We start from the raw sequence: 124106 nt of genomic DNA on the forward strand, positions 1-124106 counted from the left end.
CGTGTCTGTAATATCGGAGGACAACCAACTTTCCGTTATCAAAACAAGTGAGGGGTTGTGTAAAAGTAATAGGGCGCGTAGTTGAGTCATCTTATTCTGAATAGATCGGGCATTAATTAACATTAGTGTCAGGAAGGATGAGTGTTTGTCTAATAAAATGGTATGCTGTAAACCCTGTGGTTTGTCGCTTTTACTATGAGAAGAGGAAAAAGTGGGAGTATTGGCTCTACGTTCTTGTTTGTTTAGTTTAATACCAGCATAGTTAACGGGAGAAAGGTGGTCGGAGGTTAGTTTGGCGAAAGAAGTATGTTCACGAGTGTTGGGTAGAATCGGGTGAGTTAAATGGATAGGCGGTGTATTCGGGGGGTGATCATGTTCCGTCAAGGAGCTTTTAAGACTAGAGACAGTTATCGACGGTGAGAAAGATGTGTCACTCCCCATCAGGTCGGAGTATATAGAAGGTGGTCTCAGAATAGTGGAATTGTCGCCCTCAACATTTGGAGACCCCATAGCAATACTGTTGAGGGGGAGAGAGATAAAAAAGGATGAGGTGGTGTGTGTGCCAAATTAGGGGAGATCAGAGAGTTATAAAGGGCGGTTTGGTTCTGGTAGTATTTAGAATCGATAGGTGGGTCCCCAAGCAGGCCAACATTATGATTGTCTTGTGTGCAGTGGGGTGTTCTACTCCTATTACGGGTAGTTAGGGGAGTTGTATGTTTCAAATAATTATTGCATGATTGTCTGACATTGTTGCCGGGGGTGGTGTTCCTGTTGTGTGGGCTGTGCTGATTCCTGTAACCTGCATGTTTCAAGCTATATGGCTTATTGGCATCATGTGTAAGTGTGGTTTTTGTCGGGCGTAACCTCACGTTAGGATATGGGGGTACTGCCAGTTCATTATGCTTGTTGTAATGCATTCGACTACTATGAGTAGGTGCATGTTGTGTATTGAGAGATCTGGAGTACTTATGGGTGTTTAGAGAGAATTTAGTATTATTTCGCATTACAGTGTTTGAGCGGTTATAGCTATTAGAGCGATTGATGTGAGGCTTGGGTTTTGGCTTTTCATTGGAGACACAAGAAGAGTGCTTTGAAACTGTAGATGCATAGGTGGGTGGGCATTTTGTTGTAGTTGAGTGTTTGGGTTTAGGGTGAATGGTTACAGCTGCCTGGTGTTTAGTCTTGTTCTTAGGACTAGTAGCAGTATGCGGCGTGCCTCCGTTTTTGGGAGGGGTGGGGTATGGTGTTTTAGGGATAGCGCTATGGCCAACGTTGTAACTGCAGCTACCATGTAGGCTGGGTTGATTGTTTTGCACTTCATTGGAGTTTCGACGTTGGATGGCAGTCTTGTCATGGGTGATTCTAACTTTCTTAAAGGTTGGAACGCGCCTCAGTAAAGGCTGACTTTTAAGGAGGTGATTGGCTTCTATGATACTACCAAACTGAAATAGAATGGGACAAGAGGCTTTAGTCTGTGTTTTACGTAATCTTCTTGCTACACACCAAGATTGCGACAGTCCACATTCTTGTAGTAGAGTATTTTTAGCAAGCTTCAGATTCGTACTATCAGGTATATTATACGCAATGACATTGTGCATACACTGAAGTCTTTTCAGCACTTCAGCTGATATGTGGTCAATTATTTTTTCAGTGTTTTTTATAATTTCGAGATCAGGATTTTCCGGAACACTGATTAGGTATTTATACGGTAATAGGTCTTGAATAGTTTGGGTGAGGCTAGATTTTATTTGACTGCTTTTAGAACTATCACTGGTGAGATTATTAGAGTTTATATCAACATTATTATGGCCTATTTGGTTGCATAGACATTTGTTGCAAGTGTCTACCGGGTGGTCATCTTGTGCGTACTTAGTTGGGGGATAAGGTATATGTTTGGGTGAGTAGTCGAGATCTACATTATTAGGCTGGCTACTGTAGGTGGGCTTATGTGCACTCTGTTGGCCATTACACAGGATGACCGATTGTGGATTTATTGTGTGTATGGGGTCAACCGCACTGTCTAAATACCGCTCACAACGTGTGATGTGTGGGCTGTCAAATGATGTCGGGGTAGGCGGTAGGTGATTACTCTTATTTATATCTACAAGCGAGATGCAAGGTAGTGACAGGTCATGTCCAAGTACATGGTGCACGTCTAGTATAGCTGTAGGAAGATCAGAGTATGATGCAGACTGATCAGTGTGTTTAGAAAGCTTCACATTATTCGCGTGAGTGGTGGATTTAGATCTTTTGCACGTGCTATGAGCATCAGGAGAGATTATGTGTTTTTTAGATGACCTGGACATTATTAGAAGTAATGTAAATATAAATTTTGTATTGGGTGAGCAGCGACTGTTGTATCTTTACTTACTAGATGTGTAAAGTTTTATGGTAGAGTCAGATCAATATTTGCTAATAGCTAATATATTAACGTTAGTGAAAGAGGAAAGGTGGACAGCGTGTGAAATAGTGAGCTTAATGTACTACGTTGAATCACAGGATGGGGTGTCAAATTAATAGAGCCCTATCAGAAATGAAGTATTTTTCACTAATAAATGTTGTTAAATTAGAAGGAAACACTAATAATAATAAAAAGTATAACCACGTGAAAAAAAGTTACAACCTTCAAAAGAAGAATATAGTACAATGAAAATTTCGGTTCCTTGCGAAACTTCGTCGTTCTCTTCCAGCCGTCCTGGAAAAGAGGAAAAATAAAACGTGTGAGTGCATGTCGAAAATACACTCGTACTTGCGTAAGGACACAAGATGAGCGGAAAAAAAATAAACTAATACACTTACAAACAGCGTAAAAGCGATCGTAAAAAAATGTTTTTTTTTGGTTTTTTTTATATATAAAAAAAATATATACGCTCAAGAAAAATAAAAATGTTTTTTTTTGTGTTTTGTTTTTTATATAAATAAACAAAATGAGCACATTAAAAAAATTTTTTATTTTATAATAAACTATGAAATAGTAATTCAAGATAAAGCTTATGTCCTACGTGCAATATTCGTTAAGATGTTCTGGAAATCTTACTCTTCTTCCAGAACGCGTTGTTTTAGGTTTATCTATCGACGTTGACGAAGTATCAAGTTGTGTGTCGGTTGTCGTGTAGGGTACTACGAGTGTAGTAGCTGTGTCGTTTGCTTGTACCGAAGGAAAGTCGACGTAGCTAGGGTTTCCTTCTAAGTACGCTGCTTTGAGTCGATCGATACTGATGCTATCGTTCGTACCGTTCTTATCGACTACATAGTACTTAGATTCGCGTTGAAGAACTTTGAAGGGTCCTTCGTATGCTGATTCGAGGGGTCGTCGATGTGAGTCTCGACGCATGAAGACGTGTGTACTATGTCGTAAGTCAGGTTGAACGAAAACATCAGTTGATTGAGGTCGAGTGTGAGCAGGTTTAACTGAACGCATAGCGTTTGAAAGCCTACTCGTGTAAGAGTTTAGATCCATGTTCAATGAAGAAGCTGAAGGATCCACGAATTCTCCTGGAAGTCGGAGTGTCGTTCCGTAAACGAGTTGAGATGCCGTATGTCCAATGTCAGCTTTCACTGCATTGCGGATACCTAGCAAGACGAGTGGAAGAGCGTCTGTCCACTGTAAAACGTTTGAAGCTGATAATGAAGCTTTTAGTTGTCGATGAAAACGTTCTACCAACCCGTTTGCTTGTGGGTGGTAGGCGGTCGTTCGGAAGCGCGTGATTCCTAACAGTGTGGTCAGACAACGGAAAAGTCCAGATTCGAACTGGCGTCCGCGGTCTGTAGTGATTGTGGAAGGGCAGCCGAAATTTGCTACCCATCGTTCGACGAAAGCGCGAGCCACGGTTTCAGCAGTAATGTCCTTAATCAGTACTGCTTCTGGCCATCGAGTAAAACGGTCTACGCATGTTAAGAGATATGAGTATCCGTTCGAGTCGGGTAAGGGTCCTACCAAATCTAGATGGACGTGGTCGAAACGAGCGTCAGGGGTTTTGAAAGAACCTAAGGGACATTTGTTGTGTCTGATTACCTTAGATTTCTGACAGCTTACACAGGAGCGTGCCCACTCCCTCACGTCTTTATTCATGCCAGGCCAACAAAAGCGTTCGGCTATAAGTTCGACTGTTGCACGAGCACCTGGATGAGAAAGGTTGTGCAACGTATTGAAGACGTTGCGTTGATAATGTTTTGGCACGATTGGACGATCCCTACCTGTAGATGTGTCACAGAGTAAGGTTTCCTTACCTGTTCCCATCTGCCTAATACTTGGTTTAAGAGTTGTCGAGGATAACTCATGCTGAAGATCAATGTCTTCTTTTTGAAGCTGAGCGAGTTTAAGAAGGTCGATTCCTTGGAAACTGTTCAAGGAGCTAATTCGAGACAAGGCGTCTGCGACTATATTGTTTGCTCCAGAAATATGTTGTACGTCTGAAGTAAACTGCGAAATGTAGTCGGGTTGTCGAGACTCTCGCGGTGAGTACTTGTCTGAAGATGAACTTAAAGAGAAGGTAAGAGGTTTGTGATCGGTAAAAAGCGTGAATTCTCTTCCTTCGATGGAATGTTGAAAATGCCGTACAGCACAATGCATAGCTAGGAGTTCCCTACCGAACGTGCTCCGCGTCTAACAACCGTCTCGAGAAAAATCCTAAAGGTTGCCACGAGTTGTTCACCCATTGTTGTAAGACTCCTCCGATTGCTGAGTCCGATGCGTCTACGGCGATACTAATGGGCGCTTGAGTGTCCTGATGAGCAAGCAGGGTTGCTTTAGCGATGTGTTCCTTAACTGTGGAGAATGCTTTACGGGCTGTGTCGTCTAAAGTAATTGATTTCGCATTTCCACGAAGCTGATCGGTTAACGGTTTCATAATGGATGCGCATTTGGGTATGAACCGTCTATAGAAACTTACGAGTCCGTTAAAAGTTCGTAAGTGCTTGATCGTGGTCGGTTCTAGGTGATCCAGAATGGCCGCCACTTTGCTCCTAAGGGGTCGGATGCTTTGGGCATCAATAGTGTGTCCTAAGAAGTCTAAGGAGTTGGTTCCGATTTGGCATTTCTGAATGTTGACAGTAATGCCATGCCTTTGGAGTCGATCGAAAACAATGTCCAGATGCTTGAGATGCGATTCTCTGTCCGGACTTGCTATTAGACAGTCATCAACATACGCATGTACGAAGTTGAGACCTCGGAAGACGTCGTCTATAAACCTTTGGAAGGTTTGAGCCGCATTTCTTAAACCAAAAGGCATTCGTAGAAATTCGTAAAGATCGAAGGGAGTGATAATGGCGGTTTTAGGAATGTCGTCAGGTGCCATCGGTATATGGTTATAAGCTTTAACCACGTCGATTTTCGAAAAGACAGTTGTACCTTTCAAGGTAGCTGTCAAATCGTGAATATGAGGCAGCGGGTAACGATCGGGAATGGTTTTTGCATTCAGACGCCGATAATCACCAGTTGGCCGCCAATCATTGTTGTCCTTTTTAGGGACCATGTGCAATGGGGATGCCCATGGACTATTCGATGGTCGAATTATCCCTAGGTCCATCATGTGGTCGAATTCGTTTTTAGCCAACCTAAGCTTCCCGGGAGCGAGTCTTCGGGCTTTCGAGAATACAGGTGGTCCTGTAGTCGAGATGTGATGTGTAACATTGCTGGTTACACAAGGTAATTTCGATTGCGATTAGTATATCCCGGGATATTTGTCGAGTACAGCTTGGTACAAGGCGTCTATGGTGTGTTTAATCGTGACTGGGGATAACCTGCAACCAGAACAAGGAGTTACGCAAACAGATAGTTTAGTGTTTCCGTCTATTAACCTTCTTGAGCGTGTGTCGATGAATAGATTGTGGTGTTGTAACAGGTCTATACCAATGATTGGCATAGAGACATCTGCAACCACGAAAATCCAGTCTATGGGTTTGCGTAAACCCACGATAAGGTAGACGTACCTTTTACCGTAAGTAGCGATAGGCTTTCCGTTTGCCGCCTGTAAACTTAAAACAGACTCGCGAAGTCTGTCGTCGGGATTTGCTGGAAGAACGCTAACTTCTGCGCCAGTGTCGACGAGGTAGCGAACTTTCGTAGTCACATCCGTGACATATAAGAGGCGGCTGTGTTCGCCGGCTACGGTTGCCGTTAACGCGTGCCGGCTGGGAAGTTTCCCGAACTGTGTTTCGTGTCACTCGATTTTGGGGTCGGATAATTGCAGGGCTTCCTGCAATTACTGGAAGACTTACCGTACTGGTTGTGATACCAGCACCAGTCGGGGTTGTCTGTCTCTCGTGGTCGAGAGACAGATCTCTTACGTGAAACGCTCCTACGTGAGGATTTTGACCGACTACGGTCATTACGAACTCTAAGATATCTTGTAAGCGTGTGACATAGTTCGGCCATGTCAGTCGAGGTCGATTGGGGTTTTTCTTTGATGGAAAAAACCTCGGCCTTAGAAAACTTGGTGATTTCCAAGATTCGATCGGCAGATGCAGCTAGTTCATCTATGGCATTGTTTTGAAATGAAACAAGCACTGCCTGCACCTGTTGAGGGAGTTTAGACAAGAAAAGTTGTCTAAATAGGCCATCATCGAAAGTTCGTTGGCCAATGACTTCTCTCATTCTAAGCAACATGTCCGTCGCAGAACCATGTTGTAAGTCGATGTTGTTAAGGAGTCGGTCTAACCGTTGTCGATCAGTTAGGTCTCCGCGTTTTAAAATCGATAGTTTAAGCGTTTCGTAAGGTTCGGGAACATCACTAGTAAACATACAAGGTGTTACGTACCTGTTAAACTCACGCGGTAACGCCTTAACTACCGCGAGGAAACGTGTGCGCGAGTCCGCGATTCCGTGCATGCAAAAATCGGCTTCTGCATAGCAGAACCAAGACTCGATATTGTCGTGCCAAAATGGCGTTAACTGAATCGAAATAGGGGGAATAGACTTAAACTTAAGAACCTTAGGAGAGTGTTCCGTCATAGTAATATAGATAACGAAAAATGTCTAATTAAAATATTTTCGAGAAAAAAAATTCGCGAAAAAACAGCATATCACAATATATAAAATTCAAATAAAGAATAACAATGAATAATAATATTCTAAAATGGAACAGACTCACAGTATGTTGACTTGGTGTACCAGATCACGTCGGGTTCACCACTGAGGATACCATGGATATTCTAGTTTTACAACTAGCCACCAGTAGTATCTTCTATTATCGTTCGTTCCCAGTCAAATAGAAACCAGAAGTCAGACGAGAAGAGGCAGGAAAGATATATTTGATTCGTTACCAATATATCGAGGAACCTTTACTATAAGCTGGCTAATGAACGTAGGAGCTGTGTCTCACGCCGTGTTGCAACGTGATCTGGTACGGATGCATGACCGAAAGCCTTCAGCTAAACAAGTCCACTTAAACAACGTGGTCAGCATCCAATGTCGAACACTTAATGAGCTATTGATTTTGGGGATTTATTTACAGCTACAAGGCCCTCATGATTTCAAGGATGCAGTCGGCAGATGCAGCTTTTCGTCTACGGCATTGTTTTGAAACGAGACGACAACTGCTTACACCTGTTGCAGAAGTTTAGATAAGAAAAGTTGTTTGAATAGGCCCTCACCGAAAGTCCTTTGACCAATAACTTCTTTCAGCCTTAGCAACATGTCTGTCGCAGAACCATGATGCAAGTCGATGGTAGTAAGGAGTTGGTCTAACCTTTGTCGATAGGTTAGCTCTCCGAGTCTCAGAATCGATCGTTTTAGCGTTATGTATGGTTCAAAACATCACTGGTCAACATACTAGGTGTCACGTACCTGTTGAAATCGCACGGTAGAGCCATTACAACCGCGAGAAACTATGCGCGTGAATCAGTAATGCCGTACGCGTAGTAGTTGGCTTCTGCGTAGGAGAACCAGGCTTCGATATTGTCCGGCCAAAAAAGCATTAGCTGAAACGATGGTGGTGTAGGAGTCATGATCTTAAGTAGCTTGGATTCTGACCTGTCATGGCAAGTTTAAAGTATAGGAATGAACGATAGGAAAAAAATGTACCCCAAAATACGAAAAATATATCACAATATACATAAAAAGTTAAAGCAAAACAATGATTTATGAAGTTCCAAAAAGGAACAGACCCACAGTTTATTGTTTGGTGTACCAGACTAAGTCAGGCTCACAACCGAAGATACCACAAGTATTGTAGTTCGCCAACACTTTACCAGTAACACCTTCTATAGTTGAATCGCGCACACCCAATAAAATCAAAAGTCAGAAGCGAGGAGGTTAGGAGATATGTTTGATGGGTTATCAAAATATCGAGGACTGACTGATTTAATCTGGCTAATGATCGCACGCCGTTCTGTAACGTGATCTTGTACGGATGCATGCCTGAGCGCCTTCAGCTAGGGTGCGTCCACTAAAATTAGTGAGATCAGTACCAATGTTAAAGACCTACGTAAGTACTTATTTCAGCGATTTATCAAAAGTTACTACAGTATTATATCTTGTTTCAGTCTGCTTTGAAAACGCTGGAAACAGTCTATTACTTTAACGGTGTAAGTTATCTATAAACACGAACTTTAATATTTCAAACATCACTGTGGGGAGATTGAAAAATCAGAAAACAGTATGATGCTATGAGGTGATCTGTAGTAAAAAGAGCGACAAAATCGCTAAAGGACAATAGGTTTCGACATTACTAATGATCTTTTCCATGTGAGGTACTTCTCACAAAATCTACCGACCTCTACCTTTTATCTGAATGCTTGACTCTACTTACCCTGAAAACCTTGATAATCAATATATGGAAGTCCGTTACAATTTGGGCTTTTTTCTCGATCATAACTGAACTTGTTCCCCAACGAGGATAAGGACACTCTGAAACGTATCCAACGTCTAACCACGAAATCAGTTCGGGGATTCAAATTCAAACCTTATGAAGAGCGCCTCTGATCACTTAACCTTTACATGTTAGAGTATAGGCGTCTTAGAGGTGACCTTCTTATGGCTTACAGTATTCTTAACACTTCTGGAGATCCCTTTAAACATCTACTTAAACCTAGTCATAATACTAACCTAAGGGGTAACACCCGGAAACTGGAGACCCAACATAGCAAAAAGGACTGTATACACAACTTCTACTTCTTAAAAGCTGTCGGATGCTGGAATTCGCTGCCGACTGAGCTGGTCGAAGCGACATCCCAGGAGTCCTTTAAGAGGAAACTTGACCTATTCATATGGACTAAGGGCAATCCACGTAAGGTGCTGATCGCGAGGTGTGACTTCGAAGTTAGCTTGTTCGTTACACCGTTCCCGTCTAACTCGAGTAGGCCTCCAATCATTCGACATTGGTCATCAACGTTGATGGTCTACAACATCTTATTATGATTTACCAATTTCCTTTTTTCCTATTGTCGTTAATATAACTAGGTTCCTGCCTGGAAGTATTGGTGATCCACTGCTACTAGACACGGAAGCCCGTTATGCGAAAGCTTCTTCTATTCCGTCCACAACCATTTGAACGAGTAGCTCAAGGTCGTACGTCTCACATCCACCGAGTTCGGAAAGTAAACGCTGTCAGTTTCAGTGTATCATAGCTAGTTTCACTTCCTGGCGGAACCCCTAAACTCAATTGGTAATCTTAACTTATGACTCTAGTTTAATTGTTAACCTTTAAACTTTGTATTATAGCTGATCATAAAAACCCTCAGGGGTTACTACGCTATAGAGTTGGGTTATAACATTACTAAACTGGCTCCTAATATATAAACCTAAACATTTTTTACCATAATCTATGGATAATTCGACCTATTATGTCTTAATAGTCATGTCAAAGTTATGGTCCCACTACAGTTTCTTTGCTTTTCATCGTTAGTTTTTGTATAACTATACATGCATAGTCAGGTGCACGTGACTAGCCAGTAAGTCTTTAGTAATAAGAATGACAGGTTGATGAACTTGTGTTAATCCTGACAGTTTGCCTTCTGGTGAAGGTGTAGCTTCTTGAAAATGCTCACTGATTGGACTGATGCCACTTGTTTGGGTAAGCCGTTCCAGTCATTGACCACTGGATGAGATAAACGGAACTCCACTTTAAGTTTATTAGATCGCCGTTCGTGAACCTTCTTGATATGACCTCCGAGATTATTAGTGCTGGAGGGAGCAAAAAGACTCGACATAATAACACCCGAATTTCAATTAAAGATACGAAATGACAGTATAAGGTTACCTCGCGTCCTACGATACAAGAAGGGGAAAAGGTCTAGGCGTTTTAAGCGCTCATCGTAAGGGAGTTTAGAAAGACCCTTCACTATTTTAGTTCCCACACACTGAATGCGATCAAGTGAGTTAGTATGCTTAGTCAGACATGGACCAGCTGCTTGGATGTGGTACTCTAAGTGTGGTCTAACACAGGTGGGATATAAAATTCGAAACATCTGCTCGGCGAAGTGACCATGACGCACAAAACCCTTTGGCAGCATCTGTGTTGCGATGCACAGTTGATTTCAAGTCGTGACTTATTATTACTTTCAAGTCTTTATGTTCCTGAACTCATGGAAGAGATGTGCCAGCAATAGTATATTGTTAACTATTGCCGTGTCCGATGTGCATGAGCACACTCTTCCTAGAGTTAACTTCTAAGCCCCAACCTCCAGCCCATTTAATTAACTCGTCTGGGTCAGCTTGGAGATCAAAACAATCAACCTCACTTCTTGTTGTTCTCCAGGTTTTGATATCATCCACAAACAGTGATGTCGACGACTTAGGCAGTGACGGTAATTCGTTGACGTAGAGAAGGAAAAGTAGGGGACCTAAGATGATGTCTTGGGGTACACCATTTTTGACGGGCTTCCATTTGTATAACGTTCCATTAACCCTCACTATCTGCGGTCACATAAGAGGTTTCCTATTCATCCCTGGACAACACCTGTTATTCTGAAGCTCGATAGCTTCTGAATAAGACCTATGTGTGAGACCTTGTCAAACGCTTTTCTAAAGTCTATAAATATCTCATTGACAGACAGACCGTTATCTGGGGCTGCTGTCCAATCCTCTCTCGATAAGTAGGTATGTCAAGCATGAATACTTGTTTCGAAACCCGTGTTACTCGGAAGTTAACAGATTGTACGGATCTATGCGACTCAGTAACTTAACTCGAGTTATCTTTTCAAGTAACTTAACAACTATTCTGGTTAGACTGACAGGTCGGTAGTTAGATACGATCTGTCTCGGAACATCCTTAAATATAGGACTGACTATAGCACCCCTCCGATCTTTAGGCAGTTGAGTGTGGGAAAGGGACATGTTAAAGAGCATTGTGAATGGTCTTGAGGTAATATCCGCGAGAGATGACAGCAACCGTAGATGTACCCACCAGGGCCTGGTACCTTACTTGGTTTGAGGTTGGTGATCAACTAAAGAACAGTTTCCCGTCACATGTACTGGTCCTATGGCTGGTACCTCGGTATGATTAAGACAAGTGTTTTAAACAACACACCTAGAGTAGACTTCGCTAAGATAATTTGATAAAGTTTCAGCTAATGCCAGATCTGATTCAGCCAGTAAATCTGGATTTTCGTGTAACAGTAATGGAGAAATACAATCACTATATTTTGTTCTCCATTTAACGTACTAAAACAATCGTTTCCGACAAGTACGGCTACCATATGCATTTCGAAAGGGAGGGTGGCCCTTCCCCACTCTTGGCCGTATCAGGGCCAAAATAATTGATCTGTCAGCGAGGTTCGTTTTAAGACACTGCAATTTAAATTCCTGAAATACTCTCCTCCCAGTGGTCCGATTCGCTGTCAAACACAGATGTCTCACTCTGTTTCCTTATTTCTACTTTTTCTGGTTTTGAATTTAAGCCAATCACTTACCTTATTATGTCTCTTAACCGCATCATCTAAACTTCTCAGGCTTTGCTCGCGCAGTCTGTTTTGCGTTATCTAAATCCGGAACTGAAACTGTAGATCCACATACCTTAGGACTACCTATAGTTTCTTCTTTTTTTTGTAACAATGCCTAGATCTGTGTGTTTGTTATCAGCTTCTCTAATGAGGTCCACCTCGATGGTCTTATTCAAATCTTAAGCTGGGCTCATTATAACGTTCATCGTCGGTATACTATATTCCTGCCGAGATTTATGTGTTGTGTACTAGTGTCCTGTGGCGAATTCCCAATCTGTTATAGCATTTAGCTTACATATGGTGACATGCGAGTACTTTATATGAATGTTTGTATTAGCTTTGACGTACGGATAGTTAAAGGTAGAAAAAACCTAGTGATTACTAACGTTTATAAAAAAATTTTATATAGTGCTCTCAGTACTCTTGGCTCTGTACATCTTCAAATATCAATGAGTATGTCTAGGGTTGTGGCAAACACTTATGAACTCAGCGAAAAGACGTTATTGAACAATACTTTACTTAGTGTGCTAAATCCGCACTACTTTAAGGCGACACTGAGATCTGTTTTTATTAAACAAGGTGATGGTTGATTTTCTGTCAATACGACGTGTGTCTGCAACCAAATGCTGGTTCATAATTCATCGTATGAAAAGTGTATAACAGATCGTGTGTTATATTGTCAGACATGTAAACCAATGACTGAAAAAAACTTCAAGAGTGAGGTACTTATTTCCGTTTAGTTGTTAAACAATCTGTTAATCCACATAACTGTATCGAACTCTTTAAGAGCGTACCAAACTGTCTCGGTTTGGTTACCTAAAAATATGTACATAAAGTAAGGAAACTGATAGTTACCACTTATTGAAGCCACTATTAAGACTTCAAATTCATTCACCTTAGTCGAATTCGTATTTTTTGTGAGAGTACACAATAGGGCTACTTCAATCAACTAATCCTTTAGTGACAAAACCAGCATCCCCAAGGTGTGTTTAGTGATTAATATATACTATTGTTAGCATGACATAGGTTGGATTAAAGCATGTTCCATGCACGATTGCGTTGGTGCACGCTGATTGACTAATTCTTATCCAATCAGCGCTAGTTGATCCTTGGAGAGGACTCTAGAACCTTCTCATGTAAAAACTATAAATATACTAACGTACTTCTTATTGCGCTTCTTACTTCCATCTACCCTTGTTATTCAGAATATAATACCTTTCCTGTTTAACCGTGTTCTGATTTGGGGACTTGACGAGTGAATTGGTGTCCAGGAATACTAAACAATAGGAATAGCTGGGTCGTAATAAGAGAAATTATAACAGCTATCAATATAGTAGAATTATAACTGTGTATTAAATCTTCAGTTAAAAGTCATGTTTGAGGTACTACTGCCGTTAATGGTTGGATTGATATGGGGAAGTACTAATATCTGTATGAAGTATAACTCTAATAAAACACTCAAGGTAAGAATTCTTGTTTCATGAATTGTCTCGTAGCTCCTAGCGTTTATTTTTTTGAATCAATCCGCCTCTATCTTGTTGATGTTTGGATTCAGATATACACGTAAGTAATCACGAAGAAAATTTTGACTGTTTTAGGCTTGTCAAGAGGTGTAGCGATAGCAAACTCAACAGCTTTACTAGCGTCAGCTCTCACAAGCTCATGTGTTTACCATGACAAAATGAAATTTAGCGGTACGTTACCATCAACTAAAATTATCTGTCCATAACTTCTAGGGTCCGTTGGAGTTGTGCTGATATGTGTCGGAACTGGTCTACTCAACAGCTGATGAGTATTATAAATTAAATTTTGTGACACAGCTTTGGAAAAAAAGCCAAAAATTATTTATACACATTTTCAAGCTATAATGACAGATGAAATATACAGTGTGAAAATAAGTGTAAGTCGTCAAATTAACCACTGTAATGGTGCCGTCCATTAAAGTTTACCAAAAAAAAGTTCAGGGCAGATATGCGGTTAAGAAAAGAAGTAAAACATTGTAATCGCAAGACTGCTGTCGCACAAATAAATCCGAGCCCCATTATTGTAACCAGCCACGATGTAAGTAGGCAAACAGCATTTGACTCAAACGAAAATTGAGGTGCATTCTCATAATCCGAAGGAAGAACGCGTAGTGGCACACGAGGTAAGAGACCTGTAAAATAAACATTGAGAATAATGCCGAGCACCAGTGTACACAAACATATTTGCTGAAAACCTTGTACTCCAAATACCAATTGTATTGTGTTTCTCGTGGTTTCACATTCGTATCAAATCAGTGAGGAACTGGAGGTTCCAGTTTTGTTCTCCCCCTAATGTCCCTGAACGGATAAGTGGGAGGGTCTTCTCCCCTGTCGGAATGCTGTCATATGACCACGGGTTTATAATCACTACAGAAGCCCAACTTACTACCTTTTTGTTTACGAAAGTGAAAGAACCAGTAGTGAACGTCGGACGCCTAAACTACGTAGGTGAGTCCAGAAGATTCGCCCAGGGGGAGTCGGAGAGCCCTAATTGTGAGCGAATGGTATGTATGGGTTCCAGGGTCCCAAAAGATCGACTGTTGTATGAACCTCTTTTTGTCACTAGCTACCATAAAACTGCATTTCTGGACGTTCATCGACTACCTTGTGGATTAGACGCTCTAGTCAACGGCTATTAAGAATACAACTGTTACAATCTCTCTTATTACGACCCGAATACTCCTTTGCTTAGTATTCTTGGACACTGCTTCACTCGACAAGTCCTCAAATCAGAACACGGTTGAACAGGAACGTAATTATATTCCAAGTGAAGGGGTTGGATGGAAGTAGGAATCACAATAAGAAAAAACGTTAGTAATTTATAAATTTTACATAAGATTCTTGTCTTCTCCAGGTCTCTGCTAGTGCTGATAGACAATCAGCATGTCCGAACACAATCCTCCATGGGGCATGCTTTAATCTAACCTCTATCCCACTAAGGAAAAGCTACTTTGACTTAGATGCCCAACAACGTATATGCTTGGAAAGTCTTGAAATCAATTACTGCTCTATGTATGACACCCATATTCATGACCAGTGGAGTACTACATACTTGCTCGGTCTTTCAATTCGTAAAAGTTCGTTTACGTGCGTTTCCTCAGGGATCATGTGGCATGTTTCTCCAGTTCTTTTGGTGTCGTACTAGGCACCAGCGCAAACGGATAGCCGGTTATTTGCTGTTAGGTTAGAAAGGTTCACGTTAATTATAGGGAGTCGGTCTAAGAAACGATACCTTCGCGTTGTTTCTGCCTAAACCCCGACGGATTACAAACCAGACGCAATTTAAAATGGGTTCCACCATCGAATAAATAGTCTCTAGAAAACAGGTTCGACAAATATGGTGATGCTTGACGGTTCGAATGCGCAGATTGGGCGTCTAGAAACAATAAAGTTGCTAGGGTAGTTGGTTGGGATTTTTTTAGTTGCAGATAGGAAAACAGTAACTGTCATCGGCAGTATTGCGTAGACAAAACTCTATTTTTAGCCACCGACACATTCCAGCACCCGATGCCTATACGCCGTGAGTATTGGGCGTCACGTCTCTCTCCTACAGACTTCCAGGGCACAGTTCTGTCGGACTAGACAGAGACGGTCTTAATAGGAAAAAAATGATTTGACCTAGAATAAACATGGCGCTTCTCTAACATTTGGTGGAGCGTGTATATATGATTAGTATCCCGACACTGGTTAAAAGCCGCCCTGCTCTCCGCGAGTCTTGGGTGGTGCACTGTGTGACAGATTTATTTATTTAAACACATACATATTGGTACAAAAGGGCACCAGATACGTATGCGCTACACAAAATAATGGGAATAGGATAAGAAAAGAAGATCCGTATACATAAGGATGAAAAAAAGAGAAGAGTAATGATGGGGGAACTGAAGTGTACAACCAGAAGGACTCTCTCAGTTAAGAAAGTTATAATCACTCTTTATGAAGAAAGTTACAACAGGCACGCCACTGGCTTCTATTCTGAGCCATATCTGACAACGTCTCTAGCCACTGTGTTGCACCATCGCTCGGACCCCAGCCAGGGAGTCGTGAAGGACCAACTGAAGCTAGCCCTTTGCAGCTTTCTTTCATGCCACGACACCATGTCATACACTGACCACCTCTGCGCTTTTTCCAAACAGTCCTAGAGTCGGCAAATAATCCACGACGTTGAAGTCTCAGGGACGACGCCCCCAAATGCCCTGGTAAAGCCGAGAGTGGGGAGAGTCCACTCTCTCTCTCGAAATGCTCTCACATGGCCACGCGTATATAGCCCTTGCCAGGGAAGTCCTACTCACTGCCTTCTCGTGGCCAGGGTGTTGTTTACGAAATAGAGAAGACGAAAAGCGAATGTTCGGTGCTTTAACCGGGTTGGTGGACACGGAATGTTCACCTAGGGGAGTATGAAAACCCTTATTCCAAACCAATGGTGCACACGGGCTCCAGTATCCTGAGGAATCAAATCGCGTATGAACCAATTGTTGGTCACCAGCTACCATGGGACTGCATCTCCTTACGATGTTTCACTGCCTTGTGGGTTAGACCTTCAGGGTCAAAGACTCGGGGTGTGGCCCCCTAAGAAAACCACCTACTTCAGTCTGGGCATCAGGGCAGTATCTCAGCCCTCACACAAATCAAATAGAATTTGTGAGGCGCATATTTATCTGGTGCTTTTTTGTACCAATATTTATGTGTTTAAATAAATAAACTCTGGGACGACATTCGTAGAACATGTCCAAGCCACCGAAGTCTATGTTTCAATATGGTGACACCAATTGAATTATCGTCTCTGCGCCCGAACACACGATGCCGAACCTCTGCATTACTAACATGGTGTTGCCACTGAATGTCAGCAATCCTTCGGAGACAAAGATGATCAAAAACAGAGAGTTGTTTAACATCCTCAACTCGGAGAGGCCAGGTTTCACAAGCATAGAGCAGAACTGCTCTCACCGACGCGTTGTAGATCCGACCTTTTACAGCCAGACTAACATCACAAAGGCACCAAAGATGGCCCAGATTGGCATAAGCCGCTCTGGCTTTCATTATACGTGCATCGATCTCATCACTCACGCCACCACCTGCACTTATGCACCTACCTAGATACACGAACTTCTCAACTACTTCAATCTGCTCACCATCCAGGGTGAGTACAGGATCAGAATCTTGCCAGTCTTGTAGGAGTTCTTTGCACTTGGAGGGTGCAAAGCACATATCCTACCTGCGGAAACTAATTGCCAACTGATTAAGTGCGCATTGCATGGCTTGGGCATTATCGCACAGTAAGACAATATCATCCGCATACTCAAGGTCGAGAAGTGTTTCTCCAGGCAATATATCCACACCGCCATTACTTACATCCATCAGAGCTGTTTCCAGAATGTCATCGATGGCAAAGTTGAAGAGGAATGGTGAGATCGGGCAACCTTGCCTAACCCCACTGCTTGAATGGAACAATGGAGAGGTGTTTGTATATAGGGCCTTTAAGGTGTTGATAAACTTCAGGAACACCCTTCTTCAATAGACAATCTCAGAGAACAGTCCTGTCCAACGAATCGAAGGTAGCCCTGATGTCAAGAAACACTACGATTGTTGGCCTGTGATAAGTATTACGGTGTTCTAACACTTGGTGGAGGGTGAAGATATGATCAATGCATCCTCGACCAGAACGAAAACCAGCCTGCTCCTCGCGAGTCAATCTTTCTCAGGTTTTAAACAACCTACGAAGAATGACAGAAGCCAATAGTTCGAACGCAATCGGAAGTAGACTTATCCCCCGATAGTTGTTACAGACATGAAATGAATTCTTTTTAAAGATAGAAACGACTATCGACTCATTCCATGGTGTTGGAACACTTTCTTGCTCCCAAACCTTTGTAAACAGCACAGTCAATTCTTTAGTCAGAAAGTCACCACCATCTTTAAAAAGAGCCGGAGGTGAGTCATCTGGGCCCGGTAATTTGTAGCGTTTCAAGAGTTGGAGTTCTTTGCGGACTTTCGCCTCGTTTGGTGGATCAGTCGTCACCGGCCATGGAGTGCAGGACAATCTGGTCGATGTCACCGGAGCAGCAGGCCAGTTGACCTGCCTTTCAAAGAATCCTGCCTATCGTCCAAGACGTCAATACATGTTAGTGATTGGCATCCCGTCATCCTCACAGAATGTTTCGCTCACACCAGACTTCTTGTTGCCAGTGGATCGGATGAGTTGGAAGAGCTTCCGGCAGTTACCAGATGCAGCTGCTGCTTCCATCTCATTAGCACGCTCCGACCACCAGGCTTCTCGGTCCTTACGCAAGCTTTGCCCAGTTTCGTTACGTAACAGCCATCGTTTGTGGTCAAACTCCCGGTCACCCGGAGTAGTCAGTCAGTCAGTCAGCTACAACGTAGGACCAGGCACATATATGCATCGGTCCAAGTTGCCATACCTCGTTAGCACAACAAGATCAACACCGGATTCATAGAAGTAATTAATTTAGTGGTAGTAGTATATGAAGAAAGGTTGTATATAAGGATATAGTATAGGAAGGAAAAAAGTTATGAAGCAATTTTAATCTCATAGTTTAAGGGAAGATAAAGAGTGTATACACCTACGCCATTGTGATCGATTCTGAGCCATGTCACCTAGAGTCTCCAACCATTGGTTACGATAGTCACGCGGACCCCAACCAGGTAGTCTGCATCTGCCAACATGGCTCAGGCTAGAAGTTAGTGACTTCAAACACTGATGCCATGTTTTGGTTTGGCCGCCCCTAACTCTCTTCCAACCATCCCCAATACTAGTCATCATAGCGCGTCGTGGTAATCGGTGTTCAGGCATACGTAACACATGGCCCAACCATCTCAGTCGATGAAGATTCATGACCTCATCAACTGATTTACCCGGAGTAGACCGACGGGCTTCCATCAGTTGTAAGGAGCCAGAAGAAACCCAGTGCTTATAAGCGGGACAGAGGACAGCTAAAAGAAGACATGTCCCTTGATATTTGTTGCATCGATGATGTAGACCGTTTTTAAGGAAAAAGACGAAGACCATTTCATTCCAATATGTTTGAGAACACTGCTTTACAAACCTTCCCAAACAACCCAGCCGGTTCCCTGATCAGAAGTTTTCCACAATCCTTAAAGAGGACCTGGTGGTTTACGGCACTTTGGTAGTAGGATTTCCTTGCGGAATCCCTATTGTTAAGTGAACTCGCTGTCACCGCCTAGGGAGGACAGGACAGTCCGACCGACGTTGGTGGGGTAACGGACTAGCTGTACTGTCCTTTTTGAAACTCTAAAATCCAGGACTTCATTAGAGGTTATTAACAGACGTTCCATCAGCTTGACAGACTGCTTCACTCATGCCAGAATTCTAGATGCCAGTGGCTCGATTGAGTTAAATTAGCTTCCAGCAGCCACTGTTTCTAATTCGCGCTCCGGCCATTATGTTTCATTAAGTGTCATTTTAATATTTCTGTGACTGGACAATGTGTGTTCGGGCACAGTGATGAAAATGCAGTTAATGTCACTATCTTCACACAATGGTTTTAGTAGATTGAACATGGTTTAGCAATACCGCCGTAGCGGGCTTTAGGTGAAAAAAGTGGTATGAGAATAAACTGTATGGGACTGGCATCTGTTGGCGTCTAAATAGCATGAGACATTGCCAGATATGGTTCAGAACACAAACTAGTGGCGACTCCGATGTAGTTTACTTCCACATTCTCCATAATAAGGAGTTCAATGGATTGGCAGAATTATTTCTTGTTTTATTTTAACTGAACTATTTCCCCCATTGTACACTATTCTGGTCTATTTGTTTTTATTCATTTAGCTGTTTTTGATTGTGCTCTTTCTTTAATCTATTGACAATTTCACTTTCGTTTTTTTATGACGCGTATCTACTTTCGAGCCTATTTGTACCAGTAAGTGTATTAAGTACACGAATTCTTAATCGTTTACTGTAATAAATATATTAAACTGTCTTCAAAAAATTACACACTATGCTTCACTTTCCCACTCGCGTTGCATTCTATGCTTCTTAGCAAGGGTTCGAATAAATATAAGCCGTCGGTTTTACAGAAAATAAAACTTTGGTGTAAATCCATGTCTTAGATTATTTGTCGAATACGAACGGAATCTGGCGGGTAGATACTTGTAATAAACAAATATTTATCGCAATTATATTGACGGATATAGTAAACAAGGAAACGTTTCTTTGTGCCACAGCACTTTAGATTCGGTCGCTGCCAGTATTTGAAAGCTAAGGTTCCCGTTGTTAAATTACGAGTTTGAAGCCTGTTACATATAGTTCAGTTTACTTGACCGGTTAGCGTTACTAGCTCACATAAAAGGTGTAGACAAAAGCCAAATACATGGGGCTGCAATTGGTTACTGAGTTGCATAGACTTTAATCATAATCTAGTACAAACAAATAGACTCTAATCTATTTCGATAGTGTAATAAGAAGACGAAGATTATCAGAACTGTGTGATATATTATTATTATTATCCTTGTTTCCTCTTACCCCCCCCCATATCCAGTCTTGTTGACCTTTTTTTATATATAAATGTTCTGAACAAGTATATGTGTGATGAGATTGTTCGGAATGTATTGCGCTAATATATCACACAGTTCTGATAATCTTCGTCTTCTTATCACACTATCGAGATTGCTTTAAATTTCTCTGATCTATGTTTTTGTTTTTATGTTCCTATATAGCTCTTAATAACATCATCTTCCTTTTACTTGATAAACCAAAAGTACTTTGCACGTAAACAGTTCGAGAGTGGAGTCTGTCAAGCGAGGGCAGTGAGATACTGATCGGTTCACAGTAGGTCCAGGTTATCCATACTAGCAAACGATAACAAAGAGAAATATTACCTATATAATTTTATTCTCTCTAGTCTTCATGGGAGCACAGTAATTTTTTCAGAAATATATATACATTGGTGGACAAATAGTGACTCATTAAGTGCGCGATTTTCAGTTTATAGCAAGTTACGTAGCCGACACCATAAAAACCTATTACTGGGGTAACAACCACTGGATGTAAGTCACTGGGGCAGATATCACGCATAATTTTCAGTATTAATTAGAAGTATGGACTTACGCATGTTTGACCAAATGAAGTCAGCCATCCCATCCAAATCGACATCTGAACCGGAATACTCATTGAAAATCTTTCCGTTAACGATAATCTTGAGTTTTGGGACAAACAACATACGTAGACTCCATTTGTGAATGAGATAATCATCCACCTGGATACCGTAGACTGGAAGTTGAGGATATGCTCGAGCTAAAGCATTTATATAGGGCAATGAAGCTTTAGAAAATCGACAAGTAGTAGAGAAAATGAACAGAATGTAGCATTCATGTAACCTCAGTTGGTCAGGATGTTTAACATGGTTTCCAGGATCCCAAGTGAATTGTGAGTTGGACCAAGGCGAGTTGAATAAATCTGATAGTTGTGCTTTATGCAGGAATTTAACGTTGCTAGAACTACCATTTATCCAGTTAAATTTCAAGAGTTTGCATTGTGGAATGATATGGGATTGTTCCGTCATAGAAATCTGAGGCGACCATACAGATTGGAAGAAACTAATTTCTGTCATGAAAAAGAAAGAATGAGTTAACTATTTCTTGTCTTTTACAACCACAGTGTAATACAAAGCTGGTTTATGGGCAGTATGCCGAGATTTTGTAGCCAACTAGGCCATCATAGCTGATGAGATTTCCAAAATAAATGAAGTGTTCGAAGTACTCAACTGCTTCACTTCTTATTGTGGGGTGTGCTGCTGATGTCGATAGATATAAGTAGTATGTATCATCAGTCGAAAGTGAAATACCTGGTGGCAGAAAGTTAAGAAGATCGAAAAAACGAGAACAGAGAATGATTGCTATGGAAATGAAGGAACAGTGGAGTCTGAGACGATTGGTTGACATTTTGCAAGCGAGGTATTTATGCGTGGTTCTCGGATTTTACTAAGAAGTTCTGTAATTTTGTGTTGAAATACATTTGGTTGTCCCTGCTTGTTTTCTCGTTCACTGCACTATAACCAGTCTGCGCGTTAACCTAGACCAGCCCAAAAGCGACCTTTTGTGTTTGTCAGAAAGAGGTTTAGTGGAGATCGTAGTAATTTAATAGTTGATTTCACGAGTCAATTAACGCTTGACCACCATAGGAAATCTGAACGCACTAAACGGCCGTTTCGTCCTGTTAGGGGACTCTTCAGCAGCGCACACCCACAATCCCGCTTGTGGGATTCGAACCCAGGACGTTCGGTCTCGCGATTAACCTCTAGACCACTGAGCCGGCATCCAACGGTGTTAATGTCTAACTTCAACCAACCAACGAAATTGCGTCACCGTCCACCATTGTCTTTAGTGAGTTACTAGTGAGCACGTGATTATTATCAGAAAGAGGTTTTGTGATTTTAGCGGATGAAAACATCAGGAAGAAGCGCTGAAAGTGGATAGAATGCACACTGAGAAAGGCACAAAACTGCGTCACAAGGCAAACCCTCACTTGGAATCCTTAAGGTCTAAAGTGGAGTGGAAAACCAAACACATTACTCCGAGAAATGGAGACAGACATGAGAAGAATGAACAGCAATCGGGTAGAATTAGAAAGGAAGGCGTGGGACAGAGTAGGTTGGAGAATGTTGGTAGGCGGCCTATGCTTTATTACGGGTAACAGGCGTTCAGATTTTCTATGGTGGTCTAGCGTTAATTGATTCATGAAATCAACTATTACATTTCTCATTAAGATGGAAAGAAACGCATCTCAATTGCGCCCGTATTGTTACACAAAGGATTCAAGAAACTACATTATCCCTGGTTTCCTACTATATAGGATTACGTCAAATGGGTAAGCGAGTCTTCGGAAAGATAATCAAACCCTGAAAAATGAGGTCAAAAAAGTGTGATTTCTAGAACATCCATAACGAAACCAAATAACAAGAGTTGTAATAAGTAACCCTGACGAGCACTACTTAGGGTTGACAAGTGCCGTGAGTTCGCTATCAATTTTAACTCGACTGTTGACGTTCATGTAGGGAGACTTTAGGAGGGTCAGAAACTTATGTAATTTCAGTGGCAAACTGTTACAAAACCTGTCGGCCAACTAAATCAGGCAGAACCTTCAAGTCACTAGAATAGTTACACTTAGTTGTCACCATGTTTGTTTCTACTCAGAAGTTACAAAATATCCTCTTATGGTATTGAGTTTTCTAAGTTAAACTTTGCGGAATCTTCAATGTCGTTTTGGACTTTATGAAACAAAGGATGGTCCTGTACAAAACAATGAAAATTCCGCAATTAAACCATAGACATCAGAGAACTAACAACACTAACACCATCCGTCGTAGTTACCAACATGTATGTATTAATATTATTAAATTAAACTTAACACGAGTCCTGGTCAAACAGCAGCAGGGACCTTAACGTGGGTTCGATTAGTCGAAAATAAAACTCATACCAAATCTACTAAATAGCTTAATTTATTAGCCTGTTAGAATCTATTTCACTAGTTTACCATCAACACGGTTTCATGGGAAGTTCAAGATAAAACTTAGGACTTAACTCGCACCAACTCCACTAAAGCATCACAAGCGAAATTCCTCCTATGTAAATTACAAAACCAAAACACAGTAACGTAGAATCGTCCTTACCAACAGTGATATAAAATTAAATAGTTTCTGTTGGAGGCCTATGCTCGATTGGGGGTGGCATGCGTAAGTTTTTGTTGATATAAGCCAGGATGATATAGTTAAGTACGAACCAATTGAGATACAAAAAAATGAATTAAGACTCCATATCCACGTTACTCAGAACGCTTGCATTGTATGAGGCCGGCAACATACAAACGACATTTAGACTCACTTCACTATTGCAGTTTACCACTGGGATGGGAGTATAAATTTATTTATCTGTCATATGGAACAGGATCTAGGTAGCGCCACCAAACCATACATGTACTAATTTTAGAAGTATATCCAAGGTTTCGTAGAAACTTCTGAGTAAACAAGAATTTTAAAAATTCAGAACTATTCACATTGAATGTGATATACAGCAAACCCAAAACAATCCCGGTTGTGATATTAACATCTTTCACTCACATTGAAAAAACCTAAATGATGAGTTCAGATGTCAGGACCTAATTGTACCCCGGCAGAGTTCACTATTGAGCTTAGCTATCTGGAGATATTAGGTGTACGACTGTGGCTGAACAAGCCAATAAAAGACTGGGAACAAAAACAGACTGAACAACTACTAGAACAGGTCATCAAAATGACGTACTTTGAGGGTAAAAATACGATATTTGAGGGAACAACTATATCCCCTTTGATCAAGAAAACCACTAAAATACAAAGCGCACTGAAGCTGATAATTAAGTAAATATCTCAGCAAAATATCGCTTAACTCCATACGTTTGAAAAGCAGTGTTTTTTCAATATCTCATCTTATGGGTTAGTGAAACACCCCGTTCAACATAGTTCACATAATTGGTAAACAGCGATCATTCCATCGATAACGATACATGTTAAAACAAACTGAATCTTCTTCTGAATAACATTTCTTCCTCAAAATTGTTTTTAGGGCCTTTGTTTTTAAAACGAGAATGTACATTTTCTCATGATTAGTACTTACGCCAGTTGGTCTTGCTCTTATAAATCGTGTTAACTCGGAAATCCTCATGATTTTCATTATCTGGAGGGTTTTTTTCTGAATGCGCTCCAAGCTCGCCAAAGACACCAAACCAGTATATGGTAGTCGATACGAATGTTAGAATCCCGCGCATCTTCAAGGTTTATGTGAAGGTGAAACAATGTTCCTACAGTTGAAGGACCTTTCCATGGAGTTGCAGCTTAAGTTTCGTTCCTTAGTAAATGCTGACTCGTTAAATTTGAAATTTCTGTAGGTTCCATGACGAAAATAAAACACAAAGTGAACTCTATAAAAGTAACTTGAATATGCGTTATGCAGAATGGTTTTTTGCGTACCAGAAAGCTCGGGCAAGAAAAAATGGACAAAGTCCTCATATATAATTCTTGTCTTACAGTCCTTATGAAATTCACTTATTTTTAGGCTTTCTAGCAAGTCTCCCACGGGGACCGAGAGCTGTGTTGATGCAATACAGTAAAGGAAAGCAATGATAGGTAATAGTTGAGTATGATGTTATCATATTGCTTTCATAGATAATTAAGCAATATGGATGGCAACAGTTGTCTGACATTTACCGTTAGATCCATTTTGAAAGTGAAAATCCCTCCATGCATACATTTGTGATTTCTTCCCTGTGGTTTCTTTATTTGTATATATTGTTAACTTTTTTGATGCTAATTAAGTCTGTAACGTTTAATTTTCTTGGTTTTCTTATCGTTTTTATTGAGTATCTATGTTCCTTACTGAACTGTATTTAGTTTGTTTTAATTGTTATCATTCTGGCGGCTGCCATATTGGCTGCTCGCTCTTTGATTGTACGGTTTGATTTTGACTGGGATCGTGCATTTTTGGTTGTAATTTGGAGCACTTTTCCAGATATTGAAACACTTTGTGTTATAAAGCAGCCGCTCAAACGGAATCTTACTTGATCTATCGAGAAAGGATAGAGTAACACTCACCTTTTGGTGTTTTCCGTAATTTTAATATATTTCTTTTCACTTTGCTATTCATTGTAATTTAGATTGAATATTTCGGTATCATTTGTCGGTTGAATAACTGGGTGGTAATATTTGTTTAGGTAAATTTGTACATTTGTATATATGATGAAATTTAGAACCGTTATTACCCCCAAAACACCTTGTTCTGATTTCGACCAGGGGGTGCGCGTCTCTAATTTTACTCTCCAGTTATTCAACAATTCAAACCTAGTTAGAAACCAGGTTTGGATGTTACATTTACTGATTTTCGTTTAAAATGTGTTTTATAAATATTTTATAACATCTGCGAGGTAGACCTTCAACTCGAGAGAATGGATACCGTTCAACTATAAAGTTAACTGTTTTGAAAAAGTCAAATGGATGCTTGTAATAATGACCAATCAACATCCGTGAGAATAATTCGAGGGGAATAGAAAAATGATTATAAATGATTGAAAGGAAGGCTGACATCAAAGAAGAATGTGGTATTAGACAAGTCGTTTTTGCACGTACAGGTTAGGTTTGAACTTCTGGATAGCTGTTGTTGCCTATACTCGACAGGGACTTAAAACTTATCGACGCCATAGGATAGTGAAACGCATGTTGCGCATATATAATCTTGATTCCCTCGTGTGTCATACTTTTCGGACGAAAAACGATAGTAAAAATGGAGCGTAAACTACTTTTCCACCACTAAAAAGAGAATATTCATAACTTGTGAAGTTCCATGAATGCAAATCACCTTTCCTAACTGATGGTCTACTTCGTTATTAGTACTGCTCTAATAATAGGCCCAATCCTAAAATTGTAGATTTGTCATGGTATAACTTACATGGAAGTCACATCCTTGTCTACACTTACACATCGTTTCGTAACAATCACCAATATATAATGGAGTACACATTTAGGATGAAGATAGAACGATATATTTATTATGAATGAAGGATATAGGCTACACAATAATCCTCACGCCTGCAAGGCGAAGCCATTTCGATTCAGTGGATTTGAATTCATTTAATTCATTCTTTCCGTCTTCTTCATCGTCGGGTTTTTTTCTTCGCGTTAAATGTTGAATATCTATTTTCCTAGTTATCCCGTGATCACCTTTTAGGATTGTGTGGTTAGGGCCTAATTCCACTGCAAATTCACGCAATGTTGAGAACTTCTAGAAGACGCAACTCCAAGCCCACCTAGAATATCGGAAGAATTGATGATGGCGTAGGACGAAGTCTCATGTTTCATATGTGTTTTCTTTGGTACACCAAGAGGTTGCTGAAAAAGGGGGAAGGACAGAAGGCAGGATAGACAGTGTTCATGACTAGTGAAGTTTGGTCATTTGTGGTGGATTAATTAAGGTATGAATATCAATACTTATCCTCTTTTATTAGGTCAATTTCCAAGCAAGTCTATTTCATTAGGTCAAAGAAAACAAACGAATGTATGGCGATGAGTAAAAAAGTAGTACAAAGGGAAGTGATCTGGGAGAGCCGAAACTTTAGGAATGTTTTTTTGAAAATTCGTCAAGAAAACGTGTTCGAATGCCAACTGGGTTTTTTTCTTCAAAATTATTGTAACCCATTTTTAATGTTATATCTTTTGTGGAACCATGAATGGACTTCTACCCAAGTAATTGTCCAATCTTGCTTCGAATAGGATTTCTTGGTACAAAATGTAGTCAATTTGATGCTAAAAACTGTCCAAAGAGGTATTTACAATAAGAAATTAGTATCAGTACCATCGGATAAGTACATCCTACCAGACCACAAGGAGCTATAATTAAAGAAAATGTTCTCCCTTACAAACATGGGTGTACTGAAGCTATCTCCCCATCGTCACGTTTCCTCGTCTGTGGCACCACCCTCCCTCCTTTTGTGATGTTAGTCTCTCTTACGTTTGTGTTTTGTACGAATAGTACTTTAATCCAAGCTCTATAATGCGCACATTGTTGGAATGCACTGTCTCTATTAGTCCCATGTTCAGGTATATAAAGCCTTTGTATTGTGGACTAGATTTCCATTTGGCATATCATTACTCAAAAATTGACCAGTGGTATAATTTATAGCATAATGGTCATGTGGTTTATGATTTAGAGGTGATAAGGACAAGTAGATGATCAAAGAATATGAAGGAATTTGAGGTTGCAAAATTTAATAGTAAGACGGTAAGTAAGTAAGAAAACAAAACATTCCAATGATAATTGAAATAAACTACTTGTAGAGCATGAATTAGAAGGACCTCACACTTATTTAGGGCATTCAGTGCTGGGGCAAGTGTACTAATACCAAATAAGACCTTGATTCAATAAGTTCACCCAATAAGCTGGTCAGTTATTTTCTTCACTCCTACTACCAGGGCTATGAGCTAATTCATTATCAATTGGTGATACACCCTACCTAAGTTGTTACTTTAGCTTCCCACAAGAATCGAATTCCGTAGGAACGTTGAATATCCGAGAAAGTGCCGCGAGCGGTCTACTCAACACCATGTTGGTGAGGTACGATTTTTCGGTGCTCTGCCCGGCTATCAGGTGTTTAATCACCTGCCTCTTGAGTCTCCTTCAAGTAAAAAATAAAGAAGAATCTACTTTCAAGGCAATGATGAAAATCAGTTAAACGTGAAGTTCACTTCACCCTCTCTGATAAACCCACGACAGTCTTATGGGTCACCACTGAAATACTTTCAAACACGTTCAGGCAACCTTAAAGACGATCTATTTGCGTCATTCATAGAACCCAATCTAACGCTTACTTTGCACTTACAATAGATCCCAGTGTGGTGATACAGGCGCCAAAAGACCAAATGTCAGCACGACCGAGCAACATCAATAATTCAACACAGCTCTCCTGACAGAATGGCAATATCCAATGTGCTTTTTAAATATCCATAAATAATTTCTGTCACAGAAACGACACTGAAAGTGTTGTTTGCAATTTGAGGTTTAAGTCTCATGTTAGCTGCTTATTGACCTATGCAAACAAACAAGAACTATTACATGTTTCATAAGGTCCTTGGTGACGGTTCAGACTATCTAGAGTGTCAGCATAAACCAATAGGAGTATATCGCCAACTAATTATTGACGTGTAATGTATATTTATGGGTTCACAGTGCAGAAGGACGACTGAGCTGGACAAGTAATGGGTAAGTTCAACTCTCACAACCATCCTACTTGGAGTTATAAGTCATATTTTTGTTGTTTGATTATTAACAAGTAGTTAAACTATCGTGTTTTTCATGTGCCTGCTTGTAAACTTTTCTCAGTGCACTAACTGTATTTGTGTTGTACCCCTCCAAAATAACTTAATTTTTGCAGACATAATACATAGGGTATACATATGCCGTCCCAGTGACCAGTGAGCTATGGTGACGTGCGCCAACATTTGAACCTATGTGGTCTTATGAGTTTTGAGTCACAAGTGAATTGAATAAAACGGAAACTAAGTGACAACCTCTGTTGGGGCTTAACATGAGTGACAGAAGAAGCACTCATTTCGACCCTAGGTCATCAGTGCAGGTCAGACATTTAATTGATCAAGTCCAGAGTATTGGGATACAGACAAAATAATCGACACGGGACAGAAAACGTGGTATTTGAATTTTGGTTAGCGACCCCGGCACACAATATTGATCGGTGATCACAAGTCATAAAAGAACTGAAAAAATCGTCAGCGTGTGGTGGGATAACTGAATCAGTAGCGGAGGCGCAGAAAGAAAGTTTATTTGATGTTGGCTACTGTAAGTAACTTCAAACTACCTTATGTATTGACTCGTGAGAACTTCTAAATCCTATAGGCTATTCCGTAAAGTGATCAGTGACTCATTTGCCTGCACGTCAATAATAAAATCAGTCAATAAATGTTGTTTTTACAAAGCTGTTGTAGTTGTACGTTACGGGAAGACAGTTAAATACTTTCGCAACAGACAATTAAGTTTGTTGATTTGTTTAGATGCACAGCAACATGGATCAGAATATTCAAGTCCTGCGTAGGGAGAAACAGTGAGGGAAGGTTGTTTGGTTACCGATCTTTATGTGAGGAGTAGTATGGCTGATATTGTTCTGCAAAGTTGTCTTTGGTCGATTCGACAAGCGCCAATTGTTTGATCTTGATATTGATATGATAAGCATATTTTTCGTCGTTAGTGTTCCAATTACAATTCAATCCAATATCAGGACCGCAAGTACGAAACGTTTAACATCGATATTGCACTTTAATCGACTAGAGGCTTCAGTTTAAGTCGCATTGGATACATTCATCATCAAATGATCCTGGTTCTCTTAATTAGCACCACTGTCCTCTGAAGGGGTTACTCCGAAAAATTTGAAAATGTAACGCTTGAATGTGTATACGGAGGATTCGTATGTTGCAGATCATTTTTAACGAAGGAGTTGATATAGAATTGTGTTCAAAGTGGGTACTACTCTAAATAAGTGGACGGACAACTATTTGTTGATCACCTTTTATTAGCTCTAGAGGATAGGTGTGAGCATAGTGAAAGTTTGCGGAGGGAGTTAATGATGATGAACAGTTCCTTGCCAAAACATGAGTTTACCATGAATTCAGTCGTTGATCTTATGGATTAAAAAACAACTCGGGGTATGCATATATGTAGATACGAGTCTGAGTAGGACTTGGTTATCTCGTTGCATCCTGGAGAGCAGGAAGAGTCCATGTGTATTGCCATGAGTATTGGGATCGGTAACCGCGCGGAGCAGTCACGACGAAATTCACTTAAAGTGTTGCTGAGTAAATAGTAAGGTCTTGAGTCTCAGTGTATAATTAATTTCGCATATGTTAGGATAGCACTCTGTGGATGCTTTTCCATGAATGATACCATTTTTTCATAGATATATGTGGTTTCCTCTAGCGCTTTCTCTATACGTATAAATTCGTTTCTTTTTAGTTTTGTTAGCATCTTCGCCTTCTAAAGTTACTGGCTATCCCAAGTTCGGGTGAAGGAAGAGGGTTGAGCATGAGGTAAGCAACATCATCCAGTATAAAACATTTCGCCAAAAAATCGCCAACCAGATTAGACAGTTATGCCGGGAGTTATCATCATACTATCTAGAAATATAAAATTAGGGTCAACACTTTGACGTCTTTGGGGTTTTTGAGTGCTATTTAACTTTTGTCTCACTTAACACAGACCACGGTAGCTACCGCTTTAAGTATATATTTGTTTCATCATTAATCCCTGGTTCGTGGAGTCACCATCAAGGATAGAATTAAAGCTTCATATGTATCGGAAACATACATTTCTGTTGAAAACTTTGTTCACTCGTTTTCTAAAGGATGTACTGTTTGAACAATTGATTGACTCTTGAGTATGAATGTAATTATCATCTTGTGGTCAAATGCCCGCCCTACTAGCAAATCAAACATTATCCGCATCATAGGGTACCTGCTAATCGTGTATAAATAGTAAAAAAAGCTATCTAGGTGGAGTTTTTTCTCCAGGTCGAGTGGTTTGGTCATGAAGCTTACATCGTTCTTCTGAATGGCATTTATCAGCACAACTTTGGACAGAAGTAGTGTATCACCTCCTCCATATATGACTCTCATTTTGTCCTGTCTACCTCGGTTTTGACTGGTTATTGTTGACTTTCAACCTGTCATTGGCTGCGTATTTGATTGGTTGTATTTTTCATCCATTTGATTGTTATTCTCATATGTGTCCATGACTTTTTAATTGGTTGATAGAGTGAATCGATTTCAATGTGTTTGTTGATTGCCGATTGACCTGAGTGCCAAGCTACTAAAAATTCCCTGACGCTTTCCGTATTCCTTCTATCTAAGATTCTAACATTTTCCCATTAGAATGTCTGTTCACAGTTGTTTACATACATTGACACAATTGAGGACATGTCATGGCGTTTGACTGCTAGTTGGTGTTCGTGCAGGCAAAGTTGAAGAGGTGGTCCACTTTGTCTAATGTAGTGTCTTTAGCAGTTGGAACAATTTATTTTGTTTTCAAATCTTGATCGGTCTTTTCTTGAGTATATCTCTTCTTTTTTCTTGTGTCGTCTGGCTAATATCTTGGTCGTTGTGGAGATCGCCAAACGTTCTGATATCAGTATCTCCTCCAGCTTTCTCTTTTGGTCATCCATGACATATTGGGAATCCCTAATTCTGTTTTATGCGTCAGTTATCATTAGGTTTACCACTTTTCTTCCGTATGGATCAGTCATTCTCTTTCCCACAAGTCAGTTACCTAAGGGTTTGTATCTTACACTTGTTTGCAGAACATCATCCACCTGAGCTAAAAGTCTCCACCATCAAACAATTAATGTACTATAGATTGGTACGCTTTACAAATACTCTGAGTTTCATTGATATCAGTTGGTTACTAGGTTATTGCGGTTTTGATTTTCGGCTAAATTGGTAGGCAACCATTACAATAACATTTATACAGTAGCCCTAATCAGAGTTCTAGCCGTCATATACTAGTCTGTTTAGGAATAAAGTGCATGATAATAATCCGCTTTTCACTATGTGTCAGGAATACATTTTTCCTGAGTAAATTGGGAAAACAGAGTAATGCACCTCTACTGAGTTAAATCTTCGGAAAGATACTACGAGACACCTAGCATTTCTAAACGACTGATTAAAGAATTTAGGCGACGGCTTATTTTGAAGTACCCCCCACTAAAGAGAGTGATGAGTAATGATTCCAGTAATGATATCCATAGTTGGTCAGGGTTATTTTTCGGCTTTTTTAAGCTTCAATAGAATTGAAAGTCAACTTGAAGTATTTTGGCTGTCCTCTAAGCGCACCTGTCATGGATTTCATCGGTTGCATGCAAATTGACATAGGTTGATGATTTGAATTCGATTTGACATTAAACACCTAGTGATAACGGCAAACCTGCCTCGTTTATCCGAACTTTCAAGACCATCTCTTAAATCTTTGCCTTCGCCTTTGTGGTGACCTGCACAGCCTTCTGTTATCTGTCTGAATTTGGGTGAATCTGTTTGGAAACTTTAACGTTCACAATGAGCTTAACCGAGATCGAGTTTCTTGATAACTCATTTCGCGTGTGACCCATTGTGCGCAGTCGTTTTGAAGGAACTCTCTCCCTGTTGACTTCAGAAAGAAGCTAAGAAGTCAGAGCATTTCATTTGGTGTCCCGTTAATTGTTGTTGTGTCTGATAAAGCATTACCTTAGTTGAGTAGACCACAATTCAAGGTTACTCAAACCAAGTTCTGGGAGTCTGAAATCCTCTGCCACAACTGTGTTTGCTTCTAACAGTGAAGAGTTGGGCTCATTTTTCGACCCCATTAAACCTTAAGTCTGAGATGTCATGATTTATAACACTCACCTTAGCTCGAAAGAAAACTAAAAATATTCACCATTAACATCAATCGATAAAACATTATAGTTATATCGGGATGTTAAATTCTTGAAATGTGTACTAAAGGACTTCCCATTCGGAACAAAGACTCGACAACTGTTTGGATCCACTCTTATACCCTTGAAAGGTAGTTAGGCTGAAAAAGGTTTATGAGTTCTGGTCATACAGTTTATCATACATCACATGAAGGAAACGGGAGGAGGTCTTATCTTATTTAAACACAAAGATTTCTCCATTAAATTGAGAAAAATATGAAATGTATCTCATTCATATTATGAGGAATTCAATAAGACCCGTTTATTATATTTTTATTCCAACAGCAGGATATTGATTGACTCTGACCTGCTAGAAGAGTAAAAACAACTCTCAACAACCTACAAACGTGGACAGTAACCCGACTAGCAGTTGCAAGGTGTTAAAAAAGAACTGAAGCCAATCACAACACTAAAGTAAAGCTTTATGACTATAATTCACTTTCAGTAAGACAGTTATATGCTTTTTTTGCATGCACGATCAATGATGCATGGCAAAAGATAAGGTGTAGGGTTGTAACCCAACAAAGCCGCTATAAGACTGAATCAACGAACCGGGCTAATTTATCACTGAAGTATCTGAACATATCAGTTAAGTATTTATATGATGGAGCTTCCTAATAGCATTTCAGTTGTAATATGATAAAAAGGAGAAGGTGCTTTGTTTAACCTTCGACTCTGATAAACACGAACGTTTGGAATATGGTCCAGATAAAGTTAGAAGTTCTGTTGTCGAATGCTACAAATTTATCGACGAGAAGCAGAGAAAAAAGTATGAACACGGTAAATGGATATAAATCCATAATAATGCTGAAATCGTTACAATGGAACGCGCATAAGCATGTTAAACCAGTAGGTAAACGTCATACTAGCTCTTATAACTGTGTTGTAGCAAAAACCTTCAGATAAATTACGGAACAAACAATGAATCTTGAAATATAACATGGTAGAGTGTATAGCAATAATGGAAGGAAAGCTGAAATAGGAACCTGAAAGGTCATTCGACAAATTTTAGGATGTAAAAGGTAACTGAGTATGCTTAGAAAAACCGTTAACTTTATCATTGTCGACTACTTACTGCGTTTTGTTCTCCATCATTTTATATCAAATTTCAACACATCAGCTATTAAGAGAAAGAATATGTAAAAGCATATAATATCTTATCATTGTAGAACAGCGAAACACCTATAATTTGTTTTCATTGTGACTCAGTGAATAGTTTAGGTGGTCATATTTCCGACTGTTTTGTAAGAGTTGTACTTGTGAAGTTTAGCACAAGTGCCTCCAGTGTAGGTGAAGCCTTACATTTCACTTCCATTTGTTTTTCGAAATTTTCCCATACTGTGAACAGTTTCAGACCACGAGCGTAGATCAGTTAACACAAACCAATAGTGCCGCTCATGTACTGTGGTGCCACAAAGACAGTAGACTCAAGCACCTCAAAATTTGTTTCCTGGATCTTAGTCTTTGGTTCTAACTACCGATAACCATGTGACTTTCGAAGGAACTATTAATCACAATTCGAATTGATAAACATACAACACAATACAATATAACTTGGCACAAATAACCATATTTAGGTCAACTGAAATACAAACGACTACCATTAAAGCATAAACTATTTGAAATAGCACGCAGAACGAAACTGAGCCTATCAAGGCTCACTGAGGTAATGTTCGGCTTCGGTAGTTTTCGTCCAGCCCAAAGGCACACTGTGTATAAGGACAGTGTAGTGATCGTTCGTATTAGTGATTGCTTTGTGTTTTATTTCTCCCCTGACTCTAAGTCAAAATACAATGACTGACGGTTCTCTCAGTGTTCTCTCCAACTTGAAGACAGGTTCATCTTTGACCAAAAAGTATGAAGTAGACCTTTATGGAAATTACTACTTAATATACGGAGCTCAACACATGCGAGAGTCTGGAGAGGTAGAGAACATGAGAAACAGTTAGCTAACAACTCAGTAGGAACATTGGATATACCTACATTTAATGATGTAAACGTCCGACAACCATTAGCGATGAAGTAGGAGTGATACGGTTATTGTGCACAGATGAAAAATAAAAGTGAATGTCATAAGGTCTCAGTTGTCGTACAGATGAAATGATACAAATGCCATCATTAGTAGACTTTGAATGTTAGATCGAACTAAATCAACCTCTTTTCTCTTCACCTTTCATTAAAGCTAAACCATCTGAGCAGTTGAGAGACAACGGAGATAAATAAAAGATTTATTGCGGGAAGAATAGGAATCAGAATGTGAATTTCACACTTGAATTACAGCTGCTTTAAGTAAGGGATGTAAATCTCAGGTACCTATTTTGGTCCGAATTACTAACATTAATTCGCGACAACATTCTGATAAGTTCCGCGTGCTTGTGAACTAATCGAATGCTCACTATGAGCTCGGAGGTATTGTTCGAATTTATCCAAATTTCTTTAGTATAGGCGGTGGTGAATTTCTGATAATTTCGTTTTCATGTTTATATCAAAACAGGAATATATATAAGTACACCATGCACCATATACAATGGTAAGACAGCCACCAAAAGCTAAATTCAGTTTACGTAATTCTCTGGAGATATTGTACATGACAGGAGACACGAACCTCACCTTCTTATGGATCTCCATATGTGTTGAAAATACCACCAGTATTATAGTTTGACAAGTAATAATCAGTAACACCTCCTATAATCGGATCGTGCCCCACTCAGTTAAAATCAGAAGTCAAGCGAAGAGGTTGGAAAGATATATTTGATGCGTTATCAGTATATCGAGAAGCGATTGATCTAATCTGGCTAGTGATCGTAGGAGATGTTTCCCACGCTGTGCTGTAACGTGATCTGGTGCGAGTGAATGACCGAACGTCTTCAGCTAAACAAGTCCACTTGAAACAATGTGGTCAGCATCCAATGTCGAAGACTTGAAAATCTATTGATTTTGGGGAATTATTTACAGCTACAGTGTGAAATGCCTAGCATTTTTGCACTCGATAATTATATTAATGATACTTATATATAAGAATGATTTTTGCTTGAGGCTCCATGTTGAACAATAAGTTTCACCTTATTACCTTGTAATTTCGGCAGTTTTGATGTTCCATAGAGACACGTTCATATAAAACACTCGTAGATAGCCTCAGATGATTGAAATGATATTTTAGGTAGACTTTATACTCTTATTTGCAGTTATGAACCTCAAATAAGTTGAAAAATGCCCGAAAATAGTAGTTATCGATCTTTATTGTACGTCGAACTACATGATAATCCTCACTAACAGTCAGATTTAAAAAGTTGTCGTATAGTGACCTTGTTTGAGGAGGTTGTTCAATTCAACCTGGCAAGTGTAGGCCTGCGGCTTGCCTTGGGTCGTCTTTTGTCTATAAGTTACTCGGGGTTGTGTTGTACCAGGGTTGCACCAGAAATCTATCCCTGCATACTTAGACATACTTTTTATTTCATGCCGCAGAAATCAATCTTGTGAGTTATGTGTCTGGAAATAATGCTTCTTAAAATACGTCATTTAAATACTTTCGTGATTTTACTAATCGCCTAAATTGTTTGTAATAGGCTACGTTTCTAAGCGAATACTTTTTTCCTAGAAAGTCATATAGCTGAATGGTTTGGGAGACCGTTGCCTGTGTTCCTAGAACTCCCATCTCCCTAATTTGGGGAAAATTTTGTCCTGTTTATGTTAATTTTGGGGAAACTGCTATAGAAGACATTTGGAATATTCTGGGGGTTTTGTGCCGTTTTTCAAAAATTTATCCAAAATTGACAAAACGTTACCCAAAATAGGGAGATTGAGTTTGTCTGGGAATCAAACTTTTATTTCTACTCAGTTGCCTTATGAACATGCATGTAAATCATCCAACGCCTTGCATCTTTACAACTAGCTTAATTAACGCGATTCGACTTCACTATTTGTCGCAGTTCCGCGTAGTTATCGACCGAGTTGTCCAGAACCTCACACATAATTAACATCGCCTAACCAACGGAATCATTTTAATCTAACGCTTCAAAGTAACCCAATTTCATCTATATCTAAATATCTGCATACTGTGGTTGTTAAATCTAATCAAACATGCTCTAGGGTTACAGGTTTTGATAATTTAAGCAACCAATATGGTCATCTTAATTCATGAGTATTCTCTTGACTTTTGCATACTACGTTATCGTGTTCGTTGTCCCGTATACTTTATTTGATCAAGTCCAACTATTGTGCTCTACTGTTTTCTAATGTTCATTTAGCGATGGGAAACACTAAATATGTTGGATCCGAAGGTATATTCAACGTTATGCTTTATTATTCGACTGCTCGTTAATTCTCGTTTAGAAATCCAAGGATCAGCATTTGAGCTCTTGTTCATCAGAAATATTCGAAGAGTATTAAAATTCATCACCCTGTTCACTAAAGCACATTTCTCATCTATATCTAAATATAATTTTCGATTTATTCAAATACCATGTTAAGTACCTAGTTATACGTATCTTGATTTCGTATAAGTCAGAAGAGTGCTTAGAAGTCTTACCAACCACTAGCCAATATATATATATATATATATATATATATATCATGTCTGTTCCTCTGTTTCCGATCCTAGCCGTCTGATTTCAGACAGACTTTTACAATCTTAGACTATTATTTGTTGTTTAAGAGATTTATATCAAGCTATCGAAACAATTTTGAGTAAAAATAAACCAGTTAAACCACTTGTTATTCTGACTAACTTAAAATATTATACTCTAACGCTGAAGTTCTTTTTACCGTAGATCATTCTTCTCCGGGAGCGAGAAAAAAGAAACTGAGAGAACAAATAAGTAAGCTTGGGATTATTGCTTACATTCTGTCCTAAGGGAAAAGATAATTGGTTCGAAACCGCCTAACAATACTTCACATAAAAACATAAAGCGCAGACGCATCATAGTCGAAAGTGATGATTCATTAACCGAAACGCCCAATAAAAGTAACTATAATTTTTTTGTGTCTAAGTAACATTAGGCAGTGAATGTGTTCATGTATGTCGGTTGGAGTATAAAATCGAGTAACATTTTAGAATGATATTAATTTTGAAGAAAGTGATGTAGAAATCCCCTCTAAATTACCTGATTTGGTACATCAGCAACCAATAAGAGTATGTTTCTCTTCACAATTTGTAAGTATTTAAGAGTCCTACAAGTGAGGATAAATTGTTAGAGAATGTGACTGATACAAGAAGTAAAGATGAATTCAAGAACTTAAGTGAGTCTAACTTAGTCCGTTTACAGTGTGCGGAAATTGAAGCAAGTAATATTCTAAGCACATCGAATGATAATGAAAAGTCGTCACGGAGTCCTGAAAAACTAGTTGCCTGGTATGAATCGTCAATAATGTTATTTCTTTAGTTACGACCCCAGCAAAGCGGGTTATCACCCCATCCACGATTGTAACTGGCGAGAAGGTGAAAGGTTGGTGATTACTTGAAAATAACCATTTCTAGTGTCCCTTATTTGTCGTTGGCGAGAACATTCGAGTGTATTGAGGCCACATCTGGCAGGTAACACAAATTTAATTTGTATCGGTTCTTTAGAATCAAAATAACAGAAATACTGTGCAATTTTTTTCGCTCAGTCGGTTTGTTGTCTTCGTTTGATTTAACAAGTTGCGTTTACCTTTGCCTCAACCGACTGGGGCCCGCATATGAAGGGATGGAACTAGGCGTGGGGGAAACAATCCTACTAAAGGCTTTGGCTGCAACTACAGGTAATTTTGCCCCTTTTTGACCATTTCTGATGTTTACTAACGACTAAAAGCCAAAATATCTCCCATTAATTGGCGATGTGTATCAAAACGAGATTGAAATTCAATAGAAAGTATATCTGACAAATCAATACACTAGGTTAATTTTTACTCGCTTCTGTTATTATTTCAAATGGTTAAAACTTCTAAAGGACTTTGATCAATAAGTGAATAACTTGTCCTCTAAGAGGCAATAAACTTACGTATTTTTTGCAGACGATTGCATTTTTTACCATGTTGAAGGAGTGGAAAATGCTAACATGGCTCGTTATTCATGTCCTGGTTGTTGAAGATATAGCTAAGTGATTAAAGCACTCACCTTCCAATTAGTAAGTTATTGGTTCGAACTTCACTCCAGATATTTCAGTTTGGATCCTTAGGTAGTGTCAATATCCCTCATAGAAACAGTGCGTAAGATTGTAGTTGGTAGCTGATTTGAATTACCATCTATTTAGTCTGAAAACCACTTAGTATTTGATGGCTGAAGATAGTTCTTGAGTATTTAAACCTAAATGAATTAAGCACTTTCTAACCGGTTTTCAGACTACCAAGCTGTATTTCAGTAATGCTAGTTTTCTACATGCTTCTTTAAAAAGGCAATAACGTCAATTTTCCTGTGCAATAGCTTGGTGTTTGAGGCATTTGAATTCCGGCTCCAAGTCTCAGACTCGGACTCCATTCCACTTTCTTGAGTTTAGGCAACCGAGTGATACTATTAGCCGTTACAGCGTGGCTTATACTCTAGTACTTGGTTAATGGTTTTATTTAATTTTACTAATTTTAATGTAAGTCTACTTAATAAGCAACTATTGTCTTAATAAAAATAGAATTTTAAATCTTTCAAAGTCATATAAATGAAAGTCCATTAATTCCGTTAACAAAAGTGTCGAAGTTGGTCTGGAAAAGTAGCAAGTGTTTAAGTGATCTGTATTCATCAAAATTAGTGTACATTTGTAAAAAGATTCATTGACCGTTTCCAACTTTATTATTATAAGCTAATCGTTTAAATATTAGTTATTTTTACTCTTATCTACATAGACTAGATATACATTCCAGTAACATTAGGAGGAATATCATTTTCTTTAATTTGGAGTAAGATTATTAATAAGTCAGCCACACAGGCTTTTCGTCTACAAGACATGCCTGACCCAATAATATAAAAATTTACAGGTTTCGGTTGTACAGTTGGAGACATTTTCAACCTACAGACTCATCTGTTTTATCTAATTCACTTTAAATATTTTAATAATTTTATTATCAATTGGGAATTCGTTAACATGCTGTACATAATTCTTATAGGTGTTGGGATTGAACATATGCGTTCGAGTTTAAAACAACATGGTGATCTCGGTGCTGTCGCCGAAGTAAGTTTCTAAGACAAAGTCGTATCCTACTTTTTATGTAAATATCTGTAAATAAAATATTCCAGCAGTCGTGGCTGAGTGTTATAGACACTCATTCTACAAGTATGAGGACGTACTAGAATCAGACGACTGGTTAGTGTTTCTAGCACCTTACACAATGTTTATGAATAACCGTAGTATTTTAATGGAAATGTTTTTATTGGTCCTGTTTGATCAATATGTGTGGTATTCCTATTTTTTAATCTTAACTTGCTTATGATATATAATCTTTTAAAACTTCACTTTGAATGGAATTTTTCCAGACTATCAGATCACGTCAGAAAATCCTGTCAGCTCCAAAACCATTGACCATTTCATCAGTATTTTCTAAATTGAAAGATATTGCTTCAATGTCTGGAAATTCAGTAAGTTATTATATTCACTTTTGAGACTGATTGGTGCGTTAATTAGCCATTTACCCCATGAAGCAAACCTCACCTTCATGCTTTAATCTGAACAAAAGTTCAACTTTCACTGACCATATCTAGCGAAACAAAAGTTCATTTATGGTCATTTTGTTTATATTATCCCACTGTCCATGGGAACAGGTAGACTGATATTTCCTCATTAAGTCTGCAATGCAGCAATTTGTCCTTCATCACTCTTTAAAATCTATCTCTGAAAAGTTTCTAAAATATTATCAACAAGAAGTCTTCTCAAGTTTTCTATTTGTAGACTTCTTTTTTCTCCCAATTAAACCTAATAAGTATCAGTTTGTTTTTGAGAGATTTCTTCGTATTCCAGATAGTTTGGTAAATTAATTTCATCATGGCTGAGAAGTTTGTCAGTTTTTTACTCTATGTTAGCTTCCTATGTATGAACTCCATATATATTCCATCTTTTCGGCTCATAAGTAATTGGGAGTTTTGAGTCCGGTTCCATTGCAATCCTAAATCCTATAGATGGATCCCAATCAGGAAAAGGTCTGGCAGTTTCTTTTGTATTGAATGGGCATTTACAATATAGTTGCTTTTAGATTTATCTCTTTGCTTACAGAATGGAGTCATATGAGGACCCCATATCTGTGTCATCTTTTTGTTTGTATCAGTATAATAAGTGAATCACAGAATCTCATATTAGTTGTGTCCATAAATAAACAATTGAGCAAATAAAGGTACCGCATAATGCCTATCACCATAACTTTGGTTTGTGACATTATCTAGCTTTACTTGTTGATTACCAGTCGATGGAATATTGATATATCGGATTAGGTTTTATTCGTAATTGTTTCTATTTTATGCTCAGTGAATTTGCACGTTTAATTTTAGTAACTGTACTATTTATTTATTTATTTGAACACATAAATATTGGTACAAAGGGACACCAGATACATATGTGCCATATAATAACGACTAGAATATGAAGAGATAAAGAATATAAGGTGCGTATAAGAAAAAGGGAAACAACGACGATCAGAAATTAGTGTATGATAGTGAAATAATAATAATAATAATGGGAGGGGCAGTTCAGTTCGCAAATATACAACCAGAAAAATTTCTTCCAGTTAAAGAAGTTGCAACCAACAATTTTTTTTGAAGAAAGTAAAAGAAATTTACGGCAGGATCGCCACCGACTTATATGACCTTGGCCCTGTCCAAAACCAATGACGCGTTAACAAGTACGAGCAGACTATATTCCACTCGGAGTCCTTATCGGTTCTTTTCCTATGCTATTTATTTATTTATTTGAACACATAAATATTTGTCCAAAGGGGCACCACATAAATATACACCACACAATAACAATGAGGTTGTGAAGAGTTAAACAATGTAAAGTGCGTCCAAATTTAATCTGCGTATCTTTCTGTAAGTGTCTAGATAATGGTTTAAGCTCTCACGCATTACATGCCGCAAACATTATTGCATGCGTAGTTATGTTTCATTACTAGATTATATTTGCATCAATTTTCTTCGTAATTTATCCGCTATTTGGTTTACTAGCAAACAAGCTTACTGACCGTCAGGAAGAAGCACAATGTAACTCAGAAATTTAGTTCAGTTAGCAGATATACAACCAGAAAGAATTCTTCCAGTTAAAGAAGTTACAACCGTTTTTTATGAAGAAAGTAAAAGAAATTTACAGCACGATCGCCACTGGCTTCTACTCTGAGTCATATCTGATAACGTCTCCAGGCATTGTGTTGCACCATCTCTAGGACCCCGACGAGGGAGTTGTGAAGAATCAACAGAAACTAGTCCTGAACAGCCTTCTTTGATACCACGACACCATGTCATACACTGAACACCTCTCCGCTTTTTCCAACCAGTCCCAGAGTCGACAAATAGTGCACGATGTGGAGTTCTCTGGGATGGCACTCGTAAGACATGTCCAAGCCACCGAAGTCGATGTTTCAATTTGGTGACACCAATTGGATTATCGTCTCTGAGCCCGAACACACGATGCCGAACCTCTGCATTACCAACATGGTGTTGCCACTTGATGTCAGCAATCCTTCGGAGACAACGATGATCAAAAACAGAGAGTTGTTTAACATCCTCAACTCGGAGAGGCGATGTTCCACAAGCGTAGAGTAAAACTGCTCTCACCGACGTGTTGTAGATCCGACCTTTTACAGCCAGACTGACATCACAAAGGCACCAAAGATGGCCCAGATCGGCATTAGCCGCTCTGACTTTCATTTTACGTGAATCGATCTCATCATTCTCGCCACCACCAGCACTTGTACAGCTACCTAGATACACGAACTTCTTGACTACTTCTATCTGCTCACTAGCCAGAGTGAGTGCAGGGTCAAAGTCCTGCCAGTCTTGTAAAATTACTTTGTACTTCGGAGGTGCCAAGTATATACCGTACCTACGGACACTGATCGCCAACTGATTAAGTGTGGATTGCATGGCTTGAGTATTACCGCACAGTAAGACAATATCATCCGCATACTCAAGGTCGAGAAGTCTTTCTCCAGGCAACATACCCATACCACAATTATCTACATTCATCGGAGCTGTTTCCAGAACGTCATCGATAGCAAAGTTGAGGAGGAATGGTGAGATTAGACAACCCTGTCTAACCCCACTGCTTGAATGGAACAATGGAGAGGTGTTTGTATATAGGGCCTTTAAGATGTTGATAAACTTCAGGAACACCCTTCTTCAATAGACAATCTCAGAGAACAGTCCTGTCCAACGAATCGAAGGTAGCCCTGATGTCAAGAAACACTACGATTTTTGGCCTGTGATAAGTATTACGGTGTTCTAACACTTGGTGGAGGGTGAAGATATGATCAATGCATCGTCGACCAGAACAAAAACCAGGCTGCTCCTCGCGAGTCAATCTTTCTCAGGTTTTAAACAACCTACGAAGAATGACAGAAGCCAATAGTTCGAACGCAATCGGAAGTAGACTTATCCCCCGATAGTTGTTACAGACATGAAATGAATTCTTTTTAAAGATAGGGACAACTATTGACTCATACCATGATGTTGGAACACTCTTTAATTGTCGGACCTTTGTAAACCACTCAGTCAATTCCTTAATCAAAAAGTCACTACCATCTTTAAAAAGGGCTGGAGGTAAGTCATATGGCCCCGGTGGTTTGTAGGGTTTCAAGAGTTGGAGTTCCTTGTGGACTTCCGCTTCATTTGGTGAACCAATCGTCACCGGCCATGGAGTGCAGGACAGTTTGATCGATGTAGCCGGAGCAGCAGGTCAGTTGAACTGCCCTTCAAAGAATTCTGCCTATCGTCCAAGACGTCAATACATGTTAGTGATTGGCATCCCGTCATCCTCACAGAATGTTTCGCTCACACCAGACTTCTTGTTGCCAGTGGCTCGGATGAGTTGGAAAAGCTTCTGGTAGTTACCAGATGCAGCTGCTGCTTCCAACTCATTGGCCGGTCTTTAAGCAAGCTTTGCCCAATTTCGTTGCGTAACAGCCTTCGTTTGTGGTCAAACTCACGGTCACCCGGAGTAGACCGACGGGCTTCGATGAGTTGTAAGGAGCCTGAGAAAACCCAGTGCTTATAAGTGGGACATTTGGCGAAGCCGCAAGCGGCTTTACTCGCTATTTTGCGTCATGCAGTTACAACCAATGCTCATCCATACTTTACGGCGGGATGGTAGCCAGCCTAAAAACTAGCTCGGTTCGATACTTGATTGCAACAGAAATTGCAACTAAATTGCTGACAACAACCCGTTGATGACGATCAATTTGTTGACCACTGAAAAGTAAGGTAAGATTGGCGCAGACCAGGACATGATCAGAGTCCAGACAGCTACTTCAAAATGCGTGGGAGTCTTGTACACAATCATGTTATCAATCTGAGTCCAGGCTTGAGATCCAGAGGGAGTTCGTCAGGTAGCTATAGTTGTATGCACGTGGTCATGTGAAAGCGTTTTGAGAGAGAGAGAGCAGACTCTCCACACTCTCGGTCGTACCAGGGCATTTCTGTACTATTAACTCTGAGTTAATATTTCAGAAATAGAAATAGCCGCTTTGTACTTTTTTTACTCACAGTTTTCCTTCAGAGTAATTCATCAGGCAAATTAAACGCTACAATTGACGCGTTTGTCATTAGGAGAATTTAAACCTACTTGTACCTGTGTTTAAGTCTGAATATTACTAAGGATTCACTTATCACTTATTTGCTTGAGATTTTCTACCGTAATTTTAACTAGGTGTTTGCATAAAACTTCGGTTGATTTGTAGTGACCAGTTATAAAACCCTAACTTACCACAAGATTCAACTTTTCATATGACGTATATAATAGAAACTACTTGAATCTTTATGCATCTAATTTTTTTCATGCTTTTCTGCGTCAGTTGTTTGGTTTTATTAAAGCGTTGTGGAAAGATAAAGTGTTTTCATTCTGATAGTCAAATCGACTTCGTCAACTTTCCTATTCGCTTATTAGGCTCAAAACAAAAAAATGGAAATCATTCGCTCGCTTCTAGTGGCTTGTCGAGAATCTGAAACGAAATATATTATACGCAGTTTATCAGGAAAATTGCGTATTGGCTTAGCTGAACAAACTGTGCTTACAGCTCTTGGTCAGGCTGTAGCTATGACGCCATTCCATTTTAAAGTTAGTGATAAAAGCACGCGAATAATTAATGCTTCTAATGGTATGTCTAGTGAGCAGTGGAAAGTTACAATGGATATTGCGGTTGCGAATGTTAAAAGGGCGTATTGGTAGGTTATTTATTAAGTATCTTTCACTTTATTTGGCATCCTGATTTTACAACCAGGTACCGGTTGATTATCTCACTTCTTAAATAAACTCTGGTTATCTGTGACTCATTGTAGTAGGGTTTGAACCTTATCCTTAATGTAAATTTCTTTATATTGTGTTGACACAGAGTGTTATGACAAATGTTCTGTAGTTGCGATCGACAGAGAGACATTATTAACACAGAACCTTGATCTGATGTGTATTGTCACAGATTACCATACCTGATCAGCACGATAAGACTTAAATGACAAAAGTAATCGACATAATGTAGTAGCAATGATAAAAGGAAAGACTAAGCCTTGGGAATATGATTTGAAAAGACAAAATGGTAAGGTATGTTTGAAGGGGTACTGGGATTCAAGATTGAGAAACTAAAGGATAAGTATATCTAGGCGATCGTGAACGATTCTAAGCCATGTCATCCAGTCTCCAATGACTGACCGCAGTTATCGAGTGGACCTCAACTGGGTGGTCTGTTTCTACCGAAATGACTCAGTCCAATTTTTAATGACTTCATGAACTAGTAACACACCTTGGTTTGACCACCCCTAGCTTCTCATCTATTTCTACACTAGCAAACATCGCTCGTCGAGGTATGGGGTGATTGGGTGTAAATAACATTGTTCTAACTACCCCAGCTGATGAAGACCCACTACCTCGTCAACCAATTTGCCATCATTTCCAACCTCCCTATGCAGTTATGAATACATGATTTGGAATTTGTTTCTATATATGTTCAAAATCCATGAAATAAACATTATCAATATGATGAATTGTCTATCCATACGTATTTTTGTGTATTTTCTTTAAAAATCAACAAGACGTGAACGGGAATTAACTTAACTACCATCAACTGACTAGTGAATGTCAACATCAAAATTCGAATGAAACTTGAGATTTCTTGATACTAGCCAGGAGCATTATTAACCATAAAAGCTTCATTCTCTTTGGATTGAATGAATCTAGGTTCCAATAGACGTTTCTGTTCAAATTCCCTCAGTCGGATTCAGAAATATTACTAACTATATGATTTCCTTTATTTCGCTTATTTCTCATCTCATCTAGCGTTTGTCCAGACTACAGCCGTCTTATAAAAGCTCTTTTAACAAAAAGTCATGAGTCCCTGGATCAAATTTGCACAATCACTCCAGGTATTCCTCTAAAACCAATGTTAGCTTCTCCTACACATGGAATATATGAAATTTTAAAGAGGTTTGAAGAATGTGATTTCACTTGTGAATATAAATATGATGGTGAAAGGGCTCAAGTATGTTGATACCGTGAAATAAAAATAAGTTTTTCCCCTTACAAAAGTTAACTTACCTATTTGTGCCATTATTCACGTTGGAAAGTATTGGTTAAAGAGGTGTCGGTATACTGGTGTAAAATAACAAAATTAGTTTTATATAATAATTTATTGACATTACAGAATACACTATCTGTGCAGTCCACATTAACAGATATGTATTACTACGTGTTTAAGTCAGTCGATTTCATGGTTGTTACACTGAGATGAAAATATAGTTCAATTCGTGTTCATATTGCTTGCAGTTCCACAGATGAAGGGGCAATTTTGAAACGAATTTATACTGTGCACTATATTTACACTGTGTACACAGTTTCATTATCAAAACACTGATTGTTTTAGTTAGTAATGGTCCATCCCCATTTATTTCCTCCAGAAAATATCGAGTGATTTTCCCTGACTTTTTTGAATTATGTGAAAGGGAACTACATCAGGGTCGTCACTAACTTCTATTGTAAACCATGTGTGATCACGTTTCATGACACTAAGTTTAGCGATCTTTAGGACTCTCCATTCGAGGGATTGTGATGAACCAACCAATGCCACTTGTGAATAGTTTCCTGCCTCGTGTCACAAACTGACCACCTTTTCGCTTTTTCGACTCAGAACCGGAAAATAATTCACTAAATAAAAGTTACTAGGGTGGTATTAGTAAAATATTCAAAACACTAAAACCATTGTTTCAATATGATAAGGCTAATTGCGCTTTCTTCACTATGCCTGGTCAAGTCACCTGAGTCTGGTGGCTTGCGGCGCCATAGTAGTCGGATTTCCTTGCGGACCTCCATGTTAATAGGTAGATTTGCGCTCACCACCCATCGAAATTTTTAGGGTGATAAGCTGTACTGTTCCTTGTGAAACTGTTTATCGTCCAGAACATATTTAAAAATTATTACTTGCCATTCCATCAGCTTGACAGACTGTTTTATTCACACCAGACTTCTCGATACCAGTGTTTTAATTGAGTTGAATTAGCTTCCAGCAGCTGCTGTTTCCAACTCGATATCACTGTCTGACTATCAGGTTTCTCAGTCGTCACCCGAAATTCCTTCTCACAGGAATTCATATGTAACTTCATACTCGCGGTTCATCGGACTAAATTAGCGTGCGTGAAGTGGTTGTAAAGAGCTTTCAGATACCCAGTGCTTATAAACTGGACGTTCTGCGAAGCTACTGGCTACATGACCTGCCATTTTGACGGCTTTACGCAGACACAATCAACGCTCATGTACGTTTTTGTGGACTGGTAGCTAACAGCACATAAACAACATTTGATAAGGATCCAATCAATTACTTCTGCCTCTGCTCTGATGCTTAGTGCATAATCTCTGCCAGCCGAACCAGACGATGTCACAGTCTCCGAAAAATCACACGTAAAACAGGCTTGTCGGATCGAGAGATACAGTGCAAATATCCGGAACTTTGACAGGGTTTTGAATAAGGCAAGCATCGGTGATTGATTGTTGTCCAGTATCCACAACTTACATGAATATATACTGGACTTTATGTCTTCCTCTTCCAAACCAGGTCTTTTTATGTAAAAGATTTATCAAAACAGTAGTGTAGTTATGATTTTCTTCTGCTACTGTCCAATAACTGTGAGCTTAATAAACGCAGTTAATACATATGCTAAAAAGTGATTGTTTATAAGATATTCTCACGACTATAAAACTTGTGTAGTTATATAGATGAAATATAAGACCATAGGACATCATGAATAATAAATCATAATGTATGCATAGCTAAGACTTTATGGTACAAAACTGAGTAACAGGTTTGTGATTAGTTCGCTGTAATTTATGGACGGCAAAATATATAACAGCAGCTGATGAATCAAAGAATGTTATAATCAAAACAGTCTAAAAATAATATTAACCCGATCGCATGATAAATACTCACTATATATATATATATATATATATATATATATATATATATATATATATATATATTTCTAGAATCTTCTCTAATTCTAACAGTTCATGTTTATCGTCAATCTAAAATTCCGACTTTTAAAAATTTATTTCAGATTCATATTCTCCCTTCAGGTGCAAGTCACGTGTATTCACGTAATCAAGAAGATAATACCACAAAATATCCTGATATCGTAAATAATCTGATGTCTAGGGTTCTGCCAGAGTCTAAACTAACGCCTCATGCAATTGAGCTACTCAGTGAAATTGTTAAAGATAATAAAATACAAGTTCAATCAAATGGTATAGTTGGAAACAAACTGGAGAGTTGTATCATTGACTCGGAAGTTGTAGCTTGGGATCGTTTAGCTGGACATATTTTACCATTCCAAGTCCTATCAACGCGAAAGCGTAAAGTAAGCAAAACTCAGTAAATATTTTTAATTACTTTTCATCAGTTTATTATTTCCACCGTATAAGTATGAAAAATTAGTGTGTATGCTCACTCTTTTATGAGTAGCCGAATACCTAACTCAGTATATCTTTATGAAATCTTGTCAGTCTAAGTAAAAGATCATCTTCGTTACAATTTCTCTTCTTACGACCCGGCTACTCTAATTGCTTAGTATTCCTAGACACCACTTCACTCGACAAGTCCCCAAATCAGAACACGGTTGCACAGGAACGTAATTATATTCCAAATGAATGTGTTCTTCGGAATATGATTTTCATATTCGCTATACGCGTGTCACTGTATATATAGACTTTTGTATGTTATCATTCAAGTAAATAACTACTATGTTATGTTTCTTTGTTCCCTGAAGAAATTCGATAGCTTTTGTGTCTTTTTAGGAGTAGGGTAATCTCGGGGAAGACTTATGTAGGTAGTTATTCACGATTTCACCTTTTTGTCTCTGTCGAAAAAGCACGTAAGTTATTGTCGGCCAAGATTTATCTATATAAACTCATCTACACTAGGTGTGCGGTTTCCAGACAATAATCTATCGCGAGCCACAGAAATTCCAGTCCTGGCTCAAATTAATTGCTTTAATGAAGTAGTTGGCTTTAGAAATACACCATGTGTACCAAAGAATAAATATTTTCGGTAGTATGGATAGTTCCGCAGTGATACGAAACTCATTCGAATGAAACGTCCATATACAGTTAAGAATATATTCTTTGCGTCTGATTTCTGATATGTAAACGTTTGAGATACTATTGAGTTATAAAACTAACTTCCAATGTCTTTGACAATCGAGGCGTAATCGGATTACAAGATGGGTGGATTATAAAAGCACAATCAAGAGTCCCTATGTTTATTGTATGCACAATTTCAAGATGTTAATGTTTAGAATTCAATTGGCTAGTCTATCCGTTTATAGGCTTTTTTAAGGACTGATCCGATGCTACCTATATTTTCATATTGATTATAATTTTTATAGTCACTCGGTGTTAGAAATAGGATAAAGCATCTGTGTTGTTTTAATTTAACTGAATATTAATAATTTCATGTTGCCAACAAGAAATTAACGATTTTAGACATAATATTTTCCTTTTTACCTTATTTTTATAGGATGTCGATGAATCTACACTGAAAGTACAAATATGCATTTATGTATTTGATATACTGTTTATAAATGGTATATCTTTAATTGAACAACCGTTACGCATACGTCGAGAGATACTTAGGTAAGTCTGCACTTATTTTATCGTCTACAGTGCACAAATATTTAATCTTGAGGTTGTCAATTCCTTTTTATTATCGCATCGCTTTTCATACACCGTCATTTTGATCTAGATTTAATCAGCTTAAATTCAGACACACATAAAGCGGTAATTTTGGCCTGTCCTTGATTTTGGTTTTCTTTTAAAAAGCTAAAACAATTTATCTTTTGAACAAAATACATTTAGCGTAAGCGCCATTAAGTAGCTGGAACATTATAGAGGTTTATTATAAATCCGTGGATCTAGATTAGTCATTGGCTAATGATTTTCATTCTAATACTATATCATTCATAATATGTAATGTTCTATACTTGACTGTTGTCGCACAGTAAAGTGCCACTAAAAAATAACCTAATGGTTTTTTCTAGTGTACACAAATTGAGTTTCGCCTAATATAACATGATAACTGATAAGTCTTCTTCCTGAACTTTCGATTCCATTTCCCAGCCGCTTCTAATTGCCTGGGGCTGAATCTATACGGCAACTTAAACACAAGAGAAAAAGTGCTAATTTTAAAACCAAAGATTAGTGATAAGGATTTATCAAACTCCCAAAATAAATCGAAAGGATTTATGAATGCACCACTTTTTAGATGATTTATTTATAGTAAGATTAACAGACAGCTTTGTATAAATTAAACTGAGTTGTATTCAACGATAATAATTCAGTAACTTACTGTATGGACACATGTATATATCATATCATGCAATTAAGCATCTGTAATCCTTCTTGAGATGTGATGAATACATTTCACATACGATTGGAAAAAAAATCAATTTGAGTTATTACTCGCCATATTTTGGTGTACGCTACTTATGTTGACAGATAAAAGTAGTATTTAGCACCAATTGGAAGTGCAATGCATGCCAGCAGAAGATTGAATTGAAGTGAACAGAAAGGGAAACAAAGCAATTGTAAGAACAACGGAGTTGAAAGAATCATGAAGCACACAAAGGATAACTGATTGAAGATTTACAAATTATGTAATTGATGTGTGGTTTTCATATTTTACGAAAGCACTCTGTAATTTTGCATCATACAAAAGATTGGCCTTTCCTACCTAAATGTACCTTCACTACAATATTGATAATTAATAACACCTTTTCAAAAAGTAATAATTCCATTGATTTAATGTTCTTTTCTGCTGTGAAGACGAAATGTTGAAATAAAGACTTATGTTTTGCATTATTTTTCATTGTTTACTTGGGAAAAGTACAATAAATGGTAGATTCAGTAAAGTTATATTAGCATGTTGAGTATTTTCTCCAACTATCTTTTTTTAATTTAGAGAAGTATTTCCGCGCATTTCTGGAGAGTTCATGATGGCAACCTCTCTTGATTCATCTGATACAGATGAGATCGCGACTTTTCTTGACGAAGCAATCAAAGGTAAATCATTTTCTCTGTTTAACAAATCTAACAATTTCTAAACTAGAAATCACAAAAATCTTCATAGGACATTCTATATAAATATATAATTAATAACTTATTATTTTCAAGCTGTTCACATTTACCTGGAATTTATTAGCTAACAATTCGGTAACCTCCCTGGTTCTTACGTGAAACCACTCGACATAATTACCTTTCAACTTTTATACCAACTAGTCAATACGTAATTATATCTGTCAGTATAATATCCGAAGCACCTTTGATTCGTTATCACCTCCAGTAGTTATCTCATAGAGAACGACTCAAAATATTATCTTTCGGTTGTTTTATTTGAACTCGTAAAGTTATGGCTCATTTGTTTCGGCATTGTATCGGTTTATTTCTCCCTTTATATGTCCAAGTTTATGGAGTCGGATAATTTAGACCTTTGTTCAACAGTCATCGCACGTAACGTAAACTTTACTGGGTCAGTTTACTCTATGCAGTCGGTTAGAAGATAAATATGTATAAATAAGTGGCAGCAGTTTTATCTATCACGTAAGATCAACAACACATTCACATACATCTCATAAAGTACACATTTGATGAAAAACTACAACAAAATCGTCATTTAAAGCATTTGTTTAAAATATGTGCCAAATAAATTAAAATTGATTGCCGTATTTATATTCATCTAGGTAACTGTGAAGGTTTAATGATAAAAACACTAGATCGTAATTCTACCTACGAAATCGCAAAACGATCCCATAGCTGGTTAAAATTGAAAAAAGACTATTTAGAAGGTGTTGGTGATACATTGGATTTGGTGGTAATAGGTGGATTTTATGGAACTGGTAAACGTGCTGGTCGTTACGGTGGTTACTTACTGGCATGCTATGATCCAGATACAGAAGAATACCAGACAATATGCAAAGTAGGTGATCTATTATATTATTCTGTTCTGAGTCATGTATGGGAGATTTCTAACCTACTAAGTTGCACCATCCTCGGGATATGAGTTCCATGGTTAATAAATGGCTCACTCTCGATTGTTTCTTCCACAGATTGGTACAGGAATGAAGGATGATGAATTGGCTTCATTTTCGGAGTTTTTCAAAAACCATGCAACTGACAAAGCAAAACCTTATTATCAATACACAATAAGTTTAATTCCAGATCAATGGTTTGAGCCTGTTCAAGTTTGGGAAGTGAAGGCAGCCGATTTGAGTATATCACCTGGACACAAAGCCGCTGCTGGTTTAGTAAGTCCTTTCCATAGTTCACAGGTATTGTTAAATGAAAAAGGATATACTTGTGAGACTATCTTTATCCTAGTTAAAAAGTCACTACGTGTCACAGTTTCATACTTAAGACCATCGAGTTGAGTAGTGATGTGATGAACCAATAAGCTTTACAGTAGTATCTTCTCTATCAGTAAATTTGTTTTTCGAATTAAGTCATCTTTAAACTATATAGCATTGAACAACCACTTGGTGTTTGTTATCAGTTTTTGGTTATCTCCAAATATCAGGAGCCAATATTATTCCAGCAAATACTAACTAAATTAAGGATCGTTAACGGTCCTACTTAGTCCGTGTATTTGACAGGGAGTCCATAAAACTGTTGTAAATCGAAATATCTAGTATTACAAGCTCTACAGATTGGTGACATGCTATTTAAAAACAAATTTGCACTAAGAATGCAGATAAAAGTGATGTCTGCAGTTACGGTTTATTTGTTGATTTACTTTAGAGATTTAACAAAAAGACATGCAGGTTGAATTATGCCTAGTGCATTGGACTTGTTGCGTAATATCACTAGATTCTACAAAGACGCGGATGTCCATTGTTTATTTAGTTACTATTGTGGACCGCGATGTGGCTACTCAAAATTCTACCGATTGACCAACTCCAGGTGTCCAGTACGACCTCGGTACTGTTCCCAAATCTCCAAAATATCAAAACACAACCGTTAAATGGGAATTGTTTATGGGTTCAGAAGGAGAAGAATGAATATATTTTACAGACAATGCATATTTATACAGTTAGGACGACCGTGAATATTAACCAATAGGGAACGGCATGTGAAAAGTTTGAAAACATACCATTTAACGTTTAAGATAAAATTAAACTCAACATAATTTTTGAGATATTTTTATGAATATCCTAATAGTTAATCAGTAGCCGTATTGAAGCATACTTAGCATTCAAAGTTTATCCACATGGCTATTAACGTGTATACTCATATTTGGAATTAGGTGTAGTTAAATCGATCTTAGTCTTTATGCAAATAACAATAATAACTTGATATTCTAAGGACCAAATGGAAGCTTATGTATTTTCAGGAAATAGTGTTAAAAAATCTACTTCGCATTAACATCACCGATTCTCCTTAACAACATTTTACGAACTGTAAGAGTTATGTCCACTTTCACAATCAACTATTTATCTTACTAAAGATTTAACTGTCTAAGGAATATATATGATCATAATCTATGTTTTTCAACAAAAGAGCCTATTCCCATGTTATCCTAATACAAGGTATAACATAGATTCCGTGCCATGTATCTGTAAAATGGTTTTGTGAGTTTTTTTTCAACTACATATAATCAGTGTATATACTATCTGTTCGAAGTGATGAGCCTAAATAAGTTGTTTGATGTACACATTCTTCAGGCGGATCCACAAAAAGGCATTTCACTGAGATTTCCGAGATTCGTTCGGATTCGAGATGACAAAAAGCCCGAAGACGCAACAACAGCCCAACAAGTAATTTTTATTTTCTTAACTAGTCTTCTTTTTGGGTTTTTAAAGTAAATGACACGGTGATAGTATTTTAGTGTCATACAAATAATAACCTGTTTACCAACTTTTATTGCATTCCTGACGAGTCAACAATGCAATCAAAATATGTATCTTCAGTTATCCTATTCGAAAATATACATTCAGTCGCTTCAGAATCTCTCTTAAAGCGTAAAAACGTCTAGGTTTACTATGTTAGTCAATTCAGAAATTATTTGGTCTCTGTGTACGAAAAACTGAATACATACAAAATGAAAAGCATTCGGTTTTCGGCCTATCAAACATTCATGTGCCATGTCTACACGCTGGAAACGAATATAACATGGACAAGCTTTTAGGAATATAAGATAAAGAACATGGTTGTTGGTGAACAATACAAATATAAAATCAGACTATTGATGCTTAAATTTTTCTTTCAATTCAAGAAGAAATCGGACAACTGTCGGTAGCGCTATGTACTTGATATTTCAGTAAATCTATTGAGACAACTAGTCGCAGCAAGTAGCTCCGAAATTTTTAATTAATATTTGCATTTTTTATACTTCCTAAACCTTACCACTATCACAAAAATGTGTGGTACTCTAGTTTTATAGCCTCCTAAGGATGTGGGAAGGTTGTATCGATGGTAAACTTGTTACCATCCAAAAAAACCCAGTCCAATTACGACTTTGTTCTCCTACATAAAACGTGCTACCCACTGACCGAATTTCGTGTAAGTTACGAATTAAGACCATATTGCAGAGCAAACAATATAATCTCAAAGTAATAGCAATACGGATACACAGTCAAACTGTAAACTAAGATACTGGTTCGAAATTCCTAATTTATGAAAGTATTACAACGATTTTACTTAATTCCTTCAAAGAAATAACAAAATCAGCTCCGACTTTTACAATAGACAATACGTTTACCATGTGTTTTTGTGCGAACAAAAACTATATAGTTACCTTGTATTATTTAAAATGCTTCGAGCAAGTCCCTGAATAAACACCTACATTTCCCCACCTTTACACTTTGCATTTAGATTGAGATGAAATACATTTGTATTCCTTATCCTTCACATTTCATTTAATTACCTTCAGGTTTATGAACTTTATCAAAATCAAGAGCAGATAAAGAATCAGCATGGCAATAAACAAACAGGAAACAATGATGATGAAGATATGTATTGAATTCATAATCATTTTTATGGAAACACGCACCACCTTCTAAGATATTATTTGTAAAATATTATTTATAAAAATGATAAATTAAAATACAAAATACATCATTTTGTAACACCCATCACAAGCATCTTAAGTTTTAAATTTATTTCAAAGTACACTTCATACACAACGAGAGTCACAGGAGTTTGGGAAGCGATCGTAATCGTTCCAAGTCGAGAATTGGACTGTTTATAACGTTGGGCTCATAATCAAAAATGTGTGAGTATTCAGATACTGTTAAAGTTGGTTGTATTGAAGTATCTTTTTCTGATGAACAACCAGACAAGGTAGACAGATACTTAGTGTCACGGTTGCATATTTCAGCATGTTGTGTCATTTGTAATTTATCTAGACCCAACTCGTTCATTATATTTGGGAGCGACTCTCCAGTTGTAAGGTCAGGTGATTTTGGATCTTTAGACACAAACGGAGTGAAAGATGACGGGTCACTCGATGGAGTACACACAGAATCATCCCTTGGGTCGTTAAAACAAGTATAGTTATGTAATGCTTTTTCGTGGTTAGCGGTCGGAGTACTACTTGCTACTGGCGCAGTACTTTGTTTACATTTATTATCTCCACAACATTCAATTATACCATGTCGCTTCATATAATCCAGTGTCGCTAAGCTGTAGTCGACTACTGTAGAACTATCTGTATCCACTGTTCCGCTATCAACAGCTTTGTTACCCAAATATTTATTTACTAAAGAAGATAAGTAAATACTTTGATCGGTGTCGCCTACACATCCACTATTAAGAAAGTTTTCGTTTCTCTTCTTCACTTTCACTAAATGTATATCTTGAATAGATTCTGGAACAGCTAATTCCTGGTTCACATTAAGCTGGTTCGTTGAATGACTGGGATCAACGTATGTACCAGTGTCAGCTCTAAAAAAAGATAATGAAAGTATGGTATCAAAAAGAATGGTTAAGAACATATTTCACAAGGGTTAGCAAACGACTGGTGTGCATTTACATCTGGTCCACTGTACTGACTGACAGCCATTTCCACATGTGTTCCATTGAGTTTTTAATACGGAACAGGACCAATAGTGCAATAACTTATGGTATAAGGTAAAAACTGAGGAACGAAATAGAGTTTAGTAACTCGTTTGCTGTTTGATAAATGGACGACTCAGCAATACCAACCATCTGATAAACTTCCAATAAAAATTGCATTCGTATTCACATAATTTTCTTTGAATCTCTTCTTTCGTGAGTCGCTTACTTACTCGGGTCGAATTGTTGCACAACCCTTGCAAAAACTAGAATTTTCCTTTCTAACTACATACTATTGAGAGAAATTGTCAACTTTCACACGTAATATCAGTATCTCTTCCTTTCTGAACTATCTATATCAATTTTCCCGCGTATCGTTTTCAGTGAGAAACATATTTCCTTTACCTTTTTTATCTTCGGATCTTTAGTTGTAAAGAAGCAATAACAATGAAAACAAACATTTTACTGATTACTTTGATGGGGAATTTAGATGAGAATTCTGGCACGATACAGGACTCATATGTTAAATAAGGAGCTAGTCATTACTTGGAAAAACGTGAAGGTCTAATGCATTTAATAATAGATCTAACTTTTGTTTGTCAAATAACGTCTACTATTATCTGATTCTTATAGCTTCTTACTCAGATAACTGTGCCAAAGCAGAGAAATGCTACGAGTGGTTTGTCGCTACCATTGCCTAATATCAGTTTACGTAGTAGTTATGATACTGGATTGATTTTCTTCATATGCGAAGAAATACTTCGAAAAATAACTTACCTTTTACAATTACTATCAGTTAATTCAGTACCATTGACCATGGTAGCCGATGACGAGGGATTATCACCTTTCTTGTTTGGATCAGACTGCAACCGATTTGAAACTCTTCGAATGAAGTTTTCAGGATTTTTATTACTATCTACACGATAGTTGATACAATCGTCTTTTTCATGAAAAACAATAGGAATCGAACTCGATGTACGCAATTCTTGATTGAAAAAGTTTTTTGTAATATTATCGCTATTTGGATGAGGTGCAGAAGCTGCAGAATCACATCTCATCCTATTATTCAAAACTTGTTGTATATTTGCCTGCCATGTAAAATACAAAATATTGATCGGTAATTAGTACAAACAAAATCCCGGTGAAAGGTTGATCCGAAATTTAACATAACAGCCAAACGCAATGTAGAACCTGGTATGTGTGTACATTGTTTCACGTTACACACTCCACCAGCAAGGCAAGATGAAATTGTTAGGACGAACCCCAGAGTATTAACAGTATTAAAGATAATAGGAAAGATCAACCATTGCAGATACAATTCGAGATGTAAATTAGTGAAATAAGATTATGAGAAATCTAGAAACTTAGGATTTAAAGGAAGATGAAAGACTATAAACTAGTGACATAAAAAAGATTATGACAGATTCAGAAACGTAGAACCCAAGTGAAAACAAAAAGTGGATGCACCTACGCTACTGCGAACGATTTTGAGCCATGTGATACAAAGTCTCTAACCATTGGTTACGATAATCACACAGAACCTAACTAGACAGTCTACACCCACCTACATGGATCAAAGCCAATCGTCAATAATTTCATGGACTGGTTCTGCCCCTAACTTTCTTCCAACCTACTCTTACATCAGACAACATTACCCGTTGAGGTAACCAGACATACTTAGTACATGTCCCAACCGATTCACCACTATTACCTAGGGCCCTAACCCAGGCATTGGCCATTTAGTAGTCCCAAGATACACTAGCAATGCTTCGAAGACACCTATGGCCGAATACTAGTAACCCACGAATATCCTCTTCTTAATGCCAATGTTTTACATCCACAAATTAGAACGGAATGAACTGCTACTCCGAAAACTTTGGCTAGAAGACGGATACCTCGCCTATGCTACAAGTGACGCAAGTTGACCAAAGCCAATCGAGCTTTCTGAATCTGTGTCGAGATTTCGCCAGACATCAGCCGATCAGGACTGATGGGACTTCCAGGATAAATGAAGCGGTCGATACGCTCAACTTCTTCACCCCTTATCATTAGTTTGGGCATTGGCCCAAACCAGTGCAAAAGCAATATTTTGCATTTGGAAGGAGAAAAACCCATCCAAACTATGGGTGGTCAGAAGACTGCGTTTTTTAAGCATCTTCACTAAACAAAACTGCACCATCTGCGTATTTCAGGTCCACAGGTGAATCTCCTGGTGGAAGACCGACCTCCGAAACATCAGACGATAAGAGCGTTGTCTCTAAGTGTTTATACATCCGCGTCCAGGTATAAAACCAGACTGGTTTTCTCGGGTTCACTTTTCACGAACCCTAGTTAAGCGTCGGAGCATTATCAAAGGGGATATTTTATATACTATATTGGTCAGACTGACTCCTCTGTGGTTGTTACAAGAAGATATTTGTCCCCTCTTATAGACTGATACGACCAGCAACCGAGACCAGTCAGATGGGACTACATCCAGCTCCCAGATTCTAGCTAAGATCTCAGTCAGTCTAACTGCTAAAACTGGACCACTATCCCTAAAAGTTTCCGGGATAAATTCATCTGGACCTGGTACTCTCCATTTCTTAAGATTCCCCATAACCTAAACCTCACTAACAGTTGAGAGATGTGTTTCAGTTTGCCATTCGGGTTGATTGGAGATATTGGGTAACTGAATTGTGGCTGAAGGTCAGTTGGATTGTTTCGCAGAGTGTTCTGCCTATCAGTTCAATCTCATGGATTGGGAGTGAATAATAGTTCCATTTTTTTCCGAGATAGTTTCAATAACAGTCGGATTTTTAATACCTGTTTCCTTGATAACTCCGAATAGTTGTCTACTATTACCCATCGCCGCTGCTTTTCTGATTTCGTTAACCACTACTGAACTTTTGTTAGTTTAATTTGTCGTCGCTATCGTTTACCTAGTGTGACAGGATGAGTTTTTGAGTTCTGATCAACTTAGTGGATACCATCGAAATCCTAATTTCTGATCCAAGTTATTGGTAGATGTCACTGGTGTATTTACAGCTGCTTAGGTATCATTCTCAGCTCCTTCAGGATAAACTTTCTGTACGACCGACCATGTGCTTAACTGATTCTTCCCTGAATGTTTCCCCCATCTTTCTGTCTTTGAATTAATATCTAAGAGGTCTTCATGCTGTGACCTTCCTATATCCAGTAAAACTCATAGAAACGCGTGCTCTCACTAGGGCATGATTAAAAATTGTATTAATAATTTCCTCTAACGGCATGGTTTCAAATAGTCAGCAAACATCAAAAGACACTATGAACCAATTTGATATATTTAAATGATCCATTTCTTCAGAAAACTGAAATGGGTCGTTTAAACTACGGGCCACCATTCTTCTACGGATTCGTTCTCGTACTTGGGCTAACCATCGAGCTAATTTGTAATACGATGAGTATACTACACACATCGTGAGTCTTAATGGATGTTGGATTTTTGTACTGCCAAAAGACCATACATAATTCAAAATCATCACTCTCTACCCTTTAGACTGTTGTAAGTTGAGTTATCGATGAGTTCCCAAACATTTTTATTGACCTTGTTTTCGATTATTGCAATAACATTTTTTTAGATTTGCCAACTTGGGATCTTGATTTATCATTGTGAATACTTTATGCACATCTTTTTGATTCATTGTTACAACACTTGAATCTTTATCTGGTCTTATTATAGTGCTGCTTGTCCAATTGTCCAATGCTTCTTCAGTTTTAGTTTTACCCTGGTCACTACCGCCTAATCGTATTCTGAAGCTTTTTCAGTTCCTTGCTTCACTCCTACATCTTTCATGGGTTCTCTAATTTTTTCATCCATAAATGTGTGATCAATCTGGTCTCCCATAGTGGGGGAACCCATGCAGCTGTGTGTGTTTTTATATGGAAAAATGCTGCCACCTATGACCACGTTGTTGAAAGTATATAGATCTACCATTCTCCCACCAATCTCAGTTTCTTTTCTCAGTCCACGTCGTGCTACGATGTGTTGGTACCCAGTGTTACCCAACCCAATCCCGACGTTGAGGCCCTTCATCAGGATGGTCAGGTGTTCTTCTGGGTATTTCTGTATGATGAACTTCAGGGTCTTGTGAAACTGGTCTTTATCATCTTTACTACCGTCATTGGTGGTCGCATAACAATTTGTTTTGAAGGATGCTTTGGTAATCCTTGAGCCATGAGTTTCCTATTATACATGCGCTTTTATACGTACTTCTTTGCACAGCAACAACACAATTTATGTGTGGTGGTCATTTCCTTCTTTATAATTAGAATGTAACATCTTTGCTGAAATTGATGTTTTCTATCCAATTTATGCCCAATGAATTTCACTTATTGCAAGCACTGAAAGGGTATACCTTCGCATTCTCAACGCTATTTGGAGGACGCTGTCGGTCTCCCACTTTGTCTGAGCATTTCACGTACCCATAATAATTGTTGTCATAAGAAGCTTCGGCTTCATAGCCTCCGAAGAACCTCAGCTTTCACCATAAAGCATCATAACTCTCCCATATGAAGACCCTTCAGATCTCAGAAAAGAGTTTAAACGGTATAAACGACTTTTTCTGGTTAGTGTTTTTGTGGTAGGGCTCTGTTTTTACGAGATAGGATTTCTAATTCTACGTCCAATTCTTCTCTGTGCCTGGGTTTGGGACCGGCAGTAACCCTAGAAGGACTCTAGGCAGTGCAAATACAGTTCGTACCATTATATGTATTATATGAGAAGGTTGGCTAGGTAGTTTATGTAACTGACTTCTAAGAATTCATCACGGATCTGAACTCTTCTGATCCTTTAGCAGTACGAACAGCTAGTTAGCATCGTCAATCTTTGAACACAAATCCAGAAATTTGTGATCATTAGGATTTTGAAAAATTAGTGTCTGGAAATCCATTGAGTTGCGTGCATATCGGCCCAGTGTTTTCTGACTCTATATTAGTTAACGATGCACGATCAATGTGCTGATAAAGTCTTAGTTCATAAAGTAGAGCTGTAGAAACTGGGATAATCGTTTCAAGTTTCCATGTGTTGGTTCATAACATCTCGTTGAATGATATCCTAAATTTCATGATGCTTATTGACTTGAGATGTTGGTAGGCATGGTTCGGAATTTGAGATACCGGACATCGTGCTACAATAAGTTTCTTTTTCACAAAATGTAAAACAGTTCTCCTTAGTCGTACTATTCAATAAATATTATTCCACCTTTATACTTGTTTACTGTTTGATTTCCCTCATATTTTTTTTACAGTGTTGCATTTTCGTTTTGGGCGGTGCTGGTATAGATATTCGGTTGTATTAAAAACTTTTATGTCCAACATATCAGTCTTCTTTATGAATATAATGAATTACCGATATTGTATCATATAATGTAAGTCACAAAAAATGGAAAAGATATAAGTATGTAGAATCTTAGTTTATTATAGAGAAGTTTGGGGGTTCGCTTAGTACAAACGAGAATATGATGCAAAAAGTTTGAACTTTTACTAATTTTCTCAGTATAATTTTAATCCTAGTTGAAGCATTGCGCTAATTGATGTTCTTCATCACAAACTCTTAATCATAAAAAATAACCATAATTCCGAAATCCCAGAGGTTTATTTGGATTACACAATAGTTTTAAAATGATGGAAGTTTAGTCTACACAGCGGTGGATTTCAATAATATTAAGTGTTTATTCGAAGTTTTAGCACATACTTCCAGGTCAATCAGCTACAACGTAGGACTAGGCACATATGTGCATCGGTCCATGTAGCCACACCTCATTGGCACAACAAGATGAACACCGAATCCATAGAAGTAGTTACTTCAATATTAGTAATGTATAAAAGAAGGATTGTGTATAAGGATATAGTACAGGAAGAAAGAACGATATGAAGCAATTTTAATCTCACAGTTTAAAGGAAGACAGAGAGCGTATACACGATTGTGATCGATTCTGAGCCATGTCACCCAGAGTCTCCAACCATTGGTTACGATAGTCATCACGTGGACCCCAACCAAGTAATCTGCATCTACTAACATGGCTAAGACTAGAAGTTAATGACTTCAAGCACTGACGTCACGTTTTGTTTTGGCCGTCCCTATCTCTCTTCCAACCATAGCCGACACTAGTCAGCATTGCGCGTCATGGTAATCGGTGTTCAGGAATACGTGACACGTGGCTCAACCATCTCAGTCGATGATTTACCAACATTCCCTGGTACCCTGTATCTCACCTCCTCACTAATAATTACTCGGTGATCCCAGCAGATGCAAGCAATATTTCTAAGACATTTATTATCAAATACTAGTAACTTACGAGGGCCGTATTAAATGCCTGTTAAAGTGACTTGGACTACTTTTCGAATATTCGGACATATGTTTTTTTTATAAAACAATCTTTAGTTATCAGCAACAATTTTAGTGAACAACACTTTACTTGATTGGAATAATAATTGTAATTGTGAATGACTATGCTCAGTAAACTTAAATATTTTTGTCATAAAATACGATCGGATCCATAGCAATGTAATATGGACCACATTTATTTATGACAAGCTATGATATTCATCTACTGACTTATTTCATTTAAGAGCCTAAAAAGAGACCTCATTTTCTAACAAAAATTTCAAACTACACAATGATTAAATCTAACATTTCACGAAATAGACATATGATAAACAATCTTTTATTCAAACTTACTAACAACAAACTGTATTTGTCTGCAGTATCACTTTGGCATTGTGAATCTATTTGTAGTTCTTCCTGGGTTAAAAAAAACTAGTTTATTATAATAAGCAATGAAACATGGATATCAATCCAACTTCTTTACTTCACAAACTGTAAGTCAGCAATTATTCATATTTCTATTAGATCCCCATTGATTTTTCCGGATGACATCAAGCTATGAGCTATATTTGTTGATATTTATGAATAGAAAGTCAGATGAACTAAAAGCTATTTGTTAGATTTCTGCTGCTATTCGAAGAGCACTTTAGTTAGTGGAACTAATCTACATACGACTGAAAAGAAAGTGCGTATTCATTAATGAACTGAAATCCCTAGCAACGTTGAAAACACAACGTCATTCCTAAGAAAAATATAACCGCCACCAAAAAAATCATCAGCCCACCTAATAGAACTGCGCGAACTTACTCAATCCTCTATGAGCGAAAATAAAGTAAGAGGAAGACTATTGTCAACAAAAACTGAAATGTGCCAGGAGAGTTGAGTTTGAGATATGAATCGACAATAATTTCAACGCTGGTACAAACAAAAATCAAGACGATAAAAAGATTTCTTGAATGAAACAATATTTCACCATACCTAACATGAAGATTTACGTCACTTTGTCTGCATATTAAATGGATGTCAGCAGGAAATATACATTGTCAACAAAAAGCCTGGTACAGATGTGTACAAGCCCAAGTTGCCATACCTGATCAGCAAGATACGATTGAATAACAAAAGTATTCGAAATAATGTAGTAGCAATGATAAAAGGAAAGATCAAACCTTGAGAATATGATTTGAAAAGACAGATTGATAAGGTATGTGTTAAGGGTTACTGGTTTTCAAGAATGTGAAGCTAAATGATAGGTATATCTAAAGCATTATAAACAATTATGAGCAATGTCACCCATTTAAGAAATAAAAATTATCAGACTGTGCACTACAACACATTTGATTTTGAATAAATACAAATAATCGAGTACTTTTGCATTTTCGAATAAAATTAATCGAAGACAAAGATATAAGTAAACAAGAGATAGTATTGAAGTTGTACTAAGGAACACTCCTAACTTTGGTAGCCAAAAATAGTTGAGACCCTAACTTTGATGGGAGTAAATCATCAAAGATATTCCACAAAATATCTTAAAAGTGACTGCGTAATCTTTTCGATTCCACTGCAAAAAAGAAAGGAAATAACTAAATTTTAAATAAAACATACCTCCTTTATGCCTTTCGAATGCACCGGGCTTGATGATTTGAGTTGTAAAATAGGGTCAGAATTCGTAAACGCATCTCGTCTTGTATAAGTTACATTATTGTTGTGATGTTGTACGATGCTTAAACTATCATTAGGATAGGACGATTTCCTTTTAGAAACTAAAGATCGCATATCCTGATTATTCATACTATCACAACTTTGAGTATTGCTTAGCTGTTCTGAAAAAAGAACACTCAGCATAAGTTCTAATCAGAAAACATTGTAGTATTTTAATGATACATTTATAGTACTAAAAAAAAAATACGAAAAACCACCTTTTCGAAAGAAGAGCACTCTTTTTGTTAATTGTGACCGACAATTATATATCTATTGGACTCAAAAAATAGGCCAGAAATATAAAATTTGTCCGAAAACTAACTGCATATATCACATTTGGAAACACAAAATTTCCAAAACGAATTTCTCATAACAAACTGAGAAAACAATTCGACTGCCTAGTAACGAAGAAATTTAGAAAAATAGCATTTTTCCATATAAAAACACACACAGCTGCATGGGTTCCCCCACTATGGGAGACCAGATTGATCACACATTTATGGATGAAAAAATTAGAGAACCCATGAAAGATGTAGGAGTGAAGCAAGGAACTGAAAAAGCTTCAGAATACGATTAGGCGGTAGTGACCAGGGTAAAACTAAAAAAAATGAAGAAGCATTGGACAATTGGACAAGCAGCACTATAATAAGACCAGATAAAGATTCAAGTGTTGTAACAATGAATCAAAAAGATGTGCATAAAGTGTTCACAATGATAAATCAAGATAAAGAATTGCGTACATCGAATTCGATTCTTTTTGTTTTTCATGAAAAAGACGATTGTATCAACTATCGTGTAGATAGTGATAAAAATCCTAAAAATTTCAATGGAATAGTTTCAAATCGGTTGCAGTCTGATCCAAACAAGTTTATCAGATGGTTGGTATTGCTGAGTCGTCCATTTATCAAACAGCAAACGAGTTACTAAACTCTATTTCGTTCCTCAGTTTTTACCTTATACCATAAGTTATTGCACTATTGGTCCTGTTCCGTATTAAAAACTCAATGGAACACATGTGGAAATGGCTGTCAGTCAGTACAGTGGACCAGATGTAAATGCACACCAGTCGTTTGCTAACCCTTGTGAAATATGTTCTTAACCATTCTTTTTGATACCATACTTTCATTATCTTTTTTTAGAGCTGACACTGGTACATACGTTGATCCCAGTCATTCAACGAACCAGCTTAATGTGAACCAGGAATTAGCTGTTCCAGAATCTATTCAAGATATACATTTAGTGAAAGTGAAGAAGAGAAACGAAAACTTTCTTAATAGTGGATGTGTAGGCGACACCGATCAAAGTATTTACTTATCTTCTTTAGTAAATAAATATTTGGGTAACAAAGCTGTTGATAGCGGAACAGTGGATACAGATAGTTCTACAGTAGTCGACTACAGCTTAGCGACACTGGATTATATGAAGCGACATGGTATAATTGAATGTTGTGGAGATAATAAATGTAAACAAAGTACTGCGCCAGTAGCAAGTAGTACTCCGACCGCTAACCACGAAAAAGCATTACATAACTATACTTGTTTTAACGACCCAAGGGATGATTCTGTGTGTACTCCATCGAGTGACCCGTCATCTTTCACTCCGTTTGTGTCTAAAGATCCAAAATCACCTGACCTTACAACTGGAGAGTCGCTCCCAAATATAATGAACGAGTTGGGTCTAGATAAATTACAAAGGACACAACATGCTGAAATATGCAACCGTGACACTAAGTATCTGTCTACCTTGTCTGGTTGTTCATCAGAAAAAGATACTTCAATACAACCAACTTTAACAGTATCTGAATACTCACACATTTTTGATTATGAGCCCAACGTTATAAACAGTCCAATTCTCGACTTGGAACGATTACGATCGCTTCCCAAACTCCTGTGACTCTCGTTGTGTATGAAGTGTACTTTGAGATAAATTTAAAACTTTAGATGTTGGTGATGAATGCAGAAGTACATGTTGTACTTTCGTTTTATCTTATAGGATATAAAGTGCTGTACCCTGATGTATTAACATGAAGTGATATGAATTCACCAATAAAGAATAAGGCTTTTGCGTTTGTGTGAAAAATTGTTTCGTGGGTTCTAAATATGCTGGAGTTAATCTAAATGTTTAGGTTAAAGGATGAACAGATTCCAGGAAGCATTTCAATTACTTAAGTCATTTCATAAAATCTGCATAATAGTCAGATAGCTGAGGAAAGTCTGTATAACATGTTCCATACTTTTGGCGATAATACGTCAACAGACGTTTACATAAAATATACGATTTACGAATGAAATCACACCTATTTAATGAACGCCAACACTAAAAAGATTTAGATATCAACTGACTATAAATAATTAAACAAAAGGTAATAGTTAGAGTTTCAGTAGGAGATATGTTGTAAGATATTACACATAAAATTACCTTTATTCTTTAAATTGGTTCTACTGGATACAAAAGTCGTGTTAACACCAATACTTATACCCTGTTTTATATCATGCTTGTGAAAACAATCCTGGTTATCAAGATGTACCAAACGATTTTTTGAAGTATCTGGTGCCAAACAGCCAATTTTCTTCTTCCTTAACATGTTAGTAATGATTTGTTCAAGACGCTCCAACTGATTCATCGGAAGGTTGGAGAGGATAGGATGAAAATGCATTGTTATATCGATAATATCACACCTTGAATGAATTCCCGGGAAAACGGCTTTGGAACCAACATTAACAGTATATCCTGTGTCAGGTGTTGAAGTTCTATTAACTGGTAAAACTGATGCAGATGAAGTAATAAGATTAGGAAAATTCCGATAACGATTCGGATCATAATTATAAGTATCCTCTTGATTTAAATTATTGTCAGATGATTCGCCACTTCTAATGAAACCATTTAACTTTCTAGGAGGCTCTCTTGGAAAAGATTCTTCATCTAATTGTTCTGAAGTAATCCTATAGCAATGACGTCCTCCAGAATTCTGATATAAAGTTTTAACACCCTCTTCAGATAGTAAAGAAGCTTCTAGAATATGAGATTCAGATAAATCCAAGCTAGGGGAGAAAATAAGAACGTTTAGGCAACATGATTAAATACAAACAGATTTTTATGTCATATGTCCATCTAATAGCATTCAAGAAGAAAACGATGTAGAATAAAATCCTACAATAGACTACAGTAATATCAAATTTTGAATTTTTACTCAGAACATAATATTTCATAGGAACTTAAACGATTCCGTTCACTACTACTTTGTTTGCATAAGAATAGACAGCATATAACAATTTGATATAATATTATAAACAGTTGGTACAACGATGAACTCGTTAAAATGTGTTGCAGAGAAGTAAAGGATCACTGAAAATTCTTTAGAATTGATGGAAGCGATCATTTGAAAAATGGATACAAAGTATTTAAGAGTTCAGTTGTTTTAATTAATTCTCATCAATGCGGTCCAGCGGTTACGACAACAATGGACAGAAAAATGTCAGACGTAGAAAAGTAGCACAGGACATCAATTTGTTACATTTCAAAGTACAGAAAACTCTAAATAAAATGGAAAACTGTCAGTAATAAGATAAAATAAAGTGAGGATGGATCATGATAAGACTCATGAGAAAGATGAAGATTGGATGCAACTGAGCTACTATGCATTATCTAGAAGAGTGTGTTATCTAAAATTGCGAACCATATTGGAGTTCATAACAAGAGATCTCTAGATTCCTTTGCATGATAAAAATTGTAAAACTCATTACGTTTTTTAGTTCTAAATCAAATATATCAAGATTTTAACAAGACACACATCTCTTTATTTATCTCTAGATTCGATGAATGCAATAACTAAAGTTATCATTAAGTCATAAACAAATCAATAAGAAATGTAAACTGCTTTTACCCACTCTACTAAAACAGTTCGTTTATGTGAATTACCATAGTACACAAATCTAGCAGTGATACTCTAAAAACTAGTTTTGAAGTATCCAACCATAGTTTATAACACAACTGATACCTTGAATTACATCTTAGAGTACAATTTTGATTTTGCTCATAATTAACAAGATGTGTTCATGCATTTTAATATGAATGTTTACGTATCCACAAGAACGAAACTCCACTCCATGATCTGAGCTTCATAAGGAGGAGTAAACTTTATACTTGTACAATATTTACAATCTAGATTAGTTTACTCACTATCTTCCCATACATTTCAAACACTATAATTTCATACATAACTCCGTTCCTAGTTTTTTTTAGCTTGTTTTCCTTCTTTTGTTCCTTAATTATAGTACCACCCCTTTTATCCTCTAGTTTTTTTTCTTGTCATCACCCATTAAAGTGGTTATGTTTTTGTACGACTGTTTTCAGTAATATACACACTTATACATTTATTAGATAAATGACTATCATTATGCAGATGATACCTAAGTGCTACTACAAGAGGAAATACTGGAATTTCGACTAATACATTAATGACTAAAGAAAACAATTTCATTTTAAAAACTAAAGGAATGGGGATGTCTTATAAATGATGTTATGAAGAAAGCCGCGTTGTAGTATTTAAGTGCACTAGAACGGGCATTGTGAAAGGTTGCAGTGGGCAATTACGGTAAGACACAGTGGGGCTATATAGTAGAAAAGATATAATTCAGTAAAACGATGATAGTTAATGCACTCGACCATGAGACCCGTCTATTATGTGAAGGATAGAGACCACATGACTTTATGGACCTTATAAGGGGTAACCAGATTTGGATATTGTACCAAATAATGAGTAGCTAAATGGACAAACTACTGTATTATAGCTCCATGAATACGAAACGATGAGTTCAGTGAATGTAGGTTTTGCGTGTGTAGATGAATTAATCTGGAGACTGATGTCTCGTGAATATCTGACATTAAAACAAAACAAAGTAAAAACTGACGTGAGTTGTTATACTCTATAACACTGTAAACAAGAAAGATTATCAAAAGCTAAAAAATTAAAACTGTGTACAAAAGGAAAGTTCAGTTAAAGTGAACATGGGTTTCAAGAAACTTAGTGAAGCAGTTCGAAACTGTTATCAGTCACATAGGATCTGGCCGTTTTTCGTCTTGCGTTAATTGCTGGAAATCTGTACTCGAAAAGTCCCAACTAACTTTCTGTCTACCAATCCTTTTCTAGTTTCTTTAATCACGGCGATCTTCATAGTTCATAGATTAAAATACTTGTTATATAATAACGAAGAATAAATGAGTGGTAAATGTTAAGATATATTTATGGCCTATCATTAAATATAAATAATATATTTGTAATATACCAATGAGTAGAAAAATTGGAATTTCTGAAGTTTCGTGACTCAGTGTAAGCCACTTCTTCAGAGAACAAATAACCAAATTAAAATTAATCCAAGTTTAAATAGTACAATGGAACAACACGAATATTATGTGATCAATCAAAAATCAGGTCTGAATAAACGAATGTCATGTCATTTCGGTTAAGGTGATTCATAAGCGACATGTATGTAAATTTGTGTGTACATGTGTGCACTGTTAAGAATGAAAAGTGTGAGACCTTTATATTTTTGGCTTAGATATGAAGATGATATCTTTGTTGTGATAAAAAGACTCATCTAAGATCTTTTTCGAAACGGATCAATACACTTTCATCGAACATCAAATTAACGAAGGAGAATGAAAATGAACATGGTGAGTTACCATTTTTTGATTCCTTAGTGAAAAGAAATCTAAATGAAATTCTAAATCTATCCATTTACCGAAAACCTACACACTCTAATCGTTACATTGATTTCAATTCAGCATATCCTTTCAATGAAAAGATCTCGCTAGCCCTACATCTTTTTAGAAGAACTAATAAGATTATCACAACGCAAGAGGATAAAGAAAAAGAACAAAAGAATGTAATCAGCATCTTACAATTTGATAATTTTCCTATGAAGATTATTAGAAGTATGTCAAAACAAGAAGTTTCATTGCGTGATAATAATAATTAGAATGAAGTACCATGGAATGGTAATGTAGTTTTACCAAACCGTCATGGCACAATTGAAGAACTCCAAAGAATCTTAAAACAACACAGGATTAAAGTATATACAAAACAACGAACACACTTCGAAATATTTTAGTTCACTCAAAAGAAAAAATCCCCTTTCTGTCAACACAAAACTGTGTCTACATATTAGGTTGTGTAGATTATTATGCCTTGTATATTGAAGAGTCATCTCGCTAAATCTTAACTCGAGCCAAATAACACATTAGGTACACAAAGAAACCACCAAATAATCCTGTAAAACTGGATAGACTTCTAATTAAATCGGCAATAGCAATTCGCTCCATTTTCAACAACCATCAAATCAATATCGAAAATATCAAAATATTACAAAATGGTTTTTCCAGCTACAAAGAAAGGAGAGTAGCTGAAGCGTTCCATATAATGCTTAATTCTACTTCTCTCATAGAAGAGAAGGCCTTACCATACATTCTACTTGGACTATCTATACTAGCCAATTAGTCTGACATTATTTACAATTTAGATTATTACCTCACAAATTAAACTATATCCTTTCTCGCCATCAAAGTCACACACACAAATTTACATACATGTCGCTTATGAATCACCTTAACCGAAATGACATGACATTCGTTTATTCAGACCTGATTTTTGATTGATCACATAATATTCGTGTTGTTCCATTGTACTATTTAAACTTGGATTAATTTTAATTTGGTTATTTGTTCTCTGAAGAAGTGGCTTACACTGAGTCACGAAACTTCAGAAATTCCAATTTTTCTACTCATTGGTATATTACAAATATATTATTTATTTATAACAATCTATCCAATGCTCAATTTATTCAAAATTATAAAGTCAAAGCTTGGTAATAATACCAATTATTACATATACTCTTATTGGATAAATACTAAGTAAATAGATTATATGTAAATTCGTATTCCTTTTATTGTAAGCTTTCATTTGAAATGCTGACTACTATTATACGATATACTATTCTTTAGTTATTCCCAATTTATAAGTTAAAGTCTCTCACAATCACAGCCACTTTTAGCTTGATCTTATATAATTGTTATTTTTCTATTCCATGGTACGATGCGGTCTAATTTGTTTGTATATAAATCACGTATGCCTGAAATACATGATTCATACAGCGGAAGCTGAAATTGTGTTTTGGACTCAGATGGTGGGTTAGGCAAGTTTGCCTAATCTTACCATTCCTCCTCAACTTTGCTATCGATGACGTTCTGGAAACAGCTCCGATGAATGTAGATAATTGTGGTATGGGTATGTTGCCTGGAGAAAGACTTCTCGACCTTGAGTATGCGGATGATATTGTCTTACTGTGCGGTAATACTCAAGCCATGCAATCCACACTTAATCAGTTGGCGATCAGTGTCCGTAGGTACGGTATATACTTGGCACCTCCGAAGTACAAAGTAATTTTACAAGACTGGCAGGACTTTGACCCTGCACTCACTCTGGCTAGTGAGCAGATAGAAGTAGTCAAGAAGTTCGTGTATCTAGGTAGCTGTACAAGTGCTGGTGGTGGCGAGAATGATGAGATCGATTCACGTAAAATGAAAGTCAGAGCGGCTAATGCCGATCTGGGCCATCTTTGGTGCCTTTGTGATGTCAGTCTGGCTGTAAAAGGTCGGATCTACAACACGTCGGTGAGAGCAGTTTTACTCTACGCTTGTGGAACATCGCCTCTCCGAGTTGAGGATGTTAAACAACTCTCTGTTTTTGATCATCGTTGTCTCCGAAGGATTGCTGACATCAAGTGGCAACACCATGTTGGTAATGCAGAGGTTCGGCATCGTGTGTTCGGGCTCAGAGACGATAATCCAATTGGTGTCACCAAATTGAAACATCGACTTCGGTGGCTTGGACATGTCTTACGAGTGCCATCCCAGAGAACTCCACATCGTGCACTATTTGTCGACTCTGGGACTGGTTGGAAAAAGCGGAGAGGTGTTCAGTGTATGACATGGTGTCGTGGTATCAAAGAAGGCTGTTCAGGACTAGTTTCTGTTGATTCTTCACAACTCCCTCGTCGGGGTCCTAGAGATGGTGCAACACAATGCCTGGAGACGTTATCAGATATGACTCAGAGTAGAAGCCAGTGGCGATCGTGCTGTAAATTTCTTTTACTTTCTTCATAAAAAACGGTTGTAACTTCTTTAACTGGAAGAATTCTTTCTGGTTGTATATTTGCTAACTGAACTGCCCCTCCCATTATTATTATTATTATTTCAGTTTCATACACTGATTCCCAAATAAATAAATAAATAGCGTAGGAAAAAAACCGATAAGGACTCCGAGTGGACTATAGTCTGCTCGTACTTGTTAACGCGTCATTGGTTTTGGACAGGGCCAAGGTCATATAAGTCGGTGTTGTGATTGACCATTCAGTCACGTGATATTTGACAGGGCAAAAGTCATAACAATACTCACAAGTACTATCGTATCAGGTTTCTAAATTCCTTGATTACTAGGTTAGCGGGTGATGGCGGCCTTCAGAGGGATCGACAATGCTCATCTTAATAAAAGTTTCACCATCAGTGATAAAAGTAAATTGCAACTATGATGTAAAAACGAAGTTTAGAAGTTAAAGCAGTCGTGCATAAATCACAAAACGGTAAAACCACGGTCCAACTCAATCACCGTAAAAGCAAAATGGTGAGCAAAATGTAACCATTTTTTGGCATATTAATACGTCACCCAACACATGATTTTTTTTGTTTCTGAATCAAGATTCAATGGACAAATAAATAAATAAATAATCAGTTGTTATCTATGAAAAGGGCAAACAGAGATAAACATAATGAGCGTGATGTGTGACTCAGTAAACAAATATAACGTCATATACAAGGCTACTAGTCACAACGGTATTGTGATTGCCCCTGAAATTACTAAAACACCAACTAGGGAAATATAGCTGGAACGTATGGCTTAGCAGTCCTAAAACGAATATCTAGATTAAACAGTCACAAGATGTATCTGGGACGTTTAAAAAGCTTTACGCTGCCGGTATGTCAACTACGAACGAATTCACTGAGTGAGAAATAATAAAACTGAACTGACAGACACGCAATAGACGCAACGTAATATTCCAACTATGAACGCAATAGTGAAAAATAAAAAAGCTCAACTAACTTTTTAAATTCACCACTAGATGGATGAGAATTCAGATTACTTTTCATACTGTTCTTGTTTTCAGATAAACAACGGGCAGAGATTTTTGATATTGCAGAAAACAAAGTAGGAATCGCTAGACAAACAAACTTATCATCAAAATATTCCAAACCATGGACAGAATCACAAAATTGTTTCACTGATTCTTTTAAAATGGTCAAATTTTCTTTAGGTGAAATATTTTTCACCAAATTCCATGTAAAATATTCTGAATTTTCGGAAGTGAATTTTGGAAGAGATACACTATCTTCAACACTTGACAAAATAGTAAACTTTAACTGAAAAATGTTTTTATACAAAAAGAATAAAAAGATACTAAGCATCATACTCTAATTACCAGTAGTATAAATTTTAATTGTGCAAGTTCGAAATAGTGAAATAAGTTAGGAAACTGAGAGTTTCGTTTATAATCCAGTTAGTCCTGCTTGGGAATAAATAGATAAATCACATGGCAAATCCATTTCCAGTTAATTCGATAACTGCCTTATCTCCATCATGAATAACCTGCAACATGTAGGCAAAAAGAACAAGTGAATTTTCAAACTGAATTAACATTTCGTTGGGATGTCTTTTTGCGCGATCACCATTTGACGACGCAGGTGAGTAACTCACTCCTATTTGTGTCTGTAAACACGATGAGATAAAGTTCTTCGTTTCATAATCGAAAGAAAACTGAGAGATGAAATGCAATGTTTGAGAGACTTATACACGAAGCTAGTTTTTTTAATAATACGCTTACATTTGGTATTGACCAACATGGTAATGCTATCCATAAATATATAATGCTTGGCACAGCAAATCTGTTTTTCAATGAGTTAATATGGAAATCGTTTTGATATATTCAATCATTGTTCTCACATTAAGATTTTTAATTTTTACTCGTAAAAGAAATTTTCGCAGTGTTTATCTGGTTCCATAGTTCATATCATTTATATCGATAAACAGCGTACCTTACCCTCGTACAAGGGCTGTCACATTTTACTTTTCCCAGTACAATTTAGTAAATACAACACCCTGACAAAGAGAAGTCAATACAATATTCAAGGAATTTCAGTTAGTCAAGAGCCTGGTACATGCAGAATGATTTCATTTGATACGTCATGGTACAAAAAAGGAACACCATATAATGAAAAGTAAAGATGCTGCATAAAAATAATAAAAACAAGTGTGACTAATTGTTTTTCTAAGACTAATTTTGCTATAATGTTGAATACATCCAAATAAGAACAGTCACCATCATTCCGATCATCAAGGTCATATTGTAAATATGTAAATGTTGAGACCTTACAGAAGCACTATGTACACATTATATCCACACAATAGAAGGTAAGTGATTCACCATACAAGATAAGATTAGGGAATCTTGGGAAAATATCTAAAAATTTTGATGACCGTAATCTCAAGTAAAAACTAATTAGTATTCTAAAAACTAGTCTTTGTCATTCGAATATGAATAGCAGCTTGAAATTTGAAGTGCAGCGAATTTGTATAAACATAAACATCTAATGACTCGGAAAAAAACAAGGAGTCGCTCAGGTTAAATACTACGACCGAATAAATAACATTTTGAATAAACTTGCCAACTTTTATCAACCAAGATGGTCTACCATATGTTGTTTATGCTATGTTACTGTCAACATTGATAGAACTGAAGTAGGAGTAGGTCCTTACATACAACACCGAACCATGAATTTAATGATGGATATTTTCAGGAATGCTGAGAGCATCACGATAGCAAACTTTAACCGTTAAAAACCCTGCCCAACATAGTCAGAAAACGATTAGATTCATACAAAGTTTTAAAATTTTTACCTTGCACAGATACCCGCTAACCTGCAAGTTTGAAAAGCTTTTTTAACCTATCTCATTAAACTCGATTTTCGCAACTAAAACAATATTATGTGTAATTGACAAATCACTAGTCCAGGATAATTTAAGTGGAAAAGTGAGAAATCTGGATCATATATTTATACATTATCAATGTGATTTTCGGTTTACGTTTATAAGCATGATATTACCTGCAATGGATCCTTGAAATTTCTGTGTAGCCTTATATACACTGAAGAATCACAAGTATCAGTTTCGTATGAATGTACTATACTAGTTTCATAGAAACGTGGCAAGCTCGAATCGCATTGATAAACAGCCAGCAACATGGGTGAATTTTTTGTCGAATTCATGTATCCCAAATAATCACTTTTGACCAATCTATTTATTTGGGTCTCATTGATCAAAATAAAGTGTAAGCAGGCTTTCCATATGCGAAAATCACAAGCTTCTTTAACCCCAGAAATCCATCTTGAATTTGTAAAACATTTTAAAAGATGGATCTTATTTGAATTTCATAAAAGCATACAAATGTAACCGTTGTAAAGCAAATAAAATGTATTTTTTCGGATAACATACTAAATATATGAGTAATCATAAAATATGTCATGTAATTCTGAATTATCGTAAACAACTAAATGTAGTGAATTTTTCTTTTTACATTATACAGCAATATTAGTGGTTTCATATAATTATATTTCCTCAACTTACATCACCTAAAAAATTTTTAAATGTAAACAATATCAAAAAGGAATCTGACATGAAATATTTTACAATGTCTGCTTATCTAATCTCACTAAGTACACGTATTAGCTCTACAATATAAGGTAAACTTATGTTTGAACAATTTATTTATTCTTATTGTTTTATTTAGACACATAAATATTGGTACAAGGAAGCATCAGATACATATGCGCCATACAAATCTCATTTGATTTGTGTGAGGACTGAGATACTGCCCAGGTGCCCAAACTGAAACAGGTGGTTTTCTTAAGGGACCACTCCCGGAGCCTTTGACCTAAAGATCGGATCCACAAGGCCGTGGAGCATCGTGAGGAGATGCAGTCCCATGGTAGCCGGTGACCAACGACTGTTTCATACGCCATTTGATTCCGCAGGATACTGGAGCCCATGTGCACCATTGGTTTGGAATCAGGGTTTTCCAACTCCCCTAGGTGGACTTTCCGTGCCCCCAACCCGGTTAAAGCGCCGGACATTCGCTTTTCGTCCTCTCACTTTCGAGAACAACACCCCCGCCACGAGAAGGCAGTGAGTAGGACTTCCTTGACAGAGGCTATATACGCGTGGCCATGTGAGAGCATTTCGAGAGGGAGAGCGGACTCTCCCCACTCTCGGCCGTACCAGGGCATTTGGGGGAATGTTTGAAAAATATTATTCTCCTGTTCAGACAAAAGCGGATTCGAGCTTTTCATTCAATGCCTGACAGTCGATATCAAATGAAAATAAACACTACATTGAAAATAATTTCCATGAGGAACCTACGATCGAAATAAAAGTGCACACTACATTGAATTATGTCACCAGACGAAAATCCCTAACATCAAGAGAATCTAATAGACTCGCTCACATTTACGTAAATGGTACTGAGTAGTAGTCAGAGATATATTTGCTTACCGTCACATTTTCGCCGAATAAATGTCAAACTATTTCTACCTTCCTGTCGTCTTAAAGAACCTTAGCCGAAAAAAACGTATCCTTTCGTGGTAATTGTGCTAACTGATGATTCCTTTGTACTTGACTGTGTGCTTATTACGAATTCCAAATGTAATACGTCTAGTTGTGCTCATCTAGTTCTACATGCCTTAAATTGCACTATTTCGAAAGTTCTTAGTTACCAAATCGGTTCGAATACTTCTAATTATCATACCACTCCAGTTTTTAAGTCCACAAATTTCAAAATATTCGTTTCATTAGTTGTCATTAACAAATACCTGCAGCCACTTGGTTAGTTTCAATAAATCTGACTTTAGTTTGACAATTGTTATCTACAAACTTAATAGCATTTGATGATAAACTCCTAGACGTGAAGATGGAGGACTATCAAGGACTCTGAAAATCAACCGATGAGCCGAAGATTATGGTTACACTGAGATGTCGTATGCATCTTATGCTTAGCACATATCCATAATAACTAACACCATTTTCGATTTGGTGTCCAATTTGACGATAAGGTGACAGTGTGAAAATGTCTAGATTGAACTGATATTGATTTTTAAAGACCAAATATATGAACTGACAGTAATGAGTATTTAATAGATTGAGTTTTAGTTTATAGAAAAGATGGGGTTAGGAGTTAGTAGAAATAAATATATAAAAAGACAAAAGATAGTTGGGGTTTCAAATTGAGTCGTTATTTATGAGCCATGAGAACCGAAATAAGCCACCGATTTCTTTTATGATCTATAATAAGATTGGTTGAGTGGATTAACATATTAGAAGAAAATTTTACTGTCTCACATTCCGACGGGAGATGAGGTTAAAATGATTGGATCCGTAGCCAAATGAAGTGAAATTTGTCCCAAGTTAGTCATGTTTAGATAACTGAAAAAAGTAACAATTATTGTAAAATAGGCACTTACCCAAAACGTACATCGGATCCTTTATCACAATCATTTAAAGACTCAGTACATTCAGACAAACAAAAGTTAGGTGTCTCAAGGCTTTTTACGAGTAATGATGAAACTAAGGATGGTTTACCGATTGGCGTTAGATTCACTAAATAGTCTAAAACCAAACATTCCACTTTAAACTTTGAAAAGTACATTTCGAAGGTCAAATCTTGAAGTTTTTTAACCCTTCCATCTCTATTATTGCCACTTTTTGTAACACAAGCATACGCCCAGAACTGTATACAATTGGTGATATCCAAACTAAGTGATTTCAAAGTATAATCACTCCAAATACTTTGAATGGCACGATCTAAAGACTGGCTTTCTGAACTGCTGAAAATATCGTATTTAGCAAGCTAATTTTTAGAAAATCGTGAATTTACAATCTAAATGGAAAACCATACCTCAAAAGGTATCAAAAACTCATCAGGGGTGCTTGATTGTTTGTTCTGTTCAATTCTATTTATGATAACATTCAAGCTGGAAACTCCAACAAATGAGTATCTTCCATAAAGATATGTTTTTAGGCTATTCTGTTGGCATCGCGTGATCATTCTGTATGCTAACTTGCAGACTTCCTTACGAATCATGAATTTCACACTACTGGAAAAAGTTGATCTTTTAAGAAATATGTCTTACCATTGTGATGATACTAATCCAAAGGAAAACATGCTGTCAGTGTTTTGCCCTTTGTTGGCATGACTGGTCATTAAAATGTGTAAACCTACAAAAGTAAAAGTTCAGATCTTGAAATATTGAAATTAACTAAATATAAAATTATTGTAAACATAATAACTAAACTAAAATTTGATTAAAAAAGGCTTTTATAAGAGTCTAATACGGTGGATTATGGACATTACTAACCGACTTATAGATCTTGACGAAAAACGAGTAACCGCGCTTCCCTCTCCTTCTTTTTATATTTATGCTAGTGCAGAATGATTCATATCAACATTCTAGCGTATACAGTGGCATATATCTTTTTTACTTGTCCTTGAGATATGAGCAGGATTAGCTACCATCTAAAGCATAAATAGAAGTCTTAAAAATATTCAAATAAGCTGAGCATAGAACATCACCTGTATGGAGTAGTGGTCAGTAATCGAAATTTTCCGTGAAATCTGACAGTATCGGCACTTGCAGATAGAGTGTTCAAAGAAGAAACTTTACACATAGGTAATCAAGAGATAAACACGAAACAGATGACGCAATAACAGTACTCGTAAAGACCAAAAAATAAACAAAATCAAAAGAAAACATTGGAGTGGAGTTCATTTATCTTATTCTTAGTTGAAAGCAAGTACGATAAAAGAACTAAGATAAGTAGCAAAAAGATGAGAAAAGAAAACAATATCAATATAGGAAAAAAATAAGCGGAACAACAATTAAATGGAGATTGAATTCTTTATTTTGCCAGTGGAGACAAAAGGTTCACCACATCTGTAACAGTTTTCATACGAGGCAGGTAAAAAGAGAAAATCCCTTTTATTAATCCTTCATATACACAATCGATAAGAGGTACACTTAGTTACAGAGAACATGCAACAACTTAGGTTGATTAGTTAAGAGCTGACTTCAAACAGCTAAGTATATGTCAAAACAATAAAACTCAAGTATTCATTCACTTCTTTATTCTGTATAGGCACTATATTTCCTATTATCTTATATTGAGCTTTGTACGTTTTGAACAGGTAACCTCCCGCTTCACTGTGACTGTCCCATGATCTAAATAAAGACTTATTCACTACTAGTCTAGTTTCTTCTATCAATAGGATGAGGGTTACCTACCGGCACAAAACTGGTGAGCTCTGCATTGAACACAAATTTAATTTCATTTAATTGTTACTATTATTTTTTTACTTGGTCGCAAAAGTAGACTTTCTAATTGTCCTTAACCAAAGTTTGGCATATATATGTATACATAGTTTTTTATCTCAAGGTATTTGTGTTGTAGTCATTATTTTACTCCGTTCTTATTATATTACTATATTGGTCATATACCTCATGTCAGACTATATACAAACCCGAAACCTGGAGGATTTGTCACCACTGGAGATAGACACCGTTACGACTACGAAAGCCCGACTCCCAGAAATTCGGTCGTAGTGACCTTGAGTTGTGGTTTGCTCAACCAGAACATAATTTCACGAGACACTATCAAATTTGAAGGGATTCGCTGTAGAGACTTATGTTCTGTTCTCCCTACTTCAGTCGCCAAAGAAGTCTTTGACAACCATACATATTAAGACGTGTGATAATGAACCGTCTATCATTATCATACGGCCAAAGAATCTAAATTTTTTTCAAGGAGAAACATTAAGTGATTGGTCGCTATCACAGTTTTAACGTCACCTCTAATTCCTAGTGGTAGACAATACAGTGGGTGAGACAGTCCTAAAACAAGGGTCGATATAGTCTCTCCCAGACTACGTCCAACACTGTTTGGATGCACAAGACCCTGAGATGCGTACAGCAGATAGAATAATGGAAAGATGTCCCCCAACAGGATCATGCACCATAAAACACATACAAAAAGAACCAACAAAAGACCCAGTCATAAAAAGACTCATTGTGAGTGTAAAACCTCTCACTGGGGCTGTCGCAAGAATGCAAATGGGTCATAGAAACAGGAGGTCACCATCACCAACAACAGTTTACACCTTTAAAATACTATACCGATATTTTCAAAATAAATCCCGAGTATAATATTTCATGTAAGTAGTTTAAACCTACTTCTTAATTAGGAATTTTGCATATAAAAGGTTTTGAGCAGCTGGCAAGAACCAAATGAAATAAAATGAGTTCATGCCATTCTGCTGAAATATTTTTTCTTGCTTTCTTTAAGATGGCGAAAACGGTCTGATTATAACTTGATGTGAATCTCCGGAAATGAACTCCTCACCCGATATTTACTGTGACTGCAGGAGTAGCGATTTTGATGCATGTGTTACTAAGAAATTGTTTCGAACATAACAAACATACTCATCTATCCTTCACACAGGATACAATAAGGGTATGAGAGCTTCTAATCCAGTCAAAAAAACTAGAAATGTACTGTATCTGTCTGAAGTATTCACCGTTTCGCAGCAAATCAAATAGCATAACATACAACGAAATAGCTGTTATGAATAACGCCATTTTATTTATTTGGTAGGAAAATTAAAGATCATTAGAATCAACTAAAATAATAATATTTCCCCATTTTTGTTTCTGGCAAAAGAAAAATCAAAGTCACATATAAAGCTTACATCGTTTTTATTTGTGAATAATTAAGTATATAGACCTAGTAAATCGTTTCTAATATAACTTACACACCTGTGGAAGGATTCAAAACAAATTAACCTCCAGTTGTTACAACAAATAACATAGAAACCAACCCAACCAATCACATGAACATTGTTTATTGAAGAAATTCTAGTCTTTTGATTTCTTTAACTCAGTTTCGAACTTCTTGCATAGGATTGGTTCAAAATTATCAATTCAATCCAAACCAAATATCACTTATGTGACCATTATTGATGTGAAATTTTTTCTGCTCATTTTAATGAATTTTAACCAAACATGTGATGAGGTGACAATGAACTATAGATATAACACAGTCACAATTAAACAACTGAATTGGGGGTTTTCGGTACACCCTTGGAACTAAAATGATTAAACTATAGAGCGGAAATATACTCAACGTTGTCACATCAATTGAGTGTGATTTAAGCCGGAATAATTGTCAACTTTACGTTCACGCGAAAAATGAATTTGTCATGTTATTATGTGATTTTAATCAAAAAAGTAAATTATGCTGTGGATTTTGCTGTGACTGTGATTTTTATACGCAACAGCAGAATGCGTTACACCGGACCTGAACTGCATATTGGAATAATATTATAGGCTATAGAAAGCGAGCGTTGTTCCTCTTGTACGTAAATGACCTCCCTCGTCTACTATCGTCATCAGTCTTGCTCTATGCTGACAATGTCAAGATATGGAGAGCGATACAAAGTAAGGGTGATAGCTTAGAACTCCAAAATGACCTGGAGAAATTATCTGAATGATCCCAAACCTGGCGATTGCCGAAAAATACTTCCAAGTGTATTGTGATGCATATTGGCCATCAAGGTACAGATACATACATGATGAATAACACTGAGCTACCTATTGTCAAGACACACGATGACTTAGGAGTCATCGTTAGTCAAGACTTAAAGACTACTGCACACTGCCGTGCAATAGCTGCCAAAAGTTTTAGAACTTTATGGTCCATACGTAGGGCTTTTAGTCATGTCGACGCTAAAACGTTTCTGACTTTGTATACAGTATCCGTGCGTCCTAAACTTGAGTACTGCTTACAAGCAGCTAGCCCCTGCCTAAAAAAAGACAGTGAACTCTTGGAAAGGGTTCAGAGAACAGCAACTAGGCTGATTCCCGGAATAGCGAAGCTCCCGTATGGTACTAGACTGACCAAGCTGAACCGATTCCCGCTATCATATCGAAGAATCAGAGGCGACTTGATTACAGTATTCAAATTGCCTAGTGATAAGTTTGTATCTGATATGCCCTCATTTTTCTTGTCTTCCAAAACAGAAAATCTACGAGGACACTCCAAAAAAGTTCACAAGCCCAGAACAAAATACTTGTCAGCTGACTATCGACTTTTCCATCGAATAATCAACGAGTGGAATTCATTACCTCAGCACGTGGTTGAGGCTCCATCCGTCGACTCTTTCAAAAGCAAGTCGGATCAGCTGAGAGACCATTATTTCCAGGACTAACAGAGGCCATCAAGGCTACTTCCAAACTGAAACTGAGACTAATATTCGTTGTCGTTTTAAAGTGGACCGTCAATGAATGATGGAGGAAAGTAGAGATGTAAGTTTAGTCTTGCTAGTTGTGTTTTAATTTATGTTTTGGTGTCCTAAGATTGTATTCTTCAGACTTCAAACATTGTCTCCACCGGATAATTCTTATCAGATTATAATTCGTTTTAGAGGTTTATAAGCCTAATTATTTATATTGAGCTAGTTTGAATAGCATATTTGTTATGTATATTCTATCCCCTTCCAGTGTCCCTTCCTAAATCCCTCCACAGCTGGAAGCTGGTTCGTTGATGGTATCCGGTCAACAGATATTGAGAATATTGACTAGACAATTGCTCATAAATACTTGTACTGTTTTGCTGAGGGTTGTGGTAGTTCTCCTAGTTTCAGCTCTGTACAATATAACTACCAGTCTTGATGCTTGTATTGAGGATTCTGATTCGGATGTTGGCCTGCCGACAGTTGTTTTGAGTTCTATATGTTCTTCAACTGTAGGAATGCGTCCGTTGCTTTGCCAATTCTTTTCTTTACGTCAACATCAGATCCTCCTTGTTCTTCGGTTTAGGCACACGGGCATTGTTCCAGCCCTCACACAAATCATTCGATTTGTGTGGCGTATATGCGTTTGGTGCCTCTTTGTACCCAAGATCATAGATGATGCTGTCCAGGTAGATGATAGTTCCTATAACTTCCAATGCTTCTACAGCGAGTATCATGGGTTCATGTTCTCCATGTTGTATTTGACAATCTAAGTACATAAACCTTTTGAGGGCTCTTAACTCGAACACTACTAAATCAGCCAGGGCTTATATCGAACTGTCATCTGACTTCGCAACCACAAATGATGTACGGTAAGGCTGTTCACCACCCCCATTTTTGTTTAACTTCATTATAGACCTATTGCTGGAAATAACACTCGTCGACTGAATTTTCAGGAATTGATCTGCTACCAAGGGGGTCCACTATTCGACTTAGAATACGCAGATGATACAGTCCTGCCAGGTGAAGACGCTGATAAAATGCTGAGTCTTCTGTTAGAACTGAGTAATAATACCAGGATGTTTGGGATGCGTTTCTACCCTTCTAAATATAAATTGTTACTCCAGGACTGGCATGCGTCAACACCTGAACTAAGGATAGGGAGTAAAGTAGTCGAACGCGTCACGACTTCACTTATCTTGGAAGTCTGATCAGCCCTAATCGGTTGGTGTCTGACGAAATCTCAGCACGGATTCAAAAAGCTCGTTTGGCTTTCGCCAACTTACGTTACCTATGGCGAAGACGAGATATCCGTCTATCAGTTAAGGGACGAGTATACTGAACAGCAGTTCGCTCTGTTCTACTTTACGGATACGAAACGTGGCCATTAAGAGTAGAAGATACTCGTAAGTTACTAGTATTTGACCACAGATGCCTTAGAAATATTACTCGCATCTGCTGGGATCACCGGGTCAGTAATAGTGAGGTTAGACACAAGGCATTAGGGAATGATGGTAAATCAGTTGATGAGGTCATGAATCTTCATCGACTGAGATGGTTGGGCCATGCGTCACGTATTCCTGAACACCGATTACCATGACGCGCAATGCTGACTAGTGTCGGCGATGGTTGGAAGAGAGTTAGGGACGGCCAAAACAAAACGTGACATCAGTGCTTGAAGTCATTAACTTCTAGTCTTAGCCATGTTAGTAGATGTAGACTACTTGGTTGGGGTCCACGTGACTATCGTAACCAATGGTTGGAGACTCTGGGTGACATGGCTCAGGATCGATCACAATGGCGTAGGTGTATACACTCTTTATCTTCCCTTAAACCTTGAGATTAAAATTACTTTGTACCTTTCTCTCTACGAACTAATTCTTTCTTCTTGTACTTTATCCTTATCCACAATCTCTCTTTTATATATTTCTACCATTGAAGTAACTGCTTCCATGAATTCGGTGTTCGTCTTGTTTGAGGTGGCAATTCGGACGGATGCATACATGTGCGTGGTCCTACGTTATAGCTGACTGACTGATTGATTTGACGATATTGTTATTTCCCTTGTGAATGCTGAGGCTCACTGCCTTAAGCCGAATGCGAGCTCTGGTGTCGATGATATACCATCAATTCTCTATAAAATGTCGGGGCCGGATATACATACGTTATTGCTCAAAATATACACATTATCATTAGAGGCGGGTACATATCCTGAAGCCTGGAAGGTAACGTATGTTCTTCCCAAACACAAATCAGGACCGAGAAACCTGGTCGGAAACTACAGACCTATAAATATCACTCCAGTTATTTCGCGCATAATGGAAAAAGTGATACAAAGTCAACTATCAGATCACCTACTTAAGGAAGAACTAATAGACCCAACACAACATGGTTTCATTAGAACAAGATCATGTAGTACATGTCTGATAGACTTCTTTAACGAGGTTACTCGCATACGTGACCAGAAAAAGCTAGTGATTATACTTTATTTCGATATAAAGAAAGCCTTTGACAAAGTACCCCATAATCTTCTAATCAACAGACTCCAGTCAGTTGGAATTATAAACCCCCTATTGCAATGGATTAAGTCTTTCCTCACAAACAGATACCAAATAACCAAGCTTAACTCTACAACATCCACACCTCGACCAATAACCAGTGGTGTTGTGCAGGGTAGTGTCTTGGGTCCATTGCTTTTTATAATTTATATTAACAATATATGCAAGTGCTTTACCACAGGTAAGACCTACCTTTACGCTGATGACTTAAAAGTCATCTATAAAACTGACATTGGTGATGTACGAAGTACTATGCAAACGATCCAACATGAACTCAACAAAGTAGACGACTGGTGCAAACGCTGGGGGCTAGAGCTCAACACAGAGAAATGCGGTTGGCTATGTATTGGTAACACGTCACTTAAACTAAAACTAACACTTAACAAAAACCCACTGCTCAGACTGACATCAGTAACTGACCTTGGGGTACATTACTCCGACAGTCTTAACTTCTCTGAACATATTTCAACTAAAGCATCTCAAATGCGGAGATTGCTCGGCTTCATCCTTCGTAATTTCTTTCAAAAGGAAACGAAAATCATCCTGTATAAAACCTGCGTAAGACCCATCGTCGAATACTGCTCGTTCTTATTTTCCAACCTACGCCTATCTGATATACTTAAGGTGGAAGGAATACAGCGAGACTTCACCCGCAAAATACTTAAGAATGACCAACTCACTGACTACAAATCCAGATGCCACATCTTAGGACTAGAACCCCTCTGGGAAAGAAGGCTTAGGTCTAACTTAATTCTTTATTTTAAACTCCTTAAAAACCTTACTTATTCCACATGTAATATAGCTCTCTACCAAGACTCACATGGATACAACCTTCGAGACAAAGTATCCACTGTCAAAATTGAAAAACACAGATCAAAAACACGTGAAAACTTCTTCCTTATCAAGTACGCATTGATATGGAACAGTCTGCCTTCTGAAGTACGCATGACAGACAAATTACATACGTTTACAAGACTCATTAATCAACCCCTCACCTGCATAGATCTGGTGCAAACGAACACATCCACGTCCCACACAGACATCATAGGCTCTCTACATATATAGACTGAATCGCCTTATTTCCCTACCTTGTAGTTGTATTAGATACTTTCCCCTCACTAATTCTTTTCAATTGAAGTAGACAGGCAACTCACTGGATCTATCAATACTCGGTCGCTAAACGACGCTTATAAATACCCTGAAACACCAGAAGAAACGCACAATCGACTGACTACTGCCAGTGGTCGTACAACCACAGAACCTGTCACCCATCAACCGGTTAGCATAGAACAAAACAACCTCAGCGCGAATTTAGTGTGAGTTAATTCTTGTCTATTCTTTATCAGTTTTTACTCATCTGTACACTATGTTGCCTTGCCATTATTATTATTTCACCACTCGTTATCTTACCTTATCTGTAACTAATATAAATCTCCACTTTTCCGCCTACTATGGTAAACAAATATCCTACACTATACCCTTCCTAATGCCTATACTCTGATTTGTAACCTACACTTCACTATATAGTCAATAAAAACATTGCATCGAAGCCTTACCCACAGTCCATAATTTGTAACTGTCTGATAAGCTTGTAACATGGTACTTATAGAAATAGTGTTTTCCAACAGGATGTGAAACACAGAGCATTGTGTGAGGTATGGTATGTATCCAAAAAATAAGCGTAAATGAGCCTAACATCACAAAAGGAGGGAGGGTGGAGTTACTGACCAGCAAGCACTGATGGTGTGGGCGATGATTTCAATCCACCCGTGTTTGTGGGGCAGAACATTTTGTTTGTATCAGGCTCTTTATGGATGAGAACAAGTCAATGGATCTGTGATATTGAGATTGTTCACCTACACTCACCATTACGACTCATGTTTCTAATTTTTGTGCTGGATTAACTATTCTACTAAGACAACCTTTAACATGCTAACTCGGACTTTTACATGAACACTGTGTGGTAGGCATCGGATGAGAAAAGAAAAAAAAACTGACTGTAAAGGATATGGTTGCTATTTTACTTAACACTACTCTCTCTATGCACTCTCTGTTCTTCCTCATTCCAACCTTGACTTCCCTCCTTCATTGGAACCTACTCCACCTTGATAAATATCACAACTCGTTGTTCTTTATTACTGCCTTCTCTCTTCTGGAGCCCCTAATCGCAGTTCACTCTTGCAACATGAGCTAGTATCAATTTAATCTAATAATTTATCATACCTCCATCTGTTCCACTAATAAATGTTAAGCATTGATTATCGTTCATATCCAAATGCCTTGCTGCTCCTCGGTTTCTCTTTTGTTTTTTCTCTTCAGAATCTTGCTCTGAGGGTGAAGCTATGTAACTTCGGACATCTGGAACAAGCTCGACGAACGCGCTTTCCCAAGGTCATAGCTCGAACCAGGCGCTCCACAAGCCTACTTTATAACAACTATAAACTTAAAAAGCTGCATTACATAAATACTTAGCACTACCGAAACCCTATTACACTTTTTGTCGAGATTGGATCTGGTATATAACGTGGACTCTATGCCCCTTTGGAAACTATTCTTATGAAAACACATTATATGTGAACGAATGAACTGCTATCAACTTTTATAGATTATAATTACTAAACAAGCTTGCTTGGGATGCATACTGTGAACCAGTATATGTTGTAAATTGTAGATCATACCTGTAAAAATGGCGTGTACCTGCTACTGCAGAAATATATTATTATTATTTCTTTATTGCTATGTTGTACATTGTGGTCCCATAGTTTAAGGAAAGACGACCAGACGCTGCTAAACGAAGCAAGCTATCAGAAGAGTGTTTACCAACGACAAACTCGTTGGGTTTAAACTTCTGGCTGGTCACGTCTTAGGAGCATCACTACCTCACTAGGGGGGGGGTGATCTGTAGCTGTAAATAAATCCCCAAAATCAATAGCTCATTAAGTGTTCGACATTGGATGCTGACCACGTTGTTTAAGTGGACTTGTTTAGCTGAAGGCTTTCGGTCATGCATCCGTACCAGATCACGTTGCAACACGGCGTGAGACACAGCTCCTACGTTCATTAGCCAGCTTATAGTAAAGGTTCCTCGATATATTGGTAACGAATCAAATATATCTTTCCTGCCTCTTCTCGTCTGACTTCTGGTTTCTATTTGACTGGGAACGAACGATAATAGAAGATACTACTGGTGGCTAGTTGTAAAACTAGAATATCCATGGTATCCTCAGCCTCTAACCACCATTACTGACTGTAAAATTGTCGTTTAAAAGTCTTGACTTTGAAAAATAGATCATCGCTCGCAAATACACTGTTGCACACATATACTTCTCGTTCTCACCTATCAACCGTCACGATAACAAATCTGTAAAATATTTGCTGATTATGTTTAGATATCACACTTATATCCTCATTAAGGGAATTTTTTGGATACACATTTTGGATTATATCAATCATGTTTGGATAATTTATGATTCAGCATATTAGCAAACCAACCAGTTTTTGTAACAGCTTTATCCTCATTGGAATTGACATATTTGGTCCACCACGATTGTATGTGAGTCCTAACGTTAATTTTGTTTTTCACACCGATTATTGTATCAGATCTGTAGGGCTTTTCGAATGATATTAACTTCCAATGATCTGTGTATCTCTCAATTTTACTAAATAAGTACAAAAACACGACTACAGATTTATCGTGAATTCCTAATTTTTCCTGCAACGACAGCAGAATAATAAGTATGTGCACCCTAGCATATTTGACATTAAATCGGAAATAACTTGAATGTCAAAGAGCCTTCCGATTATCTGGTTTCAAGAATGGTAGGAAAACAACTGAATACAATGTAAAAATAGGACATCGCCAGTGATTGAATGTCAGATGAATTGGCACTCATCATCACATAAGATGGTGGTTGGTGGTAGTCAACAAGAAACTACATGTTTATACAGCGTGACAGGACTTCAGACTTGGATTGGTAATGATTCTAACTCGTCAGATATTTGAGAGTCAGCAGGTTCAGAAGTAAAAAGAACTTACAGCAACCGAATTTATTGAAGAGGGAGCGGGTTTTGAGCGAAAGATTAACGGACTGAATGGTATCATGAAGAATCAGGTTAGAGAGTAGATCATAAGTCATTCTGTGGAAATTCGTGGGATTGGTAAAGAATAGAATATAAACAGACGCATTCAAATGTGGTAACAAGCGCAGAAATATTCAACTTTAATACGAAAGAAGAAGGCAGATAGTACATTTGCTTCAATCACAATATGGAAACTTCTAGGTTCATGAGTTACAAATAGTCCAGTAAAATAAATTTCTGCAATGTTTAAAGTAGATTTCAAATGCTGTGTAATTTTAAAAAGTCGTTTGAAAAAATTCACTGAGACGCAAAAACATCAAGATTACCCTTAGTCAACAGTATCAGTTAACAGGTGTTTAAAGGAAGCAAGCTTCTAGTAGCCCGTTTATTTGTTTTGTTTGGAAAATTTAAAAGAGTAGTGATATCTATCAAACATTTTGTCCCTTTCTGTGTCTTGATAAAATCTACCTACAGAATAGTCTGAACAGAAGGTTTTATTGCCATGTCATCAAATAATGATGAAAATATATCCTCAGATAACGATACGTTACATGAAGCGTGCCGGTTTATAGACAAGATCAAGTTGTTACAAATACTACAGACTTCACTTTATTAAATTTCTCAATTATGTTGACGTGTTAAGGAGCACTTAGGTAATACAAATAGGGGATAAGTTTTCATACATTAGATTAGTGTTTTTATGGCTCTGATGCCCATCATAGGAGTTAGCGTGTTTTGTGGGGGCTAAGTTACGAGAAGCGATTGGTAGTCGAGAATGAGTGGAATTCAAGTCCAGAGCAGTCGACCGAGGACGTCCGCTTGAATATACTAGTCTGTGCCTCTTGATAGTGATCCCAGACAAATTCCGGAGGCATAAGTGATGCCACAAAACAATGTCGTATATTCCACAGTTTTTTCGGTGGTATACCACGAGCATGCTGAAAAAAGGAGGGGCGAGGAGTAGAATGGCCAAGTAATTTAAACTCGTGGTACACTAAAAACGAGGACGTTCGACCCTAGTGCATAAAACAGACTGAGTGCATGAATTACGGGGTAGTATAAAGGACATGAAAACTTGTCCTTGGATCCTTTTGTTTTGGAGGTCTTACCGATTTATGAGATGTCTAATTTGCATAAATTTCTTTGGCTTAAGCAGATGGTTAAGACACATAGTAGTAATTATGTTTTATTTGAACTCCTAGAGATGATCCAACTCTATTTTCTAGTAGATCTATCCCGTCGCTAGTTCGGTCATTAAGGCACAGTCGGTCGTTGAAGGCTCAGCAACGAGCCGGCAAAAATTTAACTTCTGTGCTTAGGAGTATCTCCATTCTGAAAAGTGACAAAAATACTAGGGATCAGAATTTAATTGTTTAGAAGTAGCTTGAGGTTTATAATGACGCTAAGGTGACTTCCTCCGTGTGATAAACAACTACGTTATGTTTAATTAAATTGTCCTTTTACGAGATATTTGACACCCCAGATACCGAACCAGTGGTAAAACATGTACAGTTTTCTATCAGTTCCCTTTTACTTTTATGCGTTGGCTAGATAGTTGTAACTTGTACAGAGGCATTTAACGGACATGTTTCGTCTGTATTTTAAGGAACGCCACAGCATTAAGGTTGCAAAGTCTGTCAGAAATGCTAAAAACTGTAGAAGCTCTGTTAAATGCGTTTGAAAGAAACATTTCATTTTGCTGGTGTGTGATTTGCCGTCTGTGAATGAAAACTTAAAAGAGGTAGAAGTAAATGCAACGTGAATCTGTGCAGAAATAGTTGACTGTGGTCCTGCCTCAGTTTCCTATTCGGTTTTTCAGTTTTTCACGCCAAGGATAGATCTAGTTTATCCTAACCTTTTGTACCGTCCCTTTTTATCCTTTTTATTCTTTTGAGTCTACTGTGTTTTATTTTATGGACGTAGACGTTCACTAGGATCTGTTTAACAATTCGCATCACCATAGTCATGAAGAACTGATGCAAGCGACCCCGATGCCATTTTTGCTGTCACTTCTGGCATGCACTGTGACTAATGCAAAGAGAGCGGTTTCATGAAGCATGCAAAGATCTTATAGTAGCCGCTTACAACAGACTTGGTAAGTGGGATCGTAGGTGGGAATGTGACACATGCATAATGAATGCTGAGGATTTGCTGAGCAACATCTTCATTCTCTTGATAGACCTGAGAAGAAAAATGTCAGCAAACCTGAAGAAGGATAGTCCCGAAACATGTAGACAAACAAGGATATGCAGTGAAGAAAAGAAGAGTGGCATCGGCATCAACACTATAGACAGAACGTGCATCGATACTAGTGAGGAAATGCTGAAGCCCAACACTATCGACAGTACTGGACTCCGTCAGCAAACTTGTGTCTCCTAACACAGGATATCTGAGCGCAAATGTAGTCCTCCCAAACTCTGTAGGCGATTGGACCTCCGTCAGCAAAGTTAAAAAGGACTGGGTGCCACCATCTAAGTAGGACTTGCCAGGTATTGAAGTGAAATCAACTTATGATTTGGCAGTACAGTTTATCTCTAAGACTGTTGAATCAGTCAGCAAGAGTCACAAGTATCTAAAACGCGCTTCAACTACCAAACAAAATGGTTCTCAATCTGAACGTAACGGAAAACCTGAGAAAAGGATCGTGATTCGCGATGATTCGCTCATAACCATCAGCTTTAAGGACAACTCTGAAAATCCCTTCAGTCTACACAATAAGAACGACAGGACTATCTGATGAGAGTTAAACATCGCGTTGGTTCTAGTGAGACAGTGGTAAAGTTGTGTTGGTTCCTAACCACAGGACCTTTGAGGCTGAACACATAACAATTAAGAAGGTTTGCATCGAACACTTGAAGAATATTAGAAATTTTGAAAGAGTAACATTTGTTCTATATAGCGTGGCTAGGTCATTCTGGCGTGCTCACTCTATGTAGCCTCCTGCTTTTCGTATTACATATATTGTTGTCTTTCCAGCTCAATCGTACTCTTCAGAAGCTCCTAGCAGCAACTACCGATTCACGATAGGACGAGTCAGTACAACCAATGGTATGACTTTCACGTAAAGTCTGATTGATAAAATAGTTAAACCATGGCAATAAATCTATTGTTCTAGTAGCAAAGGTAAGTGGTCTCAATAACGAATTGAACAGTAATTTTACAGACCTACGAATTCTTCAGAGAATCGATAAGTGGTGCCGTAAATGGTTCGGGGGGTAATGCTTCATCGCGATATCCAAGCTTACTTGGCCGATAGCGGCAAACTATAGAAACCAAAGAGAGCTAACCTCAATCCTCTAGGCTTTGTAAAATGGAAGGACTAGCCTCCACAATCACTCTAAATGACTGCAAGCCAGCCGAACATCTCACTGTCAACTACACGAAAGGCAATAGAAGAAGAGGAACTCGGGTATCAAACAAAGCTCATAGATAAATTTGTCTTCAGTCCTAGAAGTTTATTCCTTCATGCAGCCTCTCCTCGACAAGCGAAAAGCGGTCCTTTTCAGCTGCTGGGTCCCAGTGGCCCGACGACGGTGACGCCGCTGGTCTTCCGGCAGAACAGTATTTTCGGGCATTCCAACCGTCACATACTAGCTATGTCGACGAAAGCTTCACCCGAAACTCAATAGGATTCCCACAAGTTAACATGTATGCTGACTTGATATATGAGAAACCGCAGCATCCAAACAAAAACACCTTTCCTAGTCGGGATATGATCCGTTCGTCTATACAGAGGGAAGCAGCTTCAATGATGACGACACTGCTTAGCGTGATGATCTCACATTCGCTAAGCCGAGGCACGTTATCAGAAAGTCGTAGGCTGGCTCACGTTACGACAACTTTCGAAAAAGGTTGACACAGCGAACCTTCAGGCTACCGACGTGTAGCACTTTCCTCCATACCGTCAATAGTTATGGAGTCCTTAATGTGCGACGGTCTACACGACTTTTACCACCATTAACTTCTGTTTACCTCAACAGCGCGGTTTCAGAAAGGGTTATCCCCGTATAGCCAAGATGTTTACTGCAGTGGACAGATGGACAAGCACCCTTGATAGCTAGGGGAAGGTTGACTTCACATACCTTGACTTCTCAAAAGCTTTTGATAGGGTCAACCATATATGTCATCAATAAGCACAAACGGTTAGTTATCAAATAGCCTTTAATTGATTAGCGCACTTCACATTTAAAAAACCGACATTTTAAGGTCACGGTTTACTTCACTTTCGCTCAGGCTGAGGAATGTATTGTGGTAGCCCTCAGGGTTCAGTACAATTGCCTCTTCTTTTTTTGATTCATACGCAAGGATCTTCCACAGTATGTATCATCAGATCTATTACTTTCCGCTGATGATGTGAAACACCGGAGAGAATTATGCAACCAAGAGGATAAACTGGCACTTCAGGAGGACCTGACTCGACTTCAATGTTGGGCAAACAACAATGGACCTACTCTCAACACTCCAAAGTGGAACGTAGTCCACCTGAGATATGTTGCGGACTATAATTACAACTTAGGTAACTCAACTCTAGAGATAAGATTTAGACAGAACTTTCCACCCCATCTTCAGCTGTTTCATTCGACCCAGAGTATGGAAACATAGCTCTTCCTCGTCACTGCAAAAGAAGAACGTGTTCGGAGGCGAGCCGCGAAATCAGTTCGAGGACTCAAATGCAGGTCTAATGAAGAGTACCTCCAATCACTGGACCTTAGAGGTGACCTTATGACTTACAGCATCCTTAACACTTTTGGGCATCCCTTTAGACACTTACTTAAGCTTAGCCCCAACGTAAACCCTAGGGGCAACACCCAGAAACTGGAGACGCAACACAGCAAAACGGACTGTGGACACACCTTCCACTCCTTTAAAGTAGTCAAATGCTGAAATTCGCGGCCGGCTGAGCTGGCTTAAGCGTCTTCCCAAGAGTCTTTTAAGCGAAAACGTGACTTATTCTTATTCTTAAGTACAGCATCTCGATATAATTTACTGATATTCTTTCTCTTTTATCCTAAAATGTAACTAGGTTCCTACTTGGGGGAATCAACGACCCAGTGCTACCAGATATGGAAGACCGTCAAGTGAAAGCTTCTTTTATTCGGTTCAGAACCATTTGAATTATTGTGTGTTATGAAGGTTTTTTAAATTGCGATCATTGAATTTGATAAGTTGTTATAAGACTCACTTCATTGTATTAAAAGATTGTACAGAAGATCTGTACCGTTTGAGGCAACCTTATAAAATATTCTTGGACTTCAGTCACTTAACAACAGAGCGGAATTCACCAATCTCTTTTCCAAGCTCTCAAATGTCGCCAATAGTTTCAGTTTCAGTTTGGAAAAAAATAGGAGGCTTGATGGCCTGTGTTAGTCCTGGCAATGATGGTCTCTCAGCTGATCCAGCTTTCTTTTGAAGGAGTCGACGGGTGGAGCCTCAACCACGTGTCGAGGTAATGAATTCCACTCGTTGATTATTCGATGGGAACGTCGGTAGTCAGCTGACAAGTAATTCGTTCTGGACTTGTGAACTTTTTTGGAGTGTCCTCGTAGATTTTCTGTTTTGGAAGACGAGAAAAATGAGGGCATATCAGGTGCAAATTTGTCATTAAGCAATTTGAAAACCGTAATCAAGTCGCCTCTGATTCTTCTACATGACAACGGGAATAGGTTTAGCTTGGTCAGTCTAGTACCATACGGGAGCTTCGCTATTCCGGGAATCAGCCTAGTTGCTGTTCTCTGAACCCTTTCCAAGAGTTCACTGTCTTTTTTTAGGCAGGGGCTAGCTGCTTGTATGCAGTACTCAAGTTTAGGACGCACGAACACTGTATACAAAGTCAGAAACGTTTTAGCGTCGACATGACTAAAAGCCCTACATATGGACCATAAAGTTCTAAAACTTTTGGCGGCTATTGCACGGCAGTGTGCAGTAGTCTTTAAGTCTTGACTAACGATGACGCCTAAGTCATTGTGTGCTTGGACAATAGGTAACTCAGTATTATTCACCGTGTATGTATCTGTACCCTGGTGGCCAATATGCATCACAATACACTTGGAAGTATTTATCGGCAATTGCCAGGTTTGGGATCATTCAGATAATTTCTCCAGGTCATTTTGGAGTTCTAAGCTATCACCCTTACTTTGTATCGCTCTCCATATCTTGACATTGTCAGCATAGAGCAAGACCGATGACGATAGTAGACGAGGGAGGTCATTTACGTACAGGAGGAATAACACTGGCCCCGAAACTGTACCATGGGGGACTCCACAAAGCACAGTTTCCCAGCTAGACAACTTGGAGTTCACCCGTACTCTTTGTTGACGCCCAACTAGGAAGTCTTTGATCCACATCAATAGATTGCCTCCAATCCCGACATTCCTAAGCTTATATAACAGTCAGTTGTGCGGAATTTTGTCGAAAGCTTTGCTGAAGTCGATGTAAGCTACGTCTACAGGTAACTTTTGGTCCTTAAGAGCGCACCAGCTTTCACGAGCGACTAATAAATTAGTGAGACAAGAGTAACCTGTTCTAAAACCATGCTGTTTCTCCGAGGGGATCCGGTTTTCATCGAGATGCTTAAACAGCTCCTTCCAAATAATCTTTTCTAAGATTTTAACAGCCACACTAGTTAGGCTAATGAGTCAGTAATTCTCAGGCTTATGTTTTGTACCTGTTTTGAAGACAGGACTTACTATGGCGTTCTTCCAGTCTTTTGGTAGACGACCCTGGGTTACGGATAGGTTAAAACATATACTTTCGCAACAAAGTTAGCTAATTCCTTTAGTAACCTACGATGCAGTTCATCGGGTCCCGTGGATTTGCCTATGTCAAGCTTAATTAGCAGACCAAAGACATCGAGTTCTTTAGTTGTCACGCTGTCCAGTGTTTGTGTTGGGGGATTTTCATGGACTAGTGAGAAGGGTGTTTCTATGGTATATACGTTGCTAAAGTATTCAGAGAATACTTGAGCTTTGCCAAGGTCGTCCTCCACTAGTGGTGAGGCAGTACTGTCTCCCCATAGTGAAGGAACATTTCTTCTTTTTGTCCTTTGGTTTATATACGAATACAAGCGTTTAGGGCATTCTATGGATTTCTTAACGATTTTCTCTTCGTACAACTTTCTGGACTTACGGAGGGTCGAGGCACAGGTATTCCGAGCTTTTTGATACTGAGATTTTGCCTCATCAGTCCCCAGTAACCTAAATCTATCGCACATTTTCCTTCTTTTACGGAGAAGGACGCGAACCTCCCTACTGAACCACGGTGAGGAGTTCCTCGGCCCCACAGGTGTAGTCCAAGGGATGTGGGGGGCGGTAACTTTAAAGTATAAATTCCAGAATACGTCCCAAGCCGTTTCGATTGAGGACTCTGGGTCTATTGTCCAATCTCCTGATGATGCTGAGTGCATGATGTCTGGTATGTTTGCTTTTTAGACGTTAGGTCTGGATTGAGCTGAGGCGTGCTCGTGATCGACAGTTATATGGAAGTCAAAGGTTAAAACTGCATGATCGCTTTTGCCTAGGGGTGGCATGTAATCCAGGTTTGCAACGTCATCCTCATAGTGAGTCAATATAAGATCTAGTAAGGATGATGCAGAGCCCGAGTCGTACCTAGTTGCTTCCTTCACGTGTTGCACTAGGGCACATGTGATAACCGCATCAACTAGTTCCTGTTCGAAGGAATTTTCTGACGATTCAGTTCGCAGATTTCCCCAGTCCACCATAGGTGCATTAAAGTCCTTTAGGATTAGACATCGATCACTTCGTGACCAAGTGTTGAGACTGCTTAGCAGGACCTCATTTATCTCACAGCTTGGACTGCGATAGATCAAACCAAGCAGTAGCTCTTGGCCCTTGCATTTCAGGCAGCAGCTAATTCATATGTCCCACTCTGATGGGATACACTGTCGATAATGGTGAATGGAATAGCATTCCTAATTAATAGAGCTACTCCCCCTCCTTTACGCTTTTGTATTCTGTCGGTCCTTACTAATGTAAAACCCTCGAAATCAAGTTCCCTACTATCTATAGACGGCGTCAGCCACGTTTCTGTGACTGCGATTATGTCTCGCCTAGCTGAGTCAATCTGTACACCTAGTTCCGATAGCTTATTGAGCAAGCTCCGGGCATTGGTATAACAGATCCGAAGCCTATTTAAATGGCCTCGTGCTTCACCCAGAGTGGCTTCGGCATCATCCTCTGTCGAAGCTTCACAACCCGAAAATGTACAATTTTCAGGTCTTTCTCGCCAGCGTCTAATCTGAGCTGTAGTTCTTTTTCGGCTTCCCGTCTTTTTACACGGTCCGCCAGCGGTAAGTCCTTACGGAGAAAAACTCCTAAACCTTTTAATTAGTGTCCATTTTGTAAGATTAAGTCGCGTTCGTTTGGGGATTTGAAAACTACTTTGAGCAGTCTAGACTGATTAGGCTTCAAATTCGCCAGGCTACCTAGTCTATACACCGTTAGCAAGGTGACTCCGGAGATGTTTTGGGGCATAACTTGGTTGAGTAGCTGTTTTATCAACACAATATCATGCTCAAAACGAGCTTTCGGTTCCGAGATTTCACTCTCCTTGACTCTATGGAGAATGACTGATCTGTCACTGTGATCAGACTTCGGCTTTTCGACCTTTTTGGTGGGGGTAGGATTTCCTTTAACGTCATTTTGTCGTTTTTTCTTTACGACCGTACCCAATCGTCGACGTTGTTTGGAGTAGTAACCACAGTCGCGTCAGGCGTACTATGGGATTCCGGAGGGTTGAGGATGACTTGGGAGGTCGGGTCGTCTTTCGCGCTGGAAACTGACCGAGCCTTGCGGTTTCGGCTTCCAAAAGTCCCCTTCTGGGTACCATTTTGGATACGGGAGACAGAAGAGACTTTTTTTCGCGAGTTTCTGGTTGGGACAGACCTCTTTGGAGGCTGTCCTTCCTCCTTTGGACGATGTGGGTCAGCACTTTTTGGACTCACTTGTGCTTGCCTTACATCAATCTGCGTGTCGACAGATCGAGTTCTGACCGACGTGTCCCGACCGCGCTTGCCGAGACAATTTTTCGCAGCATTGATCATTGAGACGGCCTCGGTTAACAGGCTATTTGCATCCAGACAGCACTGTTGACATAGCCATATGCAGCCATGCTTACTAAACCGTTTGAAAGCCGCAGGCGTCAGATTCGTGCAAACTTCGTGGTACCAACCTTTGCACTCGTCGCACTGCATGCCGCTGTCAACGGGATATCGACATCCTGGGCGCTGGCAAATGCTTTTGTTGCACCTTCCAGTCATTTTAGGATGAAAAAGTGAGTTTTGATCATAGGTAGAGAAACTGTAGATAGTTAGGATCAAAGCACTAACAGATACAATAGAAAAAACAAGGTACTCTAGAGTACCGACGATAAACTATTTAGGATACCAAAAATGATACTCTAGTCGAATACTTTAACTGAAAGAAATTCAGTCAAAGTATAAACAGTAGTCTTGACACGTTAATAGCGATCAAAACAGTAGAATTTACTCAACGAGGAAAAAAACCACTGTCCTTTTTAAATAGCACGCAGTAAAAAAACACTTAATCCAATAGATTTATTGAAGTTGAGTGGCGAAGTCACTCAAATTCTATAAAATCAAGGATCTGAAATATCATAATAACATCATGAAGTAACCTAAAATAAAAAATTCGCTTTTTATTTGTTTCTAATACAGATATTGGATATTGTATTGTTGGTGAAGCGCCACTGTCGGTTCTAACGAAACCTGACACCCTATGCTGGTAGAGGTTACTTGTCCGGTAAACATAGCTTTGCTCAAGTATTGTGAGTAACATGTCATGGCAACTAACAGTACTTGTAGGGGGTAAAGGCGATGATTTGAACATATATCCGTCCACCTCTTCGATAAGTCTTACCTTAAACCAGGCTCATGTTTGTTCAATTGTTAAACCTTATAAGAAACATACAGGTCGGAACTAAAACTGCAATGTTTACAAAGAATGACCTGAAGGAGTCACTGTTCAAACTTAACGGGAAGTGAGTCATCGAATTGCTCGTAAGTATTTCTTAGGATCATGCGATTTCCAGGCAGGCTTTTAGATGTATTAATAGTTGGTATGTCTATATTTACAATTTTATTCATTAAATTAGCACAGTTGCGTTCTAGACTAGATGGAAGGTTGGTCCCTTCACCTTTTTTGTGTGTGGAGTCTGAAAATAATTTTCCGACATCTGCAGGGCTGGCATCTAGTGCATCTGGAACTGCAGCGTTCGGTATGTGTATTCAATATTTTCATACGGTTAGCATTTGCATTAGGCACGATGTATGGTTTGGACGGTGACTACACTTCTCTTTCACGGCGTGGTTCTGGATCATCATGCCGGAGCTTACTAGGAGGGTTTGTACAATGGTCTAACAACCATGATGATCACACTTCTGTCCAACAACTGTTTCCTGCATCGTATTGGCCAGAACTTAGAGTTCTTATATGCGTTGTAAGTTTGCTGTACTAACTGAAGGGCGAAGTTTATGTCTTTTAAGAGATGCATGATAACTTTAACACAGATTGACAGTCATTTGAAAGCAATATTGATTTCGGAATGGATCATGACACACGGTGCAATTAGGACTAAGATTTTAAAGTAATTCATCTAGTTGTGAAGGTTTTACAGTTGTATGATCATCAGTATGACGGTTATACAACTCTCCATATTCAGAGTTTCTTCGTGAACTTGATGCGTAATTTTTAAAAAATGTTCTAGAAATAATCGATCGGTGACTTAAGGTCACTGAAGTTTAGCACCGTTATGAGCTACCTGTCTTCATATCAGCTTGCTATTGACAGTTTTAGATTTCTATGATGTTGTTACCTAATTTAACATAGTAGTCTCTGATGGTTTCTGTCTTTTGTAGACTGTTATTTTGTCAAAAACGTGATTCGTTGCATATGAAGTTTTCAATGCTAGTAGTTTTTCGCAAACACTCACAGGCTGTTACAGGTTGATAAGTACTACATTAGTCAGCCAGCTACGGCATATATGCATCGGTTCAAGTTGCCACACCTCATTAGCACAACAAGATGAACACTGAATTCCTAGTAGTTCTAGATAACTAGATGGTACTGAACCTGAACATAGCATATAAAAGGAAACACAATACGTAAGTGTTAATCAAGAGGTTAAAAAAGTTTTTAACATTAAAGTGAGTTCAAGTTGAACACATCTTTGCTATTTTCGTCGATAGCGAAATTGTTTGTATAAACATATAGCTATGCGCTACTGAAATGGTATGCAACAAAATGGAAATATCAGTTTTGCTGTTTTTAAGGGAAATGTAAATATACTGCTCTAAAGATTTCTAAATTTCGAGTAAATTGATGGGTTTTACTATGAACTAATGTACACAACACGCGGATCCAATTTAGTTGTTTGGGAACTAGCTTCAAAAAATATGATATATTTTTCTAGGTTAGTGCATCTTTGATCTACTGCAATCTACACTGGAAACAGTTTAAGCTCATTTCTTGATAGTAAGTGTAAGGAAGATTATACGAATTTTGTCACAGAATAGCTGCTCAAGTTTCAGTGAATGAAACATTTATTTATGACTATGAACCCTAGGCTGTCGGACCTCAGGTAACGCCTGGAATCATATAAGACAACGTATTAACAAAGTAGATATTACTATGTTCAGCTTTCAGATACACCAAATATGTGACGGGATGTCATACTACTTAGCGCTTCAAATGAAAATAGAATGGCCTGTTTACCCAGTAACTAATCTCAAAAATTCTCATATTTACTAGCAAAACTACGTGAAATGCACTCGTATTTCATGACATCACCGTAAGCTAGGTTTGGATAATAGCAATATTTCATAAAAATGATGATCCAAATACATTCTACACCTGAGTTGACGCCACCAATGACGAACATAGTTTTGTGAATACGACTCCTCATAAAAGAGACTAGTGACAGGAAAGAACCAAGTTGAGATTTATAAAAACAACAAACACCTTAGCTGCTGTCAAGAAAGACAATGAGATTAAATAAGGTTTTAGCCAAACATTTTTAATAAGTCGCATTAAAAAAAAAAAGAATAATAAGGACTTCCCTGGCATCTCTGTGAACAACTATTTGTTTCTTAAAATTTTATGCCGCATTCTTGTAGTGTATGATAATTCGAATTGATCTTCGTGAACTAGCAATAAGATACTCAGTTTTACTTGCTGTTTGTCATTTTAAACAGCTTGTTTGACAGAAAAAGTGTTGAATAAATATGAATCATTTATGCAGAATATGAGTATTCAATCAACTAAGTGTACACCGTAATAACGTGATCATTATCAGGATTATATCATTCTAATCCCCCCAAAAGTGGAATAGGATTTTAGGTAGAGTTACAAATAAACTAATCTCGTGTAAGGAACAAATCAATAATGATGAAGCTAGAAATTACGATGTGATTATGTGATTGATTACTAATATACTTTAGTCGAAAAGGTAACACCTCCAACGGTTCCATAAACTAATTACAATGCGATTACATATGGGATCTTAGGTACCTGAGTTGATTTAGGTAAGAATTAACGAAAAAAAGCCCCCAAATGCCCTGGTACGGCCGAGAGTGGGGAGAGTCCACTCTCCCTCTCTAAATGCTCTCACATGGCCAGCGAATATACAGCCTCCGCCAGGGAAGTCCTACTCACTGCCTTCTCACATCACGGGTGTTGTTTACGAAAGTGAGAGGACGAAAAGCGAATGTCCGGCGCTTTAACCGGGTTGGTGGACACGGAGGGTCCACCTAGGGGAGTTGGAAAACCCTGATTCAAAACCAATGGTGCACATGGGCTCCAGTATCCTGATGGAACGAATGGCGAATGAACCTGCTGTTGGTCACCGGCTACCATGGGACTGCATCTCCTCACGATGCTCCACTGCCTTGTGGATCAGACCTTTAGGTCAAAGGCTCGGGGTGTGGCCCCCTAAGAAAACCACCTGCTTCGGTTTGGGCAGCCGGGCAGTATCACAGCCCACACACAAATGACATGAAATGACGCACTACACTAACTACACTGCTCTCGTTCCTAATAGAAGAAAGACAATTTACATTATTATTATTATCATTATTATTATTATTATTATTACTATTATTTACTGCGTCGCTTTTTCACTTCCTTTATTCTCAAATTGTGTATTCTTCCTTTCCAACTTATGCAGCAGCTCGCCCATGGTGGAAACTCTGTCCTATCTAAACGATCTCCAGTCACTGTCTGGTTGAAAGTGAATGCTTCCACCGATTACGAATACTGAAGCAGTCTTTCTGAAACCACGTACGCCGTTCAAGCTGGCTTCCTTCAACGTTCGCACACTAATGCAGATTGGACAACAGATGGGGCTGGCTATGTCTTTAGAAAGTCTTAATGTTGATATTTGCTGTCTGTCCGAGACCCGTATTCAAGACTCTAGTGAAGTACTACAAATTCGCTCTCCATCTGTCGCTTCGAAAACCTTGTTTCACGTGCGCTCATCCGGGGACTCTGTGGCATCTTCGTCTGGTCTTGCAGGCGTTGGTGTTGCACTAAGCGCTTGGGCTGAGGCAGCACTAATCGATTGGATGCCCATTAACAGTCGGTTATATGCTGTTAGATTAGGAAATTCCATCAAAGTGAGAAGAAATCGGCGGGGAAACAATGCGTTTCTGTCATCTCCGCCTATGCCTCGACAGATTGCAGTCCGGATGCAATCAAGGATGAAATCTATCACCAGTTAACTGTTCTCCAGAAAGTGAGTTCGACAGATAATGTAGTACTAGCCGGAGACTTGAATGCACAGGTCGGGCGTCTAGGCACAGAAGAGAGTCGTTTAGGTGGTCGATGGGGACTTGTTGGTCGCAGGATAGATAAAAGGAACCGTCTACTGCAACTGTCCACAGACTACAACCTGTTTCTGGCTAGCACTAACTCCCGGCACAGTCATCGCCGGTGTGCCACCTCGCGTCCTCCTTCGGCATCTCAAGCCTGGACTCAGATTGATCACATCGCAATCAGCTATCGCTAGCGTGGTTGTGTACAAGACTGCTGCTTCTTTTGGAGTACCTATCTGGAGTCTGATCATGCCCTGGTCTGCGCCAATCTCTCCTTACTTTTCAGTGGCCGAAGGATTGACCACCACCAACGGATCGATGTTAGCAAACTGGCTGCAACTTCTGTTGCAAGTAAGCATCGAGCGGAGCTAGCCTCTAGGCTAGCTACCATCCCACCGAAAAGTATAGATGAGCATTGGTTGCAGCTGCATGACGCCATGAAAATGGCGAGTAATGCCGCTTGCGGCTTCGCGAAACGTTTCGCTTATAAGCACTGGGTTTCTTCTGGCTCCTTACAACTGATGGAAGCCCGTCAGTCTATTCCGGGTGACCGGGAGTTTGACCACGTACGAAGGCTGTTAAATAAACGAATAACAAGACATCAAGGATAAAAAAGTACACAAATTTGTAACTTCATTGGATGCTAAGTGATGTTAAGGCATTACACACCAAAAAGCGATTCTGTGCAACTAATAATTATATATTTATTTTGTTCCATATATTTGAAGATGAATGTTCCGTTCAGTTTTAAAGATAATGCAATCAGAGTTGCATAGTGAGGTGATTCGTTTATTAATTGTCAGTGTAACAAGCCAGTCGACCCATGAAATTGGCTCACTTTACGAATTTGAATAAAGCAAAAACAAAAGTTGGGACAGAATAATATGAATTAAAAATGTTTCGTGATTTCCCATAGGCCGTTTAGAATCGTATATGCATCAAAGTGTAACATCGAGGCACGATATGATGAGAAACAATTGACACTGATATCGGAATCAGGACAACAAAGATTATCGATTATATATATAAGAACAGATGGGACATTATTTATTTGTACACATGAATATTAGTACAATGAGGCATCAACTACATATGCTCCACACACATAATTGTTATTTCATTTGGCTTGTTTGTGGGCTGTGATATTGCCCGGGTGACCAGACCGAAGCAGGTGGTTTCCTTCGTGTCGTACTCCCCGATTCTTTACTTAGGGGTGTTATCCACAAGGCAGTGGAGCAACGTAAGGACATACGGTCCTATGGTAGCCGGTGATCAACAATCGGTTCATACGCCATTTGTTCCTCCAGGATTCTGGAGCCCATGTGCACCATTGGTTTGAAATCAGGACTTTCCTACTTCTATAGGTGGATTCTCCATATCCACCAACCCGGTTAAAGCGCCGGACATTCGCTTTTTGTCCTCTCACTTTCGTGAACAACACCCCCGCCACGAGAAGTCAATGAGTAGGACTTCCCTTACAGCGGCTGTATACGCGTGGCCACGTGAGAGCATTTCGAAAGAGAAAGCGGACTCTCCCCCACCTCGATCGTACTAGGGCATTTGCAGGCAGAACCGGCAACTAGCAGACACATCGTGCCGCCTCACCGGACGACACACGACATGGTGCTCGAACCCACGACCCTGAAACTGAGAGTTTCATGGTTTAACGACTGGGCTACATAGAATTCAAAAATTTTAGAAGGATGAGGCAGTAATTAATTGAAGTCCGGAAACATAAAACAGACTCTGTGATAATTAAGGAAGTTGTGTTAAGTTTGCATAAGATTCAAATCACCTAGAAATAAATATTAACAACCTACGCTTGTTACCCCTCATGGCGGAGCATAGGCCGCTCACTAGCATTTTCCATCCAACTGTGTTCAGTAAGGGTGGTTTTTATATATATTCTCGATTGCACATATTATTACCCAAGTGTTGGTCAGGTATAACCTATGGGTAATTATAGTTTGTACTTGGGGTCGTATTTTTCAGATCGTAATTTATCACATTAGGCGTTAATTAATAGATAGAAAGTTTTTCAAAATGTAGTCATCTTTAGAAACGTTGTTCTAATTTTTGTATATATTTATTATTTCACCGTTGTTTTGTACACCCATAGTGTTAAGCCCTACTAAAAAAGTGGTATGAAGCTAACACTTATTTGTCTGAAGCATAATTACAATTTCATTAGCTATTTGGCATCCACTTTTACAAATAATTATGAACACAGAGGTTTGTGAATGACTGGATGTTTGTCTGACCATCTTGAACACTAAATTTCTGATTCCAGGCTTATTTTATATATGCACGATGAATCATACATATGTGTAAACTTTGGTCCGTCTATGCACACCTTAATCCTGTGATCTATCTGTTGGTTATTATCTGGAGAATAAGTTTGTTTAAAATAAATTTTGTCTAACAATACTTAGTTGGGACATGAGGGCACGCATAATCGCAAAGGCGTTTAAGTCGACTAACAGCGCGAAATAATACTGATAAGTTTGCTATAATAATATCAGCTAAAAACTACTATGCCCCTAAATTAGCGATTTTTTTTTACCAGTCGATGAAACACCTTCATTTCCGTTTATTGTGCATGTGGCCCTATTATGGTTACCAACGGAGCCAGATATAAAGATAATTCTACTCATAAAACAATATGTCCAAGCTCAAAATCTATTGTTTTTGTTTGTACATGGTTACCAAGTTTTAATTAAGTCCTATTTATTTTATAGAGTTTCTAGCTTCTTATGTTCCAACTATATCACCGAGATATTTAACGTGATTAAATTCAGAAGTTAGTTATTACTTTCAATAAAGCATTTTATTCTGTTGTTTGTCAACTGTTTGTCTATAAATGTCCTTGATAGTAGTAGTATATTTATTGCGTTGGTATCAGTCTAACCCTGAAGTATACTTTCCAGTCTTTGCTTTTCGGTCAGTACTCTTCTTTCTCTATGTTGTCTATCACACCAGTCAAACGGTAGTAATTTACAGAAAACACAAATATTAGAACAACCGAATAATATCGTTATCCCCAAAACAATAGACATGTTGATTTCAATTGACCGATTTTTATAAATCAAACATAGACATATGTATTTCCTGATGCGTATCACATCAAATGCTAAATAAATCATGAGGCTGGTATATTTCTTAAGTATATGAGCGATAATTTGAGTGTCTCACTATATGTTCGGTTTCCTGCATTCATAAGTGTTGCAATATTGACAATATTACGTAATCACAGAAAGACATGAATCACTGAAATTTGTTTGGTGTGAGGATACCTGCTGGTTCGTCCGAATCTCTAACTGACAAAATAAAATCTCTTGCCTAGTGTCATTCAGTGAAACCTATTCAACAAACTGGTCATTCGTCACGCTCCATATACGTATTCTCTCAACTAGTAGTTTATGGGAAATCACTAGGATTGTAATTCAGTATAAGTAAATAAATAAAGATTAAGTAAATTATCATTCACCACAGCTAATGGCAGCCAATCTAATACAACATTTACGAAATAATTCTGGTTGCTACTTATCCTAATGTAATATATGAATTTTAGAATCTTAATGGTATGCACAGGTTAGTCATAAGCGTAAGATATATTGATCCAATCTGCTTGGTTTAAACGTTGATATGAAGCATTCATTGTTTAATTGCACAATTCTCAGGAGTGAAATAGGTTGATTACTCAGATTGGTCAGAAATCCAAGTACCTTTTGTTATCCGGTAACATTACTTTTGTCGGTTTATGACAACTAAAAAAGCTAATTGTCTCAAACTGTTTTCTGTAATATATTTGAATTATGTAGTTTTGATATCGTCATTTATAGCTATACTACCTTTACACTGGTTTTCGATTTGCTTTTTAGACTAATGAAAACCCTAAACCTGTTGGCTCGACTGATGCAATGCTTTGCTGCGTAAAAACCAGTTATTTGTTTCGAAATGGCCGTGTACCATCTTCTAAAATACATGAAAAAGAGATTATTTCAGCCTTAAAAGATCGTGACTTCTCTGCATTAGCAGAAGTGACTATGCGTGAAAGTAACCAACTTCACGCTTTATGCCTTGATACCTGGCCGCCTTGTATTTACCTTAATGAATTAAGCCATTCCATAATGGATTTTGTTCACAGCATAAACAATTACTTTATGAAAAATGTGGTGAGATAATATTTCTTTAAAATTCATTTGTTATTTAAATGGCTTGAAAATTGGATCGTAGTGAGGTTTTTAATTATCATAACACATAAAATGAGAGCAGTAGACCGCTCAAACAACTCGCCCTACAAATGAAGCGGTAATGTTGTGAAGAAAAAGAAGAGTGGAGCGTACCTTTTTAAAATAAGTATCCAAGAATGGTATTTAGTAACAAATACAGTCCAGTTAAAGATATTGTCAAGATAGATTTTCAGTTAAGAGAGCTCATCTCTATTTCAATAAGAATGTTGTAAAGTACTACATCAAGATATTTAATGGCTTCCGTTTCAAGCCGTGTTTGATAACGTCCCAAGCCACTAATTTACACCACCTCTAAGACCTCAACCAAGTATGGGGAGACAATCGAGCTCCATAATTATGGGACTATATCATGAACTTACCATCTCCACCTCAACTAAATTCCAACTTCAGCAAGTAGTGAACAGTGTGGGGGCTGTAAAATGGCATTCGTAAAATATGTTGAAGGCACCGAGGTCACTGTTTCAGAATAATAACACGTGTTAAGGTATCGTCACTTCCCAAACACTATCGGGTTGCAGTAACGAACACTCATTACTAACTGATGAAGTGCGATTTGTGTAGCTTGTACATCGTCCCAAAGTAAGATAATGTCCCTCATCTACTCAAGATCATAGTCTATCTACCATTGAGATATGCACACTATCGTAACCAATGGTTCGAGACTCTGGGTGACATGGCTCAGAATCGATCACAATGGCGTAGGTATATACACTTTTTATCTACCCTTAAGCCGTGAGACTAAAATTGCTTTATATATTTTTTTCTACGAACTAATTTTTCCTTCCTGTATTATAACCGTATATGCAATCTTTCTTTTATACATTACTACCATTGAATTAACCACTTCTATCAATTTGGTGTTCGTCTTGTTATGCTAATGAGGTATGACAACTTTGACCGATGCATATATGTTCTTGGTCCTACGTTGTAGCTGACTGACACGCCAACAGACGCAAATGACGACAACTAGTGAAGCAGCAGCCTCTGTATCAGTAGGCTTCAACATACATAAAGGAAAAAGCAAGATCCTCAAATACAACACGGCGTGTATCAACAGAATCACACTTGATGAGGAAGCTCTGGAAGAGATGGTAAGTCCCGTGTACCTGGGTAGCCTCATCGATAAACGAGGGTCTGATGCACACAGGAAGGTAGGGGTTGACAAAACAAGGGCAGCATTCCTACAGTTGAAGAACACATGGAACTCAAAACAATTGTCAACCAATATCAAAATCAGAACCTTCAATACGAACGTCAAGACAGTTTCACTGTACGGAGCTGAGATTTGGAGAACTAAAACCATCATCAGAAAAGTATAAATGTTTATAAATAGTTGTCTACTCAAGATACTCAATATTCGTTGGCCAGATACGACCAGCAACAGTCTACTGTGGAAGAGAACAAATCAACTTCCATCTGAGGAAGAAATCGGAAAAAAGACGTTGGAAGTAGATAGAACATACATTGCGAAAATCATCAAACTGCATTACTAAGCAAGCGCCAACTTGGAATCCTGACGGGAAACAAAATTGAGGATGGCCAAACAACACACTGTGTCTGGAATCGGAAACAGACATGGAAAGGATTGCTTAGTACAGAGTTGGATGGAAAATGCTAGTGAGCGGCCTATGCTCCGCCATGAGGGGTAACAAGCGTAGGTTGTTAATATTTATTTCTAGGTGATTTGAATCTTATGCAAACTTAACACAACTTCCTTAATTATCACAGAGTCTGTTTTATGTTTCCGGACTTCAATTAATTACTGCCTCATCCTTCTAAAATTTTTGAATTCTATGTAGCCCAGTCGTTAAACCATGAAACTCTCAGTTTCAGGGTCGTGGGTTCGAGCACCATATCGTGTGTCGTCCGGTGAGGCGGCACGATGTGTCTGCTAGTTGCCGGTTCTGCCTGCAAATGCCCTAGTACGATCGAGGTGGGGGAGAGTTCGCTTTCTCTTTCGAAATGCTCTCACGTGGCCACGCGTATACAGCCGCTGTAAGGGAAGCCCTACTCATTGACTTCTCGTGGCGGGGGTGTTGTTCACGAAAGTGAGAGGACAAAAAGCGAATGTCCGGCGCTTTAACCGGGTTGGTGGATATGGAGAATCCACCTATAGAAGTAGGAAAGTCCTGATTTCAAACCAATGGTGCACATGGGCTCCAGAATCCTGGAGGAACAAATGGCGTATGAACCGATTGTTGATCACCGGCTACCATAGGACCGTATGTCCTTACGTTGCTCCACTGCCTTGTGGATAACACCCCTAAGTAAAGAATCGGGGAGTACGACACGAAGGAAACCACCTGCTTCGGTCTGGTCACCCGGGCAATATCACAGCCCACAAACAAGCCAAATGAAATAACAATTATGTGTGTGGAGCATATGTAGTTGATGCCTCATTGTACTAATATTCATGTGTACAAATAAATAATGTCCCATCTGTTCTTATATATATAATCGATAATCTTTGTTGTCCTGATTCCGATATCAGTGTCAATTGTTTCTCATCATATCGTGCCTCGATGTTACACTTTGATGCATATACGATTCTAAACGGCCTATGGGAAATCACGAAACATTTTTAATTCATATTATTCTGTCCCAACTTTTGTTTTTGCTTTATTCAAATTCGTAAAGTGAGCCAATTTCATGGGTCGACTGGCTTGTTACACTGACAATTAATAAACGAATCACCTCACTATGCAACTCTGATTGCATTATCTTTAAAACTGAACGGAACATTCATCTTCAAATATATGGAACAAAATAAATATATAATTATTAGTTGCACAGAATCGCTTTTTGGTGTGTAATGCCTTAACATCACTTAGCATCCAATGAAGTTACAAATTTGTGTACTTTTTTATCCTTGATGTCTTGTTATTCGTTTATTTAACAGCCTTCGTACGTGGTCAAACTCCCGGTCACCCGGAATAGACTGACGGGCTTCCATCAGTTGTAAGGAGCCAGAAGAAACCCAGTGCTTATAAGCGAAACGTTTCGCGAAGCCGCAAGCGGCATTACTCGCCATTTTCATGGCGTCATGCAGCTGCAACCAATGCTCATCTATACTTTTCGGTGGGATGGTAGCTAGCCTAGAGGCTAGCTCCGCTCGATGCTTACTTGCAACAGAAGTTGCAGCCAGTTTGCTAACATCGATCCGTTGGTGGTGGTCAATCCTTCGGCCACTGAAAAGTAAGGAGAGATTGGCGCAGACCAGGGCATGATCAGACTCCAGATAGGTACTCCAAAAGAAGCAGCAGTCTTGTACACAACCACGCTAGCGATAGCTGATTGCGATGTGATCAATCTGAGTCCAGGCTTGAGATGCCGAAGGAGGACGCGAGGTGGCACACCGGCGATGACTGTGCCGGAAGTTAGTGCTAGCCAGAAACAGGTTGTAGTCTGTGGACAGTTGCAGTAGACGGTTCCTTTTATCTATCCTGCGACCAACAAGTCCCCATCGACCACCTAAACGACTCTCTTCTGTGCCTAGACGCCCGACCTGTGCATTCAAGTCTCCGGCTAGTACTACATTATCTGTCGAACTCACTTTCTGGAGAACAGTTAACTGGTGATAGATTTCATCCTTGATTGCATCCGGACTGCAATCTGTCGAGGCATAGGCGGAGATGACAGAAACGCATTGTTTCCCCGCCGATTTCTTCTCACTTTGATGGAGCTTCCTAATCTAACAGCACATAACCGACTGTTAATGGGGATCCAATAGATTAGTGCTGCCTCAGCTCTAGCGCTTAGTGCGACACCAACGGCAGATGCCACAGGGTCCCCGCGTGAACACATGTAAAACAAGTCTTTTGAAGAGACAGATAAAGTTTTATTTATTTATACACATACATATCGGTTCAAAGGGGCACCAGATACATATGCGCCACATTTTGTGTGAGGGCTGTGATACTACCCAGGTGCCCAAACCGAAGCAGGTGGTTTTCTTAGGGGGCCACACTTCGAGTCTTTGACCCTATAGGTCTAACCCACAAGGGAGTGGAACATCATAAGGAGATGCAGTCCCATGGTAGCCGGTGACCAACAATTGGTTCATACGGGATTTGATTCTTCAGGATACTGGAGACCATGTGCACCATTGGTTTGGAATAAGGGTTTTCCAACTCCCCTAGGTGGACTTTCAGTGTCCAACGTCCCGTTTACAGCGCCGGACATTCGCTTTTTGTCCTCTCACTTCCGTGAACAACACTCTCGCCACGAGAAAGCAGTGAGTAGGACTTTATTGTCGGAGGCTATGTGAGAGCATTTCGAGAGGGAGAGCGGACTGTCCCCACTCTCGGCCGTACCAGGGCATTTGGGGGCAGACAGATGGAGAGAATATAATGAACGTGTCGTAGTGTATAATTTCCAACATCTTCAAGTAACTGCTGAATTATACCGTCTGGTACAGATCACAAGTTGTTTGGTTGTATTTTTGTTGAGTTACCAATGAAGTTCGTAATATGGTTGAATAGCCATCTCACGTATTTTCTTAATCAATATTTTTTCTGTCATTTATTTTATTTATTTATTTAAACACATATATATTGGTACAAAAGGGCACCAGATACATATGCGCCACACAAAATAATGAAAGTAGGAAGAGAAGGGATGAAAAGATAAGGCGGACTGAAATGTACAATCAGAAGACTCTTTCAGTTAAGAAAGTTAGAACCACTCTTCATGTAGAAAGTAAAAGAAGTTTGCAGCAGGATCGCCACTGGCTTCTATTCTGAGCCATATCTGATAACGTCTCTAGCCACTGTGTTGCACCATCTCTCGGACCCCAGCCAGGGAGTCGTGAAGGACCAACTGAAGCTAGCCCTCACCATGCAACTCTGATTGTATTATCTTTAAAACTGAACGGAACATTCATCTTCAAATTTATGGAACAAAATAAATATACAATTATTAGTTGCACAGCATCGCTTTTTGGTGTGTAATGCCTTAACATCACTTAGCATCCAATGAAGTTACAAATTTGTGTACTTTTTTATCATTGATGTCTTGTTAATCTATTCCATATTTACTATCAGGTTCGAGGTAAACTCAACTCGCCCAGGTTAGTTATTTATCAGCTTCAGCTGGAGTTATCAAGAAACCTAAGATCTAAGAATTTTAGTTAACTAGTTCCTTTTACAGTCAAAAAATGATGTGTCCTTTGTTAAATTCTAATGCAATCTGTGATTTAGGCTAGTCGAACGGTAGGGCATCTTGCCTCTGGACTCTAACTAATGAAATCGTGAATGCCTTATTCTTGTTGTTGCTTCAAGTTGAATTTTTGATGCCAATATCTCATTCGGACTTTTACCAGTTAGCGGACATCTGAAGACTGACCATGACGAAGTTGGTCTAAGTATAATAATGCAGAGGTTCGGCATCTTGTGTTCGGGCTCAGAAACGATAATCCATTTGGTGTCACCAACTTGAAATATAGACTTTGGTGGCTTGGACATGTCTTACGGGTGTCATACCAGAGAATTCAACGTCGTGCACTATTTGTCGACTCTGGGACTGGTTGGAAAAAGCGGAGAGGAGGTCAGTGTATGACATGATATCGTGGTATCAAAGAAGGCTGTTTAGTGCTGGCTTCTGTTTGTCCTTTCCGTCTCCCTAGCTGGGGTCCTAGGGATGGTGCAACACAATGTCTGGAGACGTTATTAGATATGACTCAGTAGAAGCCAGTGGCGATCCTGCTGTAACCCTTTTCTACTTTCTTCATAGAAAATTGACGTAACATCCTTAACTGAAAGAATTATTCTGGTTGTACATTTCTGTTTCCCCCAATATTATTCTTATTATACTAAAATTCACTAATTTGTGGTTGTTATTGTTCTTTTTTTCCTATACGCACCTAACATTCTTTATCTCTCTCCATTCTCATTGTTTTGTGTGGCACATATATATGTGGTGCTTCCTTGTACCAATATTTATGTGTTCAAATAAATAAATAAACTATCATTTCGTAGATCTTTTATCAGTTTGATTTTCGATTATTTTTACTATTTGAGTTACGCTGAAACGAATTTGCTAACATTTGTTTGGTTCAGTGCTAATATCCATTAAGCATATCTGTTGTTTTTGGAAGATCATGGTGGGCTGCTTCTGCATAAAAACTTTAAATTAGATTAAGTTCTCACTCAAGTTGTTCCTTCAATAAACCGGTGGTATTTTCATTTTATGGTTAATAATGAATATTTTTTACCATGTATAGGTTGCATACACGTTCGACGCTGGTCCAAATGCCTTTTTACTGACTGAATCACAAAACATTTCTGTTGTTTTGAAATATCTTGTCGAATGTTTTGGTTATACTGTGGAAGCCGATAGCTTCGTTAATAATGCGGATAAAATTACCATCAAATGTATGAATTCAAATAAGTATCTGAAAATCACTGGGATTTCGTACGATTTGTCAGATGAACCGTTAGATCAGGTAATTCTTCCAGGTACATTTTGTAGAATATAATACTTCTCACAGTTCTCTAGGGGAATCATTTTTATTTGTCTTTTGAAAATACTCTATTTGAGATACCTTTTCTTATCCAGGCACCTTAAGTATTTATTTCTTACTCAAATGATTGTTATGTAGTGCTCAAATAGTAACTTTGGTCTCCATAGAAAGATTCGAGATTTAAAGTGATTATAACCTGTTAATAATGTGTACCTTCTGCTGCAAGGTTTTACACACTTATTGTTGTGTTTGTCTTTGATATAACTCATTAATCAAGTATTGGTTTGTGTAAATTAGGTTTCCAGCTAGACTTGTGATGCAATGTCTAATGGCATGGTCTGGGTGTTCATACCAATGTAGGCGTAGTGATGTTTAAACCAACCGAGTCATAGATTATCACGGACTGTCATTAGAATCGTCAACCTCAAGTAGTGTACGTGAGGGTTGTCCAATACCACTCTTTCTATTTGATTTCGCGGACCAGACCTCATCTTACATTTCGGGGATTGATCTTCATTGAAACCTATTAATCCACATGGCGTGTTCAGTTAACATTTTCCTATCTAGTAGAGAGCGAACATAATACGAAGTTACCTGAATGTCTTAAATGATGATACAAAGATGATTGGGATCTATTCCTTTCATACGACTGTACAGTATTACTTCGTAACCGATCTTGGCCATTTAGGTTGATCTCATGGCGTGAGGTTATTGAATACGTTTACTGTTGGCGGGATTTGGTTAAGTAGGTTGAAATCGGAGAGCCTTCAAATTGAAACATGACATTAATCCATGACATAATTAGCTGATGGCCTGGGAGGTGTTGGTAGGTGCATACCACTTGGTTTGAGGTCCGCGTGATAATCACGATCGCTCAACATTGAGTGACGTGGTTTAACAGCAGTCAGAATGACCTAGATGCGTTCACTCTTTATCTTCCTTTAGATCTTGAGTTTTAGAATTCCTTCATTTATATCTTCTCATCCCATATTCTCGCACAACTTTCTCAGTGTTTAGTCTTTCTCATTATCAACGGTACTGCGTGATTTCGTCTTCGTTATTTTTCTCGTTAGTTTCTTTTTACCCTGTTTATTTGGTTTGGTAACTTGAGCTAATACATATTTGTACTAGGTTTATCTGCGATTGTGACTAATTGACTAAATCTATAAATTAGTGTCTGCAATTCGATTGCTTCGGCCAATAAGTTATCTTATCGACGCTAGTATATATATCAGGGATAGTCTTTTAATTCTTTTAATCATATTTGTAATGTCTGACAATTTGCTACGTGTTTCATTGTTATTCTTACTAGAGTCCTATATTTTTAACAAGAACGTCTGAAATTCCTATATCCATACTAACAATCATTTATTTTTCTTAAAATTATTAGTTTTTATCAACCTGTTATAAAGGATGAGAACTTGAAGCAAAATCTGTCACCCCTGGTGTCACTTAGTACTACCCATTCCGTCAAAAGATGTAGTTCTTATTTGACGAACAAAGTTATTGAAGAATTTAACAATTTTAGTTGTCATACAGATATATTGTTGTTATAAGTTTGAGTGATATGTATTTGGGTCATGAGTGACTTTTGCAAGTTATTGGGCATTTCTTGGGAAATCGTCATGCATGTGTCCTGCCCATCCACTTAGAACGGTCCTTGGTTCACTTTCCGGCCTTTTTCTTATAAGCTTATCCATCGTTTAATTATTGAGTTTTGAAGTTTTATCCCTTTTCAATTTACCAATATATGACCAACTTTTTAGTTTTACTAGCTCGCAAGTAATGTAACTCATTCTGTCAGGAAACACTGGTACTTTTGCTATAAATGCTTGACTGTCTACACTGCTTGAATGATAATATTGTAGGTGCTTAGCGATATAAGATAAATGCAATCTAACTCCCCAACCATTACCGGGCTTTTATACTTGACCGAAAATGGCACTATAAAATTGTCCTAACTTTGATGGGTCAGACATATAACTGAATGTCTAAAAGAGTCTTCCAACCAATGATCCACAATATCGTTGTCATTTTCGTGTTTTTCGAAATCTTTCCCGGATAAATATGTACTGTAGTGTACACATCTTTTACCACCATATTTGTTGTGTACGTACACATTATGCTACAAGTTTTTTTTAAACTTTTGCTTGAGCACTAATAAACTTTGTATTTCAATAATGTCTCTGAAATTTTTTTGTTACTGTGCTCATTTTACAGAGAGATGTATCACTATGGCCTGAGTAATCACTTTCGAAAAACACTTCGAAATAATAAGAAAATATACTCATTCATATACATGATTAGTTAGTAATATTAAGAAAGAAAATATTCGTACTTAGTTACTACAGAAAATATGTCATACAGAATTGATAAAAATGAATTTGACTAAAGTATGTGTCACACCTTTGAATCCGTGTTATCGTTTATGAAACAGTATGTTGTGTTTGGCATTAAAACCCATGTAGCTCTTCTAAGGTTACTGCCGGTCTCAATCCTGTGTAATGGGGGATGGTTGGATACGGCATCAGCAGCCTCACTGCTTAGAAAACGACCTTACCGAAAAAACACTAACCATAAAAGATTTCAACCATTTGAACTCTTCTGAAAAATGAAGAGTTATGATAACCCGTGGTGAAAGCCGAAATTCTTTGGAAGTCACGAAATCAATGCCCCTTCTACCAACCATACCAATAATTGATATAGGCACATACAATGTCCGGACAATGCGGGAGACCGTTAGGACCAGTCAAATAGCTATAGATATGAAGAGACACAACTTGGCGTTGCTTGGAATCAGTGAAACCCATTGAACCCAAGATGGACAGAAAATACTACGTACTAGGTACCTTTATACTCTGGTCAGGAATGAGGAAATACTTCACACACTCAGGGAGTCGCTCTGATGCTGTTTTTAAAGAAGCACGAAATGCACTTATTGTGTGGGAATCTCATGGACCCAGGATCATCAAAGCGTCTTTCAAAACAAAGGAGGGGATTACAATGAATATTATCCAGTGTTATGCACCCAACAATGATAGCAATGACGACAATAAAGTTCACTTCTACGAGAGGCTGCAATCGACTATAGCGAAGTGCTCAGGAAAAGAAGTGACCATGCTGGTGAGTGACCTGAATGCCAAAGTCGGAATGGACAACACCGGCGATGAAGATATCATGGGACGACATGGAGTAAAAGAAAGGAACGAGAGACTTGCATTCTGTGTTTTCAACAGCCTGGCTATAAAAGACATAGCTTTAGATCACCACCCGGTTGCAGTCAGGATGAAACTGAAGTTAAAGAAACATTGGACAACTGGGGAAACCGCTGTGCAAAGGTTAAATACAGCCTTCCTTCCAGATACTAACAAGCTCAACGAATTCAAGATAACTCTCAAAAGCAGGTTCGAAGCCTTACAGGATCTACTTAAAGAAGAAGAAAATACAATGGAGGACAACTGAAAAAGGATCAAAGAATCATTAACTTCAACGTGTCAGGAGGTTCTGGGCCCCAAGAAGCATCATCATGAGGAGTGGGTCTCTATCAAAGCCCTGGACAAGATTCAAGAAAGGAAGAACGAGAAGGCAGAAATGAACAACAGCTGAATAACAACAGAGAAAGTCAATACACAAGCTGAATACACTACAGCAAAAAAGCAAGTGACGATGAGCATCAGAATTGACGAGCAGAAATACGCAGAAGAGCTAGCAACGACGGTGGAAAAAGCTGTAAGAGAAGGAAACATGAAACAACTATATGACACGACGAAGAAACTAGCAGGGAAATATGGTAAATCAGAGAGACCAGTCAAGGACAAAGAGGGCAAGCCAATCTCTGAGACTCAAGAACCGGAGCACAAATGGGTAGAATACTTTGAGGAACCCTTGAATTGATCATCTCCATTGAATTCACCGGACATTTGAACTGCAGACATAGGCCTTCCTATAGCTGTCACTCAACCAACGACAGAAGAAATCAGGATGACCATCAGATAAAACAAGTGTGGGAAGGCGGTAGGAACTGACAATATACCAGCCGAAGCACTGAAATCAGACAGAAATAACTATAAACATGCTCCACGCTCTATACAGGAAGATTTGGGAAGAAGAACAAATGCTGACAGACAGGGAGGAATGAAAACTCATCAAGATACTGAAGAAAGGAGATCTAAACAAATGTGAAAACCACAAAGGCATCACACTAAGATTCAGTCGTGTACAAACCATATCGCGACACTACCTATCATCGTTGAACAATCAATTGAACGAAACTTGCCACTACACATCAACTTTCTTTATTGTGAGAAAGCGTTTTACAATGTGGATGGGGGAACGTTATACAACCTTCTTCGGCATTATGGAGTACCTGAGAAGATCGTCAACATCATACGGGATTCATACAACGGACTACATTGCAAAGTAGTGGATGGAGGACAGTAGGCAGATACATTCCAAGTGAATGCCAGAGTCAGACGAGTCTGTTTACTTTCACCCTTTCTCTTTCTTCTTGTGGTTGACTGGATTGTGAAAAACTCCATATCTGAGGGAAAGCACGAAATAAAATGGACAGGTTGAATGCAAATAGTCGATTTGGAATTTGCAGATGACCTACCTCTTCTATCCTATACACCCCAACAAACGCAGGTCAAGACAAACAGTGTAGCAACAGCCTCTGTATCAGTAGGCTTCAACATACATAAAGGAAAAAGCAAGATCCTCAAATACAACACGGCGTGTATCAACAGAATCACACTTGATGAGGAAGCTCTGGAAGAGATGGTAAGTCCCGTGTACCTGGGTAGCCTCATCGATAAACGAGGATCTGATGCACACAGGAAGGTAGGGGTTGACAAAACAAGGGCAGCATTCCTACAGTTGAAGAACACATGGAACTCAAAACAATTGTCAACCAATATCAAAATCAGAACCTTCAATACGAACGTCAAGACAGTTTCACTGTACGGAGCTGAGATTTGGAGAACTAAAACCATCATCAGAAAAGTATAAATGTTTATAAATAGTTGTCTACTCAAGATACTCAATATTCGTTGGCCAGATACGACCAGCAACAGTCTACTGTGGAAGAGAACAAATCAACTTCCATCTGAGGAAGAAATCGGAAAAAAGACGTTGGAAGTAGATAGAACATACATTGCGAAAATCATCAAACTGCATTACTAGGCAAGCCCTAGGTTAGATCGCAGGCGTAAGTAATTTCGGCATAACTTATTAATGCACATTTAATCAAAGAATATATATGGTTTTTTCGAATTTTGTCCAGTTACTTCTTAGAAACATTTCATTTCATTACTGAGTGTCAAAACAAACTGTTTGATATTAATTTTCACCTTTAAATGGCTATATTTGAAATGACGTTTTCAACCGAAGAGAATTCTTAGATCATTTTCACGTTAAACTTAAATGCTCAGGATGGAGTTTTGTGGAGATTGCAGTAATTTATAAGTTGAATTCATGAGTTCAGCCACCATTGGTAACTTGGCAGCACTTAATTTCTGTTTTTTCCTAGTTGGGATCTCCTCGGCGCTGCTCTTTCAGTACCTTTTATGCGGACTCGAACCCATGACCTTCGGTTTTGCGCACGATCACCTTATATTGGGACCACTGAGTCGGCATTGAACAGTGCTAATTTACATTCTCAATCGATCTATAATCTTTCGCAAGCATTCATCCATTGTCTGAGGTAGATACCTGTCTTCACTGGAAACGGATTCGACTCCACTGGTCACGGCTTCAACTAACGAATTCAACCGTCAAACTTAAATTCATCAGTAGTAAAGATAATCTTACTCTTATCATCAGTGAGGATTTACTGTAGAAAGTTTAGATTGTAATACTGTGTGCTGAACTGGGTTTTACTTGTCAATCATTCCTTAGTAGATTTCTATCCATAGTAGTAATGCTGCTCTTTGCATTTTTTCTCTGGTAGCGATTAATTGTCGAATTCGATCATACATTCGATTATACAACCAATAAAATAGATCTGTATGATTGATCATTCTAATGACGGAATATCGTAATATTTGTTACTCATCCATTTAAGTTGTCTCTACACTGATTGCTACGTTCTGTTACCTATCTGCTTCTAGTAATTCTCCATCCTTGTGTTATATCGTTAGTGTACTGTGAAACACAATATATTTTGCTTAAAATATGATATTCTTCATCCAAGTTTACCTCACCCATACATTTCGTTTAAATTTCTTCTCATGTTTCATCACAGAATCTCCTAAAAATATTGCCCTCTATATCTGGCGGTATCAGACACTTAATCAGCACTGAAGTAAGTAACTAGGTTATTCATTAAATATAATCTTACGGCTCATGCTTAAGCTTATTTTTCTACTATATACTACAGGATGTTTCTGATTATTTTAGCTAAGTATTATTATTATTTTAATGAGGTATATGTTTGTTGTAGTCTGTCATGTTTACGTTATTACAGTTTACACTGAACTACTTAAATGATCAAATATCCCTCAACGACATTGATAGCTTATATTTAAATCATTCAATTAAAGCATAGAATTTAATTTTACCGTTTTAAAATGTAGTTCATTTTACCACTCAGAATCAACTCGAAATAGTATGAAACATTATAAATAAATAATATATTTGTAATATCGCAATGAGTAGAAAATCTAATTTTTCTACTCATTGGAATATCACAAATATATTATTTATTTGTAACAATCTACCCAATGCTCAATTTTGTCAAAGTTACCAAATCAAAACTTGGTAATGATACCTATGCAACATTATGTTTATCGACTTATCAATTGCTCTTAGCCAATTTCAATTAATGTATAACTATTGCACCACTACCCGTCTCCGAATTGTTTCTTACATAGTTGTCGTTACGATAGAGTAACTGATAAATATGTGTGCCTGGTTGTAGTTGACTGAGAGTAACTGATACTTAATGATCATCCGACTGGAAATGGAGTAGTTGGTTGGACTATCTTCAGCCTTACATAACAGTTGCTAGATGACAACTGCTGGTTGATTGGTATAATATAACTGCGAAACCGCTATTAATTTTTTATCTAATATTCAAATAACTAATCCTTGTAATCTAATGAATAATTAGTTGGTTGAAAATAATATAAACGCTATACTGAAAAATCTAGAATATAAGATCTTCAGTAATCTGTAACTGACCTCAGGAGTCTCATAATACTTCATTTAATATAAGAGCCAGGAAATTCGACCTCATTTCCAAACTGAATTCTCGATCCAAAATGTCCTCTACCTTATATAAAGCGAGCTATCGTTTTAGGTTATATCAGAATTTCCAATTATATTCCTCAATAAAATAAATGTTTATATTTGCGCAATAGCAAAAGTTTACAATTTGTATCATTTCATTTAATTAATCGTGAATGAATTGCAATCTCACATACTGCGAAAAGTTTCACTGTCACTAGTTTCACTGTCACTTCAAACTCAGAAAAATAATAACTTCATATAACCTTTGCCGTAAATTGGTTGAAAGACCTTAGAAATTTTATTTGTGGTACTGAATATTTCAATATACTTTTACATCAGTTTAATCGGCGTGATACACTTACTTAGATGATTTTATGTTTCCAGAGCTATGGATATTTAGATACTTTATATATATATATATATATATATATATATATATATATATATATATATACTTTGAACCAAGATAGTGTGACCAAGTTACTTATCGGAAATCAAACGACTTATCATAGGTGAGAAACAAAAACTCATAGCTGTTCTTTCTAAAGATACCTTATAGTGATTCCGATTCATGAACCACTGGAAGATGTCTTTTTATACAAGTTGGATCTACTCATTCTAGGGAGCTTCACAACTAGTCTCCACCATACTTTATCAATAATACCTCCCATGCGATTGAGGGGAAAGGACGGGAATTCGGGAAAAGCTTGATATTTCAAGAAGTCGGAATTGTAATACAACAAGCGCAACCCTGGTTTATCTAGTAAAAACAACACTCTATTGTCCAAATTTAACCAATCAGACGTTATCGACGACTAGTAGGGTAATATGCATTTAAAAAATGTGCAGAAGTTGTTTGTTTATCAGGACTGCAAGTTACTAACAAAGTAAAAACCAAATAATTTGTGGCCTTCCTTAAAACAAAAGTCAATTCTGGCCATCCGATCACTAAAGTTAGTGCTTAGTTCTGACCGAATAGCCTTATGATCCCATTAAACAAGAAGAATGTCTTTCTCAATGTTTTGCGATTTCATGACAGCCAGGTTTACTGAGAAAGCCAAGGCCCAAGCAGAGTACACAGAAGTAAACAAGGAAGTGAAGAAGAGCATTAAAGCCGACAAGCAAAAATACATGGGAGGACTAACAGCGATATCGGTAAAAGCTTCAAGGGAAAAGAATATGAAATAACTATATTATACAACGAAGAAACTGGCATGGAGATATAGCAAACCGGAGAGACCAGTCAAGGACAAAGAAGGAAAGAAAATCACGGAGATTCAAAAACAGGGGAAAAGATGGGTAGAATACTTCGAGGAACTGCTGAATAGACGAGCTTCATTGAATCCACTGGACACGAAGGTTTGGGAGCAAGAAAGTGTTCCAACATCATGGAATGAGTCAATAGTCGTCCCTATCTTTAAAAAGGGTTCACGTTGTTCCTGTAACAACTATCGGGGGATAAGTCTACTTCCGATTGCGTCCAAACTATTGTCTTCTGTCATTCTTCGTAGGTTGTTTAAAACCCGAGAACGATTGACTCGCGAGGAGCAGGCTGGTTTTCGTTCTGGTCGAGGATGCATTGATCACATCTTCACCCTCCGCCAAATGTTAGAACACCGTCATACTTATCGCAGGCCAACAATCGTAGTGTTTCTTGATATCAGGGCTGCCTTAGATTCGTTGGACAGGACTGTTCTCTGGGATTGTCTATTGAAGAAGGGTGTGCCTGAGAAGTTCATTAACATCTTAAAGGCCCTGTATACAAACACCTCAGGCAGAGTGAGGGCATACAACCACCTTCCTCCCTTGTTCCATTCGAGCAGTGGGGTTAGGCAGGGTTGCCCGATCTCACCATTCCTCCTCAACTTTGCCATCGACGACATCCTGGAAACAGCTCTGATGGATGTAAGTAATGGCGGTGTGGATATGTTGCCTGGAGAACGACTTCTCGACCTCGAGTATGCGGATGATATTGTCTTACTATGCGATAATGCCCAAGGCATGCAATCCGCACTTAATCAGTTGGCAATCAGTGTCCGCAGGTACGGCATGTGCTTTGCACCCTCCAAGTGCAAAGTACTCCTACAAGACTGGCAGGATTCTCATCCTGTACTGGCGTTTGAGGCGAACGGTACTGGGTTCGAGTCCTGGAGTGAAGTTCATTCAATGATCTGATCACATCCAGTTGGTGAGTACCGAATAGGGCGAAACGCACGTCCCGAGTTCTACTGATAGCCACCATCTATCTCTGCTTAAGGTGAACTTTCATTGGTATAATTGTGAAACTTAGAAATTCTGGTAGAATAAAGCCACCAAGGAACGGGTCATGCAAAGTAAAATGATAGCAACCTAACGAAGTATGGAAGCAAAAGGTCACATAATCCATCAAGGTAGATTTAGTTCAGTTAGAAGAAAGTTAGGGGAGGCCAAACCAAAACGTGGCATCAGTCCTTGAAAACATTAACTTCTAGTCTTAGCCAAGTTGGTAGAGACAGACTACTTGGTTGGGGTCTGCGTGACTATCGTAACCCAATGGTGGAGACTCTGGGTGACATGGCTCAGAATCAATCACAGTGACGTAAGTGTATACACTCTTTGTCTGCCCTTAAC

At 38.2% G+C, this 124106-nt stretch overlaps 8 protein-coding genes across 9 annotated transcripts in view; 3 read left to right on the top strand and 5 right to left on the bottom strand.

The window, feature by feature from the left end:
• Positions 1 to 13793: 13793 nt before the first annotated feature.
• Smp_019820 (hypothetical protein) lies at positions 13794 to 21490 on the bottom strand (the record flags this gene model as incomplete). The annotated part of the gene is made up of 2 exons (XM_018789175.1): positions 13794 to 14035; positions 20989 to 21490. 2 exons carry the CDS (start codon positions 21488 to 21490, stop codon positions 13794 to 13796), a joined length of 744 nt encoding a protein of 247 aa, XP_018646470.1.
• Positions 21491 to 37169: 15679 nt separating this feature from the next.
• Smp_019840.1 (DNA ligase I, putative) lies at positions 37170 to 55671 on the top strand (the record flags this gene model as incomplete). 2 transcript variants are annotated; one of them, XM_018789197.1, is made up of 18 exons in its annotated part: positions 37170 to 37184; positions 37958 to 38035; positions 38070 to 38254; positions 38286 to 38348; positions 38381 to 38437; positions 38471 to 38643; positions 39979 to 40043; positions 40346 to 40447; positions 44955 to 45232; positions 46338 to 46539; positions 48608 to 48717; positions 48820 to 48907; positions 50065 to 50180; positions 51505 to 51605; positions 52283 to 52518; positions 52649 to 52846; positions 54260 to 54352; positions 55468 to 55557. In XM_018789197.1, 18 exons carry the CDS (start codon positions 37170 to 37172, stop codon positions 55555 to 55557), a joined length of 2250 nt encoding a protein of 749 aa, XP_018646471.1. The 2 variants fall into 2 exon arrangements, with proteins under 2 accessions (XP_018646471.1, XP_018646472.1); XM_018789186.1 differs by having other exon boundaries at positions 48608 to 48907; positions 55468 to 55671.
• Positions 55672 to 55726: 55 nt separating this feature from the next.
• Smp_019810 (hypothetical protein) lies at positions 55727 to 57649 on the bottom strand (the record flags this gene model as incomplete). Its single annotated transcript, XM_018789208.1, has 2 exons — positions 55727 to 56315; positions 57369 to 57649. The coding sequence occupies 2 exons, from the start codon at positions 57647 to 57649 to the stop codon at positions 55727 to 55729; spliced, it is 870 nt and encodes a 289-aa protein (XP_018646473.1).
• Positions 57650 to 65346: 7697 nt separating this feature from the next.
• Smp_133000 (hypothetical protein) lies at positions 65347 to 66528 on the top strand (the record flags this gene model as incomplete). Its single annotated transcript, XM_018789219.1, has 2 exons — positions 65347 to 65501; positions 65775 to 66528. The coding sequence occupies 2 exons, from the start codon at positions 65347 to 65349 to the stop codon at positions 66526 to 66528; spliced, it is 909 nt and encodes a 302-aa protein (XP_018646474.1).
• A 440-nt stretch (positions 66529 to 66968) lies between these two features.
• Smp_133010 (hypothetical protein) lies at positions 66969 to 69809 on the bottom strand (the record flags this gene model as incomplete). Its single annotated transcript, XM_018789231.1, has 3 exons — positions 66969 to 66976; positions 67054 to 67676; positions 69760 to 69809. The coding sequence occupies 3 exons, from the start codon at positions 69807 to 69809 to the stop codon at positions 66969 to 66971; spliced, it is 681 nt and encodes a 226-aa protein (XP_018646475.1).
• Positions 69810 to 73652: 3843 nt separating this feature from the next.
• Positions 73653 to 76417, bottom strand: Smp_161090 (hypothetical protein; the record flags this gene model as incomplete). Its single annotated transcript, XM_018789242.1, has 3 exons — positions 73653 to 73749; positions 73790 to 74106; positions 76367 to 76417. The coding sequence occupies 3 exons, from the start codon at positions 76415 to 76417 to the stop codon at positions 73653 to 73655; spliced, it is 465 nt and encodes a 154-aa protein (XP_018646476.1).
• A 1712-nt stretch (positions 76418 to 78129) lies between these two features.
• Smp_119020 (hypothetical protein) lies at positions 78130 to 78839 on the bottom strand (the record flags this gene model as incomplete). The annotated part of the gene is made up of 3 exons (XM_018789253.1): positions 78130 to 78217; positions 78256 to 78641; positions 78690 to 78839. The coding sequence occupies 3 exons, from the start codon at positions 78837 to 78839 to the stop codon at positions 78130 to 78132; spliced, it is 624 nt and encodes a 207-aa protein (XP_018646477.1).
• A 20626-nt stretch (positions 78840 to 99465) lies between these two features.
• Positions 99466 to 124106, top strand: part of Smp_172660 (diphosphomevalonate decarboxylase) — a gene marked incomplete at both ends in the record, with an annotated part of 25242 nt that continues 601 nt past the window's right edge. Inside the window, 8 exons of the mRNA XM_018789264.1 lie at positions 99466 to 99514; positions 99552 to 99622; positions 99660 to 99727; positions 99783 to 99964; positions 99996 to 100186; positions 107438 to 107731; positions 114030 to 114251; positions 120511 to 120570. Of these exons, the coding sequence (XP_018646478.1) occupies positions 99466 to 99514; positions 99552 to 99622; positions 99660 to 99727; positions 99783 to 99964; positions 99996 to 100186; positions 107438 to 107731; positions 114030 to 114251; positions 120511 to 120570 (1137 nt within the window). The remainder of the gene's footprint in view (positions 99515 to 99551; positions 99623 to 99659; positions 99728 to 99782; positions 99965 to 99995; positions 100187 to 107437; positions 107732 to 114029; positions 114252 to 120510; positions 120571 to 124106) is intronic.

This window comes from Schistosoma mansoni (assembly GCF_000237925.1).
Source record: "Schistosoma mansoni, WGS project CABG00000000 data, supercontig 0136, strain Puerto Rico, whole genome shotgun sequence".
Taxonomy (NCBI): Eukaryota; Metazoa; Platyhelminthes; class Trematoda; order Strigeidida; family Schistosomatidae; genus Schistosoma; species Schistosoma mansoni.